We start from the raw sequence: 144,179 nt of genomic DNA on the forward strand, positions 1-144,179 counted from the left end.
ACTTTATTTTTCAAATATGTTATATGTATGTAACTGTTTAAAACACATGTAAAGAGATATTTAATTGTAAACCAGATCTTCCAGGATAAGACCACAATACATCAGTTGTACATTTTCTTTAATTTCATGTTGATGACCCTCATACACCATAATTTATACATTAATGCATCTTAAAGACTGGATAACTATTTCTCCTTAACACATCCTAACCACAGATTGAGATTGTTGGAGTCTCACTTTGAAAACAGATTAAAGAAAAGCTAAAAAATAAATCCATGCATTATACCTCATATTAGGGACTCCATTGAGAGTACCATATTGTGATCAAGGAACATCGTTTGAAAATTTTGACTTTATAAACCGTCAAATTTGACCTTAAAAAACATTCAAGAAGCAACTTTACACCAGTGACGTATGCCCAACATACTATTTAACCAATCTTGTCTATATAGTTTTGACATGGTTCAGTATGCTGTAGTTTGAACAGAATCAACCACATCAACATTGTACATCATTCTTAAAATTCGTTTTCAGTTTCTCTTTTAGTTCAAGAGGCTCAATAGAATACTCATGCCTACTAGGTTTTCCAAGAACTTATCCAGCAAAGGGTACACAAACATTACTGAATTCCAAAAAACTCCAAATCATCCGAACATTACACCTGTACCCAAGATTCATCACCTTAGCCCTGCCCATTGTAAAAGTTTGCAGTCTTGCCTCTTGATACCCTGCTTCGATCTCACTGTTTGTATCTAAATCTTGCTTCGTTTCTCATGTTCTCTCTATTAAGACGTTAAACAAACATCCAAAAACAATTAGGGCTTGCGTTCTCTACATGCAAACTATTCACAAAACATGATAGACCATTCATAAGCCCTAGAATGCCGGAAATGCAAGATGTAAGATTACCAACTACAGCAACGTCAGCTAATTAAAAGAGTGGAAGAAAGCCTAATCCCACCTGTTTCTCCAATAATGGGTCATCATGCATTTTGGTTTCAACCGTTTTGATTTGGTTGGTCCCTTTTGGTCTTTGGATTGTGAACTGGTATTGTTGCTTTTGGCTTTCTTATTGATTGTGTATTGTTGCAATGCAATCTCAGAGCTGTTTTTTTCTTGCCATTGTTGTTCTTTGTTGTTTTGTTGGGTTTCATTATCTTATTTGTTGGGTTTCGTTATCTTATTCTTCCTGATTTGTAGATAAGGATTTGAACCTTCTCAAAAACCCACCTTTACTTTTAATAAAAAAGTAATTGATTATCATGTTCAATGATTAAGAATCAAATCATAGACATCTGTTCTGAACTGATATAAAACATGGATATCTTAAATATAATTATAACTACATAATATCAATTTAATTTAATAATCAATGTAATATGTAAATGATCAGATTTATGTACAAAAATTATTTTATAAACATATTTAAAATATTACCATTGACTTTTTATTAACATTATAATTACACCTCTCAACAGTGTAAAATTATGAGTTCAGGCTAAAATTGCCAAAAGATATCAAGCAATGGCCAAAAAGAAGTGTCAAAGTAAACAGCTTTAAATCCTAAAAATTTCAATCAAATTTGGTTATGAAATCAGCTTCTGCTACTAACTAATAAACGTCTGTTCACATTGGTTTTCTGTTAACCTAAGCTTAACCTGTCTAACTCACCTCCTTTAGTTAAGGGCCAATAATTATCATCTGTGAAAACCTGAAACAACAGATCAGATATTTATTTACTTCGGGGGTAAAATCAATATAGATTTTGTCTTATTTTTTAAGAGTCGACATAAAAAAATTCAATATTCATTTTTAATTTTGTTCTCCAACTTTTATTCAAAAGATTATTACTATGATTTACCAATCCATTTTTTCCTTACAAACTTTTAATAATATACATTTTTCTCACAATTCCATTAACCTAATTTGATTAGGTGGCTAAAATAATATATAATTTTCAAATTTCAAATTGCTTGACTAGCATACAGAAATGTAAGGACTCGTTTTACCTTGAGTGTAGACCTTCGGATTGTTCAAAATGTGGGAAAAGAATTCAAATGGGATGCTTTGTTTACGTTTCAAAATTCAAATACGTTTACATTTTGTTGCGACTACTCAGTTGTGTTCCCTTACACATTTCAACCAGAGCACCTTTTCAACCATATCATATTATACCTTGCACGTATGAGAGGACTCAGGACACCGCAAAAATTGGAGTATTGCCAGGCAAATTTCACTGCAATAGGCATAGCTACTTAAAAATGTGTATATTGACTATACAGTTCAGAAAGATGCCAAAAAAAAAACTTGTTTAGCCAAAGCTTTACAGAAAAGAAAATAAAAAATCCTGATCTAGATTCTACATAGGTATATGGCAATTTTCATTCGTACAAACTGTGCAGGTCACAGAAAATCCAGTCATGTTGCTGCTTCTGCTCACACAACTTGTTCTAATTCTGAAAAAGAATGCTTAATTTTAAAATTCAATTGAAGTTTCTATATACAGAATTCTAAAGCTACTTAAAAATCTGTTGGAGTTTTCTATATACAGAATTCTGAAGCTACTTAATATTCAGTTGAAGTTTCTATATACAAAATTCTGAAGCTACTTGATGTAAGGCTGAAGATCATTCAACTCTGGTTGCATACTCCGAAGTCCAGATGGGAACATGCAGATGTGTATCCATGAATGGCATCTTCTTCTCCAGAGGTGCAGAGCTTCTAGCTTGGGGTCTGCCTCCAGAGTCAATACTTTTCAATGAATTTTTAATATGCGACGAGGCCGGAGGAAGCTTTTCTATCATCAATCCTTTCATGTTTGTTGTGTAATTCACCTATGTCATCTATAGCATTTAAATTTCTCTTCATTCTGATAAATTTAGAAACTCAAGCATACAATTCCGACCTTCCAATGATGTTTTTAAGCTCACATCAGAAAACTGTATCCAAGTAACCCACCTCCTTCTGCATTCCTGGAGGATCTCCTGGAAGTTTCTGAACCATTAAATGAAGCCATGTTCTTGTCTCTTCCTCGCAGCCACTTGAAACCCTTTTTGAAAGACTGCATAAAAGCCTTGAGGTCCTGTGGATTACTGTCATGAGATGTTGAAGAAGTGGAAGCTATTTCTCGCTGCTGGAAATCTGGTGCTCTGCGCTCTGAAAAGGTTCTCAAGAAGATAGGGGAATGGAGAGAAATATTCCATCTGTCAGAACTAATTCTTGGGTCGAAATGAGTCTGGGAAAGCCTTGTAAATTCTTGACCAGATTCAGCTTCTGCACCTCTGCTTGCACGGGGATTGGAACATGGGCGTGCCTCCCCAACTGACGAAGGATATGTCCAAAGCTTCTCTCTGTCATTCACAGATGCCTGCGAATATGAGAGGCCTGGTGACCCAGTACAACAAAGTGCTGCATAGCTGCAACTTCTGTGCAAACCATTCTTGGATGATTGAATAAGCTCTTCGGCGAAATCCACAACATATCGATCATCAGTCGAAATGTAGAATTCAGAAGGGCGGTCAGGATCTCCTCCAAGGCTAACCAACGAATGGCCTGTTGAATGTGAACGTCTAATATTCTGGCTACGCTTCTCTAGAGGCCTTAAACTATTCGTTATTCGAAGAATGGGAGAATCAGTGGCATATGTGCTGTGCTCATTGTAAACTCTGGCTTGGTCTGGACTTGTTCTACATACCCCTGCATCAAATGAATTCATTTCATTTGTTACTCTGCCTTGATTGTCTTGCTCTGCATTCCTTGCTCCAATAACAACCACCACTTGATCAGTTTCCAGCAACGGTGCCCTTGGCTGCTGAAGTTGAGCTTCCACATCAAATCTGAGCCCTTGTATTACACCATTGGGTCCGGGAAGAAGACTGCATCGGCACAGGGGACAAGTTGTATGGGAAAACAACCACATATCGATGCAATCGGGATGAAATGCATGACTACATTTTGGCAGCAATCTAAGTGTCTCATCATCCTCGAATTCACTCAAACAAACTGCACACTCCAGTGCTTGCTTTCCTTGCTTCAAACCCTTAACCAAAGAATAACTGAAAACAGGAAAGGTCTCAATTATACTTTTATCAAGTCCTTGAGAAGATCTCCTCCACCCATTCCCGCTACCTCCCCTCCTAGAATTACCCCTTGCGTCCTCTTCATCTGAGGCACAACGACGAACATAGACTGAAAAAAAGCCCATAAAAAAGAAAACACCGAAGAGAACAATAAGGACAATGGCCATGGAGGAATTGAAATTTGCATTGAAGTCATATGGATCGCCATAAGAATTTTCTGGCGTTAAAGAGTCATTGCTGCTCTTGTCCAGTAAACTATAACGAGGAAAGGAGGAACCAAAATCAGATTGGTTATGTTTATCAGACAAGAAGGCCTTGCCACTCGAGTTTGTAGTATTAGAGGAAGCCAAGGCAGTAAAGCTGGCATACTCCTTCACCACAAGTATTCTTCGGCTCTTCATCATTTGATTTCAAACTATTTGATTGGGGTTGCAGGTGAAGCCCTCACTAGTTTTATACACCTAAACCTTCTCGCACAATAACTAGTTTTAGCTCACTACCATGCAGTACAGAGAATATAGTTCAAATAAGGGACAAGATAACGCTTTCTATCTTTTCTCTTTGGCTTTAATCAAAGAGCACACCTTTGTAGGCGGACCTAATCAACCAGGGGAATCGAATTGGACAACCCAAATTACTTTTTCTGAAAGAAATTATACTGGACTTTTGCTCCAAATAGCTATGCTTGGAAATTATCCCCCACAAAAATTCTAGCCCCGATCTAACAGACCTTCTCCCAAACAGAAATAATTGAACCCACCTATGTTTTTGCACAAATCTAGGCACAAGTACAGGCCCGAAACAAAATTCAATGCAGGAACCACCACACAAGTGATCAGGGAGCACGAAGAAATCCAAGAGTGCACAGTAAACAATTCCTATATCTTTGAAACTATGAAAACGGGCTTCTTTTCATACATCTAGTAAACCAACCCAATTATTCCAATTTAATCACACAATCCATCCCAAATAGCATGAACACCCACATTCCAAAATAGAATGAAAACGCACATTCTCTCCAAGTTTATCCATTGCATTGGGAATTATCTATTTTTCTCCTGCTTTTTCTCGAATACTCTCTGCATACCTTCTATATACACAATGTGCATGTACATGCATCCAAGAATGTAAATCTCAATTCTAATAAGATATTCATAGATGTTACCAATAAACCCTGGCCCAGTCATGTGGGCTCTACAGTAGTTACCGCTGCCTACACCGCCACTTAAAGAAAGAGATAACATTTAATGGTAGCACCAAATGAGGCCATCAAACCGCAGCGAACCCAAAAACCAATACCACCATGAAAATAATAATAGCAATTGTTTGTTTAGTGCTTGCTCTTTATCTAACCACGACATGAAAATGACGATTACTTACTTAGGGCATAATTCGCGGGCCGTCCATTAGCCTCCGGATTAGCATTACAGCTTGAGTAAAATGGGCCCCTAGGTTATGCTGCCGGGTCTCTGGCCGCTGGTTTTCAAACAATGGGAAACCGTCAATGGAAGCAGCGTGGCGAACACGGAGCTGAAAGCATGTCCATGTGGGCATCCACTTTATCGCCTTCATGTCAAATGGGTGGACCGCAACCCTCCTAGGCTTGGGAAGCACGCAAATTAGCCCGCCTCACTTTTGCTTAACACACAACGTTCATGAACTACCACTGTTTTTTTATTCATTTTTCTGTGAGTTGAGGACAATGAGATAAAGCTTACGACTCTTCCATTTTGGGTAAGATTTCCAGAAGGCAAAATCTTCCCTCCCTCCTGCGAGAAATATGAAATGTTTGCAAGGATTACATAATGAAATCTGAATGGGAAGATAGGGACACACAAAAATTGGAATTATTGAAAGGATAAGGTACGTTTTGTTTGCTTTTTAGGTTGATTTTATCTCACAAATTTGATCCAAATCGATTTCGTGTCGCTGAAGTGTCCAGATCGATTTGTATGGTTATTTATGGACCTTTGATAGTTAAAATTTCAAAACTGAACCAAAACAAATACTATTTTCCCTTCAAGTTTCAAGAGGTTTTTCCCTGGTGGGGAACAAGTTACTAACTTGCAACCATAAATAGAGGTGTTTGGCAAGAGAGGTTTTGGTTGATTATTATATTAAGAGCAATGATAAAAGAATTATGGTGTTCATTAGTTGTAGAAGAGGGCAACATTTATTGTATTATGTTTTATATATCATTTTATCTATTGGGTTTGATTTCATATGATATTTAACAATCTTGTTTCTAAAGTAAGAAGAAGATAGAACAAATTTTGTGGTTATTGAATTGTATTAGTTTTGATAATTCATAGATTGATTTTGTATCGGGATGATTTGATCTTTGTAGATTTGTGGAGTTTCTATGTATATATCAACATTAAATGTTCAATTAAAAGAGTTCAATATGTGTGATCACATTAGAGATCAGTATGAAGTTAATCATGAAAAATATACAATAGTTGGGCCAGCAAGAAGGGTATATATCAAGGTAACAAATAAAGTTGGAATAAGAATGTTCTTTCATTATAGATTTAATAAAGGCCTTGCCAAGAAATTTGGAGTTGATGAAAAAAATGGGAATATATAAAAATAATGGATTTTTGAAAAAGCAATTTGATTATTAAAAAAAAAGAATGAATTCCATTTAACTCGTAGAAATTAAGATGACGATTCACATATAAATAAATGGAAAGCCTGATTCATAATATGCATACATCTTTTTATTAGCCTCATGTTTAAAGTAAGAAGAAGATAGAACAAATTTTGTGATTATTGAATTTGATGCAGACAATTCCATTAACCTTGTAATTTTAATAGTCACATCTTCTATATAACAGAGGAAATTGACACCATAAAATAGAACAATGAAGAATTTAGGGAATGCACTACGAAACTCTATCCTAGATTCTTATTTCTGAGCATGAAAATTTTACATCTCCAAAAAAACTGACCATATGTTTCCAGCTCCCTTTTATTTAGAGATAAACCCCTAAATTACTTCCTAAACGTAAATTCATCACCTAAGTTATCTCCTATGACTCGACTACAAGTAACAATAACTTAACTAAAAATCAACCCCTAATTTATTTCCTACGAAGACTACAAATAACAACACTCTTTAATGGTGCATGTTAAGCGAAATTTGAAATGGATGCTCACGCTTTCGCTCTCTCCAACGGTCGGGTTTCCGTTGCTCCTTGCGACCAGCCTTGGCTCTCGTCGGTGCCTCCAGCCTCCCCTCCTATTGATGCTCTTGCGACTCTTTCGACTCCTTCCCCTGCTCTGTTTGCCTATGTGCTTGGGCGGTCTCTACTTGGTGGGGCTCTGGTTGGGTCCTTAGACTTGTCAAGCCTTCCTCATGTCAGTGCCTTCGACCATCATGACTTTGCTCTCCCTCCTCCTGTGCAGCGTTTGGTTGTTGGTGGAGGCTCTCTTCCGTCTTCACCCACGCCCTTTGCGCGGGGGTTTTGTGTTGGGTCCCCCACGGCTGGTGTCTCTGACCCAGTTTTGGATTTAGATGCCCTTGTTGCTACGGCTGGTGATGCTCGGGGTGAAGATGCTCTGCCCAGGCCCTTTGCTGGTAAGCACAGCTTTTCCTGTGTGGCTAAATCTGCTGCCCAGCCATCTAAGGGGGTTTGTCCTCTTCCTTGTACCAAGACCTCTCCTGTTGTGGTCTGTGGCCGTGAGGTTATGGAGAATGTCGACTTCTATCAACGCATCGCTCTGGTCCGCAGATTTACTGGGTTTTGGCCTTCCCTCCCGAACCTCCATCGCTGAGTGAGTGATTCTTGGAAGCCCTTTGTTTCTTATTGCATTGAGTTTTTCCCTTGTGCTAAGGGGTTTTTTGTTGCCTCCTTTACCTCTACTCATGATCATGATTTGATTTTGGTAAGCTATGGACTTGGGGGGATCACTCCCTCTCTATTAAGCCCTGGACTCCTTCCTTCAACCCCCTTACGAAATCTCTCTTTGTTCGTCCGGTTTGGGTTCGCCTCCCCAATCTCCCCCCGCCCCCCCAATTTCTAGGAACCTTCTTGTTTTGAGGCCATCGGTAACTCCATTGGCAACTTCTTGAAGGTTGATGATGCCACATTCTCCTTGGGTTACTCTACCTTTGCTCACCTATTAATTGATGTTGACATATCTCTGGCCCTCCCTAGGGATGTGGTTCTTATGGTTGGGGATAGGCCTTGGACTCAACCGCTGGATTATGAGGGCATCCCTTTTCGCTGTCGAAGGTGCTTCTCAACGGGTCACCTTGCTTCTGACTGTTCTCTCTCTCATCGCAAAGGTGTTGCTACTTGGTAGAAGGATGCTACGGAAGACCACTTGACAATTAATGCTTCAGATTCTGTTTCGGTTGATTCATCTCAAGATGAGGTGCCCCTTACTACTAACGAAGCCCTGGTTGATGTTACTGTTGTTGCGGACCCTTCCGCCCCCTTGGTTCCTACACCCGTTGTTCCTACTCCTCACCTTCACTCTGCTCCTGGCGATTCTTCTCTTGTTGCTGCTTCGTTGCAACAACCTATTGTCGCTCTGCAACAACAGTCTGGTAGTGACTCTGCAGGGTCTTCCCCGCTTGATTCTTCATTGAAAGTTCCTAATGATAGTGTTGCCTGGACGGTTGTTTGTTGTAGGCGGAAAGGAAAATCTAACCCCCTTTCCCAAGCCCCCCCTTGTCATGTTTCGGGTTTTTCTCCCCCCTCTTGATTTGGGTTGGGTTGTTGATGGTTTGACAGGTTGGTTTGGCCTGTCCGACTTTGTTTCTTTTGGGGTTTGCACCCCTACTTGGTCTATTTAATTTTGATAGCCTTTGACTTTGTAAAGGGTCAGTGCCCTAGTTAACGTTGCTTTTTTAATCAAAAAGAACACTTTTTAATGGAAAATCCACTCCTAATTTAACTCCACAAACTACTCAGCAACAATAGTTAGAGAATAGTTGCATCATCCTCCCTGTCTTTTAGAATTTTTGAACCTCCTGGTTCAAAATCATATAATGAAGTTGTCTTGTTGTACTTAAGCAAATCAATCTCCATGATTCAAGTGTTATATGACTCTGGGAGACCTTTCCACTTAACAAAATACAATTTGTATGCTTGGGACTATGTAGCAACCAATTTAGCATCCAACGCTCATTCAGTCCACTCCCTTTTCTTCTTCGATATATGCTTGGTCCTTTCATTGCTTTCCTTGTTGCTATGTTCTTCATTTATCTAATCTTCATTTGTCCTTGCAGAGTAAGGGTGAAGGTCAACCACATTAAAAATAGGGTTAATATCTAAATCCTCGGGAAGATCAAGTGCATAAGCATTGTCATTTATCACATTCTGAATTCTGCATGGACACATTTTCTTGGGTTTCAATTTGTTATAGACACCTTGAAGATGCCTCTACTTACATAAATGTGCCATGACCATTTCCCCTTCTTGGAAAATTTGTTTTCTCCTATGCATATCAACAATTTTTTTTATAATGTTCATTCATGGTCTACAATTTGTGTCTGACCTCTTGATGTATCTCTTCAATGTTTTATACAAAATTTGTAGCATCCTAGTTGTGGGTTTGCAGGCAGATCCATTAAATCCATAATTCCTTTAGGATTTGTGCCATACACAATTTGAAATGCACTTACTAGTATTGTAGACACATAAAATTAATTAAATTAAAATTTAATTAATTATCCTGTCGCATAATTAATTAATTTAATTATATTATCCCTTTTCTATTCCTAAATTAATTAAATCATATTTAATTAATCCCCCCTTCTCTTTCTCCTAAAGTTTGATTTATTTTAATAAACCAAACTCAGCCTTAGGGAATATTCCAATCTTATTCTTAATCCCAATTAGCCAAATTAATTCATAATTAATTAGGCTAATTTTGTGATTCTTGCAAACCCACTTTTTAATCCCCTCATTAAGCTAATTAACTTGATTCCTAATCCCTGTTAGTATTTATTCAATTTTTAAATACTACACACCTACCCAAGTCCACATGTGACTCCCCTCTTAAATGACTTACATGCACAAGTCGTTTCACATCTCCACCTCACCTTTGACCCATGGGTGCTCGCACATGTGTGAGAATGATCTTCCCAATAGAGCCACCCTATCTCTTACACATGGCATAGACATGTCACTTTCACTAACCCTCTACCTTTTCAACATGTGACTCACAAGTCACCTCATAGCCACTTTATCTCTTACACATGTCATAGACATGTCCCTTTCATGATCTTCCCCACGTGTTCTCACACGTGTGAGCACACTTACCCTTACACCTCACTTCTCCTTGTGACACTTATCACAAGGCTAAGCCTTCAAATCTGCGACCACACTCCCTTTTAATCTCAACCCTTCACTTGACTTCCAATCTTGATCGTCCATTTTGGATCTCTAAAGTCTAGAAATTGGAGCCTTCATTCATCACTTCATTTTTCATATCATTATGCTAGCCATTTATCCATAATCATTGCATCCTTATGTTGTCACTTTGACACCATAGCACCCTTATCATGTCAAAATCATCATCCACACACCCTCATTTTGTTATGCAAATGTGAACAATCCACATTCAACTCCATCTATCTCTCCCACTCTTTATTCATCAACCTTGGAGCAGCGAGGTTCATGAAAATGAGGAGGACAAAGAAGTCTGAAATGGCATAGGGAGCATCAAAGGGAATTAATACTTATGTTCATGTTTCTTATTTATGCTTTATGATAACTTCCTTGATATTGTTTTAAAATGGTTTTATATTGATGACTAATCTTACTAACCTTTTTAATGGTGATACAAGTAGATCTAATAATCCTGGATTTATAAGTGAATTCAAGTTGAGATAGAATCAAATCCCATTGTCTAGGGTTGGCACCAACCAAGCACCTCAATAGATTGCCCAAGCTCCTATTTGCAACCTCTGTTTGACCATTAGTTTGGGGGTGGTACTCCAAATAATATTTCAACTTGTTGTCCAACTTCTTCCACAAGGTTCTCCAAAAGTGGCTTAAGAACTTTGTGTCCTTATCACTGGTTATGGTTTTTTAAATACCATGTAATTGCACTATTTCCTTAAAGAATAAATGGACCACTTAACTTGGATCATTGGTCTTCTTACAGGGTATGAAGTGGGCCATTTTAGAAAAATGATCAACCACTACAAACATTGAATCAAATCCTCTCTAGGTTTGTGGCAACCCCAAGACAAAATCCATGGTTCTTTTGGCACAATTAGAGGCATGTAGAGGCCAGTATTTTGTTGTCAACCTTTTGCAATTTGACACACCCTACAAGTACTAACAAACCTATTCACATCTCTTCATGTATTTGGCCAAAAAAAAATGTCATTCACTAATTCAAAGGTCTTATCTTGTCCAAAGTGTCCACCTAGTCCACTTGAGTGCATCTCTCTAACTATTTTTTCTCTCCTTGATCCAAAGAGAGTACAAAGCTAAGGCCCCTTAAAGAAAAACCCATCTGCTAACAAATAGTCTTCACAAGAATACATGACCGATTGGTCTTGACTGCTTAGAACTACATATATTTTCTAAAATATGGATATGTTGCATGCTCATATCTTATTTCATCAAAGCCAACAAGTGCTCATCGAAGACAACATGTGTCTTTCTCATTACAACCAACAAATGATGCCTTCTACTTAGAGCACCAACCACCACACTAGATTTACCACTCATATATGACACAACAAAGGTATAAGCTTGTAAAAATGAAACCCACTTTGCAAGTGTTGTTGGACAGCTTGCCCTAAGAATTAAAGTATTCCAATGCTTCACTAGCAGTCATCAAAATGAATTCCCTACGTAGAAGATAATGGGTCCAATATTTTAATGCTTGAAAAACAACATAGAATTCTTTATCATAAGTAGTATAATTTTGTTTGGCAACATTTTATTTCTCGTTGAAAAGGCTACAAGTTTACATTCTTGGCTTAACACTCCACTAATTGCTACTTCTTAAGCATCACACTCAACTGTAAAAAATTTCTCAAAATTTGGTATGGCAAGGATCAAATCCTTGGTTATATTTCTTTTGAGTTGTTCAAAATTCAATCCAGTTGCCTTGGTCCAACTAAAGACCTTTCCCCTTGCGCAATCCATCATAGGTACACTTATTCCACTGAAATTTCTAATGAATCTCTTATAAAAAATAACCATCTCATGGAAGCTCCTCAACTCCATGATACTTTGAGGAGTAGGCTACTCAATAATGGCAGGTTAACTTTTTCAAGATATATGCTTAATCCATTAGCTAAACTAACACTATCCAAGAAGAATAACTCATTATTGCAAAATTCACTCTTTTTAGGGTTGATAAACAACCTTTTTTCTCTAAGTGTATCAATCGCCACCCTCAAATGTTCTAAATGTTCTTCCATATTATCAAAATAGAGTATGACAATTTTTTTAATGTATAGTCTAAATACTCGATTCATTGTCTGTGTGAAGGCAGTTGGTGCATTTGACAAACTTAATGACATAACTGATTCACTACCCAATCATGCACCCATCCTTGGTTTTGAAGACAGACTTCCATTCATCTCCACTACAAATCCGAATTTGATGGTATATGCTTCTGAGGCTGATTTTAGAGAATATTTCGGCACTTGCTAGGCAATCTAACAAGTCATCCATTATTGGCAATGCATATCAGTACTTCACAATGATTTTGTTAATGGCTCTAGAATCCATACATAACCTCATTTTCCCCCCTTTCTTGGGTGAGAGTAAAGTGAATGTGGCACATGGGTTTATGCTTTCTCTTATAAAACCTTTTTATAATAACTTAATAATTTGTTTTCTCATTTCCTCATTTTCTAGAGGAGTCATCCTATAAGTAACTTGATTTGGAAGTCTAGCACTTGGAATAAGATCAATTTGTTGGGTAATGCTTCTAAAAGGAGGCAAGCTTGTTGGTAGATCTACTAGCATCAAGCCAAAATATTGGCTTAATATTTCAAGCACTTCAACTAGAATAGCTTGTCAATCATATTTCTCTTTCCCTCTAAGGTATAATAGACCTAGAAAATTCCCATTCTTAGACTCCTTCAAAAAACCTTTCCAACTCATTGTAGACAATGATAGTGTTGTCATTTCAATTGATCCTTCTTCTTTGAGAGGTTTCAGAATATGGAGTTTACCCCCATGTTGTATCTCATATGTATTCTCCCTACCATGGTGAACTGCATGCCTGGTACAGCATCACACAACACCTTATCTTCATAGGGTCTAATATTTAAAGTAACCAAACAAGATTTATCAACTCGTACAATTTGATCTTTCTTCAACCAAGAGACCTTATATAGGGGTAAGTGCACCAAGATGGTGGTGTACAAAATAGTGGACACACCCCAAAATAAACTTAAAAAATCTAATAATGTGAACAAGTTATTTAAAATTTTAAATAACCCATTCTCATGTAGGCTCATTTTATAGAGCCTAATCGAACCTAAAATGCACATGGGGTCTATATGGGAAGAAACAGGAATGTGTTTTAGTTTTTAAAAACCCATTCGCGTTTTTCTAAGAATATTTTTTTTTACTGCGGCCGACTGGGTCATTTTCACCTGCGACCATACAAGAAGTGTTTGGGAGGGTTTTCTAGTAGCAAATACGTGCACGGGGTTTTGGAGACAAAAGTCATCCACAATTTCAAGGCAACCAATAGGTATGAAAGTCAATTTTTTCATCCATTTTATATATTTGATAAATTCTATTTGAAATTTGAATGTGAATTCATTGGTTTTATTATTTTTTAAATTTTTTGTTATAAATTTATGTCAGATTATAAAAATACTACCCCCCAACAAGACACGCCTCCTGAGAACTCAGGGAAAAACCCACAGGAGAACCCACAACCAGACCCTCAAGATACAAAGCCTCCATCTCCTCCAATAGACCATTCACAAGCTACACAGGAGGATTTGATAAATCAATTAACATAAAGCACTGCCAAAATAACTAGATTGGTGAATAGATTGAAGGCATCCAAACATGAGCATCATGCATCCCTTGCCTCAGCCCTAGAATCAATGGTTAGTAGTGCAAATGAAGTTTCCAAACAAGTTACAAAATGGGGAAGCTATAAGGATCGATGTCATTCTTTTTATGCTAGGGGGTTGTCCTATAATGAAGTGAAAAAAAAATATAAGTAAATCACAAATATGTTCTCTTTTTAATGACCCCAAAACCACTGAGACCTTACCTCTTAATTCAAATAGGTTTCCTATACACTGGTGTCACCATTTGGGGATGAAAAATGCTTTTTGGAATAGGTGGTGGATGGTCTTTGTTATATTTTTTGAGGAAACTATATTGTGAGTTTATCCTCAATCAGAGGTCAAACTATTTTGATATGAGAGAGTTCCAAGGTAGAGGTGGAGGCTCTGCCCAAGATAGACCTGGAGCCCGGAGGGTGCTAAACCCTCAAAATCGCATCCCTCTAGCAACAAAACCTGTGGTCCATGTTAGGGTTCCAATAGCCTTGAAAGAGCCTATGGAGGTACAGACTCTTCAAGTGGCCACTGCATTGACTGATGTCATCATTCAACATGGCACACAGTTATCACACCCTCTTGGTCCAGACGATGATGCAATAGTTGAACCATCTAGCATCGGTGAGCCCATTAGCATGTGTGTCCCAGTTGTTCCACTATATGCTCTGGGATAGATATTGAGGCCAGTACAGATGGTTCCACGTCCCATTTGTGTACATGTTGCGGGGGTAGATGTTAGGATAGCACTATAGAGGATGTGGTGTTGATTGATGATTTGATGGATATGGTGTTTGGTGGTCAGACGCAGAGACATGTGTGTTGATTTGAATTGATAACATTTTGTTTATCAATCACTGAAAACTTGTAAATGTAAATAAATTTTCATTTATAGATCGATTTAAATTGATACAAACAATATGCATTTCAGGATGCAGTAGATGGTGTTAATACACCATCTCATATTCCTCCCACTATTGTTGCAGCTACAGCTTCGACATTTGAGGTAAAAAATTTGTAACATGTTAAAATATAATAGTAACTTGAATTCAAAATATTTTTTTATAAGATATACTAACTCTCTTTAATCTATATTTATTTTGTGTTTTATAGACATTGCTAGGGGATCAAATGTCCCCGATTGATAATGTCACGCTTTCGACCATTGATTTTGGCCTAGAAAGCTATGTGGTATCATATTTTGCACACCTCTTATTTATGTATTTTTTGAATATGCAAGTCATTTAAATTTAGATTTGTTAAATTATATTTAATATTATCTACTGATATCTCTTGTGTTAATTTTGTTTCTTTTAGGGTACCCCACGCGTGTCTAGGACACCTCCTGGGCGAAAGAAATCCTTGAGGACACCTAAATGTCAAAAGGTAATTGAAAACATTTTTAATTGATACAATTGTTTGAAAAGATTGAAATTGTCTTAATTGGAACTTGTAGATTGATTGGTCTTTTTTGTCTACTTTATATACAATGGCAATTGGGCTTTGTAGAATTGATGATTGCACCCGATACGCTAGAGGATCAAAAGAGGGAAGAGGTGTGTATCTCTACTTTATTTTCTTGATTTGATGATTATATGCACATGTAGATGCAAACTTTAGATAAATTATAATCTTATCATTTTTCATACAAGAAATAGCCATAGTTGCTTCATCAATGGTGAGCCCTCCTAAGTCAACAGGAGAAGCATCTCGGGCTCTAATACGCTTTTGTTCTATATATTGTAGATTTTTAGTGTTTTTGATCTATATACGTTACTACCTTGTATTAATTGTATTTAACCTGCAATAGGCCCCTTCATGGTTTGGCCATAACATGGATCCTCTAAAGTACCAATTTAAAAGGACTCTTAAGATTGATAGGGCAAGGAGAGAAAAGATGGTTGATCCCAAATCAACACATGAGGAAATCTACAATTCAATTGCAAAGACATTATAGTTGAATGTATAGTTATGTTGATAATTGTGAACTATTTTTTACAAAAGGATTCTAACTTGGCTTTTGAATTGTGGTTGTGCAGGCATCTACAGAACCGCGTACTGCATCAAAGAGACTTGATTTTAATGATCCACCACAACTATAGGATCATATAGTGTTACTTATGGTAATCGAAGGACCGATACATCTATATATTCTACATTTTTATTGTATATCAATCTAGACATGGCATATGCCACATTTTTGTAAAACTTTTATTGACTTGGCATATATGCCATTTTTGTATACATACACTATTATTGTGCATTTTGATACATATAAATGTTGATATTCGATCCAATTTTTTTCATTGTGTGCATGTCTTTGTACTTTAAAACTTAAATATTTACAATTGAAATGTGATCCAATTATAACATATTGTGGATTTATCAAATTAGAATCCAATAGAATTTATTAATTTTTACAATAGTCTCTACATAGTGGTATGAGTCATGATCATTACATGGAATTTGTTTGACAATTTTATCATTGATGTGCATCAAAATCTTGTAAGATGTATACTGTATTTGTGTATAGTTACATGATGAAGACACATCAGTCATGAGGCACATAAAGACATATGTTGAAAACATATCAGACATGAAGCGATCACATGAATACATAAGACATATGAATACACTCAAGAAAAAAGTAACTCCTTCACATAGGAAGTATTCACGCGAATGTGCATGAATGCATGAAGACACAAACCATAATCAAAGTATCCACTCAATGCATGCATTGTTAGATTCTTTTTTATTAACTTCAGTGTCAATCTTTGTTAATGCAAGTGTCAACCTTTGTTACTACTTCAGTTTTAAGAAGAAGAGGATGTGAACGTAACCAAAGCACTTAGATACCAAATACAATAGGCTCCCCCAAAGTTTATAGAGACAAAATACAATTATGATCACATTTGATCCATGGTAATGATCACTGGATGCTTTTGATTCCTTTCCTTTATATCTCTCAATGTGAGTGGTGCGGGAGCACCCTCATGCTCACAATGGTCAAATTTTGGTTTTTGTCTTTTTTTGTGTTGTTTCATCTAAATATGGTCATTGGGACCATTAATGATCATTTGGAGTCATTTGTGAAAGTTTGGGGTCATTTGGATAAAAGATGTAAAAGTTGCTCAGTTGTTGTCAAAGTTGTCAAAGTTTGGGGTCGGATGATGGAAACCACTTGTGTGGTCATAAATAGGCATTTTCAACATGACCCAAGGGTTGAAAAACTTTGTATTAAAGTTTTGAATAAAGTTGGAATCAATTTGGAGAATATTTCTATGTGTTTTCTTGCAATATTGTTGCTCTTTCACATTATGCGGATTTTATAGATCAAATAAAGACCTCGGACTTGTTGAAAATGTTAGATATGTGAATCTAGTTTCATTTTCACTTGGTTTCATCAACTTTCACCTAATACTTTAGGAGATATTGCAATTTCTTTAAAAACTGTGTGAATATTGCCAGATGCATGCAATGCAAGGTTGCAAGATAGGCTAACTTTCATTTCGTTCATTGGGGAAATGAAATACCAGCATGAGAACATCCGAGTGGGTAGGTTTATGGTAGGAATGCTCCTATTGTGCCTCCCAATTTGTCGGAACATCCAGAGCCATACCCTACCGACGCCATCTCTCAAGTACCCTACGTCCAAAAAATTGTCAAACTTTGATGGATTATTTTTTGAAATCTAGGATGGATATGAATGATCTATTTGAAGCTATATGTTCATGTCAGGCCCATCTACAGTGACCTATCTCGGATTTTGAAGACTCAGAGCCATTTTCACAAGGTAGCATTTTTTCAGTTGGTGCGAAAACCGTTACATGCATGCAATGCAAGGTTGCAAGATAGGCTAATTTCATTCCGTTCAGCATAGGCACGAACTACTAGCACGAACACATCCGGGTGGGAAGCTTTACGATAGGCATACTCCTTTTGTGCCTCCCAACTTGTCGAAACGTCCAGAGCCATACCCTACCAGCGCCATCTCTCAAGTGCCCTGAGTCTAAAAAAATGTCAAACTTTGACTGACTATTTCTCCGAATCCAGGACGCATACAAATTATCTATTTGAAGCTGCATGCTCATTTCAAGTCCATCTACAGTGACCTATCTCGGACTTTGAAGACTCAGAGCCATTTTCACAAGGTAGCATTTTTTCAGTTGGTGCAAAAATCGTTAGATGCATGCAATGCAAGGTTGCAAGATAAGCTAACTTTCATTCCATTCATCGTGGGCATGAACTACTAGCACAAATGCATCCATATGGGCAATTTTATGGTAGGCATGCTCCTATTGTGCCTCCCAACTCGTTGGAACATCAAAAGCCATACTCGAGCGACACCATCTCTCAAGTGCCCTAAGTCCAAAAAATGGTTAAACTTTGACGGACTATTTCTCGGAATCCAAAACACATACAAATGATATGTTCAAAGCTATAGGTTCATGTTAGGCCCATCTACAGTGACCTTTCATATTTTGAAGACTCGAAACCATTTTCATAGGGTATCATTTTTTCAGTTGGTACGAAAATTGTCAGATGCATGCAATGCAAGGTTGCAAGATAGGCTAACTTTCATTCCATTCATTGTGGGCATGAAATAATAGCACAAGCATGTCCATATGGACAGGTTTATAGTAGGTATGCTCCTCTTGTGCCTCCCAACTCGCCAGAACGTCTAGAGCCATACCCTACTAGCGCCATCTCTCAAGTGCCCTAAGTCCAAAAAAATGTCAAACTTTGGGATTGTTTCTTGGAATCCAGGATGCATATGAATGATTTATTTGAAGCTATAGGTTCATTTTAGGCCCATCTACAATGACCTATCTCAGATTTTGAAGACTCGAAGCCATTTTCACAAGGTAGCATTTTTTCAGTTGGTGCAAAAACTGTCAGATGCATGCAATGCAAGGTTGTAAGATAGGATGAATTTCATTCCATTTTTCATGGGAACAAACTACCACAACAAGCACGTCTGAGTGGATAGGTTTATGGTATACATGATCCTGTTGTGCCTCCCAACTCGTTGGAACGTCTAGAGCCATACCCTACCGATGCCATCTCTCAAGTGCCCTAAGTGCAAAAAAATGTCAAACTTTGATGGGCTGGTTCTCAAAATCTAGGATGCATACGAATGATCTATTTGAAGCTATAGGTTCATGTCAGGCCCATCTACAATGACCTATCTCAGATTCTAAAGACTCGGAGCCATTTTCATAGGGTAGCATTTTTCAGTTGGTGTGAAAACAAAATTAGGTCATGTACTCATGAATAGTCATACAAAATTTCAAGTATAATCATAAATACAAAATACATCAAAAAATTCCATTTATGCATTTATAATCAAACAATACAAAAATTCCATATACAAAAATTTGCCTCTAAATATTAATAGATCAGCTCATGGCTAATTAAATGTACAAAAAAATTATTTACAAATCAGCTCATGGCCATTTTCATATAATTTGGCATTTAAATATGAACAATTTAGCTTATGGTCGTTTAAATATACAAAATTTGGCATCTAAATATGCACAAATCGGGTCATGGCCATTTAAATATACAAAATTTTGCCTCTAAATATGCACAAATTAGGTCATGGGCATTTATATATACAAAAAATGAATATAGAACAATTCACCAATGATATATACAAAAATTTTAAAATCATTCTACCCTGAACTATAGAATCGTTGTAATGCTCCAACACATTGAAAACTTCTATATGACCACAAATCAATCAAGTGAGCCTGTTGGATCGACCCTAACCCTTATTATGTCAAGTATTGCCTCGTGGTCAAATTCATGAACTTTCCATAAATTCTTGTTATGAGGTCTTCCACAATACTTAATCAATTGAATATTTGTTGCAGTAACAAGGTTGGAGAAATGAAGAATATGTATGTGTGTTTCAAAGTCCTCGAACAACCAAACATTAAAATTCTTAATAGGGTATCTTCTAATCCATATCCCTGTCATGACAATAGACCCTATTGGGTACTCAATACCCTCTCCATCAATGATTGTGGTTGTCAATTTTCTTTTAGGCTCAATACAATGACACAAAAAGTAATTTTTTCCTTCTTCATTGTTCTCTTTTGCAACAACTGTGTACACATGACTTGCATTTTATAGAATGATAATGAATACCAAGAATAATGTGAGATGTAACAAAATGAGCCAAAAAATTAACCAAAAAAATCACCTGGTTCCACTAGGTCTATTACATTATCAAAATCCACTGATACTTCCATCTAGTTCAATTGCAGTGCTTTGGAAACTTGATATGTATCAATGGGAGCCAACGGTTTACAAGACCATTTGTCAACCCACTCTTGTGATTCACATTCTTCCCACAAAAAAATTCATACATGAAGAGAAAAAACTTACTAGTGAACTTGCATTTGAACTTCTAAATGAGTGCATGTCACTCGATCCTACAACTGTACAACAACCTTGATAGTTTTCAATATTAGATTCACTATTCAACTAAAAATATCTATGAACAGTAGATATACCTACACTACCTGGTACCATCGCACAATTGTTGTTGCATCTATCAAATCAGTGTTAGGGATCCCACAGATACTGAGAGGGGGGGGTGAATCAGTATCTAACCGGTTATTAGAATTTCTTGAATTAAAACATGTAGAACATATTATAATAGTGTACCGGTATGCAAGAAATAATGCAATAAATAGAATTAAGAACATCCACATGAAAAGCACACCATAACACAAGGTTTTAACAAGGAAACCCGGTGTGGGAAAAACCTCGGTGGGATTTGTGACCCACAATATTCACTCACTGGCCAATAAGAGAATATTACTTACAATTCAGGAAGGCCAACTACCTAGAGCTCACTGCTCAATGGGAAGTCTCACTGACTTACAATGAGGATTATACAAATCCAATATCTTGTACTTCTTTACAATAGCATCTATAATGCCTGATCCAGTACTGGTTGCTGCTCTGCTTCTTACATAAACCCTTAGCCTATATTTCGCATAATAGGTCTGCTTAATATTTTTCCTTAATGCTTCCTCACTCATTCATTACAAAATATCTACAATGATCTCTTTTATATATAAGAGTCATTTTACAATATGCCAAGTCGGCTTACAAAGTTTTTACAGTAATAAACAAAATATAATATAACAAAATCTTGTTGGCCTCTGTGCTGGTATACTTCTTTTCTTTGTGTCGGTGTTGGTGTCCTGAGTGTCGGTGTAGAGTGTGATCTGTTGATGTCGATATAATGCCTTTGTCGGTGCCATAGGATTGCAAGGTTGCCATCAATGACAAAACCTTCAATCACATACAATGTCTCATTGGAGTGTGCATATGCCAACAATCTCCCCCTTTGGCATTGATGGCAACACTCATGAGAAATTTAAAAAATGTATCCAAAAATGTGAAGTCCAAAAATGTTACCAAAAATGTGTGTGCTCCCCCTGAGCATATGATTCCTGTGGTATTGAATTTTCTCATCCCACTACTCCCCCTTTGGCATCAATGACAAAGGTTGTCAGGATGTCAGTAGAGTTTGTAGTTTCAACCTTGTAACTGGGTGGTTACAATTTGAAAAAGATCTCCCAAAATCAAGTTTATACTATCCATAAATTTCTTGCTATCCTTTATTGTTGTCTCTGTTCTCTTCATTGTACCGGTGAGATGTTGCAAATGCTCTGCCAGTGTTTTCTGTCCCTATATTAGTGCTTCAGATACTTCCTTCCGTAGTGATGCTAGATAGTCCAATCTTGGACTTAGTTTTAGTCTCAAATGTTTTGCCTTATTCACTATTCTTTCTCTCTCTCTTTCTAATTTAAGTAATTCTCCTTCAAAATTTGTTATCTTCTCCTCAAAAACTGATAGTGTATCAGGTGAGTTAACAAAATTATCTGCAAGTTTATTGATCTCATCCTGTACCTTGCTCATCTTTTTGTCTATATCTACAATCAAAAAGTTTGTCTTACATGTGTCTTTGTACAAAGTTTTGTACTCTTTCAATAAATTACACAATTCTGGTAGAAGTGTGTCAAAATCTCTGTTACACTTCTTTATTTGCTCATCAAAGAATTTCTGTTTTTCAATTTCTACTTTATCCTTCAATGACTCTTCCTTTATTTTCTCAATGTTTTATGTGATATATTTATACAGTGTATCAAGTTGTCCTAAAGAATCTTTATTGTCTATATTACAGTTAGGAGCAATTACCTTCAAAATTGGTATGGTATCATCAATTGCCTTGTAAGCTTATGAGCTGTAGTCTGTTATCTTTTTGATTGAATCTAATAGTACCTCAGTCACATTAGTTGATTTGTAGCCTGATGATGAACCAACATTCTGAGTACCGGTGGAAATAACCAAGCTTGTATTGACCTCTGGTAGGTCTGTTTGTGTCTGCATTTCTTTAAGCAATGGTTTTTCTATTTCTCCAGTTGCCGGTGGCACTGTTTCCTTATGTTCCTATTCTTGTTGCTGTTGTTCCTGTTTTGATGCCTTTTGCTCTGTTTGTTGCATTGTCTCAGTTTGAGTCTCTACCTTTTTCTCTTTGTCTTTTGCCGGTTTCTCCTGTGTGTTTTTAGTTTGCTCAGCTACCGGAGGCTCACTAGCCATGTCAGTCTTATCTGTTGTATCTTTGTCTACCACTACGTTGATCTTTTGAGTATCAACATCCACAGTATATAAGACTTTAGGATTAGGATTACCATCCTCTACATCCATACTCTTAGCTTCTGGTTGATCTTCTGTAGCTGTTGTTTTTACCAGTGGAGTAATCAAAGGAGGTGGGGGTAAGTTGTCTCTAACCTTGATACTAGGTGGTCCACCAACTTTACCTTTACCCTTGTCTCTATCTTTCTGATAAAATTTTATGGGTTTGGGGTTCCTGTATTCTTCTTGTTTTTCTTTTTCAACTACGAATATATCCCATCCATTTTCTGTTTCCTCAGTCACCTCATTAACTCTTCCAACCATTAAAGCAATGTGCCGGTGTGCAGTAGAAAATACTGATCGGTTGGCTTGAGCAATTAGGTCATCAATTTCTTTGGGTGAATTTACCGGATAAACAACAACTAGCTTTTCAATCTTTATCTTCTTGTCCAGTTCTACTACTGCTTGTCTTCTTGCTTCCAGTCTATTAAATAGTTCATCTGGAATTTCATTTACTACTTCCATCAAAAACTTCTTATACATATCCATATGCAATATAACACTATTTTCAACTTGTTCTTTTTCATCAGTTGTTAAAGTGTCATATATTTTCTCTATATTTTTCAATTTACCTTCCTCTGTAATTTCATTCAGCAGTATATCAAAAGGGGCCAAGTCTTTGTTTGTCCTCTTCTTCTTTTTGGGTGTCAGTTTCTTCTTCTTTGGTGTAGCCTTTCTTACCGAAGATCTCACTGCTTGTTGTTTTTGTCTTGTCCTCTTGGGTGAGGGTGTGGTTGTCGGTGAGGGATCTCTTTTCCTTACAACTCTTTTGAAAGTTGTAGGCATGTCACTCCCCGAAGAAGTACCTACCGGTGATAGGTGAGTTTCAGGTTGTGGAGCTGCTAACTCATCCTCTGTAATACCGGTTTTCTTCAACACATCTTCTTTGATGGCCTTTGCTTGTCTGGAACCTTTCCTTACAACTGCCTCAACCTTTTTCACGCTTTTCTTTGATTGTATTTGGCTTTCAATAGTTTCTGCACTACCAAATATTTCTTCCTTAGGTTCTCTGGGGGCTTCTAGAAGTGCTTTAGCATATGTTTCAATTATATGATCATCTGTCTCATAGCCCATCTCAGTTACCCAAACTGTCCTAGGGATGACTGCTTCCATCCATATTTCATCCTTCTTGATGACAAAGCATATTTCATCTTTGTATTTGTCGACAATCTTTTGTGATAACCTGATTCTTTTCTTCATTTTGGCCTTTAATGCTTGAAAGAAGTCATGAATATTATTTTCCTTGTTTTCTCCCATGTTATTGAATAGTTTTGTTAACTGTTTGCCTATTGGTATATCATATCCAAGTTCTTTGTAGCCTATACCAGGAACCTGTTTTGTTATATGTAGCATCAGACATACTAACAGATTTCCAAACCTGAAAGTTCCTTTCTTGTCCTTCTTAATCTTTCCAAGGTTGTCAATTAATTCATCTTTTAACCACTCACATATATCAATCTTTGCATTATCTGTGACCATATCATAAGCACTCTTAATGCATAAGCTTGAAACTAAATTGAGTCTATTTGCATGAGTAGCTTTATACCCTAATATCATGCTGATAAATCTCACATTAATGTCTGTTACATCATTAACTCTTAGGGACCTTTTGTCGAATGTTGCACCAATTAGGTTTGTAACTAGGTCATTGGATACCTTCTTAGTTTTATCTGGCCTTTTACCAGTGGGCAGTAACCCTGTGACAGCTTTCACAGCTTCCTTAGTGATTTTGTGGACTGCATCTAACCAGAAAAATTCACCATGTACCCTGCTTAAGACTATCCTAATCACATCCTTGGGGAATTCAGGAATGCTAAGGATCTCTGTAAATCCTAGGGTTTCAATGATCTTGTGTTCATCTTTTACATTGCCGGTTTTATCACATATCACAGTTTTAAACATGGTTTTAATCTCTTCATCTCCTAGTTCCTCAATGTTGCAGTGGATGTAAATTCTGGGGTCTTCAGCATAAACAACTCCCTTGGGAATTTGAGAAAAAGCACCTAAGGTATCATCTTTCTTTGCTACCTTGGGAACTAACTGAAATACGGGCCTAGGTCTTTTTATCACTTTGATAATAGTAGGGTTTGCTATATATTCAATTGCAGAGGTGGATGCCATGATTAAATACCTTTTATTACCTTTAGGATGGATGATTGCTTGGAGTGTTCTTGCTTCTTGCTTGAAATGCCTTAGCTCAAAATCTTTGCGCTCTTCGTAGGTTTGAAATCTTGGTGAAATGAAATGGAGCCAAAACCTCAGTTTTATAGTGTCTTTTTGCCATCTACCACATTAAATGCATGCCGGTTAAGTATTCTCTTAACATTGTCTATCGGTAAAAAATAATTTTCAACTTCTTATCTCTAACCGAGGGAATAATAGCACATGTGTCATTAGATTGCCAAACCCTCAAGGAAACTTTCTTCAATTAGATGAAGAACTTCCTGCTAGTGGAGCACTACTCTGTCCTGTCGGTGAAGTATCACTCTGTCCTACCGGTGAAGCATTGATTTGTTCTACCGGTGGAGGAGTATTCCCAATATTTAGATCAACTTTTCTAATCCATTGTTTTGAGAATTCTTGCTTAACCTCTTCAACTTTTTCTTTACCTTTCAAACTAGAACTTTTGTTGTCTACCGATGTTCCTTTACTTCTACAGAATTTGCAATATGCCCAATCTTGTTACATGCATAACAACTTACATTATTCTTCTAAATAGCTTTCCCATAACCTATGCCGGTTTGTGTTCTGCATTGATTAGATAAATGTCCAAATTTTCCACAAACATAACATCTCACATTCATCTTGTAGTTTTCAGAGTTGTGACCTACTTTGTTGCATTTAGAACATTGACCGGTGGGTGTGTTGATATTTTGATAATTTCTAGATCTACATTCATTTGCTTTATGACCATACTTATTACAGTTAAAGCATTTTCCATTGAATTTATAAGCATTAGGTTGTCTTACCGGTTTGTTGCGATCCTAAGTATTTGCAGTGCCAGAGCTTTCACCAACTTCAAAGCCAATTCCAGAAGTGTCACCTTTAGGTTTTTGATTCTTCAGCAAGGTGCCAAGTTCCTCTGAGCTTTTCTTGAATTTTTCTTTATGTTGATTTGCAATTTCTAGTTCTCTTTCTAAGACTTATTTTTGTCTCATCACTTTATTTGAGTCATTCTAAGTATGCATCAGATTTGTCTTCAACATGCCATTTTCATAGCTAAGTCTTGTGTTCTCATTTGTTGCATCACTTAGTCTTCTAGTCAATTCTTCTTCATTCTTCTTCCTATCCTCAATTTCTTTGCAAAATCTCAGTCATATCCTGCATCTCATTCTTTGTTGTCATGTTCTCTTGTTTCAACTTTCTTATCATATCATTAAGTGATTCCTTTTCATCATTCTCATTTTGCAATTTTTCACAAAGTTCTCTTCTCTTATTTCTTGCAACAGTAAAATTTTCTTGAAGTGCCTGAATGATATCCTGAGCTGCCCTTAAATCATCTTCTAGTTTGATATTTTTCAATTTCTCTGCATCATAATCTGTAAGAGCTCCTTCAAGTTGCTTCATCAGATTCTCCATCTTTACCAGTTTCAAGATCTTCCTCAAGCTGTTAGGCTTCTAAAAATAGAGGACCAAGCTCTGATACCAATTGTGGGGGGGGTGAATCGGTATCTAACCGGTTATTAGAATTTCTTAAATTAAAACATGTAGAACATATTATAATAGTGTACCGGTATGCAATAAGTAATGCAATAAACAGAATTAAGAACATCCACATGAAAAGCACACCATAACACAAGGTTTTAACAAGGAAACCCGGTGTGGGAAAAACCTCGGTGGGATTTGTAACCCACAATATTCACTCACTGGCCAATAAGAGAATATTACTTACAATAGGGGCCTGCACATGCAGGAAGGCCAACTGCCTAGAGCTCACTGCTCAATGGGAAGTCTCACTGACTTACAATGAGGATTATACAAATCCAATATCTTGTACTGCTTTACAATAACATCTATAATGCCTGATCCAGTACCGGTTGCTGCTCTGCTTCTTACATAAACCCTTAGCCTATATTTCACATAATAGGTCTGCCTAATATTTTTCCTTAATGCTTCCTCACTCACTCATTACAAAATGTCTACAATGATCTCTTTTATATATAAGAGTCATTTTACAATATGCCAAGTCAGCTTACAAAGTCTTTACAATAATAAACAAAATATAATATAACAAAATCTTGTCGGCCTCTGTGCCAGTATACTTCTTTTCTTTGTGCCGATGCCGGTGTCCTGAGTGCCGGTGTAGAGTGTGATCTGTTGATGCCGGTATAATGCCTTTGCTGGTGCCATAGGATTGTAAGGTTGCCATCAATGACAAAACCTTCAATCACATACAATGTCTCATTGGAGTGTGCATATGCCAACACTCAACACCACCTTCGTACTTCAATTCTTCTCTAGCTAGGGATCTTTTTACACATGTTCCTACACCATCGTGCTCTCCCTTTCCATGCCCAGCCTCGGTGAAATTCCAAAATGTTGTACATCGCTCGTCACATACATCCTAGTCAACCAATAGAACATCCTTGCATTCTTGAATTGTGAGGTGTAATTATATGACCATATTATGTGTTGGTTGTATCTTATTTTTTATTTCCTTAAATTATCATAGAAAACTTTAGAGCACCCTTACACAAACTTTGACGAATGAGTATGATCATCACTTATGTAGAAGTGATATACTCTGAAAACCTTTCTATCCTCCTTTGTGCTATCATCTACATGCATGAATGCTATGTGTACAAAAATAGTAACTTGTATAGAACGGTAATGTTGGAAAATGCACAATCCAATGAGAAATTGTAGGTGATTGAAGGTTTTGTCATTGATGGCAACCTTGCAATCATATGATACCGGCAAGACAATTATACCAGCACCGGCAACGACAAACTCTACACCGACACATTGAACACCGACAGTGAAAGAAAGGATACCGGCACCCAGGCCGATAGGAATTTTATTTGTAATATATATTTTGTAATTAATTGTAAAATCATTGTAAGCCGACGTGGCGAGTTGTAAGATGACTCATATATGTATGAGATCATTATAGAACATTTGGTAATGAAGGATAGGCGAAATAATCTAGACCTAATATGCGAATTTTAGGTTAAGGGTTTATGTATGTAGCAGAGCTAAAACTGGTACTGGATCTGGCATAGTAGATGCTATTTTGAAGCAGTACAAGACATTTGATTATTATAATCCATTTTTGTAAGTCAGTGTGACTACCTTTTGTAATTGAGCAGTGAGCTCTAGGCACTTGGCCTTCCTGCATGTGCAGGCCCCTATTGTAGCAGTAATATTCCCTTATTGGCTAGTAAGTGAATATTGTGGGTCAAAAATCCCACCGAGGTTTTTCCCACACCAAGTTTCCTCGTTAAACTACTATGTTATGGTGTGTTGTTCTTGTGGTTATTGTTTTTCTTGTTTACCACATTACTTTTGACTTACCGGTACACTGTATTGACATGCTTGACATGTTTTAATTCAAGTAAATTAAGAAACCGGTTAGATACTGATTCACCCCTCCCCCCCCTCTCAGTATCTTTGGGAATCCTAACAGGTAATACATAGATTGCACTTCATTTTGAGGTTGTAACTTGTATAATTTCAGCAAAATCAATGATAGAGACAATGGTACCAAGAAGAAATGTGTCCTTACATAAATTGAATTGCTCATCTAAACACCGAGCTCTATGTGTATGCATTATGTACTCATAAGCTAGTTTCTCTTGAAACATTTTCATAAATTCAACTACACATATATCATTTTTCACTAACTCACATCTCTTCAATTATTTTCCATCTTTAACCTCATATGTGATTGTCTTGTATTTTCCAAAAGAAACTAGTTTCTTACCAATTTTGTGTGTGATATCCAAATGTACACATCTTGGTAAATGTTGCAAACCACCACATGTAGTACAAGAACCTTTCAAACACATCATCTTATAATAAATGCAACCATCATCTCTTTTACATAGCACACTTGAAATAAATTCTCTTGGTGACTTAGGACGTACTTGTATACTGCATTCCTACAAAACATCGTTAGTGTGCAAAGTACAATATATATGACGATTAATATCATAGTGCATGGAAAATTCAATATGCATCCTACAACAACACGTGGTGCATACATGATTAATCTTAACATAAAAAGGTTTTTCCATTTCAAAAAACCTTTGACTAATTCTTATTTGAGGAAAATTTTGAAGGAATCTTTCATATAATTTTGTTTGAGTTATATCCAAATAGTGTTTGGTATGTGGCTCATGATTTCTAGATCCAATTAACCTTCTAACAACATCTCTTTGGTTGGGTGAAAACCTTGTGTTATCATGCCAAAAAAATTCAATTAATGTTCTTAGCACAACAACAACAACCTTGTCTTTGCGTGGTAGTCTACCCGAGAACACCCAAAGTGAATTATTGTTAGGATCCTCTATTTTCTCCTGCCTCTCTAATGCTTTAGATAATTTTGTTCTACTTATGTTTATGACTTACTTGTTTTCCTTATTAAATGATCTTTATTTTATTTTATTGCTCATTATGGTTGATGTAATAACACGTCAAGTAACCTTAGAATCTTTAGTACGTGATTTTGTACCAATTTCTTGATATGCATCAAATAGATTTCTCACAATAGTTCTTTCAGTATTATTTTCGGATGATCTTAAGCCAAGAATTTTTATCGTCTCTCTAAATTTCAAATTTCTAATCATTTCAACAATTAATTGGCATCTTGTAGTTTGATTTAAGCTTTCAAAATAGTGTTGCCATATTCTTTTAACCATTCTTCTACAAGTTTGTTCATGTAATTTATCAGGCATTGGCTTCAAAATATTCTCGTCGATGTCAATTAGATACTTTGGTTTCCTACAAATAATTCTAGCTGTTGACATTGGTGCATTACGTGCATTAGGTACATTCAGTGCATCAAATTGAGTTGGTGTATGTTCATCATTTGATTGATTATTCATCATGGTCTCTTCTTCAATTGCATTAGGTTCATTTGGTAAATAAAATTGAGTCAGTGCATGTGCATCATTTGATTGATTATTGATAACGGTCTCTTCTTCAATTGCATTAGGCTCATTTGGTAAATCAAATGTGTTGGTGCATGTTCATCATTTGTTTGATTATTGATTGTGATTTATTCTTCAATTGCATTAGGTTCATTTGGTACATCTAATTGAGATGTTGTAGATGACATAACTTCTTGTCTCATTGTTTTTAGTTTATGTGATCTCTTCATACGTTGTCTTTGCCTTTCCTTTTCAGCCTCTCGTTGTTCAGATGTTCCTCGGTTGTTCTTTCCCATCGTTAATAACTATTGTCCTAAATAAAATCATTTTGCACATATATGTTATTGTTAGAATCAGAGATCACTGAGAGGGGGGTGAATCAGTGATCTGTCGGAAATTAAATCCACAAACTTATTCTTTATCCACCGGTTAGCAATGCATAACAGAAAAGAACTTAAACATGCAACAAATAAACCACAGATCTACAACATTGGAATTTTTACATGGAAACCCGGAAAGGGAAAAACCATGGTGGGGCTGAAACCCATGATATTTATATACTATGGCCAGGAGTACATAAATATTACATAGATGGGGAATGCACTTGCATTCAGGCTCACTGCCTAGAGATCACTGCTAAAAAGATATTTGCCCGAAAGGCTACAACCTTCAGGGAAGTCTCACTGACTTACAATTTTATTTCAATGAGGAAATACAATGAAATGAATGTTGAGATAGCATATGACAATGCATGAATGAGTTTCGGTTAAGCACTAGATCTCTGACTATCCTCATTCTACAAATACTCTATTTCTGTCGTAGTCAGCTACTGGATTATCTGTAAACCAAATGTGCACGTGAAACTGCACTCAATTGCACCAAAACGGATCACCACAATAGCATTACCATGAAAACCAATCACCAATTCAATCTTATTTAACCGGTCTTAACATAAAAAATATCTCCTTCAAGTTGGCTTCAAGAAGTGTAACGTGTAGTCACATGTTGGCTTCAGTCTCCAACAAAAACATAGCGCCAAACCAAAAGATTATAATCACACACTTCCTAAGGATCTTCCCATTCACCGAGATTACAAAATAAATCACCAAAAATAGCACAATTATCAGAAATCTTTCCGGACCAAACCATCACCGAGATAGCCCTGTTTTACTAGTTAACTACATACTGGTTAACTCTTTCTTTTGGATAGGATGAATCACGATCGTCAGGTCAAATCACCAAGAAGAGTTGCCATCAATGACAACCCTATACCATAAATCAAGCATCAGAAATCATCGGATGAGTGTCGATTGCTAACAATCTCCCCCTTTGGCATTGATGGCAACACTCGTGAAAAATGTCTAAGTGTTGAAACCTTTACACTAGATCAAGAATAAAGAATTCTAAGGCTCCCCCTTAGATCATCAATCCAAAAATCTGCATCACTGAATTGTACACTCCATACACAATCAACATGTACATTTTTCACCTTATCTCTCCCCCTTTGACAACAATGTCAAATATGAGGTGTGCATCAAAATTGCCTGAAAGCCTTGATCACCTTGTTTTGTTGCTCAAAAACACTATTCGCAAAGTGAAGAATAACTCTCATATTTTCCCTTTTAACTTTGCAAACCCTAATTTCACTTTGAAATAAATGTGCCTCAGATATCCAACTAGATGCCTTGATTAACTACCAGATGTTAAAATCAACCATCTGAGTTCCAAATATCAACTGAAGTTCAATTCTTGCCATTTGTAATCCATTGACTATAGATCTCATCAAGGGGTACTACAAGATTTTCATGAGTTTACCTTCCCCAAAGGCCAAAAGCCCTAATTACCGGATGGAGAATCTACACCGAATTTAGGTAAAAATTTACCACGTGCCTTAGATTCATCTTTGTTTACCCACATCTTCTTATGCTGATCTCTGATTTCATCAACCTTTGCCTTTCCCTTTTCATTTGATTTGTTCTTGTCTACCAGAGCACTATTTTTGCTTATGCAGTACTTTGCAATGTGACCGGTTTTTGTTAAATGCTCTGCAAACAATATTATTCTACATAGATCTTAAGTTCATCTGATTTGGTCTTGTCTTGCACTAATTAGAGATATGTCCATACATTCCACAAGCATATCATCTTTTGTTTTGAAAGTTATTCATTACTACTCTACACATATTTGACTTGTGTCCAAAGTTATTGCATATGAAACATTGATCGGTAAAGGTAGGAACACTATTCATGTTGTTTATCATATTGTTACTATTCATCATTCCATTAATCATCCTACTTATGCATTGACTCACCATATGACCAAACTTATTGCAACTAAAACATCTACCATTGAATTTATGAGCATTAGGTTGTCTTACCAGAGGATTCTTGCTCTTCTTTTGATCAAGTTTTGCATTGCCTTGTCCAGATCTGGAGGATTCACCTTTCTCAAATCATAGGCCTTGCATATCCTTTCCATGTCTCTGAGTTTCCAGAATCTCATCAAGCCTTGTTGAACTAGCTTTGAATTTGTCTTTGTATTCATTGGCAGTAGCAAGTTCATCCCTCAAGTTAGCAATCTGTCTTTCAAGTTCTTGACCATTATCCCTTGATTGTGTCAACTCAAACCTAAACTGATCATTCTCATAGGTAAGTCTGAAACATTCATTAGCTCTTTCCTTCAATGATTGTGCCAAATTCTCTTCATTCTTCTTTCGGTCCTCAATTTCCTTAGTCAACCTCATCACAATGGATTGTGTCTCATTCTTCAAAGCAACATTCTCTCTCTCAAGCTTATTAACTTCATCAGCTTTGTCTTGGTATTCCATAATCTGATATTCTTTCTCCTTCAACTTATCCATCAATTCCTTCCTATTTTATCTACAAACACTTGCTTGATCCTTCAACTCACTAATGAATTCATCAACAATATTCAAGTTTTTCTTCAAGGTGCAAATCTCATTTCTAGCTGCATCAAGATCCTTAAGTGCCACATTGAGTTGTCTTTGAAAACTGAAATCCATTGAATCAATCTCCTAGATCTTCCTCAAGCGGTTAAGCTTTCTCAGAGGAACTAGGATCTGATACCAATTGTTAGAATCACAGATCACTGAGAGGGGGGGGGGGGGGGTGAATCAGTGATCTTTTGAAAAATTAAATCCACAAACTTATTCTTTATCCACAGGTTAGCAATGCATAATAGAAAAGAACATAAACATGCAAGAAATAAACTACAGATCCACAACACTAGAATTTTTACGTGGAAACCCGGAAAGGGAAAAACCACGATGGGGCTGGAACCCATAATATTCATATACTATGGCCAAGAGTACATAAATATTACATAGATGGGGAATGCACTTGCATTTAGGCTCACTGCCTAGAGCTCACTGCTCAAAATATATTTGCCTGAAAGGCTACAACCTTTAGGGAAGTCTCACTAACTTACAATTTTATTACAATGAGGAAATACAATGTAATAAACTGTGAGATAGCATCTGACAATGCATGAATGAGTTCTGGTTAAGCACTAGATCTCTGACTGTCCTCGTTCTACAAATACTTTGTTTCTATCTCAATCAGCTACTAGATTATCTGTAAACCAAATGCGAACGTGAAACTACACTCAATCACACCAAAACAGATCACAACAATAGCATTACCACGAAAACCAATTGCCAATTCGATCTTATATATCTGGTCTTAACATAAAAATAATCTCCTTCAAGTCAGCTTCAAGAAGTATAACGTGTAGTCACATGTCGACTTCAATCTCCAACAAAACATAGCACCAGACCAAAAGATTATAATCATGTGCTTCCTAAGGATCTTCCCATTTACGGAGATCACAAAATCAATCACTAAAAACACTGCAATCACCAGAAATATTTTTGGACCAAACCATCACCAAGATAGCCTTGTTTTATTGGTTAACTCCTGCTTTTAAATTGGATGAATCATGATAGCCAGATCAAATCACCAAGAAGAGTTTCCATCAATGACAACCATAGTGTTGGCATTATGTGAACCGGTATGAGGACATAATGATATCGTATGTTGTCATTGATGTCAAGATGTGATATGAAGAGAGAACCGACATATGTGAGAACCGATATATATGCCACAGTAAAGCGGTATATTTGTTCAAGGTGAACCAACATGTAGTCATGGGAACCAGCACATGGAAGCATTGTATGACTACCGGTTGGTAGGTAGTTTCCACTTCAGGATTTACAGTTGGAGTAACTCAAGCCTGTGTGACTCAATCGGTGATCTTTGTGTGACGAGTTAGCAGTATAACAAAGAACAAATCGTGTTGCCACGTCAGCCTTGTGCACGTGAAGGATCTTGCATGAAGAAGACTATCCCTATCTACCTCAGGAATGTGCGAAGTTTGTAAATGGTGATAACGTGTGATGGGTTATCGGCCGCCATGAAATCGGTGGAAAATGAACGATGGAGAATGTCTTGAGATTAGATCAAGACTGTTGCATTCAATACAGTATGATCAACGGTCAGGATTGAACCGTTTGAATTCCTTAACCTAATAGGTCTAGGGTTTAGGGTTTATGCTACCGACTTGTCTGTTGTCCTATAAGGTCGATGATATGATTCTTTTAGAGGTTGTTGGCAAAAGTTGTGTGTGTGTATCTAAGAGAAGAGCTATGTGATTCTTGCCAGACTAGAGGAGAGAAGTCATATCTGTAGAGTGTAAGTATAGAAGGTGAAGAGGAGCTTAAGTGGATCTGCATTGGCATTGAGTGCTATTATCAGGTCATTGATATACCTATTGATCTTTAACCACTTCAACAGTTGTGAAATCCCCTAACAGGGTAGCCTTAACTGGCTTGTTGAAAATCCTTTAATAGGGTAACTTGAAGCTACTGAGTCATTGATATCCTTTAGCTATTGAGTTCTTGAAATCCTCTAACAAGGTACCCTTAACAGGGTTTAACCCTTAACTGGGTATTGTAGCCATCCCTTAATTGGGTGATCCCTAACAAGATCGGTTCCTAATAGAACCTATTGTATCTGTCTTTAACCGGACAAGGCTTCTAACATAGTGGAATTCTAAAGAGTTCAAAAATAAGCTTGTGGGTATTCATCCCGACCATGGTTTTTCCCAGTTGGGTTTCCACATGAAAAATATGTGTGCCGTGTGTGATGTTTTCTTCATGTGATGTTATGATTGTTTTCTGATTAAGTGGTGATGCATGTTGATCTTGCTGTAATATGTATATCTTTTATGGTAGATTGCCTATTCATGCATTAGGGTGAAATGGGAATGAAGAGTTAGATTATATGAGAAGATAAGTGTCAACCGGGCTTTGCTTGTCTCATTTATACTGGGTTTTGTCAGTTGAACTCTGTTGAAGGACCGGTGCTACTGTTTGTTTGTCAGTGCATAAGTGTTAGTTGACAAACTAGTTTAAGGTTGGGTTTTGCCTATACTGATTCACCCCCCCCTCTCAGTACCGGTTTGGTACTATTCGTTGATCATTAGGTTATCAATTGGTATCAGAGCATCCTCCAGGTCCTCTGTGTTATAAGCTTAACCACTTGAGGTAAAGATCCCAGTCAAATGATGAAGAGGGAAGGTCCAAAGTTTATCAAGGAAAATTTTAGTATTTGGAAAGACAAGATGAAGATATTCATCAGAAGCATGGGTGCTCAACACTGGAGCTATGTTGAGAATGTCTATGTTGCCCCTACCGGTACTCTCACTGATGACCAAAAGAGAGAGATACAAGAAAATGGGCAAGTCATGGAAGCCCTAATTAGTAGTTTATCTGACATTGAGTTTATTGATGTTTAGGACAAGGTAAATCCCAAAGAGGTATGGGATGCTCTTAAAAATATCTATGGCGGTGATGAACATGTAAAACAGGCTACGGAAGAAAGCTTGAGAGGGAAGTTTGAAGATATGAGGATGGTTGAAGGAGAGACCATTCAGCAGTATGGAATAAGAATCAAAACCGTTGTTGGAGATATCAAGAGTGCAGGTGGTAAAATAGAAGAATCCATTGTGGTAAGCAAAGTCCTGAGATCCCTATTGTCAGTCTATGCAATAAGGGTTGCTGCCATTCAGGAGCTGAGATCAATAGACAAGACTAAGGTATCCTTGGACTCCATCATAGCAAAGTTGACAGCCTATGAGCTAAATAATTTTGATGGCAGTGTTCAGAAGACTAAATCAACTTTTAAAGCTTCTGCTAAACCATCCAGAAAAGGAAAAGAAGCTAGCACTAGTGGTGAACCAAGACAGAGCAGAGAAATGGATGATGAGGAGATTTTGATGGCATTTGAAGCTCTCCTTGCCAGGAAACTTCCTAAAGGAACCGAAAAATACAAAGGTAAGTTACCTTTGAAGTACTTTTCTTGCAACCGGATAGGACATATTGCTGTGAACTATCCTAATGGCGACAACAAGGACAAACCGGAAAGGTTCAAGAAATTCAAAGGAGGAAACCAGAGAAACTGTTTTGTGGCAGTTGATGAAGGTGTCACAGACGAAGAATCAGAGGATGAAGAAAATGAAGATATTGTATTTGTTGCTGTCAAAGAAGATGTGTCAGACAAGAAGGCTCTTGTCTCCGGGTTTGATAATTCCAATGAGTGGATCATTGACAGTGGCTGTTCTCACCATATGACTGGTGATCGGAGCAAGTTTCTATCCTTGGAGGAGTATGATGGTGGTGTGGTCCGCTTTGGCAATGATGCACCATGCATGGTCAAAGGCAGAGGGTCCATCTCTCTGAATGGAAAAAGTAGTGCTGACAATGTGTACTGGGTTGATGGTCTCAGACACAACCTTTTGAGTGTTGCCTAGTTGAATGATAGTGGCCTCACTTAGGAATTCAAGAATGGAGTTTGCAGAATCAAAGGAAAAGATGGTGAATTGGTGGCCACCGGCATGCAGACCAAAGGTAACCTATTTCATCTGAATGCAAATATAAGTACATGTCTTATGGCTAAATTTGATGATAGATGGATATGGCATAGGAGACTCTACCATGTAAACTTTGATAACATTGTAAAGGCTAGTAAGATCAAGGCAGTTAGAGGGTTGCCGGTGTTAAGCAAACTGGATAATACCTTGTGCAAAGAGTGTCAATTGGGGAAAATGTCTTCCTCAACCTTTAAAGGTAAATCTTTCACTGCTGATAACTTGCTTGATCTTGTGCATACTGATTTGTGTGGTCCTATGAAAACTAGAAGTGTGCAGGGTGATAGGTACTTCATGATTCTCACTGATGACTGCTCAAGAATGATGTGGGTCACATTCTTGAAAGACAAGTCTGAAGCCTTTGTGAAGTTCAAAGATTTCAGAGCATTAGTGGAGAAGGAAAGCGGTAAAAGGATCAAGTGCCTCAGAACTGATCAAGGAGGGGAATTCACTTTCGGTGATTTCAACAAGTATTGTGAAGAATTTGGCATCAAGAGGCAACTGTCTGCCCCCCAGACTCCTCAGCAGAATGGCCTAGTAGAGAGGAATAACCAAACTGTGGTTGAAGCAGCCAGAACCATGTTGATTCAAGGAAAGGTAGCTCACACCTTTTGGAGGGAAGCGGTGAGCACTGTAGTCTACACAATGAATCGGGTACTCATCAAGAAAGGTAAGGATAAAACTCCTTATGAGTATTGGACCGGTAAGACACCTGTGGTTAGCTACTTTAGAATGTTTGGTAGCAAATGTTACATCAAGAGTAGTGAACACCGGAGCAAATTTGATATGAAATGTGACGAGGGAATATTCCTAGGATATTCCACCAAGAGCAAAGCTCTCAAGTGTTTCAACAATAGGACTTAGAGAATTGTGGAAAGCATCAATGTAAGAGTTGATGAAACCTCTGAGAAAACTGAGGAAACCGGTAATGAGCAAGCGGTAAGTGAACCGGTTGCAACCTTCTATGAACCGGTTGTTAGTCAACCGAGTGCCAATATCAGTGTTGATACAGCGACAGATGTAGATGCTAATACTGGTGGAGATGAGGATGAAGAAGAAAAGAAAGAGGAATCTATCAAGACTATTCCTTGGTATGTCAAGCTGAATCATGATCCTAAGCAGATCATAGGAGATAAGGATGCTGGAATCCTTACAAGAAGAAGAGTCAGAGAAAGCTCATGTTTGATCTCTAAATTTGAGCCTAACTCATTCAAAGAGGCACATAAGGATGAAGATTGGATCAAGGCAATGGAAGAGGAACCTGACCAGATAGAGAAAAATGGTACATGGTCCTTGGTACCCAGACCAGAGCACAAAAATGTCATTGGTACCAAATGGGTCTTTAGAAATAAGCTGAATGAGGATGGCACAGTGATTAGAAATAAAGCCAGACTGGTGTGCAAAGGATATGCCCAAGAAGAAGGAGAAGACTATGGTGAAACCTTTGCTCCTGTAGCCAAATTGGAAGGAGTTCGTATGCTTCTTGCATATGCATCTTTTAAAGGCTTCAAAGTATATCAAATGGATGTAAAATCTGCATTCCTAAATGGTATACTTGAAGAGGAGGTGTCTATAGAGCAACCAGGTGGGTTTTCCCTATCTGAAGATAGTGACATGGTGTGTAGGCTACATAAAGCCTTATATGGTCTAAAGCAAGCACCTAGAGCATGGTATGAACACCTGCATTCCCATCTTGTGAAGATTGGATTTGAGAGAACAAGTGAAGATAGCAATATCTACCTGAAATCTGAAGGAGATTAGATCTTGATTTGTGAGGTATTTGTTGATGACATTATCTTTGTGGAGATGACAAGATGAGTCATGCGTTTGCAGATGAGATGAAGAAAGAGTTTGAGATATCACTCATAGGGGAGATTAAGTTATTCATTGAACTGCAGATCCAACAGATGAGAGATGGAATCTTTATCACTCAGTCCAAGTATGTCAAAGAGGTGTTGAAGACCTTTGGCATGGAAGATAGCAAACCAATTGGTACACCAATGGTGATCGGTTGTAAACTATCCAAAGAGGATGACTCAGCATTGGTTGATGAGAAGGAATACTAATCAATGATTGGTAAATTGCATTATGTAGTGCATAGTAGACCAGATATTGCACATGTAGTTGGCATTACTGCAAGGTTCTAGAAAAGTCCAAGAGAATCCCACTTGGTTGCAGTCAAGCGGATCCTTAGGTATCTGAAGGGAACTGTTGACTATGGATTGTGGTATCCATATAGCAAGGATTTCAACTTGAAAGTGTTCATAGATGCTGATTGGGCTGGTAATGTAGATGACCGAAAGAGCACAACCGATGGTGCAATCTTCCTTGGTGGTAGATTGGTCTCATGGATGAGTAAAAAGCAGAGTTGTATCTCTCAGTCTACAATAGAAGTGGAGTATGTTGCAACTTTCATGAACTGCACTCAGACAATCTGGATGAAGCATGTATTAGATGGCTTCAAAATCCCTGTATCTGAACCGGTAAGTATATTCTATGATAACACAAGTGCTATCAATATTTCAAAGAATCCGGTTTTACATTCTAGAACCAATCATTTTGAGCTTAAGTATCATTTCTTGAGGGAAAAGGTTCAGAATAAAGAGATTGCACTGGAACATGTTTCTAGTAAGGAGAAGTTAGCAGACATATTCACCAAGCCTCTCCCAAAGACTACATTTGTGTATTTAAGAGGTGAATTGGGGGTACTGCCCCTTCAGGAGGTAAATTAAAAGTATTTGTTCCACATCAGTCAGGTATTGCATAGTCAAATTTTTTTTGTTGATTGATGTGTTGAAGGATGCTACTCCTCACGGGGAGTAGCATAATGGAACAGGGATGTTTGTGCCTCCACTTTGGCATTGTTGTCAAAGGGGGAGGAGAAGTGTAGTGAAGAAGATATCTGCAAAAATTGGGGAGAAGATGAGTTAGCAGAGAGATAACTTTGTATATTGCCATCAATGCCAAAGGGGGAGATTGTTGGCATTATGTGAACCGGTATGAGGACATAATGATATTGTATGTTGTCATTGATGTCAAGATGTGATATGAAGAGAGAACCGACATATGTGAGAACCACTATATATGCCAAAGTAAAGCGGTATATTTGTTCAAGGTGAACCGACATGTCAAGGTGAACCGACATGTAGTCATGGGAACCGACACATGGAAGCATTGTATGACTACCGGTTGGTAGGTAGTTTCCACTTCAGGATTTCTGGTTGGAGTACCTCAAGCCTGTGTGACTCAATTAATGATCTTTGTGTGATGAGTTAGCAGTATAACAAAGAACAGATCATGTTTCCACGTCAACCTTGTGTGTGTGAAGGATCTTGCATGAAGAAGACTATCCCTATCTACCTCGGGAATGTGCAAAGTCTATAAATGGTGATAATGTGTGATGGGTTATCAGCTGCCATGAAATCAGTGGAAAATGAACAATGGAGAATGTCTTGAGATTGGATCAAGATTGTTGCATTCAATATAGTATGATCAATAGTCAGGATTGAACCCTTTGAATTCCTTAACCTAACAGGTCTAGGGTTTAGGGTTTATGCTACCGACTTGTCTGTTGTCTTATAAGGTCGATGTTATGATTCTTTTAGAGGTTGTTGGCAAAAGTTGTGTGTGTATCTAAGAGAAGAGATACGTGATTCTTGCCAGACCAGAGGAGAGAAGTCATATCTGTAGAGTGTAAGTACAGAAGGTGAAGAGGAGCTTAAGCGGATCTGTATTGGTATTGAGTGCTATTATCAGGTCATTGATATACCTGTTGATCTTTAACCACTTCAACAGTTGTGAAATCCCCTAACAGGGTATCCTTAACCGGCTTGTTGAAAATCCTTTAATAGGGTAACTCGAAGCTACTGAGTCATTGATATCCTTTAGTTATTGAGTTCTTGAAATCCTCTAACAAGGTACCCTTAATAGGGTTTAACCCTTAACCGGGTATTGTAGCCATCCCTTAACCGGGTGATCCTTAACAAGATTGGTTCCTAACAAAACCTATTTTATTTGTCTTTAACCGGACAAGGCTTCTAACAGAGAAACTTCTAAAGAGTTCAGAAATAAGCTTGTGGATATTCATCCCCACCGTGGTTTTTCCCAGTTGGGTTTCCACGTGAAAAATATGTGTGTCATGTGTGATGTTTTCTTCATGTGATGTTATGATTGTTTTCTGATTAAGTGGTGATGCATGTTGATCTTTTTGTAATATGTATATCTTTGATGGTAGATTGCCTGTTCATGCATTAGGGTGAAATGGGAATGAAGAGTTAGATTATATGAGAAGATAAGTGTCAACCGGTCTTTGCTTGTCTCAGTTATACTGGGTTTTTCCTGTTGAACTCTATTGAAGGACCGGTGTTGCTATTTGTTTGTCAGTGCATAAGTGTTAGTTGACAAACTAGTTTAAGGTTGGGTTTTGCTTGCACTGATTCACCCCCCCCCTCTCAGTACCGGTTTGGTACTATTCATTCATCATTAAGTTATCACATAGACCATAAATCAAGCATTGAAAATCACCGAAAATCATGTAATCTCTTCATATGTTGCCTTTGTCTTTCCTTTTCAACCTCTCGTTGTTCGGATGTTGCTCGCTTGTTCTTTCCCATCATTAAAAACTATTATCCTAAATAGAATCATTTTGCACATATATGTTACAAAAACTTATACAATCAAATCACCATAAAAATGAGTATTATCATTATTTGTAATAATCAAAACTATTAAACAATCAGAATAACATTGAACAAACTAATTAGAACAACAATTCAATCATTTGAACTCATACAAAAAAAATGTTCACTTACTTTGACATAAATTTGTCACAGAATCAGTTGCAGTGGGGCCTTCAACGAGTTCCAAAAGTCCTTTTGTGGCTGTTGAGGTTGTTGACCAAATAAAATTATGTGAAAGAAACAAGTACGGGTTACTTTTAGTTAACCCGTTTGCGTATTTAGTCCCTAAAAATACCCCCAACAAACCAATGTCCATAGTTCCCATAACCCGTACGCGTTTCCTATGTTAAAAACCCATACATGTTACTTATAGTAGTAAAGGAATGGAGAGAGAGAGAGAGAGAGAGAGAGAGAGAGAGAGAGAGAGAGAGAGAGAGAGAGAGAGAGAGAGAGAGAGAGAGTTGAGGGAGGGAGAGGGAGAGGATGGAGAGAGAGAGAGAGAGAGAGAGAGAGAGAGAGAGAGAGAGAGAGAGAGAGAGAGAGGGAGAGGATGGGGGAGAGAGAGAGAGAGAGAGAGAGAGAGAGAGAGGATTGGTAAATGAGGGAGATAGAGGGGGGAGGGAGAGATAGAGGGGGATGGAAAGGGAGAGGGAAATGGAGTTGGGGAGGGAGAGAGAGAGAGAGAGGGAGAGGGAGAGAGGGAAAGGAAGGGAGATAGAGGTCATGTGGTTCTAAGGGGTCATATGGTGTGCTAAGGGGTCATATGGTGTTGTTAGGGGTCATGTGGGGTCATAATGGAGCTACACATGTGTTAGAACACCATATGACCCCTTAGGACACCATAGGACATCATATGGTCCTAAGAGGTCATGTGGTGTGCTAAGGGGTCGTATGGTGTAGCTAGGGGTCATATGAGGTCCTAATAGGATAACACATGTGTTATGACACCGTATGACCCCTTATGACAGCATACGACCCCTTAGGACACCATGATATGATCCCTTATGATATCATATTGTCCTAAGGGGTTATATGGTGTGATAAGGGGTCATGTGGAGTCCTAATGGGACAACACATATGTTACGACACCATATGACCCCTTATGACACCATACAACCCCTTAGAACACCATATGACCCATTAGGACACCATATGACCCCTCAAGACATCATATGGTCCTAAGGGGCCATGTGGTGTGCTAAGGGGTCATATGGTATCGTTAGGGGTCCTGTAGGGTCCTAATGGTATCACACATGTGTTATAAGACCATATGACCCCTTAGGAAATCATATGACCCAGGCTTAGGACATCATTAAGGGTTATGTGGGGTCCCATTAGGACCCCACATGACCCCTAATGACACTGTATGACCCCTTACGACATCATATGCTCCTAAGGGGTCATATGTTGTGCTAAGGAGTCATATGGTGTTACAACACCATATAACCCCTTAGGATGCCATATGACCTAGGAGGACATCATATGCTCCTAAGGGGTCATATAGTGTTCTAAGGGGTCATATGGTGATTTTAGGGTTCATGTGGGGTCCTAATGGTGCCACACATGTGTTACGACACCATATGACCTTTTATGACGCCATATTACCACTTAGAACATTATATGCTCCTAAGGGGTCATGTGGTGTGCTAAGGGGTCACATGATGTCGTTAGGGGTCATGTGGGGTCCTAATTGGGCCACAAATGTGTTACAACACCATATGACCCCTTAGAACATCATATGCTCCTGAGGGGTCATATGGTGTGGTAAGGAGTCATATGGTGTCGTTAGGGGTCATGTGGGGTCCTAATGGGCCACACATGTACTAGAACACCATATGAACCTTTAGGACACCATACGACCCCTTAGGACATCATATGGTCCTAAGGGGTCATGTGGTGTGCTAAAGGGTCATATGGTGTCGTTAGGGATCATGTGGGGTCCTAATGGGGCCACATGTGTTAGAACGCCATATGACCTCTTAGGACACCATACAACCCCTTAGGACATCATATGGTCCTAAGGGGTCATATGGTGTCGTTAGGGGTCATGTGGGTTCCTAATGGGGCCACACATCTGTTAGAACACCATATGACCCCTTAGGACACCATAGAACTCCTTAGGACATCATATGGTCCTAAGGGGTCATGTGGTGTGCTAAGGGGTCATATGGTGTAGTTAGGGGTCATGTGGGGTCCTAATGGAGCCACACATGTGTTACAACACCATATGATTCCTCAGGACCCCACATGACCCCTAACTACACCATATGACCCCTTAGGACCATATGGTGTCCTAAGGGGTCATATGGTGTTGTAACACATGTGTGGCCCCATTAGGACCCCACATGACCCCTAACTACACCATATGACCCCTTAGCACACCACATGACCCCTTAGGACCATATGATATCCTAAGGGGTTGTATGATGTCATAAGGGGTCATGTGATGTTGTAACACATGTGTGGCCCTATTAGGACCCCACATGACCTCACATGATTTAGATTATTTTTTTATTAAAAAACGTGCATTGTCCACCTCTGACAATGTAGAGCTAAGCAAGATGAACCATCATTACAATATAAAAAGCAATGCCAATACTGCTTACAAAAAAAGTTTAGATTACCCCCTGCGAGTGAGCATGAGGTTCAAGGATGAAAATAATAAACCAGTATGCTCCCCTTGAACCATATGACCCCTTAGCACACTATATGACCCCTTAGGACATCATATGGTCCTAAGGGGTCATCTAGTGTGCTAAGGGGTCATATGGTGTCGTTAGGGGTCATGTGAGGTCCTAATGGGGCCAAACATGTGTTAGAACACCATATGACCCCTTAGGACACCATATGACCCCTTAGGACATCATATGCTCCTAAGGGGTCATATGGTGTGTTAAGGGGCCATATGGTGTCATTAGGGGTCATGAGGGGTCATAAGGGGCCACATAGGTGTTAGAACACCATATGACCCCTCAAATAATCATATGCTCCTAAGGTGTCATATGGTGTGCTCAGGGGTCATATGGTGTCATTAGGGGTCATGTGGGGTCCTAATGGGGCCACACATGTGTTAGAAGACCGTATGACCCCTTAGGACATTATATTCTCCCAAGGGGTCATATGGTACACTAAGGGGCCATATGGTGTTGTTAGGGGTCATGAGGTGTCCTAAGGGGCCACATATGTGTTAGAAAACCATATGACCCCTTAGAACATCATATGCTCCTAAGAGGTCATATGGTGTGCTAAGGGGTCATATGGCATCATTAAGGATCATGTGGGGTCCTAATGGGGCCATACATACTTTAGAACACCGTATGATCCCTTAGAACACCATAGGAACCCTTAGGACATCATATGGTCCTAAGGGGTCATGTGGTGTGCTAAGGGATCATATGGTGTGGTTAGGGGTCATGTGGGGTCTTAATGGAACACCACATGTGTTACGACACCATATGACCCCTTAGGACACCATACGACCCCTTAGGACACCATATGATCTAGGAGGACATCATATGCTCATAAGGGGTCATATGGTGTGCTAAGAGGTCATATGGTGTTGTTAGGGGTCATGTGGGGTCCTAATGATTCCACACATGTGTTACAACACCATATGACCCCTTAGGGTGCCATATTGCCACTTAGGACATCATATGCTCCTAAGGGGTCATGTGGTGTGCTAAGGGGTCACATGATGTCGTTAGCGGTCATGTGGGGTCCTAATTGGGCCACACATGTGTGACAACACCATATGACCCCTTAGGACACCATATGATCCCTTAGGACATCATATGCTCCTAAGGGGTCATATGGTGTGCTAAGGAGTCATATGGTGTCGTTAGGGGTCATGTGGGGTCCTAAGGGGCCACACATGTACTACAACACCATATGACCCCTTAAGATATCATATGGTCCTAAGGGGACACACATGTACTGCAACACAATATGACCCCTTAGCATATCATATGGTTCTAAGGGATCATATGGTGTCATTGGGGGTCATGTGGGGTCCTAATGGGGTCACACATGTGTTAAAACATCACATGACCCCTTAGGACATCATGTGGTCTTAGGGGTCATATGGTGTGCTAAGGGACCTTATATGCTATCATTAGGGGTCATATGGGGTCCTAAGGGAGAGAGATATTTATAGAGGGTGGGAATACAATGTGCTAAGATATTGAGAGACAATATATATGCATGTATTTTGCATACATGTATACATACACATATTATATACATATACATACACATATATACACATATAGACATAAACATGTTATATAGACATGTATACACATATTGTATACATACATATATATTTGTATGTATAGGAATGTTTTTATGTCAACATAACTCGTACGAGTTTTTTGTTGTAAGAAACACGAACAGACTTTTGTTTTTAAAAACCCGTTTGCGCTTTTGTTTTCATAAAATCATTCACTCTTTTATTTTAAAATCCCCATTCGCGTTTTACCCTGTTTAGGCTTGTTAATAGCCTTGGATGAAAAGGCTGAGGGTTGGGAGTTTGATTTCCCTCCATTTCCCTCCCTTTTTATGTATTTTGTTTGTCAAATACGTTTCTCAACTTTGTCATCTTCAGGTTTACACCTCATCAACTAGATATTTCTAAAATTGCCACCATAATTTCACCCATCTTCAAAGATTTCTAACCATATAATTTTTAAAAAATTTGAACAACATTAACATATTATTCTAGAATTTCTTTTACCAATGTCTCCATAGTTCTCAGAGGCATATGTGTACCATTTTTTTAATAATTTTTTATCTACTTATCCAAAAAAATTAAAAATTATATAATATTGTAGTGCACTTGATTCTTTACACTTTAAAAAAATTGCATTTTCGATTATTTTGGTACAAGTTATGCTTCACGCACGAACAAGCACCTGATTTTCAAGATGTGCCCATTTCGAAAAATCATAAAAAAAAAATACTCAACATAAAATTACAAAAAAATACACAACTTTTAGTGCTCACACCTAACTATCTTTATACCAAAGGATCTATCAAAATACTAAATCTAACTATGACATTTTTGATGCGCACACCAAACCCTATGTTATGTTTTTTGGAAAAAAATAGGATCTATTTTTCATATGCGAAGGATTTGAACCCCCTTAATCTTATCCAATTTTGAAAAAAATAGTACTTTGGAAACTAGATTCACGATACTACAATCTTTGTTCTTTGATTATCTTCATATTTTGAGTGGATGAGTGTCAAATTGCTCCTCCAAGTTCAGGTTTAGCTGCTTTCAAAAAAAAGGTGTCCACTTATACCCCCTTTTTGCACACCAACTTGGTGCACTTACCCATGGTTCAAACTTTTGAATACAATAAAGATTAAATTTTTGCACCATTTCAGTACTTACTACCTGTGATCTATTGAACCACCAGCTACTATTACTTTACATAGCTTTCCTTGACACTTGCATCTAGTTCAGAAAACTTTTCTTCTTCTCCAATCCCCATCTATAGATTGTTTGTTCCCAAATACTAGGGTCTTTTGAATCACCATATTCTCTCCAGTTTTTGCTTGGACAACTCCACCACTTGAATTTCTTCATCTATTGACACATTTCAATTTGTAACCCTAGGATTGAGTGGGCAGTCTTGAGCCTTATAAGCTTCATTGTATATGAAGCATCTTAAAGGTTTCTAATTCTCAGAAAATTGTTGTCCTTGTCCCCTTCCTCTAAAACCCCCCTTTCCACAAAATTCAGGCTTCACACTTTCTTTAGGTTCATCCCCTTTTGTAGATTTAGAGGAACTCCCTTTTCCTCTATTCGGTTACTATCACTCATTTTTACTCATCATCTTGTTTTTTTGTTGTAATTTCTCCTCCACTTTTAAGGCATACCCATATGCCTCATCTACAATAGGCAACTTGACTAAGGTTAGTTCATCTTTCAGCTGAAACCTTAACCCATTAAAATACCTAGTTGCATCTTGTTCCTCATCCTCTTGAATATCAATCTAAATTTGAAGCCACATAAATTGTTTGTTATATGCTTGAATGGACTGATCTATTTATCTCAAATTTTGGAATTCTTTGAACTTGTTTTGATAATCAAAAGGCAAAAACCGAGCTCGTAGTTGTGTCAACATCTTGGGCCATAACTTAATTTTGTCCTTCCCATGTCTTCTCCTGGGGCTCTGTAAATTTTTCTACCATAAAGCAGCATGGGACTTCAACCTGGACATTGCAACTTTCACTCTTTTATGATCATCTTCCTCAATATTTTTTATCTCAAAATAACATCCCAACTCTTGGATCTAGTCTAAGAACAAATTTGGATTGATTTCTCTTTTAAATTCTTAAATATCAACTTTCACCTTGGAGCCTCATTTGGTTATGTCTCCAATGAGCCTCTCCATAGGGTCTATTGTCCTAGCTACATTTTCTAGATGTTCTAATTCCTCTTTAGAATCATCCAAACACAAACTATTCCTAGTGGCTTCTAATCTATTGAGCCAATTATCCACATATTCCTCTGAAGTCCAACATTTCTCTTGCATATGGATCCCCCTCTGAGCCATCATAGTTTGCTCCGATACCAAACTGATGCAAACAATTCCTTTGAACCTATAATTTTAATAGTCACACCCTTTATATAATAGAGGAAATTAACACCATAAAATAGAATAATGAAGAATTTGGGGAATACACTACAAATCTCTATTATGAACTCTCATGAAAATTTACATCTCCAAAAAATTAAAAACCCCTATGTTTCCAGCTCCCTTTTTATTTAGAGATAAACCCCAAAATTACATTCGAAACATAAATTCATCACCTAAGTTATCTTCTATAGAGACTACAAGTAACAACAACTTAACAGAAAATCAACCCCTAGTTTATTTCCTACAAATACAACAAATAACAAATATCTTTAATAGAAAATACACTCCTAATTTAACTCTGTAGATTGCTCACCAATAGTAGTTAGAGAATACTTGCATCAGAATTGTACTAGGTTTTAAAGTTTTAGATCAATTTTGTATCAGGAAAATTTGATTTTTGTAGATTTGTGGAATTTTTATGTATATGACAACGTAAAATATTCAAATTAAAGAGTTTGATGCACATGACCACAATAGAAATTCATATGAAATTAATCATGAAAAATGTATTTTAATTGGACCAATAAGAAGAGATATATCAAAATAATAAGTAAAGTTGGTATAATACACTAGAACTTTAATAACAACCCTTGTCAAGAAATTTGGTGTGATGAAAATCATGGGAATATATATAGGAAAGGATTTTTTTGAAAAAGTTATTTGATTATAAAAGGAAGAATGAACTGCATTTAACTTGTAGAAATTAAGATAGTGATTCAAAAATAAATAAATGAAAAATATTGATGCACAAAATGCTAAATTCATGAATAAAATAATTAGAAGTTTATTTAAATGTTCATAAGGTAAAAGAGACAAAGAATTTCCTTCACATGACCTCAAATGGAATGGCATGCTCTTGTAAAGTGAGAAAATCAATCTTTTAATTTGTGAAAAACAAAGAAGTCGAGATAATTTTAAAGAAGTAATTTGTAGAAATTTATTGTTGGTGTTTTCATGTTAGACTAGATGTATTGTGTTTATCTCACTAGTCTAGTATCGTCTTTTTTCACACTAGGTCTATTTAAGTTTAAGTAGTCTATAATAATTTCACTATTTATTATTTGTGATGATTAGCCATGTGTGCATGTCTATAAGTATTTGAAAACAAGTAGACATATATGACAAGTATGATAATGATCCAACAACCAAGCACATGATCCATATGGCATGAATATTAATCTCTCTACTAATCCTGACCAAAGCACTTGCCTAGTTAGCTCATAGGAAAGCACTTGCCTAGTTAGCTCATAGGAACCCCCTTTGTATTTTGTTTAACATTAATTAATTGTTTATCTTGGCTTCAACCTTTGTCGCCTTTCAAAAATTACTCTCTTAATTTACAAAAAAAATTATTTTTTACTTAAAATTTCCCTTATTTATCCTAGAAATGCCCTAACAATTCCTATATATAAAATCAATAATTTTAACATTTAATTTTTTGCAATTTTCATATTCAACATTTTTTCCATTATTTTAGCATTTTAACTCTTGATTACCCAACCTTGGGTGGTGCCCAACTTATTTAAAATCCACTTCACTTTCACTAATTATGGACTTAAGATTATTAACAAATAGAGTTTTATATTTTAAAGATATTTTCTCATTGTAAGTTCCATATTTTTCAATACAATATCCCATATTAGCATCAACTATAGGTTCCTTATCTTAGTCATTATTAAGGAGAGACATGTTACACTCCTCCTTATGAAACTAATAATGTTTTCTTGCAAAGTAATTTTTTGGTGAAAATATGATTAGATGTGGGATTGCATCAATTAGTTGTTTTAAATGAGTTTTCATGGAATGAATGATTAACTCTTGTGTGTTGTAAAACAAGGTGAACAAAGCTTGCAATATGAACTTTAGATGAATATTACAAGATTTATTCACCTTATTTTGCAACATTTGGTATTAGAGCTAATTGTTTTTTTGAGGAAGGGACACCTTTCTCTATAAGTGTTGAAGGTTTTTTGTTGTACTAGGAGCTTTTGTTTTGTGGGTTTTTTGCAGATTTGAGAAAGGTTGTCTACCATGGCGTCCACCTCTCACCAACATATTGAAAAGTTCAATGGCATTGGTTACAAGATGTGGAAATTAAAATTTGAGGATCTCTTAGAAGAGAGAGACCAATGGTTGCCAGTTTCAGAAGAAAAGAAACCAAAGGACTCTTCCTTGACAAATGATGAGTGGAAAAATTTAGACAAGAAGGCACCATGAACCATTTGGTTGTGTTTTTTTGACTCCATCCTCTTGAATTTCTTTACAAAAGACACTACATACAAGCCATGGAGTAAAATAGGTGATATCTATCAAACTAAAAGTTTATCTAACAAGCTTTATCTGAAAAGATGTTTGTATTCTTTGAAAATGAGGGATGGTGATTCTATTGTCTAACAATTGAATGATTTTAATTTGATTTTAAGTTAGCTTGCATCAATAGATATTAGTATTGAAGATGAAGATAAATGTATTTTTCTATTTTTCTCTTTTCCTGATTCTTGGGAAAATCCAATTGTTGTCATAAGTAGTGGTGGTGTAGAGCCTAAGATGGACAATGTGATTCTCATACTTCTTTCAGAAGAGATGAGGAGAAATACCATGAACATTGGCTCCAAAGATGACTTGTACATTCAAGGAAGGACTAAGGAAAAAGGGCCTAAAGGGGATAAAAAGAAGGATAAGTCAAAAGGACATTATAATACCCTTGAAAAGAGTAGAGTGAAGTGTTGGAACTGTGGTAAAAGAGGGCATGTGAAGGAGTGCTGAAACAAGACAAATAGTATTGAAGCTTCCACAAATAAGTCCTCAAATGATGGTGATTGTGATGCTTTATTTATTTCAGCTAACTCTATTAGTAATGATGCTTGGTTTGTTGATTCAGGTGCTTCCTACCATATGACTTCTCACAAGGAGTGGTTTTCTTATTATAAAGGATATTGATGGAGGATAAATTTTTCTTGCTAATAACACCTCAATGAAGATTGTTGGCAAAGCAAAGGTAAAGTTATGTTTCAATGATGGGATGATTGTTTCCATTGATAATGTTTTACATATTCCAAACCTTTCAAGAAGTTTACTTTTAGTTTCCAAGTTAAATGTGATGGTATGATGAAAGAATAAGGATCCTGTCAACTATTAAGGGGGGGCTGAATCAGTAGATAGAAAAATCAATAAAGTTTCACCTTACTCAGAAATAACCTCTCAAGTAAACTTTGAAACTAACAAGTTAAACCACTGAACTATAAATGAAATATCTTTGTCAGAATAAAATTGTTAAGATAAACCGATTGACTGTTACAACAGATAACAGTAAACAACTTGAAACTCACAACCATCCAAATAATTTTACTTGACATAAGTAAAACCTTATTTCAGATTGTTACCGGTTAACATAACTTATCAAAGTGAAATAAGTAGTTAAGCAATTCAACCATAGAAACATAACCACAAAAACATTCACCACTTGACACAATATTTTTGACGTGGAAACCCAAATGGGAAAAACCACGGTGAGATGAGACTCACAAGATAACTATCTGAACTCTTCTAAAGTTTGCCCTATTAGGAGCCAAGCCTATTAAAGCTTTTACAAAAAGTCTTGTTAAGAACAGATCTTGTTAGAGACCACCCGATTAAGGGATTAACTATAATGCCTTGTTAGAAGCAATACCCTGTGAGGAGTAACCTTTGTAAAGGATTTAGAATCCAAGCTAATGGATCACCTGGTTAGAGGATTTGAATAACACAAATATTGTTAGAGCTTACTCGATTAGGGGATTTTATTGCTGTAATTGTTAGAAAACAACATGAGTTTGTTGATCTATTAGAATAGCACTTCACTTGCTTGTTCAGATCCTTTTCATGCTCCTATCTGCCTTTACTCAAACTGCAGATACATCATCTGGTTCAGCAACCACACACTCAATTCAACCTTGCCAACACTTAAACTAAAACAACTCATTGACCTTATAAACAAATCAATTAGGTCGGTAACACAACAAAAACCCAATTCTCTCATATAGATTACAAACAAGTCGGTTAGGTATGATCGTTGGATTACATAACAATCTATGCACATCATTCAAGAAAGCCTCGACCGCTCCTTAATCACCACTTCATCGAGCTCAGTAACTCATCATGTGCTTTGCATTACATGCAATATACTTTCTCATTCCCAAGATAAAAAACATTAACTCAACACGTCAAAAACTCTTTGAAACTCTCCTCATACAATATGCATGTGTCATAATCATTACCACTCATCATCAGATCATAAACCAATATAACCAATTCACCAGACTTAATCGGTTAGGGTTTATCAAAACAACAGGTAGGGTTTACCGGTTCTACTCTCCAATACCTAGCAACACCGGTTCACTCCTCAAACTTACCTACTGGTTACAATTCCTTTCACTTAGCTCTTCCTACTGATTACAAAACATCATTATAACAATAACATTACTGGTTTATTGACATCAATGACAATATAACAAATCATTAATGCAATCTTCATGCAAATGCAAATAATCTCCCCCTTTGGTATTGATGGCAATACAAATATCAATACCATTGATTGTTGTGATGTGAATAGGAATCCTGGTTTACATTTTACCATGTACTCTCCTTGTCTTTAGCTTTTCACTAGTTCTTCTCCCCATAATCACATAGTTCTTCTCCCCCTTTGACAACAATGCCAAATTGAAAGTAAAACATGCAATGTCAAACTCACTGATCAACATCAACAATCTGCAACTTGATGCTCCCCCTATGGAATAACTCCACTCCTGCACCAATCCTGTTGTAAAATTGTGCAGGTAGCTCCAGGACTGATGTAATCTACATCATGCTTAATTGACCTCATGAAGGGGTACAACCCCTAGCTGACTTCTAAGATAATCAAAAGTAGTCTTAGGCAGAGGTTTAGTAAAGATATCTGCAAGCTGCTCCTTGGTAGAAACATGCTCTAAGATCACATCTTTACTCTACACTTTTTTCCTCAAGAAATGATACTTCAATTCAATGTGCTTGATTCGTGCATGCAAGACATGGCTCTTTGAAATATTTATGGCACTGGTATTGTCACATAAGATCTTTACAGGTTCTGTAAGCTTCATCTTGAAACCTTCCAAAATGTGTCTCATCCAGATAGCCTGGGTACAATTCATATAAGAAGCAACATACTCAGCTTCAGCAGTAGCTATGAAATACAACTCTCCTTCTTACTACTCCATGAAACAAGTCTTCCTCCCAGAAAGAATGCTCCACCGGTTGTACTTTTACGGTCATCAACATTACCTGCCCAATCTGCATCTATATACACCTTCAAGTCAAAGTTTCCTTCATATGGATACCATAATCCATAGTCAACAGTACCTTTCAAATATCTGAATATCCTCTTGGTTGCTATCAAATGTGTTTCCTCAGGATTTTTCTGAAATCTAGCAACTAGGGCCAACTGCATGAGCTATATCCGATTTGCTGTGAACAACATAGTGCAATTTTCCAATCATTGACTTGTACTCTTTTTCATCAACAGATGTAGCATCATCTTCCTTAGACAACTTACAACTTGTAACCATTGGTGTCCCAACTAGTTTACAGTCACTCATACAAAATGTCTTTAATACCTCCTTCACATACTTAGACTGTGCAATGAAAATACCACTCTTCATTTGTTGTATTTGCAAACCTATGAAATTTTTTCTCTCCCACTAGAGACATTTCAAACTCACTTTTCATTTCATTTGCAAAATCATTGCTCATGTCATCATTTCCTCCAAATATGATGTCATCTACAAACACTTCACTAACCAGTATCTTATCTCCTTCGGATTTGAGATATATGTTACTATCTTCAGTGGTTCTTTGAAAACCTATCTTCATCAGGTGTGAATGAAGCCTTTCATACCATTCTCTCGGTGATTGATTTAATCCATATAGTGCCTTGTGCAACTTATATACCATGTCCTTTTTATCAGCTAAAGCATAACCATTTGGTTGCTCAATGTATACTTCTTCTTCCAGTATTCCATTAAAAAATTCAGATTTCACATCCATCTTATATACTTTGAATCCCTTATGAGCTAGAAATGCTAGTAAAGTTTTGACACCTTCCAGTCTAGCAACTGGTGCAAAAGTCTCACCATAATCTTCTCCTTCTTCTTGTGCATAACCTTTGCAAATCAATCTAGCTTTGTTTCAGACTACTACACCATCTTCATTCATCTTGTTCCTGAAAACCCACTTAGTACCTATTACATTTTTATTCGCCAGTCGGGGCACTAGAGTCCATGTATTATTCTTCTCAATTTGTTCAAGCTCATCCTCCATAGCTTTAACCCAATGATCATCTCCAAATGCTTCCTTAGCAGTTCTAGGCTCAATAGTGGAGATCCTGCAAGAATTTTCTCTAATTCTTCTTATGGTTATTACTCCAGCATCCTTATCTCCAATAATGTGTTCAAGATTGTGATTGAGTCTCACATACCTCAGAATAACATGATCATTATCTTCAGGTTCATTTTCTTCATTATCATCCTCTTCTTCCGAGTCTACATGTTCTGGTTGAACTGGTGTATCAGTATTTGCTTTACCGGTTTTAGGTTTCACAGGTTCTGGTTCCAAAAACAAAATGCAAGGATCTTCATCCTTTTTCTCCACATTGGTTTCTCTTGAGACTTTAGGATACTCATCCACTCGAACATCAACACTCTCAATGATTCTCTGTGTCTGGTTGTTATAACATTTTTAGGCCTTACTCTTGGTGGAATAATCAAGAAATATACCTTCATCACTTTTAGCCTCAAAATTACTAGTATAGTCACCTCTCTTAATAAAACATTTTCTACCAAATATATTGAAATAACCAACATTAGGTGATCTACCATACCAGTATTCATAAGGGGTCTTATCCTTACCTCTTTTTATCAAAATCCAATTCATTGTGTAGACAGTTGTGCTAACAACTTCTCTCTAGAAAGTTTTCGCTACACCTCCTTGTATCAACATCATCCTAGCAGCTTCAACAACCGACCGGTTGTTCCTCTTCACGATACCATTCTGTTGTGGTGTCCTTGGTGCAACAAGTTGTCATTCGATGCCATTCTCTTCACAATATCTAGTGAATTCTTCAAAAGTAAATTCACCACCTTGATCAGTCCTGAGACACTTTATCTTCTTACCACTCTCCTTTTCACCTAAGGCCTTGAATGCCTTCAATTTACCATATGCCTATGTTTTATCTTTCAAGAATGTGACCCACATCATCCTTGAGCAATCATCAATGAAGATCATGAAATATCTATCACCTTGAATATGTTTAGTCCTTATTGGTCCACATAGGTCTGTATGAACCAAATCTAACAAATGCTCTACTGAAAAAGACTTGCTCTTAAAATTTGAGGATGTCATCTTTCCCAACTAACATTCCTTACATAGAGAATTAAATGGTTTGTCTAACTGAGGCAAACCTCTCACTGTTTTGGACTCTCACTTTAATGATTTTGTCAAAATTCAAATGACAAAATCTCCTATGCCAAAGCCAACTATCATCCATTTTAGCAATTAAATAGTTGCTTACTTTAGGATTTAGGTGAAATAGGTTACCTTTAGTCTGCTTTCCAGTTGCAATCAGTTCACCTTTGCTCCCATAGATTTTGCACATACCATTCTTAAAATCCAATGGGTATCCTCTGTCATTGAATTGAGCAACACTCAAAAGATTGTGTTTTAGACCTTCAACCCAGTAGACATCATCTGCACTACTCTTTCCATTAAGAGAAATAGTTCCCTTACCTTTAACCATGCAGGGCGAGTCATTACCAAATCTTACAACTCCTCCATCAAATTCCTTCATAGAAAGAAATTTTCTCTGGTGACCGGTCATGTGATGTGAGCAACCACTATCAATGATCCAATCATCAGAATTATCCATGCGAAAAACTAAAGATTTCTCATCAGATGTCTCCTCTTTAATGGCTACAAAGACAATGTCTTCATTAACATCACCATTAGATTCCTCATCAGTGATACCACCATCAACTACAATAAGACAATCTCTTTTTCCTTTTCCCTTGTACTTCTTAAAATTCTCTCGCTTGTGCTCATTATCACCATTAAGACAATTAGCAGCTATGTGTCCAATCTTGTTGCATGCAAAACATTTCAAAGGTAATTTACCTCTATATTTATCGGTACCTCTAGGCAATCACTTGGCCAACAATGCTTCAAGATCAACCAAGCTGTCTTCATCATCAATTTCTCTGCTAGATCTAGATTCATGACAGTGACTAACATCTCTACTTTTTCTCATAGATGGGTTAGAAACAGAAGATCTAAATGCTGATTCAAATTTCTTAACACTACCATCATAACCATTTAATTCAAAAGCAGTAAGCTTACCAATGATGGAGTCAAGGGTTACCTTGGTTTTGTCAATAGATTTTAGCTCCTGAATTGCTGCAACTCAGATAACATAGATTGGTAGAAGGGTTCTCCACACCTTACTAACTACTGTGGCATCATCCATTTTACCACCAGTACTCTTGATCTCACCAACTATCTCTTTTATCCTCTAAACATATTGTTGGATATTATCACCTTCAGCCATTTAGATGTCATCAAACTTCCCTCTTAGACTCTCTTCCTTGGCAATCTTCACATGTTCATCACCACTGTAAATCCCTTCAAGTTTCTTCCATACTTCATATGCAGTCTCCACACCATGGACATCAACATATTCTGCATTAGACAAAGAACTGATAATAGCCTCCAGTGCTTGGTTGTTTTCTTGTTGCTCTTTCTTCTTATCATTAGTCATAATCCCACTAGGTGCAATATATTGAGTATTAACATGTTCCCAGTATTGATTTCTAAGACTCTTGATATAAATTTTCACTCTATCACTCCATATTCTATAGTTCTATTTGTTAAAATTTAGACCTTCCTTCTTCATCATGTTCTACAAGATCTTTACCTCAAGTTGTTAGGCTTAGACCTCAGAGGACCTGAGAAGAGCTGTGATACCAATTGATGGTATGATGAAAGAATAAGGATCCGGTCAATTACTGAGAGGGGGGGGGTGAGTTGGTAGATAGAAAAACTGATAAAATTTCACCTTACTTGGAAATAACCTCTCAAGTAAACTTTCAAACTTACAAGTTAAACCACTGAACTATAAATGCAATATCTCCGTCAGAATAAAATTGTCAAGATAAACCGGTTGACTGTTACAATAGATAACAGTGAACAACTTGAAACTCACAACCATCCAAATACTTTTACTTGACATAAGTAAAACCCTATTTCAGATTGTTACCGATTAACATAACTTATCAAAGTGAAATAAGTAGTTAAGCAATTCAACCACAGAAACATAACCACAAAAACATTCACCACCTGACACAATATTTTTGACATGGAAACCCAAATGGGAAAACTCACAGTGAGATGAGACTCACAAGATAACTATCTGAACTCTTTTGAAGTTCTCTCTGTTAGGAGCCAAGCCTGTTAAAGCTTTTACAAAAAGTCTTGTTAAGAACAGATCCTGTTAGGGACCAACCGGTTAACGGATTGACTATAATGCCTTGTTAGAAGAAATATCCTGTGAGGAGTAACCTTTCTAAAGGATTTAGAATCCAAGCTAATGGATCACCTGGTTAGAGGATTTGAATAACACAAAGCTTGTTAGAGCTTACCCGGTTAGGGGATTTTACTGTTGTAATTGTTAGAAAACAACGAGAGTTTGTTGATCTGTTAGAATAACACTTCACTTGCTTGTTCAGATCCTTTTCATGCTCCTATCTTCCTTTACTCAAACTGTAGATACATCATCCGACTCAGCAACCACACACTCAATTCAACTTTACCAACACTTAAACTAAAACAACTCATTGACCTTATAAACAAATCAATTAGGTTGATAACACAACAAAAACCTAATTCTCTCATAGAGATTACAAACAAGTCAGTTCCGGTATGACCATTGGATTACATAACAATCTCTACACATCATTTTAGAAAGCCTCGAACACTCCTTGATTTCCGCTTCATCGAACTCAGTAACTTATCACGTGCTTTGTATTACATGCAATATACTTTCTCATTCCCAAGATTAAAAAAAACATTAACTCAACGTGCCAAAAACTCTTTGAAACTCTCCTTATACAATATGCATACATGTCATAATCATTACCACTCATCATCAGATCATAAACCAATATAACCAATTCACCAGACTTAATCGGTTAGGGTTTATCAAAACAACAGGTAGGGTTTACCGGTTCAACTCTCCAATACCTAGCAATATCGGTTCACTCATCAAACTTACCTACCGGTTACAGTTCCTTTCACTTAGATCTTCCTACGGGTTACAGTACATCATTATAACAATAACATTACCGGTTTATTGACATCAATGACAACATAACAAATCATTAATGCAATCTTCATGCAAATGCCAACAAAATGATTCTAGAATGCATGTGACATTTGATAAGTCTAGTTGCAGGTTGGTCAGGGAAATTTTGGTAGTGGTTGAAGGATCTTGGATAGAGACTTTGTTTAAGATATATGCTTCTACTTTTGGTAATTGAACTTTTGTAACTAGGACTAAAAATGCATGTATGTTGTGGTACCATAGATTGGGTCACATTGATGAAAAAGGTCTTAAGACCATTCTAGATAGAAACTAGGTGCGGGGATTTATGATTTTGTTAGTAAGAGTGGTTTCTATTAGCATTGTGCATTTGGTGAACAAAATAGATCTTTGTTTCCTAAAGGAGTGCTAAGAGACTTTTAGAGATTTTCATTTGGACATGTGTGGTCCAGTGGATGTTCACTCTTTGAATAGATCTCAATATTGTTTCATTCATTGATGTCTCAAGATATACTTGGATTTATTTTATACATTGTAAATCTAAAGTTTTCACTAAGTTTAATTAATTTAAGGCAATGGTTGAAAAACAATCAGATTGTAAGATAAAAGTATTGAGATCTGACAATGAGGGTGAATATTACTCTAAGGAATTTGATGAGTTTTGTAAATATACATGAATTGTTAGGCAAAAGACTACACCTTACACTACCCAACAAAATGGGGTAGCAAAAAGAATGAACTGTACATTAATGGAAAGAGCTTAGGAGCATGTTAAGTAGTGCTAATCTTGATTCATGTTTTTGGGCAAAAGTTGTTGGTACTGCTAATTATTTAATTAATACATCTCCTTGCAAAGTTATTGTTGATAAAACACCTTATGAGATGTGGTTGGGTAAAAAGCCTTTAGTTTCACATTTAAGTGTCTTTGGTTGTGAGGCTTTTATTCATGTTCCTCAAGAGAAGTGATCTAAATTGGATCCAAAATCTCATAAATGCATCTTTGCAGGATATGGTGAGAACGTAAAAGGTTATAAGCTTTGAAATCCTCTAACTCATAAAATGATCTTTTCTAGAGATGTTATTTTCAGGGAATTTAGAGTTGGCTCAGGTGAAGAACAGGCAAAAGGAAAAGTAAAAATGGTGCATTTTGAAACCAAACAAGAAAATGCAAATGTGGAAGAATCGAGAGATGGACAAGAAGATGGGGAGGAAGAAGAGAGTTCAAGTGAAAGTTTTGAAGATTTAGTTGTGATAGAAGAAGTTGAAAATAATGAACAAGAACATGAGGAAGAACCTCTTACTCCACCTTTAAGAAGGTTCACAAGAGAACAAAATCTAGTTAATAGGTATAGCCCACTAGAAACCATATTTCCATTGTAAGTTTTCTTTATTAATTACTAACAATGAACCTAGATCTTACAGGGAAGCACTCTCTTTTAAGGAAAGTGAGTCTTGGATCCAAGCCATGTAGAAGGAAATGACAACTTTAGATAGTTGTAAAACCTGGGATCTTGTTAGTTTGTGCAAAGGAAGAAATCTCATTGAATGCATGTGGGTATTTAAGAAGAAATTTGGAGCAGATGATCGGTTAGAGAGGTATAAGACCAGAATGGTGACCAAGGGCTACCCCTAGATAAAGGGAGATGATTTCGGTGAAATTTTATCTACTGTTGTTAAGATAACTTCTATTATGTTCCTTTTGTCAATTATCATTGCTTGTAATTTTGAGATAGAGAAAATGGATGCTAAAATTGCTTTCTTGCATCCATGGGATCTTGAAGAAGAGATTTATATGCGGCAACCTGATGATTTTGTTGAGAAAGGAAAAGAAAACTTGGTTTGCAAGTTAATTGGTCATTGTATGATTTGAAACAGTCACCCGGGATGTGCTACCAGAAGTTTGATGCTTTTGCATTAAAGTTTGGTTATGTTAAAAGCAAAGAGGGTCACTATGTTTATATTAAGGTTATTGGTGATCGATTATTAATTATTGTCTTCTATGTTGATGACATGTTTTTTATTGGTAATAGCAAGGTGATGATTAGAGAGATAAAAACTCGGCTTTTTGACACATTTGATATGAATGCTTTGGGGGCTACTAGCTACTAGATAGATTCTTGTGATGGAAATCAACAAGGATTGGCCTCACAAAAAGCTTTGGTTAAGTCAGAGTTGTTGGAAATATGAGTGTGTGTGGTTGTCATTGATGTCAAACTTGGTTGTCTGGATGGATTATGGTCCTAATGTATCTTGTGTTGGTATTGCAATTAGTGGAAATATTTTGGTGTTGGTTTTGGCAATATGTAGGAAAGAGTTTTTAATCTCATTGACAATTTGTTTTGGTTTTCTAGTTCATGGTTTCCAGAATTCAATTGTTACTACATTTTGACAGGAAGAGTTTTTGCCATACTGGTCTGAAAAGTCTTAGCTGGCCTCTGGATATGTTGAAGTTTATGTTGTGGTTCAGAGGATGTCATTATATGATTCTTATAGTTTTCTCAATATGATTCTCTTGTGTTGTTGGTGCTTTGCAAGTGAGTTATGTTGATTTGAGTGTGACATATTCAATTATGTTGTGGTTTAGTGTGTCTGATTGTCTTATCTTATTTGGATCATGTTTTTGGTTTGGATATTCTTTGGATGACAAGCTGGGACATTGTTCTGGGTCTCACCTTGGTGTGGGGAAATCCACATGGAGTATTTTTTATCAGAAGATATCTTTTTGGCCATCTGTTTGACAAGATTTAATGCCTATCTACATGTTACATTTTGTGTCAACCTTAGAGGATGTGCTAGTAGGTGCAGATTATTGGATCTATCTTAGAAAGATGTTTTATGATGTATTTGGGTCCCCTCTTTCTCCTAGAGTGGACCACCTTGAGTATTTTTGGTCTGAGTGGCTTATTTTGTGCAATAATATTCATTCTATTTTGGTCTACCCTAAATTAGGTATTCTATCTCATATTTAAGGAGTGTGGATGGATGAGTTGTGTGTGGAATGTGTGTGAATTGATGAGAAGTGCATGTGAATGATATGCAAGAAGATTTGACTTTGTATATATGTAAAAGTCAGATTGTCAAAAGCTTTGAAGGTGATATTCAGGAAGATAGTGTGCAAAGATGGAGATTGTGTTCAAAGATGGTTTCCATGATATTGGTCACTTGATTCTATTGTTCAAGGACAATTTCATGTTTAGGAGATCCTTCTACTATTTCTTCAATCAGTGTATGATAGTGAGTCTTCTAGCAACATTTTTGTATCTTGCCTTGAAGCAATGAGTCTCAGTTGAGAGAGTCCTTATTTTGTATCATGCCCAAGGTTGTGCACCTTAGTTCAACAAGTCCATTAGGTGTTGTTTCTACTTGGTACTGAGCCTAAAACTTTGTAATCATTATTATTCATATTGTGAGTTATATTCTCACTGTGGTTTTTCCCAGTTTGGGTTTTCCATGTAAAATCTGATGTTCATGTGTTGATAGTTGTAAGTTTTTTCAGTAGTGTTTTGAATGGTTGAATGTTGTTTATAATTAATTTGTTTTGATGTTTTGGACTTACTCACCCCCCTCTCAGTCCTTCCTTGGGTTCAACAATTGGTATCAAAGCAAGGTTCCTTTTTGGAAAGCTTAACCTCTTGAGGTAGATTTGGAATGGTGCAAAAAATACATATTAAGGCTCCATTGTTTGATGGCACAAATTTTCCTTACTAGAAGGATAGGATGGAATCTTATTTGGAGACTTTGTAGAATGGAATTTGGGACATTGTCAAGTTTGGTTATAAACCTCCATAGAATGGACCTCAAACACTGGATGAAGTCAAGAATCATGAGACAAATGTGAAAGCTAGAATAGTATTATTCAATTGCTTGAGTGATGTAGTATTTGGGAAAATTAAGGGATTAGAAGAAACTAAAGAGATTTGGAATAAACTGTGTCAAGCCTATGAAGGATATCATAAGATAAATCAAACAAGGTTGATGAATCTGAAACAAAAATATGAGCATATAAAAATGGCTAAAGACGAAGGTGTTGAGAACCACATATACAAAGTGAATGATCATGCATATGATATTAGAGTTGTTAGTGGATATCTTGAAGAAGGAGATGTTATAAGGAATATTGTGTTAACTCTGGATAGATCCTATAAACCTAAGAAGTGTTCTATAATAGAAGTCCATGATCTGGATAAGTATTCAATTGACCAACTTATTGGAACAATATCTACCTTTGAGATTTCAGAGATGGAAGAAGTAAAAAGAGAGAAAAGAGAAGTTGCATTTAATGTTTCAAGGCTAGTAGAAGATGAACTGGAAGAAAATGATATTTGGAAGAGATCAAAGAAAACTTCATAAGAATATTGAAGATAGGTACCAACACATACAAAGGTAAGTTACCCTAGAAATGCTTTAATTGTGGTGGAATTGGTCATTATGCTTCTAAATCTATATATATAAAGAGGATTGCAAAAAAATTGATGATGATGAGAAGAAGAGTAGATTTAGAAAATATGAATTTATGAAGAAGACAAATGATAGAGGAAATAAAGAACTACATTCTATGGAGACACATTCATCAAAGGATGAAGAGGGTGAAGACTCGAAAGAAGAATCCTTTTTTTTTGGCTATAAAGGAGAAGAATAAGGATAAATCTAGAAGACCAGAAAGAAAAACTAATGATGAGAAGACTAGACTTCATGCTAAGGTGGAACCAAAATCCTGGATCATCAACTCCAAATGTTCAAATCACATGACAGGTGACAAAGACAAATTCATTAATCTTAAGAAGTATGATGGTGGATCAGTGAAATTTGTAGGAGAGGAAGTTGCACTTATTTGTAGAATATAGGAAGTATGTTGATTGATGCTAAGTATAAAACTAATGATATTTATTATGTTGAAGGTTTGAGACATAGACTATTGAATGTTAGTTAGATCTGCAATAGAGGTTGATGCTCTGCAAAAAGGATTAGAAAATCTGTTTGATGGCAACACACACAAGAGCACAAGAAACAAACGTTAGTGTTAGCAACAAAAGATTATCCTAAACAGGCATATCAAGAGAGATATTAAGCATGAAATAGAAAGCATATAAACATAAAATGAAATAGCTAATCAAGATGCTCATAGTTGCTCCTCCCTTGTTCCTCTCCTCTCCAAGTCCCAAATGAGTGTAGCTCTCAGCAGCTTTTTGCACTATGGATGCTTATGGAGGATTGAGATTTAATACTAAGCTTCAAATATGAAATGAAAAGCTAAATACTATGCTAGAGTAGATAGTGATGCTATGAAAAAGCTCTATGCTAATGCCAGTATAACAACAATACTCTAAAATGCTTCCCCTTTGCTTGAGGAGAAGGGTTCTATTTATAGAAGAAATAGGGAAATGAAGGGTTAAGATTGAGCAATCTTAACAAGGGTTAGGATTGAAAGTTGGGGATCCATGTGCACAATTGGCACCAATAAAATGGTGACAAGTGTCAACATAGGATTGGGTTGAGAGAAGAGGTTGGAGGCATTAAAGGCCTGAGAAGACCTCATGGTTATCTAGAAGGTAAGGGTCAAGTCTAAATTAAGATTACCCACTGGATTAAGAGTTAATCCAAGGATAAACCTTTGTGCAAATGTTTAAGAGATAATCATGGTCAAAGCATTAAAGGCTTGATGAGACCTTTGGGTTGGGTAGAGGTTGAGTCAAAACAAATGTTTTAACCATGTGGGAGGGTTTGAGGTAACCATTAATGGTTATTGGAGACTTTGGGGATTAAGTGGTTGAAGGTTGAAAGCCTTCAATGGTTATCAAAGACTTTGAGCCATTTAGTGGTTGAAGGTTGGAAGCTTTCAAAGGTTATCCAAGACTTTGAGGGTTAATTTGTTGAACACACAAAGCATTAATTGCTTTTCAAAGACTTTGGAGTCTTTGAGAAGTGACTCCAATTTGCTTAGGAATGTGACAATATTTAGGGGATGGATTAGGCTAATTAGGAAGGGTTTAGAAGAATTTAGAAGGGGTTTAGGCATACAAGTGGATTTTGTAGGAAAATGCAAGTGGGAGAAATTTTGGTATTTTCAATTAAAATAAAATCATTTATTTCAATTAAATGGTGTAATTTGCATTTGGATAAATATTCAAATAAATATTAATTTATTTAAATGAGAAAAATGAAGATAAAGCATTTAAAATGCTTGAAGACTTTGAGGGAAACCATTAAAGGCTTGAAGACTTTAAGGAAAACCATTAAAGTCTTAAGAAGACTATAGAAGGAAGCCATCAAGTTTGAAGACTTTAAAGCCATCAAGTTTGACTACTTTAAGGGAAACCATTAAAGGTTTCAAGTGGGTGAGGATAAATAGGATTTTAAATAAATAATTTATTTAAAATAGTTGTGCAACTTGTTTTTGTAGGAAAATACAAGTGGGTGGAGGATAAAGGTGATTTAAATAAATTATTTATTTAAAATAATTGTGCAACTTGCTTTTGTAGGAAAATACAAGTGGGTGGAGGATAAAGGTGATTTAAATAAATGATTTATTTATTTAAATGTGAGAGGTGGGATTTTGGGGGATTTAAATAAATATTAATTTATTTAAATGTGAGAGGTGGGATTTAATTAAATAAATATGATTTATTTATTTAATTAATGGTCTGAATTTGGTTAAGTGAATTAAATCAAATAAATTGAATAATTTATTTAATTAATAGGAGAAGAGGGTTAAGATGAATTAATTAAATATATTAATTTAATTAATTATTAATTGATGGTTAAATAATCAAATAAATACTAAGTATTCATTTAATTAAGTGGACAGATTTATGTGACTACAGAGGTTATGAAGTTGTGTTTAGCAATACCAGATGTATAACCAAAAAATGAAAAAATGGAAAGTCAGAAGGCATTAGGACAAGTGAAAATGTTTACTACATATAGGACAAACATGGAAACAGATGCTTTCTAAATCAAAGAAATGAATGTTTGTTATGGAATAGAAGAATGAGACATGTCAAATTTGAGAACATGATAAATATTTGCAATAGTAAAATGGTGACAGATTTGCCAAGGATTGCCAAGCCTACTAATATTTTGTGCAGAGAATGTCAACTTGAAAAACAGACAAAGAGGAGTTTCAAGAACAACGAGTATTCTACTTTCAATCTCCCGAAGTTGATTCATATAGACCTTTGCGGACCTACAAGGATAAGAGGACTCAATGGAGAAAGGTTATTTATATTTTTTAGTGATGATTAATCTAGAATGACATGGGTTAAATTATTGAAAGAGAAGTTTGAAGTTTTGAAAGATTTAAAGTGTTCAAGTCAATGGTTAAAAATCAAGTAGATGCTAAAATAAAATGTTTGAGATCTAATAGAGGAGGAGAGTTTGAGTTTGATGATTTTGTGAAAAACATGGAACTAGAAGGCACTTGTCTGCCCCTAGAACCCCTCAGTAGAATGAAGTTGTAGAAAGGAAGAATAGGACTGTTATTGAGATGGCTAGAACTATGATTAAAGATGTTAACCTGGCTAATATGTATTGGAAGGAAGTAGTGCATACTGCTATGTATATTTTTAAAAAGAACAAATAAGAGTGAATCATACTAAGACATCTTATGAGATGTGGAACGAAAGACCTCCTATTGTGAAGTATTTTAGAATTTTTGGAAGCAAGTGCTACATCAGAAGAGATGAAGAAGATCTTAGAAAGTTTGATACCATAGAAAATGAAGGGATATTTTTGGGATATGCTACAAACAACAAAGCCTACCAATGTTACAACAAGAGAGTGAACAAAATAGTGGAAAGTACGTGAAAGTATGTGAAGTAAGCAATCAGACTGCTCCTGAACTTGTTCAAGAAACTGATTTTGAGATCATCCTAGTTGTTTTAGAAAAAAAGAGTGATCCGAAAGATGGAAAAGAGAATGTGACAAGTCAAGAAGAAAAGGAAGAAGAAGAAGAACTGGAGAAAGTTATCAAAACCCCAACCAAATATGTGTAAAAGAATCATTCTAAAAATTAGATAATGGAGATAAAAGAAAATGAGTTCAGACAAGAAGAAGAGTTGTAGAAGCAAGTAATTAGGAAATTATTATTTCCTTTCACTGGTGGAACCTAAATCATATGAAGAAGCAAACAAAGAATAGAGTTGGGTAAGAGAAATGGAAGAATAACTAAATCAGATGTAGAAAAATCAGACATGGGAAATAGTACCTAGGTCGGTGGATGAAAAAGTGATAGGAAATAGTCGATGTTCTGGAACAAGCTAAATGAATGAGGACAAGTCACAAGAAACAAAGTGAGATTGGTATGTAAAGGCTACTCACAAGTTGAAGGTATTGATTTTGAAGAAAATTTTGTCCCAATAGCTAAGATGGAAGTTATAAGGATGTTTCTTTCTTTCTCTACTTATAAGAACTTTAAGGTGTATCAGATGGATGTTAAGTCAACTTTTCTAAATGGAAAACTTGAGAGAAAATTATACATTGAGTAGTCAGATGAATTCAAATTGTCAGAAGAACCAGATATGGTGTGTAGATTGAAGAAACCATTATATGGAATCAAACAAGTACCTAGAGCTTGGTATGATAGATTTGACAGATATCTATTACAACAAAAATTAAGGAAAAGTATTGTAGATAGTAATCTATATTTCAAAGTTGAAGGTATCAAGTTGCTGATTTTTGTTGTCTATGTTGATGATATTATATTTGGAGGAAATGATGATCTATGTAGAGAGTTTGCAGAAGGAATTTTAGATGTCAATGATTGGTGAGTTGTCTTTCTTTCTTGGTCTACAAGTTACTCAGTTGGAAGATGGAATTTTTTATTTCTCAAGCTAAATATGTTAAAGAAATGAAAAAGAAATTTGAAATGGAGAATTGTCAACCTCTAACAACCTCGTTGGTTGTTGGCTATAAGTTGAGCAAAGATGATGTATCTTCAGATGTTGATTAAAAGAAGTATAGATCTATGATTGGAGGACTATTATATTTGACTACCTCTAGACTGGACATCATGCAAGTTGTTTGCTTGGTTCCTAGATTTTGGGATAATCCAAAACTAACTCATGAACAAGCTATGAAGAATATTTTTAGATATTTGAAAGGGACTCAGTATTTTGGACTATGGTACAAGAAGAATGGAGATTCATGATGAAAGAATACATAGATGCTGATTGGGCCAGAAGTATTGATGACATGAAAAGTAGAAGTGGTGGTGCATTTTTCTTGGGAGACAAGTTGGTCTCTTGGATAAGTAAAAAGAAGGATTCAATATCTTTATCTATTGCAGAAGCAGAATACATTATGACAACATCTTGTTGTACTCAAGTTATATGGATGAAAGAAACTCTTAGAGATATCAAAGTGGTGTATGATGAAGCTATTCCTATCATGTGTGATAATACCAATGCTATAAAATTGTAAAGAATATGATAATGCATTGTAGAACTAAACATATCTCAATAATGTATCATTTCTTAAGGGAGAAAGTTGTAGAGAAGGAAGTTAGACTGCAATATATTTCTACAAAGGAGCAGGTTGCATACATATTCACTAAGGTGTTGGCAAAGGATACTCTTGAGTATCTCTGGTGAAAGTTAAGGGTTATTGCCTCTCATTTTTCTAACTAGATGCATGACAAAGGTGCATCATTCTAGAGAGACTCCTTGAATATTATTGTTTGTCTCTTGGATTGATGTTGGTTACTACTCTTAGGGGGAGCATTTGTGCCCTTTGTCTCTGATTTCAAAGTAGGAGAGATCTTGTTGCTAGGGGGAGAGATGTTTTGATTTGTGTTTCAATGTTTCAAGTGTTTTCATCAATGACAAAGGGGGAGATTGTTGGAAATATGAGTTTGTGTGGTTGTCATTGATGTCAAACTTGGTTGTCTGGATGGAATCTAGTCCAGATGTACCTTGTGTTGGTATTGCAGTTGGGGGAAATATTTTGGTGTTGGTTGTGGCAATATGTAAGAAAGAGTTTTTAATGTCTCATTGACAGTTTGGTTTGGTTTTCTAATGTGTGGTTTGTAGAAGTCAGTTGTTATTTCTTTTTGATAGGAAGAGTGTCTGTCAAACTGGTTCGAAAAAGTCTTCCCTAGCCTCCGGATATGTTGAAGTTTATGTTGCAGTTTAGAGGATGTGATTATATGATTCTTATAGTATTCTCAATATTATTCTCTTGTGGTGTTGGTTCTTTGCAACTAAGTTATGTTGATTTGAGTGTCACATATTCAGTTATGTTGTAGTTCGGTGTGTCTAATTGGTTTATCTTATTTGGATCATTTTTTGGTCTGGATATGCTTTGGATGACAAGTTGGGATATTGTTATGGGTCTCACCTTGGTCTGTAGAGATCAGGATGGAGTATTTTGCATCGAAAGATATCTTTTTGGCCAACTATTTGACAAGCTTTAATGCCTATCTACATGTTACATTTGGTGTTGACCTTGGAGGATGTGTTAGCATGTGAAGATCATTGGATTTATCTTGGAAGGATATTTTATGATGTATTTGGGTCCCCCCTTTCTCTTGGAGTGGACTGCCTTGAGTATTTTTTGTTCAGGTGGTTTATTTTGCGCAATAATGTTCATTCTATTTTGGTTGATCCCCAATTAAGTTTTTGATGTTCTATCTCATATTTAAGGAGTGTTGATGGATGCGTTGTGTGTGGAATGTGTGTGAATTGTTGAGAAGTGTACATGAATGATATGCAAGTGTATTTGAGTTTGTGAATGTGCAAGTCATATTGTGAAGAGATTTGAAGGTGATATATTTAGGAGGACAATGTGTAAAGATAGAGATTATGTTCAGAGATGTTTGCCATGATATTGTTCACCTAATTATGTTATTCAAGCACAATTCCATGTTCAGGAGATCCTTCTCATATCAGTTCTACTATTTCTTCAATTGTTGTTTGACAGTGAGTCTTCTAATAGTATTTTTGTATCTTTCCCTAAAGTAGTGAGTCTCAATTGATCAAGTCCTTATTTTGTATCTTGTGTAAGGTTGTGTGCCTTAGTTCAACAAGTCCATCTATTTTTTTTCTCTTTGGCAGTGAGCCTAAAACTTTGTAATCATTATTATTCATATTGTGAGTTAGATTCTCACTGTGGTTTTTCCTAGTTTGGTTTTTCCATGTAAAATCTGGTGTTCATGTATTGATGGTTAGTAAGTTTTTTCAATAGTGTTTTGAATGGTTGAATGTTCTTTATAATTAATTCATTTTGAAGTTTCGGACTAATTCACCACCCCTCTCAATCTTGCCTTGGGTTCAACAAGAGCATGTTTACACTATTTTGTAGAGATTTAAAATGCAAGATTGTAAAACATTAAGTATTCCATTTCTGATTGGTACTAATTTGAGTTTAGACATGTGTCCTAAATTTGATGATGATATTGAAGAGTTGTCTAATGTTCTTTATGCTAGTGTTGTTGGTAGTTTAATGTATGTAATGTTTTGTACTAGACCAGGTATAGCCCGAGTAGTGGGAGTTCTAAGTAGTTTTATGTCTAACCTAGGTAAAGAGCATTGGACTTTTGTTAAAAGAGTATTAATTTACTTGCGAGGTACTTCTGATTATTGTTTGGTTTATCATTGTACTAATGATGTAGATAAGTCATTGTACATATAGGATTTTGTTTGTGTAGATTGGGCAGGTGACTTGAATAGTCTAAGGTCCATCAGTGGCTATGTGTTTACTTTGTTTGGAGATGTAGTGAGTTGGATGAGTAAAAGACAACTTATAGTTGCATTTTCCACCAATGAAGTGAGGTATATGGCTGCTACAAATGCCTCCAAGGAGGTGGTTTGGTTATAAAGACTTGACAATGGTACTGGTTTTGATTGCAGGATAGTGAGGATTAGATGTGATAATCAAAGTGCCACATGTTTAGGTAAAAATACTATGTATCATGCTCGTACTAAATATGTTTATGTTAAATCACTTTGTGCAAGATATGGTTGAGAGTGGATAGGTATTGATTGAAAAAGTTGACACTTTGGATAATGTTGCAGATTCTCTTACAAAGCCAATAAGCATAGATAAGTTCTCTTGGTGCCAAAAGGCCATAGGCCTTGATCACTATACTTTATTTGTAGTTTGTATCTCTATGGGATAATTTATAATGTATGATGTCAAGTGGGAGAATATTAGGATTTAGGTGACATAAACCTTGTTAATCCTTTATTTATTATTTTCCTAATGTCTTTTGTAATTTACCCATAAGAGGTTAAACCGTTTAACCAATAGTGGTGAAATAGATCATGTAAAGGCAAAGTTAATTTTACCATTTGTCCTCTAGGAAAAGGACAAAATAGCTAGACATCCCCTCTCAAATTCCTCTATTTTGAGGTGGTTGGACACTTGTGAGGAGTTGTAAGAGCATCTATGGCAATTATTATAGCCATTATTGATTATATGACAATATTTATGAAGAAATCCTTATGTAGGTGCCCATGCATGAGAAATGTCTTATAACAGTATCACTTTGTGCAAGAGATGGTTAAGAGTGAACAAGTATTGATTGAAAAATTTGACACTTTGGATAATGTTGCATATTCTCTTACAAAGCCATTAACCATAGATAAGTTCTCTTGGTGTCAAACAGCCATGAGCCTTGATCACTATACTTTATCTATAGTTTGTATCTCTATGGGATAATTTATAATGTATGATGTCAAGTAGGAGAATGTTAGGATTTAGGTGCTATCAACCTTGTTAATCCTTTATTTATTATTTTCCTAATGTCTTTTATAATTTGCCAATAAGAGGTTAAACCATTTAACCAACACTGGTGAAAGAGATCATGTAAAGACAAAGGTAATACCATTTGCCCTCTAGGTAAAGGACAAAATAGCTAAATGTCCCCTCTCAAAATCCTCTATTTTGAGGTGGTTGGACACTTGTTAGGGGTTGTAAGAGCATCTATGGAAGTTATGCTAGTCATTATTGATTATATGACAATATTAATGACAAAATCCTTATGCAGGTGCCCATGCATGAGAGATGCCTTACAACAACTATAAGAGCATCTGTAAGAGACTATTTTGGGTGTTTTTGACCCATTTCAAGGAGATACACGTGAGTTTTTCCAAGTGGTTTTGTATCCTATTGGTTGGTGATATCATGGTGGTATTTATCTTTACAAATCTCTATAAATTGGGGCCTTAAGCTAGAGTTATTCATTCAGCCTTGTTCATTTTCCAAGATAATGAAGTGTTGTCAATTTTTATAGAGGTCTACAAGAGAAGTGTATTATTGTTATAACCTTCATTTTATTAGTAACACACTTGCCTCTTTTTCTATGGTGGAGTTTTTTTTTCCCGAAATCATTTCTCCACGTAAATCTGGTGTTTCATGTTTAAAGGTTTTCTTATTCTTGTTTTGATTCTACAATCACTTTGATAAGGGTTAATATTAGTTTCAAATTTGCAATAATGTTCATCTAAAATTCATATTGCAATCTTTCTTCACCTTGTTTTACAACATTATGATCAACAAATGTAATTAATGCTTCAATGTTCAATATATTGGAAATGGTTATATGTTATGGCCTAACTACTATCATATTTCTAAGTTGGGTTCAAGGCATGCCACACCGCCCTCTGGGAAGAGAGGGAGATCATCACTAGAGAGAGGGTTGCAAACATGATAACAAGCAAGGTTTCCATTAGAGCCTACGTGGACACTCACAAAAAGATAAGTCAGCCTTGATCAACTTCTAGAGAGTTCCCCTTGCATTTTGTCTAGTTGTGTCAAATGACTTGTGTGGCAACCTTAGATGTCAAGCCTTGACCTAAGCTTGGGTAGGTTTAGTCGGTGTCAATGGCCTAATATCTTTGATTAATTTAATTGCATGTGTGATAACAAATGACAAAATTATTTTGTTTTTGAGACTGAAGTGATATGCATTAATAATATTTCTAGTTGATTAGTAACGGCTAATTCTGACCAAGTTTTGGTACATATTTATAAACTTTTGAAGTTGATTTATGGCGATTTAAGGCTAATATTGGTTGAATGTTTCATACATTGAGATCTCTTTCTAAAAGACTATTACTATAGTCACATGACACATGACATGGGGAGTGTTAATAATAAGTTTTCACTTGTTCTTACATTATATTTGAAATTGGGTTTTGTAAGGATTAAACCCCTTTCAGTATGCGATGGTGACATTAATTAACAAACCGATTCTTGAATTCCATTCATAAGAGAAGAAGAGTCCGATGAAATTTGGGATAGATACTTTGCACCTGGGGATATTTGTTTCTTGAATTTAGAATGGTGAATGGGTAAGTGCACCAAGATGGTGAACAAAAAAGTGGTCACATGCAAAAAAAATTTGAAAATTTTGATAACCCGTGCGTGTTCTGGAAATTCAAAAATGTGCTAGGCTTGGTAACACCAAGCCTAGCCAAAAACAATTAAAAAAAAAAAGTTCCTCAAAACCCATATTTAGAAACCCACGGGTTATGCAAAACTAGAAGTTTTGGCCTTAGTTCTGCATAACCAGTACAGGTTATGTAGAACTAGGAACCAAATAGGAAGTGGGGAGAGAGAGAGAGAGAGAGAGAGAGAGAGAGAGAGAGAGAGAGAGAGAGAGAGAGAGAGAGAGAGAGAGAGAGTAGGGGGTAGGAAGAGAGGGATAGAATAGGATAAGGAGAGGGGGAGTGAGAGGGAGTTAGAGAGAAAGACATAGAGAGAGAGAGAGAGAGAGAGAGAGAGAGAGAGAGAGAGAAGGAGGAGAGGATGAGAGACATGAGGTAGAGAGAGAACGAGAACGAGAAAAGGGTGAGAGACTCGGTAGAGAGAGAAGTGTGAGGGGGAGAGAGACAAGATAAAGCTCAAGGAGGATAATTAGGGCTCAGAATAGACAGAGACATAGAGAGAGAGAGAGAGAGAGAGAGAGAGAGAGAGAGAGAGAGAGAGAGAGAGAGAGAGAGAGAGGATGAGAGACATGAGGTAGAGAGAGAATGAGAAGGAGAAAAGGGTGAGAGACTCGGTAGAGAGAGAAGTGTGAGGGGGAGAGAGACAAGATAGAGCTCAAGGAGGATAATTAGGGCTCAGAATAGACAAAGATGGTGATGGGGGAAGGAAGACAAGAGAGAGAGGAAAAGAAGAGAGACATGCATGTATACAAACATATATACATATATCTATATAAATATATGTATGTATAACTATAGATATACATATATACATACATTAACACATACTATATATGTATGTCTATACATGTGTAGTAAATGCTAAGTTTACAAGCATACATTATTATGTCTTCATAACCCGTACGGGTTTTGTGAAACACAAAATAATGGTTTTAGTTATACATAACCCGTACAGGTTATGTAGAACTATGAATAGTACTTTTGTTTTTCAAAACCCATGCGGGTTATGGAGAACTATGAATAGTACTTTTTGTTTTTCAAAACTCGTGCAGGTTTTGGCTTGGTAAGAGGGTTGGAAAATGAACCTAAGGCTTGCAAGCTCATTTCCCCCCCATTTTGTCCCTTTACACATTTTTTCATCTTCCAACATGATTTCTCGACTTTGTCATCATCAGGTTTACAAATGATCAAGTGGGTATCTCTAAAATTACCACCATAATCTCAGACGTCTTCTCAGTTTTCTAACCATATATTTTTTTCTATTTTTGCACAACATTAGCATAGTAAACTTTAATTTTCTTTACCAATACCTTGACAGTCCTCATAAACATATGTCTACCATTTTTTTAATAACTTTTCATATACTTGACCAAATTAAAAATAAATTAAATATTATTGTTCCACACTAGATTCTATACACTTTTAAAAAAGAAGTTTGCATTTTTTATTATTTTGATGCAAGTTATGTCCAACACACGAACATGTACCAAATTTTTAGGATGCGGTCACTTCAAAAAATCATAAAAAAAAATACTCCACGAAAAATTACAAAAAAAATACACAACTTCTAGATCTCACTCTTACCTATAATTTTATCAAAGGGTTTAACAAAATATTAAATCTAACTATATATTTTGTGCAACGCATGAAAACAACTATGTTATATTTTTCTGAAAAAATCAGGAACATGTTTTCGTGCGTGACAGGTTTGACCCTCTCAATCTTATCCAATTTAAAAAAAATTAGTAGTTTAGAAACTAAATTTAGAACACTACAATTCTTATTGTTTTCTCAACTCCTAGTTTTTAGTGCATGACCTTCAAATATCTCTTTGAAGTTTAGGTTTACCTATTTTCAGAATAAAAAAGTGGCCACTTATACCCCCCTTTTTGTTCACCATCTTGGTGCACTTACCCGAATACAAATTTGAAATCTAAAGATGGAGAAAACCATTCGGAGGGAGTGAGTTAAAATTTCTACTCTCTTGTATGAATAAGGCCACTCATTCTTATTAGAAAAATTGGTGACTCATTTCTGGAGAAGGAAGGATGTTTGGACGAGTGTTGTGATGGCTCAAGAAGAGCCGAGAGAACTCAATAGGCATCAAGAATTTGAACTTATTTTCTTAATATCTTTTCAGGCAGGACTCCTTTTCCATGAATAAATCTTTGTAAGCTACAATAGCAATTAAAGACTAAGAATTTGCAGAGTGAAATGCTCATATGTTCAAACTATAAGCTATGTTCACTTATTCAATTCTTAAAATGCACTGAACCGAGTTAAGAATATTTGATTCTATCAGTAAGCATGGTCTTTACCTTCCATATTATTGGAATCTTTTTTAATTAGGCTTACCTAGAAGATGTGATTAAGAGTGTTCTCTTCTGACTTAATAGTTGATATGTAACTAAGACATTTGATATTAATTTCCAAACTTTTAACAGCTCAAAGAGGATCTTTCCAAACTGAAAGTAATACGGAAAGTAGAATTGTTTTTATGTAGTTCAATTTAAAACATATTATAGCTATGGGTTCCTGAGTTAATAATACTCAAAGAAATAATAACAATCATATGTGAAAAGTGGACATAAATCTTGTCAGTGAAGAAATTCATTATGAAGACTCAAATATGTCACATGCAAAGGGAAGAGAAGTGTTATGTATCCTAGTTATTAATATAACACTACAATCATATTATTTCTCATTACTAGAATAGGACTTCTAAACATTAATAAATATCTCCTAAGCTGGTAATGAGCATAAGAAGAATAGTATCCTATGCTTCTATGCATGTTGTAATACCCTAAAAATGGTCATCTAAACCATAGGCCCCTAATCTCGATTTCATCACCAAGGTCCTACCCAAAGGCAAATTAAATCAATCATGAGCACCTAATTAATTAATTCTCGATCATCAATGTCACATGGCAAATAAATCACTCAATATTAATTAAATAATTATTTAATTAATTAATCATTCCAAGTAAATCATTTTAATCAATTATCCTATTTATTCAATTAAATATCCTAGCATATTTAATTAAAAAAACAATTTGCCCTTAAATCATCAAAAAGGAATTAATTTGAAAAATAATTTAAATTTGAGAAAAGAAATCAAAATGGAATTAAATTGAAAAATCTCAGAAAAGCAATTAAATGCATTAAATTAATTAAAAATCAAAGTTGAATATCAAAATATAAAATATGAAATAAATCAGTTTTGCTGATTTTATCTTAAAATTAGTTCAATTTTCTTTAAAGCTGAGAAAAGCAGCCAATCACATCAATTCACCTGGATTGTACTTCCTCTTGGAGATTCTCTTCCGCTCATCGTTGATTGATCTTGACCGTTGGTCTCCCTTTGGATTTTCTATAAATTTAGGCTCTCATCTCTCATAAAAAAAGAACCCAACGATTATTGTTATCATGTTGTTTTTGCTCTAGGCTTATTGAGATTTGTGCATTGAGATATTACATATTAGTTATTGCATATTTGTTAAATCATCTAGTTAAATGTTCATTCATATTGCTTAAATCATTTTAGATAAATCATGCATATCTAGCTTAATCTTGCATCCATTTAGCTCAATTTCATGCTCATATAGATTAAATCCTTCGTTTAAGTGTCGTCTAGTCACTGGTGTTGCATATGTAAATCTGAGAGCAAAACTAAACTCACATCTACTAGAAGGAAATAGGTCACTTTGTAATGGTTTATTGTTCATTATTGATTATTGATTCACTAACCATGAATCTAATGACTTAATTGAAGTGTTGTGTATTCAGATGCAAATATAGATACGAATCCACTTTTCACACACACATTTTTGGCACCCACCGTGGGGCTCGAGAATTTCATTTTCAGCCTTGCAAGATCTTTATTCTATTTTTTAGGTTTTTCGTTCGTATAACCTCTGCAAAAGGTTGTACGAGTTTCTATTCATTATAGGATGAGCTCTGAGAATACTCGTTCGACTCTGTGGGAATCATCGTATGAGTTTTTGCTTTGCCATCTGCTTTTGGGGTTTACTCGTTCAGTCTGGTGAGAATACGCGTTTTGCACTGTGGGAATTGGCGTATGAATTTTTGAGTTTCTCATTCTATAAACAATATTTTTTTATTGGTTTTCTTGACTTGGCTTTGAATTTCACTAACACTAACCTTGAATTGTCTTTTGTCTACCTAATATTTTCACAGCCTAACTCATTTTCTGTAGAACGCTTGTCAAAGAATTTATCAAATCAAACTCGCGCATGTCAAAGAATAAAAAACAACATGACTACTGATGCATTGGTTTTGCAAGTTGCCTAAGGAGAATCGACCAAATATCGTGTATTCTTTAAATTCATTTTTACATAATTAAATTGCTATTTGGTTAATGAACAAATCTGTCTTTTGTGTTTGAAGAAAAATCTAAGAGGTAGGAAAGTATGCTCTTGTCTGCACAGATAATTACAAATCTAGACCCTCAAAGTTTTTTCTAGGTTTGAGATTTGTGTACCTTTTAGCGGGCCTGTCACAGTGGGAAAAAGAAATCACCCTATGAGAACGACCCAAGTGAGTACAGCTAAACCCAAGCATTCCAACTCACTATAATAAATAGGCCTTTCGGGATTAAAGTCTTGGGGGATGAGATTATTTGAGTTTTCTCTTTTGAGATCTCTCATATCAAGCATTTTGTAGGGCCTCGCGGTCTCAATCATGCTTGTGTGACTACAACTTGTTTTGGTACCTTGTTGGGATACACGCCTCAATCGCGCTTGTGCAACTTCAAGGGGTAATTTCGAACGGAAATCCTTACTATGAACTTTAAAATAGCAGCTACCCGATTCACCTCCAAAAGGGGGATAATCTTTGTGCAAGAGAGATAGTAACTCTCCTAAGATACTTGTCATTTCGTGCCCCCATTAGCATTTGGAGTCAGCTAATATGACGTTGAGAATCCATTGCGTGAGACTCAACGATTGTATTCTGATTAGCTATTGGGTGTGTACTTGAGTCTGCAAGCAAAGGTTTTCTCTCTCAGCCAATTTCCTTAGAATTAGTGTGCTTTGTTTGATGTCACTTTGGATCTCACGTGTTTGCTGTGTTTTTTGTCCAAAGTTAAAACTCAAAAAACTCAAAAAACACCAAAAAAATCAAAATTCAGTGGTCGAAAAACTCAATCTCCTTGTCAAAAATTTGTCTTTGAGCACAATAGTTGTACAAGCTTCCTAATTCATCATACGAGTTGAATACATTGTCATCCAGGTCTTCTAGTTTGTCATTCTGGCTTATTTAAATTGTTGTTTTGGTCTTTGAGGATTGTCATCTGAGCTTATAAACTATGTTGTATGAGTCATTCTGGTATGTGACAAGTTGTCGTCTAGTAAGCATTAAACTATTGTTTGAGTATAGGAAACAACTCGTATGAGAAACTATATGTGTCATCTAGAGCCTGTTAAATTCTTGTTTGAGTTAGTATCCTCTGTCGTACGAATCTCTGATTTTGTCAGTCCATAACTTGTCTGTTGGTGTACTTTTCTAGAACTGTCATACTTTCATAATTAGTCTGCAGTGAGCATAAATCTGGTCATCATAATCCTGAACATAAACAACCTTGATAGTGTACCTCTATTGTTGTGTTGCATGACTTTGTTGGTTATCTCCCAGCTAGTTCAAATCAATCGATTATTAAACCTATCAATCGCTTATCAAACTAAATCAACCTAGGTTTCTTAGATCACGTCTTACACAAGATAGATCATTCTTGAAACCAGACTGATTCTTAGTCACCTTTCTTAATCACTCTGTTAAACGCGTAACTAGCTCTGATTTAATCTTGACATCTGCATCACATCTAGCTCTTGGTCCCGTCGGTTGTAAATGCCTATTCGAACTAGTAGCTCTTCTAAAAATTCTGACAAAAGTAAGAAGCCCAAGGCTACCTTGGCCCAGCAAATTCAAGATCTCATGCGAGAAATATATGACATTCAAGCCCAACAAAAAGATTCAATGACACCTCTTGAGATATAATTTCATAATATAAAGAACACTAGACTTGAAGAAATGCTAAAACAATTATATAAGGTAGAACACAAAGTCATTGAAAATCAAAAGCCAAATCTCATACAAAATCACAACACATCTATCCTCTAGATAGACAATTTACACCTCTGAGGCAATCTATTGAGTCAACTTTGGAAGAGATACTTAAACACAAAATTATCATATTTCCTAACAAGACCACATGGGGATGTGAATTTTTGAGAAATTATTGTGCATATCATAAACATAACATACATAAGACTTCAATGTGTATGGAATTAAAACATAAAATTCAAGACCTCCTTGATGATGGTAATATTGAAATTAGAGATCATAATAATTCTCCTGAAGAGAAACCATATGTCATTACCAAACATTATCAAAATTATGAACCTGTGTATAGAAATGGCCTACATGTAGCCCATGATGCCTCCATCTCCTAAGGATTCTCAAGAACAATCCATATCATATCCCTCAAATAATGAACCTAATGATGAAACTTCTCAGGTTGACCCTCAAGGGCTATCTCAAGGGCCATCCCATCCAATGGTTGAAAAGCATCTTACCTCCCTAGAATCGCACAATGATCCCATTATACCTTTTCATTTCTTCTAATATGATCCCCTTCCATCTCAAGAGAAAAGAATCCCTCCTAAGAATGATCATGATGCCTCTTTGACCTTTTCAAATGATCCTATTCCAAATAAAGAGTCAAACACCATTCCTACTATATCCAATGGTCCTCTTCCATGTCAAGATCAAATTATACATTCATCTCCTTGTCATAGTCCTCCATGTTCACCTCAAGGATCCTTCATGCTTGCAAAGCCCTCTCATGATCCTACAAGTCAAAATATTTATAAATGCAAAAGGGTAGACCTTCACAAGTAAGAACCCCTCCATGTTAAAGACAATATTAAGGGTCATGGCCTCAATGACATTCCTCAAGATGTTGGTATCCCTAGTAAAACAAAATCCAAATACATGCCTTCCCCTTCATCTCTTCCTTCCATTTTAGGACCCTATGTCCCTCCATCCCTTATGCAGGATCAACAAAGGCATACATCTTTGCGTACCTTCCATCCATCTAAAATGAAACAAAAGTTCACTGAGAAAAAGAAATTAAAATCAAAAGTCATATGGGTTCCTAAGGCACTTGTAGAAGCAATGTGTTCCAAGAAATTGCAAAAGCATGAAAAATAAAAAACCATGTGGATCCCTAAGTGTCTCCTTGAAGCACAACAGTCTAAAGAAAAATCCAAATCAACATAAAAAATTGTTGTTCCTCCATCCAAAATTTCCAAATCTATTTCTTCGTCACCTCCTTCATCCATTTTGGATCGTTATATCCCAAAATCCCTGGCTGTATCTCCATTCAAATCTCAAAATCTGAGATCCACTTTACCTCCATCACTCCACCATCCCTCAAAATGTGTGCCAATGGTATCCCACCAACATTTCCATTCACTCATGCACCAAAATTTTAATATCCGATCCATTATCTAACACCTCTTTTTCATCCTTCTATCCCCCTTATCCAATCCTTTGCATAAGACTTTACCCTAGTTTCATCACAAAATCCAAAAAACTAAGGAAGTCAACATTGGGGATGTTGAACATGTTGTAATGCCCATACCCTAGTCGGATTTTTAAAACCCGTTTAACCTTGATTGACTTCCTATGTGGCATTCTCGAATGGTAGATTAACCGATATGCAATGTGTAGCTTAGATAATATAAATAAATTGTGCATACTTATTATTGTGCTTTTGCATCGATTTTCGTGTAAATGTAATTGTTTCCTAACCCTTGTGATAAATCTTGAGCTAACGTCTTCATTGAATAGGTATTTGTATATGCATGCTTGTATGAATTCATGGGTGCAGGAGATTAGCAGGTACAACATCGCTTAGGGCAAGGTTCATCTCCTTTGGAATTTGCAAGGTTGAGTATGCTCCTTCATCTTTTGAATTCGGATTTAGTGGCCATATAACTCTCGTCCTTGCCTTAGCCATAGTTAGGTGAGCATCGTGTGTGGATTCGTGGGACTTGCCTTTCATTGGGATGCATGTCGAGAGATTTGAAGGACTTCCTTGATTTGCGTGTCTTGCGCGAGGTAAGTGAGGTAGGTTATCCTAAGTATTAAATTTAAAATTATGATTAAACGTACACATTAGAGATATAGAAATTTAAATAGGAAGTTTCTTTTATACGATTAATCAGTAATTAAAGAGATTTGCTTTAAATTATGATTGTAGCTAGCTTAAGGTATTTAACTGGGGTTAGTGTACTCATTTACGCATTTGTAACATTTACGCATATGTAGTTGAGAAATTTGAATAAACAAGACTCTTGCATTAGATTAGTCATTTATTTAAAAATGTCGCTTTATTATGTTATAGCGAGTTAATTTAATAGCTAATTTTAAAATAACGAATTTATTGAGTTATGCATTTTAGAAAGGGAAAAATTTTAGAGTCATTGGAGAGGTAGAATTAAATTACTCATTTTCGCATTTTTGGAAGAAAAAGGGGTAAATTATTATTATTTAAATGAAATTATTTTCTCTTTACTTGTAAAGTCGACATAATATAAAAGTTTGATTTTTAGAAAATTATGTTAATCGAAACGCCTTATCCGGTCAATAGTTACAAAATATAATTGTAGAACTAAATCGATATTGAGAAATTAAAAATTTAAAAAGAAATAGAAGCACTATAATTTTAATAAGGAAAATAAATGAGATGTGTTAAATAAGGTAAATGAATGACTTCCATTTTATTTTTCATTCATTTTATTTCAAAAATAAATGCCTAATTTCGAAATTGAAAATTAGGGCAAAATTAGGGTTCTCTTTTTAACCTAGTTTTGTAAGCATTTTTGGGGGTTCTTTGGTTTGGGGAGTTTTTTTTGGAAAATGGGGGGAGATTTGCATTGGAACAGCAGATTGGGAAGCTTTTCATTCAAGATTCATGCCTGGATTTGCATTACGAGGTAGGATTCGAATCCACTACCTTATTTATTTGTTGAATACAAAAAAAATGGTTTTTTTTCCATAAATGATTTGGGGGTTTAGTTTTCAGTTTACTCCAATCTTGGTTGTTCTTGATGGATTTTGTGATTTTAAATTCCTTTTGAAGATTTTGGTATAAAACTGGAAATTCCTTATCATGACTGTTGTAAAATGGGTCTTGATGTGTATGATGAGGGTTTTGAAATATTCATTGTTGTAAGTTTTTCTTTTAGACTGTTTTTTTTTTTTTTTGATAATGGGTTCTGCTGTTGTGGGCGGGTGTGGTTGAAAACCACGTTTCTTATTTTAAAAAAAAAAAAAACCCTGTATGTTGAATCGAAATATCTAAACTTCAAACAATTCACGTTTTTTCATTTTTCATTATTTATAACCAAAAAAAAAAACGGACTGTGTTTTGTATTCTAACGCGCTGTGCGTTTTCTTTTGTGTTTGACTATGGGTTGGGGTTTGGAGGCGGGGAGCGGAGCTCCACCCGCTCCTCCTCCCCTTTCCCCCCCCCCGCTAGCTCCTCTCTCTCCTCGCTCGCTACCTTGTGACCTCCCCGCTCGCTTCCTTGTGATCTTCCGCCCGCATGCTTATGCGACCCGGTGGCCGTAGGGCGCCGCGGGCCTGCGGGCACCGCAGTGGCGCCGCCGCTCGGGACAACCCCCGTAGCTAGGGTTTGGTCGCTGTGTAGTCCAATTTTTGGGGTTGTTTGGTAGGTTAAAACAAAAAAAAAAATGGTGAGAGTATATTTTATGTTGTGCAATCAAAAAGAAAGGATGCTTAATGAATGTAAATGTATATGGCTGGCAATATTCATAGTAAAAAGTGAGTTGGGAGATTATATTTTAGTGAGTAATGTTAGTTATATATATATATATATGTGTGTGTGTGTGTGTGTGTGTGTGTGTGTGTGTGTGTGTGTGTGTGTGTGTGTGTGTGTGTGTGTGTGTGTGTGTGTGTGTGTGTGTGTGTGCGTATATTAAATACGAAGCTGGTGTTTATATAAATTTGTGGATTTAATTAAGAATTAGCATTTTATTAGTCATGTATTGTTAATTTATTTTGATCTTCGATTAATTTTGAAACCCAAAATAATCGGAAAGTATACTTGGCGAAGAGGTTAAATATTGACTGTTGAAGACCCTTGAAATAAAACACCATTGCTATCGTCATAAAATATATCATAATAAGACGTTGAATTCTTCTTGTAAATAGAATTTACATGGTATAATGTTACAAATGAAAACTAAAGTATAGGGGAGTATGAAATTTGCATCGAAATTATTTTCGTATATTTTGTAATTACTTCTTCGTCAGTGTGTTAGTAGTATGCATGTAAATTGGATATCGTATCGATTTAAAAAAAAAAGAAAATGTTGTAAGTAGAAGTGCCATAATTGCTTGGTTGGGGGTGGCGTCATACCTTGGTGTGTTTGTTTTTCAGGCCTTGTTATTTGTTATGATTCAATTTGACCCGCTTCTAAAAGGGATCATTACGTAATTGATGTCCGAAGTGTCTGTTGTATATTGATTGTATTCGCCTAAGTGGCAAGCTGTAAAAGACTTGTAAATTTTGTATTCCTGATGATATAATACCAAGGGGGTCTTGCAGTTGAGCAGACCCGGAGATGTAGCCCATCCGGGGTGAACTCCGAGATCATATCTGTGTTATGCGATGTTTAAAGCGTACCTTGTTTTATGTTTTAAATTATATTGAATGGTTGTATTCTTGCAAAGTGTAAAGTGTAAATTAAATGAATTCAAAATTTAGATGTATAACATTTTTCATATGGACAAACGTAGTTATTCAAGTTCATAAAATGTTGTGAATTATGAATATGGCACGGTATTTAAATATTGAAATTAAAGTGTGGGAAAAAAGTAATTTGGCAATGTTAATTTAAAATGTAAAAGTGGAAGAAATTTAATTAGAATTACTTTATTGGGTTAACTTGATATTAATTATATCAACGGAATGAATGTAAAAAGGAAATAAAGTTAAAATTCGTGTCATAATTCCTGGAATTGAAATCCAAAAGATGAACATAATAGAAATATCTATCCTTTACCTTAGTAAACGAATCTCGCCATGTCAATTATGTTTCATTACATTGAATGAATTTGATAAGTTAATTCATGTTTTACCCTTAACAATAATCCTCACAAGAATAATTTGATAATCGTATGGACTCAACTAGGTGTCCGTGTTGTATAATTAGATGAATATACTTAATATTTCATGTTGTGATTATAACCAATAATCCTCACCAGATTTATTTTATAATTGGGCGAGCTCAATTAGATATCCATATTTTAATCCTTATGAACGGAATCCCTCATGATTGCTAAAATTAATCTAAAGTGGGAAAGTAATTGATTGGTGGGTGATACATTAAACCTAGTAAAAGAATCTTCCTCACACTCTCTTTCATTTAACAAAGAGAAGATATACAATAAGATAATTGTATCTTAATTCTAATAGAATAACGTCATTATGATCTTACTTCTCTAACCCTAAAATGATGAACGTCATCTAGTTAACGACACTTTGAAAGGAAGGATGCTCTCGTGTGTTCTCCTGCATATCCACCTTAATGAAATTAGTCCATTTAATGCATTATTAAAACTTCAGATGAATTCCATGTCTACGCACATTTTATCTTTCATTTAAGGACTGCATCCCAATAGTTGGTTATGTATGAAACCCAACGAGGGGACTTCACTCAATTAATTTTGGTTAATCCTTAAGAAAATGAATTTCTCTCATTAACCATGCTGTCAATATATTAAAAAAAATAAGATAGCAAATGTGAGTGAATACTTTAGAATCAAATGATGGAATCCTCGTTTTACTAATCGTAGTTTAACCCTAAACGAATGAATCTCATTAAGCATATTTATAGCATTAAAGGATGACGTCAAGGGTGGATGGTTATCTTAAAAACCTACTGAAAGAACCCCATTATATTAAACGCTTGGAACCAATTGGAGACCTCTAAAAGAAATTATGAATTTAAGTGCACTGAAATAAATAATCTACCAAAGGCCTCCTAACCACCAAAGTAAATGAATGCTTCCTAAAATTATAAGAGGTCAGACTGTTGAACACTTATATAATCAAGATCTATGCAATATCTCGTAAATAAGATATCCAGTTTAATGAATCCTATGACGCAAGTAGAGTTAGGTGTAAGTTTATGTAATCGTGTTGGGAAACCTCTTAGGATCATTTAGCCTTCCGCTGTGTTATCTAGTTAGAGATAACTTGACGTAACTTCAATCTATCTTAATATTGTGACGTTTCATTAACGCACTTAATTATTATTAAAAAAAAAAAAAAAAAAAAATTTACACTCTATTTGAGTGTTTTTAACTTAAACCCTTTGGGGTTTCCTGGTGGGGCATTACACATGTACACTTAGCTGAGTCCTTCTTGGAAAGAAATCTTTTTCTGACTCTTCAAACAAAGACCAATGAACTACCTACGCAAAAACTTCCTGACCCTATGAACATCATGCACCTTAAACGATACTATATCTAAGGGCTGGGTTAGTTTAGATTTTGCTTTTTTTGCATTGCCTCTCATTTTAATCATAGTACTGCATCACATATAGTTTCTTTTTCAAATGCATCGCATTCACAAAAGTTATGCATTGGCATATAGCACCATTAATAAAACAAGGCAATTGGCCAAGTTTATCATTTGTTTGCATTCAAGATAAACAAGGATCATCTCCTTTCTTAGATATTCAGACATGAAGTCCATTGAGATCCTAAGGTCATTCATTTTCAACATCACCCTGTGACGACGCTTTACTTATGGTTGGGTAGTGATTTCTTTATTTTTGTCTTGGTAACCCAAAATCTATCAATTGATATATCTCAAACACACTAATAAAATCTCTAATTCATTTTAGACACCTAGTTGATCACATGTCAGTGAAAAATATAACATTCTACTTCAACGCCACTGTAATTGTCACACTGAAGTAGGTTTCATTACTTACAAGTCAACGCAAGTTTTGAAACAAGAAAAAGAAAATAAAAAAGAAAAAGTGCTATGCCAAATATTCATCTCAAGGCAAAAGAGCAATGATATATAATTGCAATGTCACGCATACAAGTGTGACAAAAAGATTAACTATGGGAACATGTGAGTAACTTGATTAGGGCTATGAACGCCTGCTGGCAATGGAGCAATATTCAAGAAATTACAGTCTATAACCTTGTCGAAGCTCTAAAAGCTTGTTGGCAGCAAGGCTCTATTTGGGATGCTTTTGAAGTTAGAATAATCCATGTAGCTAGTCATATAGGATGCTAAGGATCTTTAGTGAACACAAGAGAAGGAACTAATTCATTTGCACTCACATGGGCAAAATAAAATCAAAGTTTCAAGAACCAATGGGGAAGTTTTCTGCGTCTCCATTTGTAAATCCTAGTCACTAAGTGTGTTAATTTGGATGTTCCAAGGGACCTTACGGATCGATTGACCGCTTATCTATGAAATGTTTTGTACCTCCAATTCAATTGGTGTATTATATTCTAAACAAACATGGTCATCCTTGTTTGAACAAGAAATGCATCTTCATCATGCATATTGCATTAACATAGGTCATATCAAAAATTCATTGTCTCCACATGCATTCTATAGATCATCATGTCATATAGGTCTACATACTGGGGGCATAGCTGACAAACTCCTAAAAATCATAAAATGTCCTGAACAAAATCCTAAAAATCAAAATCTCAAATAAAAAAAACTACAAAATCAAAGCAAGAAAGCATAGACCATCCATCAAACCAAAACAACAATAGACAAACTCTCAAAGTCTGTAATCAAACTTATCGCATGTCTTGTTAATCAATCTATCAAACTCTATCAAACATCAACATGTCTTATACAAAGAAGGGTATACTTGAAACTAGACAAATCGGTCTTATACAGACTACTTACTCTTTGAAACCAGACATTCCTATCAATGATCACAAATCAAAACAATGACATAGATTAGTATGGCTGCTGGATTTTGTCTAGGTTAGTCTTATCTCTTGTACTGAAGTGTTGCATCTTCTCTTTAGCTTGTATATATCCTTTAGTCACTTTTGTGATACCTTGGTTCTTCTTATAACCCTCATGGCTTGAAACCGATCAACGTCCTAGTCTTAGGGAAATCAACTGGTCAATTTAAATGTCCTAAGCAGTTCAACCATGTCATCTTTCTGTCAGTAGTACCAAGTCATCTACTCTGAGTTAGTCACATGTCTCCTATCCACTACTGAGTTTTACCACTGAATAAACATACAAAGCAAGAACACTGAAAACAATCACTGAAAATTGTTTGAGCTCTGATTGAAATTTTCTTTGAATGTTGTTCTTTTAACTTGGTTTTCAATTATTATTCCCTCTGAGTAACTCAAGGAAGTCTATCTTGACTAAGCAGAGCAAGGAATGGGGGCATAATACTTTTCTTGTTTTATGCTTGTAGGAATAATTCTGATGATCTGAAAACATCTTATAAGTTGGGTGTCTGTGATAAGTGCCTTCACATCAAGGTGAAATCGCCACACATACCTTGACTCCATTTATTTGTATGCTACAGAGAGGTTGGAATCATTTCCTTGTATGTTTCGAGTAAATTTATTTATTATGCAATTTGGATACATGCTTAACCGGTCCTAGGATATGAACGATACAAGGGTCATTGCAGACACGATAATCAATATTGCATATAACAAAGAAGGAACTATGCTTTGTCTGGTGTGTTTGCACGCAGGTAACATTCAGGTCATCCTGGCTCTTTATGCCTTGATGCTTATGTTGGTTTGCTATATTAAAAATGACGTGACATTTAGGTCATACTCGCTCTTTGTGCCTTGATGCTTATGTTTATTTCTGACATTGTAAAATGCTCAATGATGATAAAAAGCAAATTAAAATCTAGTGACTCAGTCCTAGCTTGCATACACATTCATTTGCATTCATATTATTGCATGAATATATATATATATATATATATATATATATATATATATATATATATATATATATATATATATATATATATATATATATATATATATATATATATATATATATATATAATTTTACATCCTTAGCTCATCATTGTTATCATTTATTGCATATTAAAAAGAAACAAAAACATTCATATTCATCTACATTACATCCATATATATTGAAAAGCAAATTCATTCATATAGCACAAAAAATATCTAGAAAGACATCTCACAAAACATCTCATATAAGTCTGCACAAGAACAATAAGATCAAATCATGGACTCATATATATATATATATATATATATATATATTTATATCTCATCAAAATATCAATGTCAAAGGTTACAAATGACATCAACTGTCATATACAATGTCTATCGAAGCAACAAATACATTGAGTACAAAAAAATGGGGTGTAAAAAACAACACAAAATGTCAACATCTAACTATGACCCTCTCCCTCATCGCCTGGTGGTGGAGGAGGTTCCTACTAAGGATCAACCTATCTAGGTGTCTATGCTCCCTCTGAATGTGCCATATACTACAAATAAGGCACCACCTGTCTGTCTACTGGCATTGATACATTGTATGTTGTGTGACTCATCTGATGAAGGACCTCATGCTAAGAAGCATCTAGCTCTGCTCTTTATCTCTGAAACTCCTTATCCTTCTCTACTCTCACTCTCTCCATCTCCTAGTCTCACTCTATCTGCAAGCTCTGTAGCCATCTCTCATGCTCTACAGTCTGTTCCTGCATCACTACTACTTGTGCCTCCAAACTCCACACCTTCCCTCTCAAGGTACAAATGATATCTCCAGGTGTCTCTCCACCTCACTAATCCTCTCTCCTCTGTTGTACCTGCCTACTAGCGTCATCTTTGCCAAGTCCTATTGCCTCACCCATCTCTACATCAACTACAACATCTCCTCCCCTATCACCACTTGCATCTCCACCAACTACTCCCAAAGATCCACCCTCTCTCCTCTTTTGTTGCCATCCTCCCATAGGTGCTCTGCTGCTACTCGCACCCGCATCTCCTCTTTCCCTCCTAGGTGCCATCTCTCCTTGAGCTTGTGTAGGCACCTCCTCAACCTCATCTATATGAGGTGCATGCTCTCCAGGATCTGTAAACCAAGGAAAGGGGTGTCTCTGAAACCAATCTCTATACTGGGGCAATACCCCTGCGTCTGCCACATCCTCCAAGTACTCCCATCTCTGTGGTTGTACACCCACTAACTCCTGCATGGTCAAGGCATATGAGAGTCTAGGTACCCATCCTCATCTCTCCTCATCCCCAAATCTATCATACACTGTAAACTCCTAGGATATACTCTGTGGTCTCCCATACTACCTCAAAACCCTAGACACTATAAATCACTCAATAATAGTAGTCAATCTGCTGATAAGAGGTCTAGTCATAAACATATCTCTCCGATGTACCCTCTAATCATCCCACAACTCTAGACCCCTATATGGTCTCCATACTACAACTATCAAGTCATCTAACTGCCTCCTCCAAAAGTTAGCCTTGCCCAGGTGGGGCTGTGTGATATAACCTGAATACCAGCATATGATAGGCTGATGTGCCTCCCTTGAATCATCCACAATAGGTCTGCAAACTAGGATATGCTCTCGTGCCCATATCTACAGCACTATGACACCTGCCACCACGCTCTTATCCTCTTGATAGGCGATCTCATGCATCTCATGGTACATGTGCAAGAGTAAGCATGAACCCCAACCTAATCTAACTGGATGAGTAAGAAATATCTCTAGCATCCTACCCCATCCACATAAAAATCCCTGCTGTCCTTTGTTAGGCATCATGAAACAACCAATCATGCCAGCCAAAACACACACAAGAGGGTACTTTGCACCATACCTACTCAACAAATCATCCCAACTGATAGCATGATCAAGGATAATGTCATCATGGAAAATGCATCTGGGAGCCTCAATGCCCGATCATGGAGTCGAATCATAATCTACCTTATCTCCAGCAAAAGGAATACTCAAAATCTTGTAAATATCCTCAGGGGTGATTGTCATCTCTCCAACTGGCAAATAAAATTTGTTATGCTCAGAATGGAAATGCTCAACCAAAGCAGTCAACAAACCATGATTCACACGGATATCGGGCATCTGCAATAAGTATTTGAATCCGCACAACCTAATGTGACCTCTCTGTGCATCTGATAAGTCATGCACCAATCTCATAGTCAGCGGATATGTGCACTGAAACTATATATCTGGCAGCTAAATCTGCAAAATTGAACAAAAAAATCGTTAGTATGCGATCGAATTTGCACTATGAATGTGTTAAACATGCTAAAGAATCCAAATTTACAGCATTGAAAGTCAAAAATTGTTGTTTTGGTCCTTAAGAACAAACAATGTTTTCCATATGATTAAGTACAGTCAAACAACAACTCGTACCACAAAACATTACGAACCGCACGAGTATACACTCTCATATGACAATTGGTAACATGCATCACAATTAAATGGTCTATGAAGAACATACTCATATGATACAAGGGTAGACACCATGGGTGAACTCACAATACTGGTTCCCACTTTTTGACCAACTTTGACACTTATATGAATATTTTGGAAAAAACCTTCAGTTTCTGACACCTATAACTTTTATACTGTTAAGAATTTGAAGATGATATAAACTAGTGATTTTTAACATCTTGTTTGTAGATTCTAAATATATTTTTTTCAAATTTGTTTGAATAAAATTTTATTGATTTTTCCATCTCCCTCAAAAAGTAATTTTTTACAGCAAACAACATTTTTTAAGAGTGATGTGTATCCCGAAATGCATAATTTTTTTCTATAAATGATAAAAACTTAATTCTTTTGAATTTTGGTTTGTAACATCAATACCCAAGGCATGCAATTGGCTTGATAGTGATATGTTGAATATTTTTCATTTTATTAAGTTTTGAAGTTCGACTAATTATAATTTAGATATAGGTGTACGTTTGAACACATAACTTGTTCTATATATATCAAAATTCAATTTTCTTTTTTTGTTAGAAAGAAAACATCAATACCTAGTGTATAGATATTTTTCAGATTTTTTTGAATTAGTTCACTATTTTTCCCAATGCATTGAACAAAGAAGTTCATGTTCGGTGAAAAACCTACATTCATAAGAAATAAAATAAAAATATATTAATGAAATTAAATATACTAAAAGTTATACTATTTGGAAAGCTTATAATAAGGACTAAATACTTAAAAAAAATAAAAAATTAAATGAATTAATTTGAACCCCCAAAAGCTAATGTAAAATTGGTTTTTTATCAGCATTTGATAGATGCAAAGGAGACTCCATTGCAAGTATGATTTAGAAATAGAGAGGTTCTATCCAAGAAATTTTGATCTAAGAGCCTTTGATTTAACTCTCTTCAATTAATTACTTAAAATGGGACCTCTTAAAGCTTAAATCATTATATTTTCTAAAAAATGTATGATTTCAGCAAAAATCAGGACGTACCAGAAAGTGGGAACCAACTTTGTGAGTTCACCCCCATACGAAAAACCCTACATGACCATATGACAAAACACAAATTGCCAGATACTTGTACGAAAAAATAGTATGGAACTGAATGATAAATCGACACATGCCAACTTACCATGAAATAAAAAATGAAAAATTCAACAAACATTCAAAAAATAAGAAATGCACAAGGATTGAGATCGATCACTTACTGCTGGGGGATAGTTCTGAGGTCGATTATGACATCTCTAGTGCTCGAATCGATGCTCTTTAATTGGAATTGTCATTTTTCTTCGCAGGAGGTTTTTCAAATTTTAAACTTTAAGAGGTAAAAATGAATTGACAATGACACATTGAACCTCTTATAAAGCCAAAACCCTAATTTTCAAACTTGCTTTGATAGACATAAAATTTGTACCCTTGACTAAATCAACTGTCTTGAGTCCATTTTCGGGATCGAAATCGAAATCTGACATCAATTTTCTAGTTGAAATTTCACAACTTTGACAACTTAGCACTTTCATCCTCAAGTCAATTTTCAAATCAATTCTGATCTCATATCATTTTTTAAATCATTCTTCATGCTCAAATTATCATTGCCAAATCTTTTTCTTTTCAAAACTTGCCTATCATCACGATGCTCTCGCTATCTTTCGATTTTGCTCCCGAGGGGGCATCATCATCATCATTATCATCATCTAAAGTTGAGATTTTTTTCAAATCTTCATCTAAGTCGAGCAGAAATCTTTTTAATCAAAGGTTAATCAAACAAACCTTGTTGTTCTTCAAAATTGAATCGATCTCTAGGGGCATATCAGTTTCATTGCACCAAATCAAGCTGATATTGTCTTCATCTAAATTACACTCAATCCAAATAGGTGTTCAGTTTCATCACTTCAAATCAAGCTGGACATTTTCTCTAATCGGTTCTTGTTCAATCAAGTTCGAAATCGGTTTTATCTCTTTGCTCAATCTAGTTCAATCAAGTTCTAGATCAGTACTCGTTTCTTGATCAATCAAATTCAAGATTGGTATCTCACTCTTTGTTGGTCCTAGTTTAATCAAGTTCAGGATCGATGTTGCTTTAATCAACTTGTTCAACTTCCTCGCTTCAAATCAAGCTCAACATCTTGCTCTTCATCAGTTTGTGATCCATCAAGTTCAGAACTGATAATCTGTTTGACATTAAATTTTATTTGAATCAATGAGTTGCTTGCATATCAACTCAAAGAGGGACAAATGTAATACCCTAAAAATGGTCATCTAAATCATAGGCCCCTAATCTCGATTTCATCACCAAGGTCCTAACCAAAGGCAAATTAAATCAGTCATGAGCACCTAATTAATTAATTCTTGGTCATCAATGTCACATGGCAAATAAATCACTCAATATTAATTAAATAATAATTTAATTAATTAATCATTCCAAGTAAATCATTTTAATCAATTAAATATCCTAGCATATTTAATTAATAAATCAATTTGCCATTAAATCATCAAAACGGAATTAATTTGAAAAATAATTTAAAATTGAGAAAAGAAATCAAAATGGAATTAAATTCAAAAATCTCATAAAAGAAATTAAATGCATTAAATGAATTAAAAATCAAAATTGAATATCAAAATATAAAATATGAAATAAATCAGTTTTTCTGATTTTATCTTAAAATTAGTTCAATTTTCTTTAAAGCTGAGAAAAGCAACCAATCACATCAATTCCCCTGGATTGTGCTTCCTCTTGGAGAATCTTTGTTGTTCATCGTTGATTGATCTTGACCGTTGGTCTCTCTATGGATTTTCTATAAATTCAGGCTCTCATCTCTCATAAAAAAAGAACCTGGAGATTATTGTTGTCATGTTGTTTTTGCTCTAGGCTTATTGAGATTTGTGCATTAAGAAATTACATATTAGTTATTGCATATTTGTTAAATCATCTAGTTTAATATGCATTCATATTGCTTAAATCATGTTAGATTAATCATGCATATCTAGCTTAATCTTGCATCCATTTAGCTCAATATCATGCTCCTATAGATTAAATCCTTCGTTTAGGTGTTGTCTAGTCACTGGTGTTGCATATGAAAATCTGAGAGCAAAACTAAACTCACATCTACTAGAAGGCAATAGGTCGCTTTGTAATGTTTTATTGTTCATTATTTATTATTGATTTACTAACCATGTATCTAATGACTTAATTGAAGTGTTGTGTATTCAGATCTAGATACAGATACAAATCCACTTTTCACACACACACATGCAATGAAATATGAGAATGGTACATTCTTCTATGGGTGTTATGTATGTCATGACTTAACCAAGTTAATGAAAACCATCAAAGAAAACAAGTAAGTCAGTCTCGCAATGCAAACCTTAGGAGTTCTATGTAATGACCCACCCAAACTTTATTTTGGTCATGAAGTAATGAGATCAAACTCTAGAATTTATCTATTACAATTCTAAGTAGTTGTTAGAGAACAACCAAAAATCCCCTTTAGCTTTGGGATACTATTTACATCTAGTCACATGAGTGATAGAGGTTTTATAGATGTATATTACTATGTTGGCAATTGACACTCGTTGGATTCATATGTTGTCATTGGTGGCAACAAGATTCTATTGAAGGCATATACCGGCTTATACCGACATTTAGAGGCATACACCGGTAGATACCGACATTGGATTAATCAGGGGCATCACCAGCATCGGTGCCGACACCGACATCCAACACTTTAGTGAAGCCGACATAAGTCTGGGATCTGAAAGGTTTTATCTGTAAAATCATTTTATAATTATTGTATAGGGCCGACATTGAATATCTTTTGTATTGTAAGCCGACATAAGGCATATTGTTTGTAAAGAGTATATAAGTCATTATGTTAGGTCATTTTGATATATGACAAGGTAGTAGAATAAGGTAATGTGAAGGATATGTATGTAGGTCATTTGTATGTGAATGTTATATCATGCAATGATCAGTAGATGTTTTGTAAAGAATTATTGGAGGAAAGGAGATACCGGTAGAAGGGTTCAAGGTTTATGAACTGGTACAGAGAAGAGCTATAACCAGAACTCTTTTTGGCATTGCAAATGCATTTTGTGAGTTCACTAGTAGTGTTTTATCTCAGTAGAAGCTTGTAGTTAGTGAGACTCTTTTGTGTTGAGTAGAGTGCTCTAGGCAGTGTGCCTTCTTGCATGTGCAAGCCCCCATGCTGTGTAATATCTTTCATATGGCCAGTGAATTGATATTATGGGTCACAAATACCACCGTGGTTTTTCCTCTTTGAGTTTTTCCACGTATAAATTCAGTGTGTTATGGCATTCATTCATGTGGCTGGTTTATTTACTTCATGTTATATGTTTCTTCATTTACTAGTTTATATGTGTATTTTATAATAAGGTAAAATCTTGTATTACCGGCAAAACATTGATTCACCCCCCCTCTTAGTGTTCTTGGATTCCAACAATTGGTATCAGAGCCTAGTACCTTGGAGGAAGTTTAACAACTTGAGGAAGATCCTAAAACTGGAATCATTGAACATGGCTATGGAGAAGCAACTTGAGATGGCACTTGAGGATTATGATGCTGGAAGGATGAAGAACTTAAAACTGCAAGATGAATTTAATTTTGCTAATGAATTCATTCTTGTTCTGCAAGAAAGGTTATCATCTACTCAAGCTAAGAGGAAGGAACTTTTGCAAAACCAGGATGATGAAGAGAAAAATGCACTTAAGGAACAATGTCAGAAACTAAGTCAAGCAAACATGCTCATGACGAATGAAATGAAATACCTAACTATGAGGATGTCAAAAGATATTGAGGACAGAAAGAAGAAGGAAGAAAACCTTGCTATATCTTTGAAGAACAAATTTGAAGAATGTGGCAGATTGACTCATGAGAATAATCTGTTGAGAACTGATTTGGTACAATCTTAGAATAATGAACAAGAGCTAGAGAGACAAATAATAACTCTGATAGATGATCTAACTACTGCAAGTGAGTATAAATAAAATTTCAGGATTAGTGCTACACAGTTGGATGATTTATTGAAAAGACAAAGGCAAAGTGAAGATTCTAGAGGACTTGGATTTTTACAAGGCGAAAGCTTCGGTACTGCAAATGAAGATCAAACAACCGATATGCAGAACTCATCAGACAAGAGGAAACCAGTAAGGCAATCTAATGCTTACAAATTCAATGGTAGATATTTTGTTTGTAATAAATTTGGGCATATGGCTAGACAATGTAGAAATAGAGCAAATCAAAACTACAATTCAGTTCTCGGTAAATGCACAAATTGCAAGAAATATGGTCATAAGTCAGAAGATTGAAAAATGAATGTTAAATTTAATGCATGTGGAAAGTTTGGAGATTTGGATAATCAATGTAGGTCAAGGAATGACACCAGATATGTCAAAGCAATTCAAAAGAACAATGTTACATGTTATGCATGCAACAAAATAGGTCATATTGCTAAGTACTGCAGAAGCAAGACTACACTGGTTATCAATGATAAAGAAAATGAGAAAGGAAAGAAGAAGGTAGATGAAATACAACAAGATCACACCAAGAGATGGGTTAGAAAATCTGAAGAACCAAGTGGAGATGTAACTACACTGGTAACTGCACCTGTAACTCCACCGGTAGAACAGAGCATTCCTACACTGACAAGAAATTCAACTGGTAACTGAGGCATACGCCTTAGGGGTTGGAAAATTCATCACAAATCATGCATATTTCTAGGAAGAGATCTGGAAAGAGATCTGGAGAATGGTATTGATCATTGATGGAGGTTTATTCAGCATAAAAATGTGAAACTGGCATCCGGTAGAGCACATCGCTAAGTATTTATGATAGTGATGAATTAGGGTTTACTTGCTGATAAAAAGGGAGAATGGACTCATTTTCACTCACCCAACACTTGAGAAAACCAAAGGAAGCAAAGGCGAATCATAGGCGATCAAGAGTGAGCAAAGGCATTCCAAAGGATTTCTAGCAGTTATCTGAGAAGTAATCAAAATCTTTTAACTAATGACTGTTATCCAGGTATTTCTTGAAAATGACATCCAGATCCTCATTTGCTCCTACTTTCATTGCGAATCCCACTTTTTTTGAGGTTAAGGATAGACTTAGACCTGTTTTCAAGGAAGTTCCACAAATTGCTATGAAGGAAGACTCTACTGGCGCATTTTCGAGGGTTCCTGATGGTGTGGTTTATGTGGAAGATGTCAGTGCCTATATTCACTACACCTTGGAGGATTTAGGCACTGAGGAAATCAAGGGAATGTATCAATCTGTGATACTAGGAAGCTCTAGCACAATCAAGCTGGAATATCAGATCATTCAAGACCTAGGGTTAATCAGAATCCTGTATATACCAGAATTCAAGGATGCAGTGATCAGATATGCTCTCAACAGGGTCCATAATGAATTCATCTGGCTGGACCGGCCCCACATGATTACCAAAGAAGCAATTCAAGCGGTCACTGGCTTACCCAAAGTTGGATAGGAACTAGGAAAGAAGGTCTCCAACACTGCGGTTGAGATGCTCACCGACGCAACCCATGATGGAAGATCAATGAGGGTCAGCACCATCAAAGATACATATGTGAAATTTTCCAGCATGATCATCAGCTACAAGGTAACTCAATCAAGTCGATTGATCTCTATTGCTAGTTCATGTATCCATGTTGCATACCAAATGATAAAGAATAATGAAAAGTATGACTTATGTGAATGGTTAAGGAGTGAATTAATGTTAAATCTTGGCAAGATCAAAGGTGTTAAGAAAGGAACCTTCCGGTTTGGCAATCTTATTGTCTGTTTGATGTTGTACTTCATGAATGAGCTACCGGGTTTGGGAAAGAAATGTTGGGCTCATGAAATACCGATAGGTATGTAGATCAAAAATGCAATCACCGGTCTTGGTAGTAACAGGGATGAGAAGCTTTGGGGCTACTTTAAAACTTTTCAATAAAACATGAGACTGAGGGAAAGAATCTCCAAACACATTGTGGAGAAATACTCCACTGATATTTGCTTCATGGTAAAAACATATGAGACACTCATGGAAGCAGTGGAACCTAGAACTATATGGGTCACTGAATTGGGTTATGAAGTAGATGACAACATCTTGGAGCTATATGCTAAAATGATTATTGATTCTCCTTTGGATGATAAGGCTGAACACTTTGGCATTGCACAGGAGAAGACTCTTGAGGTCAAAATTGGTTTCAACAAGAAAAGGAGGGAAAAGAAGATAGATAAAATGTCTGCATTTGTTCAAAATGTAATTCACAAGATAGATACAAAACTAGATTCTGGATCTAAACCGGTAGATCAACTGGTGGCAGTTAGTGCTCATGAGGTAAAGAGGCCTGAGAATTTTATTTCTTCTATCACTTTTGACTTTGATCCAAAGGATAATCAACCTCTTTCATTCATAAGGGTACAAAGGAAGAAAGATGACAAGCCTCCAGTAGAAGAGAAGAAAGTGGAACCAAGGAAGAAGCTAGTAAGAAAGGTAACAATTGCATCCACACCTCCGGCAAGGAAACCTACTCAGAAGAGGCATCTTGCTCCATCCGCTCCTGCAACCCCCCACAAGAAGAAAAAGAGTGATGAAGCAACTAAATCTTGTAATATGACTTGTGCAGAGTTAATTGATGAGGTAACTAAAGATGGAATTTTGAAGAATGTGTCAAATTTATATGAAGATTTAGATGATAATGAGCAAAATGAAATGGAAGAAGCAATTTTGTTACATTTAGACATATATAAGAAGGCTTTGGTAGATATTTTGAAGGAAATTCCTTTATCATTGTATAATAAGTTAGATGCAAGGAGATTAGATGCAATCAGGAAGGACAGAGAGATCAAATAAGTTGAACTTTTGAGTATGTGTGGTTCTATAAATAATGAGGAAATGAAAATATGTATAGAAGTTGCAAATAGAACAATATTTAGCAGCAAACCCTGACAAATAAGCTTAATGATGGGTAGAGTCAATGAGATAATAAATGAGACCAGAGATGGTTGGGCTAAATTCTTCCAAAAGAATCCCGATTTTCTCACTTCTCAAGAAGAATTTTCAAAGGCAACAACTCCCACCATTCTGAACAGATCTAAAGGGAAACAAATTCTGGGAAGTTCAGATCAAATTTTGAGTGAACCAACAGTTAAACCTAAAACTAATGAGAGTGTACAAACTAAACTGATAGAGAATACATTTGTATAGTCTGAGATAGGTAAAATAGATAATGTATAGGCTACAGATAATATTGTGGACAATACTCCACCGACATTAACAGATACTGCACCAAGTGGTGAAGCCACCGGTGCGAAAGAGGATGAGAAAAGTGATACACTGGGAGAGGATAAGGAAAAGGAGACTGATAAGACACACAATACCATACCAGCAGTTGATTCCCCAACAAAACTTTTGGCAATTGACACTTCTCAAGTTGAGAAAAAATCAATCACAGAGATGAGTCCCACAGAGCTAATGATGATGGCTACTCAAAAGCTAATGAAGGAAGGATATGCAGACAAAGGAATAATAGATCAATCAATAACAGTTTTGCATAGATTGATTCCTAATTGTATGATTGAAAATGAAGCAAGCCCTTCAAGCAAGCTTAAGGCATTGAAAGAGAACATATAAAAAAACTTTCAATCATTAAAATAGATTTTTGACAAGAAAGCACTTGAAAGATTTACTCTAGCCAAGAAAGTCGCTTTTGACCAGATTATTGAGACATAGAAGAGGAAGGTTGAAGAGAAACTTATACTTATTGAAAATTCTTTGAAACAATATACTAACATCTATAGGGTCTATTGTAATATAGAAATTCTTACAACAAATGTAGATAAGAGGTTAAAGGAGTTACATGAACAGATTGCTAATATTGCTAATTCTTTTGATGGACTAACTTCACTTACAACTTCTATTGATGGACAAATTTTGACTTTGGAGAACCAATTTTTTGCTTTTGAAAAGGAAAGAGACAAGATTATTTGGAGAGAAAGAAGTCTCAGAGGTTTGGTGAGTCCAAGATTGGATTCACTTGGTGTACATAAGAGGGAATGTATGGATATGCTTGCGAAGCCCACACCAACAGAAAACACTGAGAAAGAAACACTTGCACATTTACTCAGTGGACTTGTATCCATATCTGGAACATTCAAAACCAATTGGGATACCTATGTACAGTTGCTAGAGAAAACTTATCCAGAAATCTTGAGATTGGTCAAGCTTCGATAAAGTAATCTGTAACAATTCTTTCAATTTTTCTACCGGTCTTTGGCATTGATGCCAAAGGGGGAGTGTATATTATGTGAAAAATATGTACATGTATATAATCCTAGGGGGAGGATATCAGATAGAGTATATTGCTGACAAAGTCAATCAACTCAGGGGGAGCATATTTCATGTTTTAGTTGAACCAACAGGGAATCCATTTTTCACATGAGTGTTGCCATCAATGCCAAAGGGGGAGATTGTTGGAAATTGACATTCATTGGATTCATATGTTTTCATTGATGGAAACAAGCTTCTATTGAAGGCATATACCATCTTATATTGGCATTTGGAGGCATACACCGATAGATACCAGCATTGGAGTAATCAGAGTCATCACCGACACCGAAACCGACACCGACATCCAGCACTTCAGTGAACCTGACATCAGTCTAGGATCCAAAAGGTTTTATTTGTAAAATCATTTTATAATTATTGTATAGGGCCGACATTGAATATCTTTTTTATTGTAAGCTGACATAAGGCATATTGTTTGTAAAGGGTATATAAGTCAGTCTGTTAGGTCATTTTGATATATGACAAGGTAGTAGAATAAGTTAATGCAAAGGATATGTATGTCGGTCATTTGTATGTGAATGTTATATCATGCAATGATCAGTAGATGTTTTGTAAAGCATTCTTGGAGGAAAGGAGACATTGGTAGAAGGGTTAAGGGTTTATGAACTGGTACAGAGCAGAGCTATAACCAGAACTCTCTTTGGCATTGTAGATGCATTTTGTGAGTTCACTAGTACTGTTTTATCTCACTAGAAGCTTGTAGTCAATGATACTCTTTTGTGTTGAGCAGTGTGCTCTACGCAGTGTGCCTTCCTGCATGTGCAGGCCCCCATGCTATGTAATATCTTTCATATGGCTAGTAAATTGATATTGTAGGTCACAAATCCCACCGTGGTTTTTCCTCTTTGAGGTTTTCCACGTATAAATTCAGTGTGTTATGGTGTTCATTCATGTGGATGGTTTATTTACTTCATGCTATATGTTTCTTCATTTACCGGTTTATATGTGTATGTTATAATAAGGTAAAATTGGTAGAACACCGATTCACCCCCCCTCTCAGTGTTCTTGGATTCCAACATATTCTAGTCATGGATCCTAATGCTAAATGGTAATTTGCTTTGCATTCTCTTATGGTACTCTTGAAATAGAAACCAAAGGTAGTTTCCAAGGTCAATATGTACGGACACTTGGCCTGAGGTTTCCTATTAACCATGTTTAGTAAAAATCTAGAGTTACAAATATAGGATGATTATGGTACTCAAGTCAACTAGGGGTAGGTGAACAATTGACTACACTTCTTGAAAGTATTTAGTTTCAAAAACCTTTGGCCAAGGTGTGTGAATTTCTACTTGTGCCGAATCAATTCAGTGTGTCCAAATACATTGTCTAGTCCTTGGGTCATACATAGTTAGCAAGGGTCTATAGTTGTGTGACTGGCTAGATCTGTGTAGGATACAAACACTAGGCTTATATGGCAACCTTGACCAATTACTGTGTCTATTCCCTCATGCAAACTCACACCAAGACTTGTGATATAGTTCAATCATCTAAAATTACAATATACTATAAACTCTTAGCTCTCTTTATTTATAATATGCATTTAAACGTTTAATTTGACCAAAAAAGAAGTGTTAAAAAATCATACTTGTGAAATTCTTCTGCTACATTGTTTAGCATTTCCAGTTATTAAATGATGCTTGTACATTGCCAATTTCTAAACGGAAGTTATTTCAATGCGAAAAAAAATCACATGTTTAATTAGTTATCATCTTTTACCTTTATTAAATGAAATTTAGCTACTTTTCATGTTAGTAGTAATGAGCTTGTTACAAGACGTGCCATTTTTTTCAACTATTCTAGATGGATCACATCTCTCCATCTATTTATGTATATTATAATATTGTATCCATAGGTAAATGTCATGATGAGCTATGATGCTACCAATGTTTAAACATAGAGCTTAGAGGCTATATAGAAATAATAAATTGTAATGGTACTACTATAGAAGTTGTTGACAATTCTATCTCCACATATATTGAATATATTGCATTTTCACCCTCAAGCATCTCTTGTGTTATCATCTACATTGTCTTATTTCAATATTATATGTTTGGATCTTATCGCATCTTGGAGTAGTATCCTTTTTTTTTTTCCCTTCATTATGCTTTTGTTTTATTTTCTTCCTACCATCGAAGGAAGACTCACATTAGAGAGGAAAGAGAGAAGGCAAAGTTGGGTCTCTAAGGACACTATTGACACAACATCATCAATCTCTAGCACCTTGGATTTTTAATTTATGGTGTGTGAGAATTTCTTTGTTTTAATAGAATAGATTCTTAGTCTTAGAGTACAATAGTTAGAATGAAATTTATTAGTTTCACAACCTTCTTTAGATCTACAAAAATCTTGAATAGTTCCTTGGATTTTAAGAAATAGTTAATTATTTCATTAGATTAAATTATTTTTACAACAATAACATATTTCCCTTGGGATTCAATAAAACTAGCAACAAGAAACCATATTCACCAACCAACAACTATAGAAATGATTAAATAACAATGAGACAAAAAGGAACATTTATTTATAATTGGTTTTTATTAAATAAGCAGCGTTAACTAGGGTGGTGACCCTTAACATAGCCAAGACTATCAATTTTACAAAAAAATAGCAAACAAGGGTGTTCACCCTTTAAAAACACATCCCAAAGGCAGCAAAGGAAACAAAAGAACATGGATAGGTGAAAGTAACCTATCAACCTTGCAACAACCCAAAACCTAGCTCAAAGATGTGGAGAATCATCCAAGCCAAGGCAAATTTGGGGGAGGGGGGAAGATTTTCCCTTTCGCTTGCTGATGAGTTGAGACATTGGCATATTTTTATCCTTATAACTCTTGAGCTTTTGTCATATTTTGCTTTACAAAATAGTAATTATGAATCAAAAGTTTACTATATGTATTTTAGATGTTATCTTGAACCTATTAAAACATGTTTTGTCTTTGCCAGTTTATTCCTGTAGCCATGTTATTCATTCCTATTGCCATGCAGATTGTTTAGGGCAATATCATGTGTGAAATTAATAGATGTCCTGATTAAATAAAATATGTATGTATGTTCTTGTATGTTATTTATTTTGAAGTGCAGGGAATAAATGATGTTGCGGTGGAAGCTCGCCTATCACGCCAGTTGCAGGAAGAGATATTCAAGAAGATGACTAAAAGATTGAACAACAGAGATGCTGAAAAGCGTAAGGAATGACATAGGAGAAGCAATCACGCGATACTACTGATGTCTAACTCAAGTGGACATTGGTGTTGTAAATACTGCCATAGTATGTTATAACTGTGGTTCGGTTTAGATCCATATTTTTTGTAGCTTAACTCCAGCTATCTCCTTTCTCGATTAGTTATTCGCCTCTTCTCTTCGGCGTGATCTGTGTTGTCTAAAGTAGATGTTTTTCTTTTAAAATAAGCTCTTTATCTCTTCTCTGAGGTTAGATAGAAAAAAAGAGAAAAAGCAGAGCAGAGGATTTTTACAAGTGTTTTTGAGTTTCTTTTTAAGTTGAATAATGTAATGACTTCCAAAGAATGATGAATAAAAATATGTTATTCTGAGCACTTAGAGTTGTTTTTGGGAAGCCTGGAATCACTCACCCAAGGGGGGCCACTTGGTGAGTGTTCTTGTGCATTTGTTAAGATTAGTTTTCTTTCCTTAGCTACAGTAAATGTTCTTGCATTGACTATTCCTACAACCACTGGAAACAGATCCACTGATTGTTCCTGCAGCCAGACTAAAACAGAGTAATTTTTGTTTATCAACATTGAACTTAGCCAATATTGCTCGAATGAATTTATGTTAATGCAGAAGTTTTCCTGTAGCCTTTCAATAGTTTCAATTCTTGCTTATCTTATCCACGTAATGTTAGTTGCTGCAGTAATGCAGAGTAGCTGTTGCAGGAACTTAGTGCATATATAGTGAAGACCCATTTCAAGTATTGCATCCCCGGGTTGACAATCAAATGAACACTAGCTATAGAAATAGTGACTTTACTAGGTGAATGTCCAAACTTTGGGTTGAGACTTCAGCTAGAGTTATTATTCTTATTGTTGGGTTGAACATTTTTGGCATCGTTGTCGGGGATGGTGTCAAACTAAGAACTTGTTATAGTTATTGTCTTTTCAGTTTTCAATTAATTGTTTTTTTGGCATACCTGATTGTTCGAAAAAATATTCATGAATCTACATGCATAGGCGAAGAAGAGATGTTCTAGGTAGATTTCTGCCCAGTCATCCTAATCATGCGGAAATTAATTCCCCACATATAAATCCTTTTGCTGAATTTTATCAAACCCCAGAGAATTTGAACCACCCTAAATCTGAATTTCTAGAAGGCAGTCTTCAGTTCCTCTTTGGACCCCAAGAAGAAGAATTTCATATAGTACCTCCCCCCACAAGTCCAATGCAAGGAAACCCACCTCTTGGTGGAAATAATCCACCACCACCACCTTTGGACCCAACGTTTGAGTTCCCCATATCTGATCAGCATGATAATGCTAATCTCAAGAACATTCCAGCTTCTTCCCTCCCTAAATTCCATGGATTAGTGACAGAGGATCTAGACACATTTCTGTTTGAGTTTGATGTTCTCTATAGGAGTTTTGATTATACTACAGATGCCCATGGACTCAAAATATTTCTTGCCACTTTGAAGGAATCATCTTTAAGATGGTTTATGAGCTTGGGTAGTAGCACAATCAATACATGGGATGAGATGAAATGATTGTTTCTTGCAAAGTATAAAGATTATTATAGAGGCACTGATCATCATGGGGATGATATCTTTAGAATGACACATAAAGAAGATGAGAGTCTTGAAGATTATCTGGAAAGGTTTCTGTTTAGTGTCAAAAATTTCAAGCATAGTACTCTAAATGAAGATTCTCTCAAGTTGATATTTGTGAGGGGAATCAGTGATGAATGCACTGATTCTTTGGATCTTATGGGAGGAGGTGACATTACACAGTCCACGTGGAATGAAATAGGACAAATTTGTAAGAATTATTCCAGATCTGCTTCTAAAAAGAACAGGCATTTCAAGCTAGGAGTGCCTTCATCAACATCTAGTACTAGAGTTTCTAGAATGGAACTTAGATATTTGTTGGAGGACTTTAAGGATGACATCATAACCAATATGGCTACTCAGTTGGATACACTCTCAACTAAAAAGAAGAATGAAGAAGCTGATGCATTTCTTGCAAAATTTTGCCCTCATTGTAGACAACGGAAAAAGGACTGCAGATGTAAAATGGTTGCAAATCTTGAGGTTCCTGACTTCAAGCCAATACAAGGTGAGGATGAGCAAGTTTTCTATATTGCTCAAAGAAGGCCAAATTTCCAAAGACAAGGTATGCCTCTAGATCCACTTTCTTTTTCTAGTTATAGTGGAAATTCTTATGTACCAAATAATCAATGGCAATCACCATATGCTCAAAATTTTGGTAATTATCCAAACTGATATGGTTCTCAAGGCCAAGGGTAGGATTTTGCTAATCAAATGCCACAGTGGTAGCAGCCATGGGGAGATTGGTATCCACCTCAGGGCCAAGGGAGCCAGTTTCAAGGGAATTGGCAACCTACTCCTCAATGGAGGGGGAGTCAGCCATGGACTACCCAATCTTCTGGTTATCAACAGCCTATTCAACAGCCACAACCGCCTGCAATAATGCCTCCCCCTACAGCTACTGTTGTCCCATCTAAACCAACACATTTTCCCACTCAGCCAATGCCAAATCCTAATATTAAATCTCAGCAACAACAACAAGCTTATTCAACTGACCCTAATCAATACCCAACCTATTCTCTATTTATAAGTGATATTCACCTGCGAGCCGGGACAACTCTATCTAATCCATCTCCTCTAGTTATCATTGAGGTACAAGAAGAACAAGAAATCTCTAATCCAACAACCACAATACCTCAAAAGAAGAGATTACCACCATTTCCTCAGAGATAGAAAGAAAAGGAACTTCTTATAGAATAGGAGCAAGGTTTTGATATCATAGATCAATTGAAACATGTATGTGTTAAAATTCCATTGTTGCAAGCAATAAAAGATGTTCCTATATACAGTAAGGCACTTAGAGAGGCATGTCTAAAAAAACCTGGCAAGAAGAAGAAGGATCTAAAAACAGTGCATGTGATGGGTCAACTAGCAGATATTATGTTAGGAAAGGTTTCAATTCCTAAATATTCTGATCCAGGTAGTTCTGTTGTGAGTATAGTCATTAATGGCAGCCAGATAAGGAATGTTTTAGTTGATTTAGGGACAACCATTAATGTGATGACAAGAGAAGTAATGCAACAACTTGAAATCAATAGTCTAAGGCCTACACCCATAGTTCTACAACTTGCTGATAGCTCTACAGTGCGACCTGATGGTATGATTAAAGATGTGGTTGGTATTTTGGATTCTTGGGAATACCCTGCAGACTTTATGATTTTGTCTCCAAAAGGGAACACTGGGAGGATATTTGGTGATTTTGAGAAGACCTTGGCTTGCCACGGCTAATGCATATATTGGATGTAGATCAGGAGATATGACTATTTCAGATGGGAACTCTACAAAAACATTAGCTTTGTATTCTCCTGCACAACCCTAGTTTGATCAACAACAAGTCGTTTGGCCTACTTTGGGAGAAGAATCTGAGGGAGTTGACTCTATTAATCACCTTATGATGATTAATCGAGGGCCATTCATGCAATTACATGATGAAGACTCAATTATTTATAAAATTCTGATAAATGAGTTGACACAAGAACAACAATTCCAGGAGTTGGTACCAAATATTGCAGATTTAAACTTTCTTGTAGCCATTGTTATATTGCATACTCTGTTGTCATAGGAAGTCTGTACTTCTCATTTTTCTGATATATCCCAAATTGATCTTACTATCAAAATAAAATTTGATTTGAATAAATATTTGAATATCAATAGTGATCTTTCATATACTCAAAAGGTAGCACTCGTGGACTTGCTTAAATGTCATAAACATGCCTTTGCATGGGATTAAAAGGACATGCATGGAATAGATCCAACAGTTTTCACCCATCGTATCTGATGCACTGCTAAATGGACAGGGTTAGTCTGAGATAAATAACACAAGACACAAGAAAATCATTAGTGTTAATCAATCAAAAACTAATCTAAATAGGCATATCAAAAGAGATACTAAAATCATGCTAATATATCTAACAAATGAAACGAGGATAATGAGGCATCTCCAAATGCCTCTTAGCATACTCTTAGCTCCTTCTCCCTTGTTCCTCTCCTCTCCAAGTTCCAAAATAGTGTAGCTCTCAGCAGCTTTTTGCACTATGGATGCTTATCGAGGATTGAGATTTGAGTATTTTGCTTCAAATGGGAAATGAAAAACTAAAATACTAGATGATATTAAAATGATTGATTTTAACCCAAAACAACAAGATTTTAGTTTGCTATGCTAAATGCTCTTTAAAATGCCTATAGGTTAAATGCATACAATTTTTCAGGATCTGGATTATGAAGAAATGGGCTCTATTTATAGAAAAAAATGGAGCAATGGATGGTTGAGATTGAGCTATCTCAACAAGGGTCAGGATTGAATGATTTCAAATCTATGTGAGGGCTTTCAACCCAATCCCAAGATGACAAGTGTCAATGTGAGATAGGTTGAGAGGAGAGGGAATAAGCATTAAATGTTTGATATGACATTGGGAATTAAAGTCAAGGTTAGTTGAATGAATAAACTCTTTATTCAAAGAATAAAGCTTTTATCCAATGGATAAACTCTTGTGCAAAGTGTGAAATGGATGAATATGGTCAAAACAATAAATGTTTGGGGGGACAAGTTTGAAATAACCATAAATGGTTATGTAAGAGCCATAAATGGTCATGTAAGAGCCATTAGTGGTCCTGTAAGACTTTGGGGGTTAATTTGTTGAACACATAAAGCATTAAATGCTTTTCAAAGACTTTTGAAGTCTTTGAGAAGTGACTCCATTTTGCTTAGGAATGTGACAATAATTAGGGGATGGATTAGCCTAATTAGGAAGGGTTTAGAAGAATCTAGAAGGGGATTAGATTTTGCAAGTGGATTTGGTGGGTGAGGGAAAATAGGATTTTTATTAAAATAAAATTAGTTTATTTCAATAAATGTGTGCAAGTTGCATTTGTAGGAAAATGCAAGTTGGGGGGTAATGATTTAAATAAATATTTTTATTTAATTTATTTAAAAGAGGAATAGGGGATTTAATTAAATAAATAGATTTTATTTATTTAATTGATTGGAATTTGATTTAATGAATTAATTAAAATAAATTGAATAATTTATTTAATTAATAGAAGAATGTTTGGGGATAAATTAATTAAATATTAATTTAATTAACTGATGGCTAGTGTATTTTTAATCAAATAAATAGCTAATATTTATTTAATTAAGCTGGACAAATTTGTGTGACTACATTTGCCCCTCTTTGAGACGGTGCGGTTTATCGCATCATTTCAAAGAAAGAAAAACTGGTGTGAAGAAATGCCCCATAAAATGTAAATTTAATGGGTGGTATGTGCCCTCGAGAGATGGACCGAAAAATTTCGAAAAATCGGGCGATCTCTCAAAAAAGAATGAAAATTGGCAGGGTGTTAGAAGAGAAGAAGTTAGCCATATGGGTGAAAAATAGAAGAAAATGGGGGAAAAATGGAGAAATGGGGGGCTCAAGAAGTTCACGGGGACCACGGCGGTGAGTGGGGGAAGTTATGGTGATAGCGAAGGGTATAAATGGGGTGAAAGGGATGAAAATAGGATCATTTGTGACCGCGACTAGTGTGAAACTAGAGCTCTGATAGTGACCTTTTGGAGGAGCGAGCAGCAGTCAAGATGCCGATACTAATTGCAGAGCACAGATTTGAGCGAGTCCGACGGTTCCAGTGCCCAGACGACTACGGACCAACGGTACGCAAATTCGAAATTTTAATTTTTATGCAATTTTTGATACGTTTTTAGCTGAGTCCAAGTCGAGTCGGAGCAAGAGCGCTAGAACTACGGTTTTGGCGTTTTTGCTCCATGAACTAGCGCTACTGTGCCACAATGTCACTATTGCCCCATTGTTTGAGCGCTTTTGTTTTGTTGTAGCGCTATTGTATGCAAGTTTAGGTGCTATTGATTAATAAGCGCTATTGAGGGTTTGTTTGAGTGCTATTGATCTTTATTAGCACTACTGTGTAGTTGTTTTAGCGCCTTGGCGGTTTGAGCGCTATTGGATAGTTGATTGAGCACTTGTGTTAGGGTTGTAGCGCTATTGTTGGGAAACTAGCGCTTTTGCCTTAGGATAGAGAGATGCCCTAGTTTGGATGAAGAAAATCTCCCGATGCCAATGATGGATGGATGGTGATGTGAAGTGGGAGTTGTTTTGAACCATAGCAGCCTGATGAGACTTAAGTCATTTGTTAGGATAAATACCCGTTGAAGTCTATGTGGCCATGATTGCTTACCTGTTGAGACTTGAAGATACTTGATCAAAGTATCTATTGATAGTCTAGGTTTAAACTTAAGAAAGTTTGAAAACAAAACAACTGATGGTGATTAATGAATGTCCATGTGCAGGAGGAGCTAGGCGTGTTGCAGTTACGTGAGTGACATCCTGCGACACAAGGGTTGCGGGATTGATTGGCAGAGGCGGAGATTTATTGCATTGCCACGACCGGATTGTATGAGGTGATGCACATGCTCGTGATTTGTATGAATCATGGATTGATCACAGTATTAGCAGAGCGGTGGCACAGCGAGACGTGCACCTTCCATCTAGCACAGGGGGAGATGACAGTGACCCTAGAGGATGTGTGGCACATCCTGCGGATTCCGATTCGAAGGGAGCTAGTCACATATGACTGATCCTGGGGGACCCTTGCAGTTCAGAGGATTTTCGATGAGGACGTTTTCATTGATGATGGCTCCATTGCTTGGGAGGAGATAGCAGGGTTATATGAGCCTCTTCCAGCAGTCTTATCAGGTATCGTGGGAGGACTTCTTTGTTCGGATAGGGGATAAATAACACAAGACACAAGAAAATCGTTAGTGTTAATCAATCAAAAACTAATCTAGACAGACATATCAAAAGAGATACTAAAATCATGCTAATATATCTAACAAATGAAACGAAGATAATGAGGCATCTCCAAATGCCTCTTAGCATGCTCTTAGCTCCTTCTCCCTTGTTCCTCTCCTCTCCAAGTTCCAAAATAGTGTAGCTCTCAACAGTTTTTTGCACTATGGATGCTTATGGAGGATTGAGATTACTGGTTTGATTGGTGGGATGATTGGCATTGGTGATAGTTGTGTTGGGATTCTGAGCCTCTTCCAATAGTCTTATCAGGTATCATGGGAGGAATTCTTTGTTCGGATAGGCGATCACATGGTTTGGTCGTGGGGTGGGGATAGGTGATCGAGATGATGGTTACCAAGGGGACTCGATTTGTGTGGGGGCCGTGCATGCTAGCGCACCTGTACCAGGAGCTCCATGAGGTGGTTTACCGGGAGAGGGGTTCCTTAGCAGTGGGCATGATGCTGCTGCATATTTGGGCCTGGGAGCACCTACCAGTGACTCGACCGGTGAGTCTGAGATTCTATGCGGTAGATCAGCCATACATGTTCATGTATAGTGGCATGATGAGTTAGCCCCACCTGGGGAAGTTAGAGTGGTGGCGGCGAGCGCTGGATGATCTGGATGCAGTGATATGGTGACCCTACCTAGAGTGTGAGCCATGGGATGATGATGCAGAGGCACTGCCCTACATTTTTATGACCCGATTCCTCATTGGGAGGACCTTGTACCATGTGGAGAGACAGGTGCCCGAGAGAGTATTGAGACAGTTTGGACGACAGCAGGGACTGCCCAGTGGATCAGGAGAGTATGCTCAGGTTATTCGGGAGAGGTACGCATGGGGGCCAATGCTACTGTATGATCAAGCACTGGCAGAGTTCTAGATACTACAGGTGAGACCATGGGACATACGACCGAGGGTTGTCGATGCAGGTGTTACAGATGAGTACACGCAGTACCGGGCAACGCACCCGATCTTACGGATATCTGATCCAGCAGAGCCGATCCTGATTTTGAGGATGAGAGGGGACGAAGATGGAGGAGGGGAGGAGGTCGAGGACCGAGGGCAGGTGGAGGAGATGGAGGAGGGGGTGGAGGAGGTGGAGGAGGAGGAGGTGGTGGGTTGGGGATTTGGAGTCAGCAGAGAGGGAGAGGTGGACTGCCTCTACAGATATCATAGGGACCATTGATACAGGGAGGAGTTCAGCTGAGTGGGAGGGGGATAGAGAGGGAGATCTTGATGGACAGAGGGGAGGGAGCTACTATAGAGGGTGGTACAGGTGAGGCAGCTATGGATACCGGGGAGGGAGCCACTGGAGATCTTCGAGATCATATGATAGCACACTTGCAGACCCAGATAGAGGATTTGGAGGTGGAGGTGGCAGCTAGGGATGTGCAACTATTTGCACGGGAGTCAGAGCTGGCGATGGTTCTGCGGGAGAGGGATAGTGCAGTGGAGAGATTGGCAGAGCTGCAGGAGAGAGTGCGGGTTGGAGTAGGAGCACAGGGGCCTACGGGGGAGGTGATGAGGGAGATGTGGCGAGCACAGGCGAAGATAGACTACTGGCGGGGTTTATATGAGTAGGTGGTGCCAGTTAGTCAGCGAGCTCTTAGCTATTCTCAGATGCGGTAGGCCAGATCAGAGCGATCGCAGAGGGTGCAGAGAAGTGGGGGTGTGATGGGTCCTCTGCGGAGGGAGAGATCAGGGGATGCAGGAGTGAGTGGTGGTTCGATGAGGCCTCCACGGAGAGATGGATCAGGTGGAGGTGGAGGAGGTGTTGGGACAGTATCTGGCCAGAGTAGCATTTGAGAGAGCATTTTTGCATATATGTATTGCATCATTGTTTATTTTTTGGACTATATCTTGGATGGCTCTTGGTAGCCGATTTTGTAGACTTCATTGTACTTTGATATATGAGATGATATATATGAGGAGATCCCATATTTTGATGATATGCAGTTGATTTATATGGATTTTTTATGCAGGATGATGAGTTTATTGCTTAGATGGATATGTGTACATGTGTGCATTTGATGAGATGTTTCTTATATGCATGTTTTTATGATGATTTATGATGTGGGATACTGACATATGAATGCAGGTTTATATATGTATGATTTGTTTGTTTTTTTGATGTAATGTTTTATGTATGTAATGCCATGATGATGATGTATGCTTATGATGATTTATTTACAGGATTTTGGTGTTTCCTATTGCAATATAATGATGAGATGACTTATGTGATGATGTTAAATGCAATGGTTGAATAAATGATTTTATGTATGGATATGCATCTAGATGTTTTTAGATGAATGTAATATGGATAAATAGAATGTAAAGTACAAATGTTTATATGATAATGTTTAAATGAATGCTTATGTATAATGGATATATATAAAATGGTATGAAGCAATGTGTTTTGGAAACAAATGGTTTTATGATTCTAAAATGCTTTTAAATATGATTTTAAGTAAAAATGATAATGTGATGATAATGCAACTTATGGTTTTAATAACTGCACCTTAATGCAATTAATTAAAAAAAAGAGGATAATGAATGTAATGTGAATGAATCCTAAAATGAGCATAATAAGATACTTAATAATGGATGAATGAATGCACTTTTTCACTAATGAATTGGATGCAATAATAAATTATAAAGGATGATGAAATGATGATGGATAATTGACACTAAATGAATGCCTAGTAAATGATTTAAAACAATCAAAAGACAATTTGATCCCGTGAATGAATCTAATTATTTATGATTGATGCAATGATGCAAATGATTAATGAAAACTAATGTCAAAAATGAACTATATGCAAAGTTTAAAAAATGACATGAATGTACTTAAGATGCAACTAAATGCGATGATGATATGACTATGAGGAATGCAAGGTATTTAAGACTTTGCATGATGCATTGATGATGTATCAGAGTATTCGGTCGTGATTGTATCCAAGACCAGCTTTAATGGTCACTTTTGCATATAAAGCCTAAATATGAATGAATGAATGGATGGGTGATATGCAACGGAATGCAAGATATAAATAGATGAGATGAAATGACGATCCATAGTGCTCTATTTTCATCATTGAGCTTTAAAATGTTGGAAGAGAATACAAGCATCTTGACATAATGATTCAAGATGACCTGAGTATTCCTTACATGGATTTTATATAGCAAGTTAATACAAACGACTTGATATAAGGGTCAAGTCAACTAGAGTATTGCTTGCAGAACAGACAAGGATTATCTCCGTTTATGCATGACTTGGATCGTCCTCCTTGATCTTATGTTGATCATATCCTGAGACAAGTGCATACCGTACTAAGAGATAAAAACCTTTATCCAATTTGGATGAGGAGGAATTGTACCTGCAAACAAACAGTATATACATAAAGAATAAAGAATAAGGATCCTTGGTAATGGTTCATGCTCATATGGTCGAGGTATACACTATAGTCACCAAGCCGTAATGATCTATGACTGCATTTGGCATAAGATCACGTAGCTTGGTGAACTTCCCACGTAGACACCATTAGTACATGCCCCAGAACTTCATCGGAATAATGCACCGAAGATACACAAACAATGCTATAGGAACCTGATATAAATAACTAGCCCATAAATCAACCAAGTATTTGATAGCGTAAACAGAATTTTCTTGTCAAAGAAAATGTCATCTTGCCTTTGTTTTGGTAAGGAAGGATGCATCCTTGTTGAAAACAGTTTGATTGTTGATGTTGATTGTGTGGTTGATTGGTAAATGGTCATTGTGTGAGTATTATGTCAATGTTTGTTTTGTATCTATGCGGATGAGTATGTACAAGGTGTTGCCATGTTTTTGATTGATTTTCAATGGTTTTTTGATGTTTTTGGATTTTTGATGTTTTTGGATTTTGTATTGTTTTTGAATGTTTTTGGATTTTGAATTGTTTTGAATATTTTTTTGGATTTTGTGAGACATTTTTGAATGTTTTTGCCAATGAATCACCAGTAATGTAGAATCCACTTCCATCATCTAGATTTTAAGGGTATTGCCCCCAAGTTTAGACATGACTATGAAAAAGTGGGATGCAAGACACATGAAGTACTATCTCTTTATCGCAGATCAAATAACAAGCCATGGTTTGGATGGATGGATGTGTGTATGAATGTGATCGCAATGAGCCTAAAAGATAGTGGAGCCATTGTCTTTACGAGTGGTGTCTATTTGCCAGGTTTTCACCATCGCACTTACCCAAGGTGCCACTGGAGTGTTTGTTCACAGTTTGGATGCATGATTTTTCTTTACTTTTTGAATGTTTTTGTATTTCTTCAGGACATTTTTCTAAATGTTTTTGGTATTTTCTGGTATGCAGGGGAGCCTGATGCTCTGTACAGCTTAGGTATAAAACCGTTTGAGGTGCATGTTGTTGATTGGATCTGCGAGCAGTTCTCCTTCTGATGTAGCCAACTGATATGCCCCGGACCCGAACGCAACAGTGACAACATATGGGCCCAGCCAGTTTGATTCAAACTTGCCCTGATGTTCTTTGTTTGGTTGGTTTCGAGTATTCTCTCAAAGAACAAGATCACCTACCTTAAATGTACGAGGTCTAACTCGGTGATTGTAGCTTCTGCTCATGCACTGTTGATAGGCTTTGAGATGGTTGTATGCAGCTTGTCGCTTCTCATCAAGTAACTCTAAGTCTTGGAGGCGTGAGACTCTATACGCTTCATCATCTATTAGATTGTGCAAGGAAACCCGTAGTGATGGGATCTCAACTTCAATAGGTAAGATAGCTTCTGCACCATAGACCAATGAGTAGGGAGTTGCGCCTGTAGGGGTTCAAATGCTAGTTCGATATGCCCATAGTGTTGGATTCAATTGAACATGCCAATCACGACCGACATCATTGACCATCTTATTTAGGATCCTCAATATATTTTTATTGGATGCTTCGGCCTGACCATTGCCTTGTGGGTAGTAGGGAGTGGAAAAGCGGTGTTGGATATGAAATTTCTCACAAAGTTCACGGACATCTTGATTTTTGAAAGGAAGATCATTATCTATGATGATGGACATGGGCACACCATACCGGCAGATGATGTAGTTGAGGATGAATGAGGCAATCTACTTGTCGGTGACTTGGGTAAGTGGAACAGCTTTGATCCACTTTGTGAAATATTCGGTGGCGGTAATAATGAATTTATGGCCATTGGATGAAGATGGATGGATTTTACCCACAAGGTCAAGACCCCATTGACAAAAAGGCCATGGTGTCATGATTGGTTGCAGTTCCTAGGCTGGTGCATGTATCAGGTAGCCATGAACTTGGCATTTCTTGCACTTTCTGACAAAGTAGTATGAGTCTTTTTCCATAGATGGCCAATAGTATCCATTGCACAGGAGTTTCTTGGCTAGTGACGGACCGCTTGCATGAGTTCCACAAATTCCTTCATGTACTTCTTCTAAGGCCTTTGTTATCTCATCTTGTTCCAGACATCGAAGGAGAGTACCATCAAGACTACGCCGGTATAGGGTTTCGGCAATAATGGTATATCGAGCAGTTTGGCAAATGAAGGTTTTACATTGGTTATTCAATTGGTTGGGAGGAAGGGTGTGATCGTAGAGATAGGTGTAGAATTCACCATACCATGGGGATTCAGAACCGACAAGGCGACATATCATTTCAGATTCAGGGATATCATAAGCGGGAATCCAAAGCTGTTCGACCAAGAACTCGTAGCCTGTTGAATTCTGTGGAAGATCTAAGAGAGATGCGATGGTAGCCATAGTGTCAGCAGCTCGATTCTAATCTCTTGGTATTTGCTCAAAAGTGATAGTAGTAAATGATGTCTTTAGAGTGTCCACCATTTGCTTATATGGCATGAGTTTATCATCCTTGGTCTGATATTTATCAGTTGCTTGTTGAATGACCAGTTGTGAGTCGCCATATACTTGTAGTTCTTGTAATTTCCATTGTACGGCTAGCCTAAGTCCTGTGATCAAGGCCTCATACTCTGCGATGTTGTTGGTGCATGGAAATGTGAGCTTGTAAGATTTCTGGATGCTATCACCTTGAGGTGTGATAAGCAGAATGCCGGCCCCTGAGCCGTGCCTAGTGTATGAACCATCAAAGTATAATTTACATGGTTGTGTTGTTGTGATCATGAATATCTCTTCATCTGGAAAATTGGAAATGAGAGGATGATCACCTATGAGAGGTGCATCGGCCAACTGATCTGCAATAACTTGACCTTTGATAGCTTTACGATCTACATACTCGATGTCAAATTCACTTAGAATCATTACCCATTTGGCCAAGCGACCTGTCAATGCTGCTTTGCTGAGTAAATACTTGAGTGGATCAATCTTTGCAATGAGTTGCACTTTGTGTGTTAACAGATAGTGCCTCAGTTTAGTGGCTGCTAAGATTACTGCTAGGCAAGCTCGCTCAATAGGTGTATAATTGAGTTCATAGCCCACCAGTGTGTGAGAGATGTAGTAAACAACACACTCTTTTCCTTCTGCATTATGTTGTGCCAGTAGTACACCCAATGCTGTACTTGTTGCTGAGATATAGAGTAACAACGGTCTACTTGGATCTGGTGGCATCAACAATGGTCGATTCATGAGATAGTCTTTAAGCATCTGAAATACTTGCTGGCATCTGGCATCCCACTGAAAGCAGATGTTCTTGTGTAGCAGGTGTGTGAATGGGTGACACTTATCAGCTAACTGTGCAATGAATCTTCAGATGGATTGAAGTCGCCCTTGTAATGTTCTTAGCTGACTGATATTCTTTGGTGGTGGCATGTCCATGATTGCTTTTACCTTTGTTGGGTCAACCTCGATACCTTTGCTTGAGACAATGTATCCTAGAAGCTTCCCGGAGGTTACTCCAAAGACACATTTCTTTGGGTTGAGTCGAACATGGTATTGTTCCAGTCTATCAAAGATTTTATCTAAGATGTGGAGATACCCTTCTCTGGTGAGTGATTTTGCTAGTAAGTCATCAACATAATCTTCCATCATAGTATGCATCATGTCATGGAAGATGGTGGTCATTGCTCTTTGATAGGTTGCTTCGGCATTCTTGAGACCGAAAGGCATTACATTCCAGCAATATGCCCCATGGACATGTGAAAGTTGTCTTATGTTGATCTTCTAGTGCGATCTTTATCTGATTGTATCTAGAAAAGCCATCCATGAGTGAAAGCATGGCATGTCCTGCTGTCAGGTCCACTATGATGTCGATATTTGGTAGGGGGAACTCATCCTTAGGACATGCCTTATTTAGATCTCTGAAGTCAGTACAAATGCGGATGCCCCCTTTTGGTTTGCCAACAGGCACAATATTGGAGATCCATTCTGCATAATCAATTGGTCTAATAAAACCAACATCTAGGAGTTTCTTGAGTTCTATTTTGACTAATACTGCAATCTGAGGATGCATCTTACGAAGCTTCTTCTTGACAGGTTTGGCTCCTTCTGCTACTGTGAGGTGATGCATGACTAAATTAGGATCAAGCCTAGGCATGTCTGCATATGACCATGCAAAGTTGATTTGACGCTTCTGGAAGAACTCTATAAATTTAGGTTGTTCCTCTGGAGTTAGAAGAGATGCTAGATGTATGAGATGAGGATTTTCAGGAGTCCCCACATTATATTCTTTGGTTTCCTCGATGAGAATCATTGATCATTCCTGTTGTGCATTAGCAGGGAGAATGTCAAACCCTTCATCCTCAGGCACCTTAGAGAGGTTTTCACTGTTGGATATGCTCTTTCTTTTTACTTTTGTTGGATCAAACAGTGCCATAGTGTGGTTTTCACTGGAAGATCCATGTTTTATTGTTATATTTTTGCAGCTGAAAGGTTTGGCATCTGCCCCGAAGTATGCTGCGCTATTAAGTTCAATGGCGAATCCATCTTTGTGATCCCCGCTTGGTAGGTTATCCCTTAATTCCAAAAAGTCAATGATGGCCTCATTGTTTTGGAAGAAGTCAAGACATGGGGGATTTGGTTGGTTCCATTCGATGAGTTCAGGGTGGACAATGGGCATTACTTCATCAATTAGGTTAAGTGCGTTAGATGTATCAGTGAGGGTTAAGATGTTATGGTGAAGGTCATTGATGGTACTCTCCCTGTCAAAATCAGGCATAGGATGAGACGTAGGGTCTGTGGAAGATGTTTCCAGTTCAGGAACCCAAGTGGTCTTTATCTGTGCTTCTCCATAAATAGGGATGTCTTTGTGTGGCGGAGGTAGTGATGTATCTTCCTTATCTAAAGTGTTAAGCTATACAGAATCAAATTCCCACTCATGTGAGTCAGTTTCTAAGTCACTTTCCAACATTCGATTACTATACCATACTGGGATGTCTTTTGAGTTAAATACTGCAGGTGTGATTGGTTGATGTACCTTTGTAGTGATTGGTGCTGCAGGAAGGTTGATGGGGATTAAAGAATCTGGTACAAGGAGTATCGGTAATATTGACTCAGTTGCTACTATTGGAACTGCTGGTGCCATAGATGCTGCTGTGGGTTCTGATACAGTTGTTGTTGCTAATGGTATTATGGATGTAATGGCTGCTGCGGATGCGATTACTGGTTCGATTGGTGGGATGATTGGCATTGGTGATAGTTGTGTTGGGATTCTGAGCCTCGATGGGGCAGTTGCGATGGTGCTTGATGTTGCTTTGATAATGAAAGGTGTCCTTTTTGTAGTAGGCTGACATAATGGTTTGTTGGGTTTTCCTTTGAATTTGAGTTTAGGAAATATCTCTTTTTCAAAGCCTAAGCCTGTATTACCTTTGGGCTTTAATTCTGGCAGCAGAAGTTCATGTCATCCTTGTTTGCAATATCCTAAAGCACTCTGACCATCATACCCCATTCTTTGCATAATGAGGAGACCTTTACCATACTGAGCTGTAGGAAGTTTAACTTGCGGTATATTAGTGGTGATGGGATCTTTATAGATCCATTCTGCTAAGTCCTCATCTTGGGTTTCTTCTTCTTGACTCTTTCCAAGGATGAAAGGCGTCAAAGCACATGCTGGCATGATTAGTGGTTGCTGGAGTAACTACTGTGGTTTACCATGTGTTCTAGGAGAAGTGGGCATTTGTCCCACACAAAAGAGTTGACTCAAGTTGTATTCCCCTGGACCTTCCTCTGCTACTTTCATCTTAAGCTTTTCTTGCTTCGGTATTGTGGTGTTTGAACTGGTAAGAGAGGTGGGACTTATATATGATGTGGAAGAAATGGCTTCTCTATTATTAGGAATGGTAATCTCTGGTTGATGGCTGATATTATGGCAATATGCAAAGGGATTTGCATTGCCCAGGATTGTGATCTCTATACCGTTATGTGGGAACTTGATACATTGATGGTAGGTAGATGGAACAGATTGCATGGCATGTATCCAAGGTCTTCCTAACAATAGATTGTATGGCAGAGGAAGGTCTAGAACCTGATAGATGATGTGCTTTACTATAGGGCCCACTTAGATTGGTAGAAGCACAACTCCTTTGGAGGAACACTCTGCATCATCATAGGCTTTAATTGTGATCTTTTTACGGGTATCCACTGATTCTATTGCATATCCCAATGCTGTGACCAACTGTAGTGTACAAATATTTAGGCCTGCTCCATTATCTATCAAGACTCACTTGATCCTATGCTGGTTAATAAATCCTTCGATGTGGAGTGAGGCGTTATGAGGTTGTTGGAAGGAAGAGTTGTCACTTTCGGAAAAAGTGAGACAAGGTGAGGACTTTAGACTTCCAACCATGGCTTGAAATTGGTCTGTATTCAGATTTGTAGGGACTGGCGCCTCTTGGAGTGCTTGATCCAAGATAGTTTTATGAGATGGCGATAGGCGCAAAAGCTCTAAAATGGATATAAGCGTAGGCGTTTTGTCTAATTGTTCCACAAGATTGTACTGCTTTGGGATGGAGGTGGTGCCTTGTGGAGCTGCCTTTATGGTGACCATGCCACGACGTGTAACAACATTGCATTTTGAGTTGGGATTTTTGAAGGTTATAGTTGCAACTTGTTCACTGGCATCATACAGATGATTTACAGTGTAATTATACGTAGCCTGTGTATAATAAGTGGTATCAGTGCCTCACCTGGAAGTGGAAGGACCCCTTTGATCTTGTGATGGAAGTGGATTTTTGAACATCAGATGATCATTATTTGTTGTTTTTGGGTCATGTCCTTCAATTTCAATTTCTCCCCGATCAATAAGATCCTGAATAAGATCTTTCAATCGATGACAATTACTTGTCTTGTGTCCTCTCCCTTGGTGGAAATCATAGTGTTCAGTATCTCTCCACCATGCAGGTTTGACCTGAGGTTCATAGTTTGATGTTTTAGGTAGAGTGACCAAATTTTGAGAAATGAGTTGTCGCAATACTGTTTCAATGGGTTCCCCTAAGGGAGTGTATGTTCATTTTTGTTTTTGCTGACGAGGTCTAGGTTCATCATGAGATGTGATGCAACCTTGATTTGAAGGAACATTTGTGTTATTCTGAAGTGGAAGATTCTATCCTACAAACCGAACCACAGGTTGTGCACTTTGTATAGTCCTGGCATCCACAATCCCATCGTTGACGATATTCTTGTTTTTGTTCCAGAAGCTTGGTTTATCACTATTGAAGCGTGGGCGAGGACCATCCTTTGGTTCATTATAGATTTTGATGAGTCCTTTCTTGATGAGGGCCCACTCACATTTCAAACCCTTGGTGATCATATCATTAAAAGAGTCTGTGTCTTTGACATCCAGGTGAAATTCCATTTCTTCATTTAAGTTGGAAATGAATATTTCCACTAGTTCTCATTCAGGTAACTGAAGAGAACATCTGCTAGACATTTGACGCCATCGTTGCAGGAATACTGAGAATAGTTCACCTAGTTTTTGTTTGGTGTTGCACAGATCAGCCATGGTGATGTCGTGTTCAATGTTATGAGAGTAATTAGCGAGGAATTTCTGGATAAGTTCCTCAGATGTTCTAATGCCACCTGATAGTCAGGAAAGACATGATGTGGTTGTTCCTCCCAAGCTTTGGGGAAAAAGGCGCATTAGGTATGTGTCTTCATATGCTACTTCGAGACAAGCGGAATGAAATTCTCTAACATGATCACGGGGATCCCCCTTTCCTCTATATTTTTCCAATTTGGGTGTTTCGAATCCTCGTGGAAAGGGTGGCATATAAAGATTCCTATCAAAAGGATAGGGATAGATGTCATTGAGTGAGAATTGGTTAGTTTTGACACCACTATGAAGTTATTGGGTGAGATTCTCGACTTGTTGCCACAACATCTCCATTTTAGTTAGAGGAGGAGGTGGTGGGTTACCTTGAGGAATGTTATATCTGATGGGATCTCTACCTCTTTCCTCTTCATGGAAACTTTGTCTTTCCAATGCCTGTCTTAATTGGGCAAGATCAAAGTCAGAGTGGAGTTTTGCTCCTTCTTGAGCGAGCTTTAAGAAGTGAGCATCCGCATTGCTCCTGAGTATTTCATCAAATAGTCTGTTAAAGAGAGGGTTATGCTGAGCCCTTTCTATTGTTGTAGGAGTAGGAGTACTTGGGTTTTCATCATTTGCATTTCCTCCAAGTGCTTCTTGAAATTCATTGAGATTTTCCTCTTCTTCTTCTTCCATTTCTATTTCTCGTTGCCTTGACTGTGATCGGGTTTGAGCCATTTTGCTTGCAAGCTTTTGTTGAAGTTGTGTGAAAATGATGATGAGTTGTTTGATGAAATGAAAGATTGATGGTTGGTGAATTGTGTTGCATGTGGATCTCTAGCACTTTTAAGGTGGATGTAATCGAAATTCCTTCTTTGAATTGCTTGCTTGTTTGATAAGTTTTGATGTGATAAGGTGTAGAGAAATCTGAGATGTGTTACAGATTTAACTACCTAGTAAAGAGAGGATTCACTCATGAACTAGTTTTAACCTGTGTAGATGTGTCTCTTAGGATGAGCTTATCTTAGATGTAGAAACAATCTAAAAAGTGATGTGATGTGTTTGATTTAAAGCAATATCCAAAAGAGAACTTGGGACAAGAACCTCTTAATGTTTTGAGAGTTGGGACGGATTGATGATGAAGTGATGATGGATGTCTAAGATGATGGATGAAAAATGTTTTTAACTTCAATAAAAACTTTGTGTTACAAATGGGACAAACTCTACCTCTTCTCTTTCGGGTGTTGGTGGTATTTCTCAAGGTGTGTTGTATGTGATATAGACTTTTGGGGAAAAGTTGGGATTAATCTTACCTCCTTGGTTTTTGTGATAACTCAGAGCTCTATATTGCATAAAAGCTTTGCGGTTCAATGATTCTGAATCAAATTCGTTTGTTTTGCCTTGAAGGTAGAGACGCATGTGACGCAGAAAGACTCTATGGGAGACAAAGATTTGTCTATTTATATAGAAGAATTTCCTCCATTTGATCAAAGCCTTTGAGCTTAATGGTCTTCTTTTCAAGTTGATATTCTGATGACGCTTCTTTTTTTGCAAGATGTGAAGAATGGTCATAAAATTTGACTCTTTGTTGTTTGCACTTTGTTTTTGATGTGTTTGGTTGTTTTGAGAAATGTTTGGTTGGATGAATACTTTGTTTTTGGAAGTGATTTTCTGATTTTTCTTTGACAAGAAAACAAAGCAAGCACACAAACACAAGAATGTTGCCTAAAAAAAGGCACAAATGAGTATGGGTCTAGATCAACCTAATCCTTGGACTTCTTATGACCCTTCCTTTAGATGTATTTTAAGGTGTATTTCCAAAGCCTGAAGTCGGCTCAATTTGCACTTGGTCTTTAAAACGAACACACTTCAAACACTTTTTATCCCTAAGGTCAAATGGCCAGTTGTGATAAATTTAGCCCACATCTTGATATTTCTTCGACTTTGGTACTACATACCTTATGAATCCCGCCGTGGCAGGTAAGGATGTGATATACTAAGTCTTGCACGAGCATAACAAATAGATGATCCCTATGATGGGGGAGTCACCACTTTTATTAAGCCACAAGTGACTTTTCAAAAAGCTATGTTTCTACTTAAGGAAATATGTATGGTGAGTATCTTGGGAGCAAAACCATCTATGCTCTTGCACTAAATTATATCACAAATATCCTAAATCAATAGAACGAGTGGGCTACTACTTAAAGGTGTTTAGTCATGTTTGATATTTTTGGACATAAGTTCATTCTGCAGTGACTCACTTAAGAGCCTTGTAACTAGTGGTGGGGCCCATTTGTCCTTTTGGCTAGTTACACTGTAGGAATAGCTATACCCAAGGCTACAGCTTTCGCTCTCACCTGATTTCTATAGCGGCTTGAAGGATTTACGGCATGAGGTCATTCTCAAGAGTGATGTGTCTCTTGGCAGGCCTCTCTTACAAAGATAAAAGTTTTGAGTGTTACTAACACTTTTCTCTTGCACCTAGGACCACGAAAGCCAAGGGAGAGGATAGTGTGTGTTAGAAGTGGGACCACTCGACCGACTTTGTGCACAAGTGTGCCAAGCACGAAAAACACTTGTTCTTTTTAACTTGCCATTGCAAAGTGTGATCTAACTATTTGGAGATGTTGCTCTAACAACCATGATATTCTTTTTAGCTTTAAAGACAATTGTTTTGAGTAACTAGGAAAATGAAATCCTGGTCAACTTAATAAAAAGCACGTTTGTATGAAGTAAATCGCTTGCAAGAATTGGAACAAGTGGATTGTAAGTTTTAATTGCACCAAAATTTGAAGTGTGGTTTGTAAATTCTTTGTTTGATGCAAGAAAATGGAATTGTTGATTTTAAGCCCCAAAAGAAAATGAGTCCTAACTTGCAATGAAAGCAAATGTTTGTTTTTGTTCAGTTTTAATGCACCAAAAGACAAGTGACCCTAACTAGAAAGCATGGAAAATTTGTGATTTTTAATGGTGAGTTTTTAAACCTGCACAAACAACAACCAGTCAGTAAAATCCATATCCAAGGGGGGCTTCCACAAGCCTAAAATTTTTCACTTTTTCGGTTGCAAGATTTTTTGTACAACGTTCTATTACAATAGCACTCGTCTGCATTTGAATAGAGGTGCTATTTAACACAAACGCGCTAAAAGAAAGGGAAAGACAGAGAGGCAAAAGCGCTGAAAAATAGTTAATAGTGCCAAAACAATGTCAAAAGCACTAAAATAGTTCCAAAAGTGTTGAACTTGAGACAATAGTGCTATTGTTAAAACAATAGCGCTAAAACTATAAGTATCGATAGCGCTAGAACGAGTTTAATAGCGCCAAAGTGCAACCTGTGTGACATTTTCAACATTCAAACATGTTAGTGGTTAAAAAAAATGATATTTTTGGTGTTTGGATTCACGTCGGGTTCACCAAATGATGCACTACTAAATGGACAAGGTTAGTTTGAGATAAATAACACAAGACACAAGAAAATCGTTAGTGTTAATCAATCAAAAACTAATCTAAACAGGTATATCAAAAGAGATACTAAAATCATGCTAATATATCTAACAAATGAAACGAAGATAATGAGGCATCTCCAAATGCCTCTTAGCATGGTCTTAGCTCCTTCTCCTTTGTTCCTCTCCTCTCCAAGTTCCAAAATAGTGTAGCTCTTAGTAGCTTTTTGCACTATGGATGCTTATGGAGGATTGAGATTTGAGTATTTTGCTTCAAATGGGAAATGAAAAACTAAAATACTAGATGATATTAAAATGATTGATTTTAACCCAAAACAACAAGATTTTAGTTTGCTATGCTAAATGCTCTCTAAAATGCCTATAGGTTAAATGCATACAAGTTTTCAGGATCTGGATTATGAAGAAATCAGCTCTATTTATAGAAAAAAATGGAGCAATGGATGGTTGAGATTGAGCAATCTCAACAAGGGTCAGGATTGAATGATTTCAAATCCATGTGAGGGCTTTCAACCCAATCCCAAGATGACAAGTGTCAATGTGAGATAGGTTGAGAGGAGAGGGAATAAGCATTAAATGCTTGATATGACCTTGAGAATTAAAGTCAAGGTTAGTTGAATGAATAAACTCTTTATTCAGAGAATAAAGCTTTTATCCAATGGATAAACTCTTGTGCAAAGTGTGAAATGGATGAATATGGTCAAAACAATAAATGTTTGGGGGGACAAGTTTGAAATAATGATAAATAGTTATGTAAGAGCCATAAATGGTCATGTAAGAGCCATTAGTGGTCTTGGAAGACTTTGGGGGTTAATTTGTTGAACACATAAAGCATTAAATGTTTTTCAAAGACTTTTGAAGTCTTTGAGAAGTGACTCCATTTTGCTTAGGAATGTGACAATAATTAGGGGATGGATTAGGCTAATTAGGAAGGGTTTAGAAGAATCTAGAAGGGGTTTAGATTTTGCAAGTGGATTTGGTGGGTGAGGGAAAATAGGATTTTTATTAAAATAAAATTAGTTTATTTCAATAAATGTGTGCAAGTTGCATTTGTAGGAAAATGCAAGTGGGGGGGGGTAATGATTTAAATAAATATTTTTATTTAATTTATTTAAAAGAGGAATAGGGGATTTAATTAAATAAATAGGTTTTATTTATTTAATTGATTGGAATTTGATTTAATGAATTAATTAAAATAAATTGAATAATTTATTTAATTAATAGAAGAATGTTTGGGGATAAATTAATTAAATATTAATTTAATTAACTGATGGCTAGTGGATTTTTAATTAAATAAATAGCTAATATTTATTTAATTAAGCTGGACAGATTTGTGTGACTACAGTATCTATTTATAAGAATAATGTTGCCCACTCAGACAACCACAAATAAGACTCAATCCTGCATTAAAAGAAATAGTTATAGAGGAATTGCAGAAGTTGTTTAAGGCTGGGTTGATCTATCTTATCTCTAATAGCCAATGGGTATCACCTTTGGTAATAGTTCCTAAGAAAGGAGGAAAATGGAGGGTATGTGTTGATTATAGAGCTTTGAACTTAGCAACAAGAAAAGATCATTTTCCATTGCCATTTGTAGATCAGGTATTAGACTCTTTAGCTGGGAAGAGATACTTTTCATTTATTGATGGATTCAGTGGTTATAATCAGATTTAGATAGCCCCAGAGGACCAAGAAAAGACAACATTTACTTGTCCTTGGGGCACATATGCATATTCCGTTCTTCCTTTTGGATTGTGTAATGCTCCAGCCACTTTTCAAAGAGCACTGATCAATATATTTTCAGATATTTTTCAAGACATCATGGAAATTTATATGGATGACTTTACAACTTATGGTTCTAAATTTGAAGAAGCATTGGGGAACCTGAAAAAAGTTTTGCAACAGTGTGAAGACTATAGTTTGTCATTAAACAATGAGAAGTGCTTCATAATGATGCAGGAAGGAATAGTCCTTCGTCATCATATCTCTATAAAAGGAATATAGGTTGACCCAACAAAGATTGAAGTCATTTAGAATATCAATGCATTGGTGAAGCAAAAAGATGTAAGAAGTTTCCTTGGTCATGTTGGATACTATAGAAGGTTTATCAAAGATTTCAGCAAAATGGCAAGTCCCTTATATTCTATACTTACCAAGGATATGGAATTTAAATGGACTTCTTCATGCAATGAAGCTTTCTTGAAGCTTAAGCACGCTTTGATCCAAGCACCAGTTCTTAAAGGTCTGAATTGGTCTTTACCATTTCAAATTCATACAGATGCATCTGATTATGCAATAGGAGCAGTATTAGGATAGAATATTGATAACTTGGAAAGTGCAATATATTATATTAGCAAGAACTTGCAGGGGCCCGAGTTAAATTATACAGTCACTGAAAAGGAAATGTTATTAGTTATATATGCACTCAAAAAATTTAGGCACTATATCACATGGTATCCCATATTTGTGCATACTGATCATACTGCAATCAGATATCTTATGAATAAGTCTTCAATTATCGGTAGATTAGCTCACTGGTTATTGTTGATGCAGGAATTTGATATCACAGTTGTTGATAAACCACGGAAGTCCAATGTGGTTGCAGATTATCTTTCAAGACTTCAGTTACAAGAAGATTCTACAGCCATAGATGATGCAATTCCAAATGAACATCTATTCCTTATACAAGCCTACACTCCCTGGTATGCTGATATTGCCAACTATTTAGCTGCTGGTAAAATGCCACCTCATTTCTCTCCTAAGGAAAGAAGGTTGTTAGTAGAGAAAAGCTTTAACTTCTCAAGAATTGTTGATTGTTTGTTTTATATTGGACCTGATCAAGTCATGAGATGATGTGTAAGAGAAGATGAAACATATGATATCCTACATGCATGTCATGATGAGCCATGTGGAGGATATTTTGCTGCTAAAAGAACAACACTCAAAATATTGAATACAAGATACTATTGGCCCACATTTTATAAGGATGCAACACAGTATACAAGAAAATGTGATAGATGCGAGCGCATGGGGAGACCTACTAAATATGATGAGATGCCATTTCATCCACAAATATTAGTTGCACTGTTTAATAAATGGGGATTAGATTTTGTAGGCCCAATTGCTCCACCTTCTAATGGCAAATCCTACATTTTAGTATGTATAGATTATGTAACCAAATGGGTGGAGGCTTGTGCCATGACACATGCAAGAGATAATAAGGTGGTTGAGTTTCTTTATGAGGAGATATTTACAAGATATGGAGTACCAAGGGAAATTGTATTAGACCAAGGCCCACAATTTACTTCAACATTGATTGCAGCCTGGTCAATGAATAAAATATAAGGCACATAAAATCTACCCCATATCATCCACAATTTAATGGACAGGTAGAGGTTACAAATAGGGAGCTTGAGGCTATTCTTACCAAGACAATTGTTGTTCATAAAAAATACTAGTCTCATAGGCTTTCAAAAGCAATTTGGGCATACAGAATAAATTGGAAGACACCAATTGGTTTTACACCTTTTGAGATGGTGTATGGAAAAGCAACAATGATGCCTATTGAGTTTGAGCATAAAATTTTGCGGACAACTTTGCAATTAAATATGACACTTTCTAAAGCACAAAAGGATCTGGCATTATAAATATATCAAAGAGAAAAAGTTCAAAGCCAATGATTGGCCAATATTATATGACTTCAAATATAAAGATACTATGGGAAAGTTGCAAACTAGATGGTTAGGTCCATATGAGATAGAGGAAGTTTTCAACAATGGAGCTGTTCATTTGACCACAATTGACCCAGTTCAGTTTAAGCTTTTGGTGAATGGTCAGCAATTGCATCTTTATCATAAGCCGACCAACAAAGAGGAGTTCCTGCAACAATTTGCTCAAAAGGATCAAACACAAGTTCTTGCAGCAACTGATCAGGTTCCTACAACCATTGATCAAGTTCCTTCAACAATTGAGAAAAGTAATGGAGGTAAGGTTCCTACAACCATTGCAGTGAACATGCTTGCCACTTCATAATTCTCCTCACGTCATTTCATAAAAATATTTCCATGTCTTATGGAAATATTATTCTCCATAAATAAAATTTCCATCCACGTCATCCCATCTCATTTTCTTATCTGTCATTTCATTCCATTTTGCCTTTCTTTTCATACGACTGCAGGTATGTACATAATTTATTTTATTTTAATTATGCATTTATGATTTCATTATGATTATTGTCTTTCCTAAATCCGTGTACACTTCCCTAAATCCTTTCAGCCTGTGTGGACATGTGCCAAAGTAAGTTGGGGGTGTGTTTTATGGTTCGGTTTCCAAAATTAGTAATTACTCGTCCTTTTCGATACCTTGATTTGATTGCTTGCCATCATTTCTTTAACAAGATATTCTTTGGCATAAGAAAGTAATAAACTCTACCGCCAAATTTGGAGATATGTAAGGAAGTTTCAATTTTCAGTCTGTAGAATATTTTGGTTCTCTGTTTCTCAGCTGCAGAGTTTTCTACATTAACAGAGTAAGAAATGGGTGGAGATCCAATCCACCATGAACCAATAGTCCATGATGCGTTGCTACAGGATGCTTTTTGTGAGCATTATTTTAGGCAGCATGGTTGGATTGTTTACTTTTTGAAAATCAGGGATTATAATGAAGAAATTACCGCAAAGTTTATGCATTCCTTCAACGAAGGAGAGGCTACTGTTAAAGGATTAAGGGTCATTGCTACGGAGCAACAGATAGCTGAAGTTACAGGGTTGCTGCAGGAAGGAGAATTGTTTCCAGAATCAAAAGACGCCAGAAGCACCAGAGTAGAGTTTACACTTCCCATAGATGGACCTCTAATAGTGGACAAGCAAGGAACCAAGAGGGTTTCCCTAGTAGCGGAGTGGCCCCAGGTGGCTTTATATGTAATTAAATACATTACTTGTGAAGGGAGGTATTCAAATTTACATTCACCCCATTTTAAATTGCTTAGTCATTTACGACATGGTCGAGGAGTGAATGTTCCTAATTTTCTGTACCACCTCATTTCCATAAGCGCCAAAGAAACACAGACGAATGGAAATCATTCTGTCAACCATCATGGTTTGATTAAATTGTTTGTAGAACGTTCTCTCAGAGATGTTTCATAGATGGAATGGGGGGTATTTGAAGACATATTGTAGTTTAGGGTTGAAGATGCTCATGTTGCAAATGAGCCAATAGTTGAAAAAGAAAATATTGAAGAACCCTCTTCTCCTATAGTTTCTGCAGAGAATGAATTGCTCATCGCTGAAGGAGTTGTGGCTATTATGGAGGAAGAGATAGTTGAGACAAATGTGGAGCAGCCCTCCACTTCTTTTCAAAGAGAATCACTATCTTCTAAAAGAAAAGGGAAGGAATTGGAAATAATTGATGCAAATGAAGAACCTATGGTTCAGCCACAGGCAACTTGAGTTTCTCCTATAGCCAAGAGGCGTAGGTCTAAAAGAAATACTCCTGTAGCAAAGCCACAGGTAGAAACCATTCCTGCAGCCACTCCAAAGGTTTATGTGAGAAGGACTCAGAGTAAAACCCAGAAGGCCCATCCACCAGGTGATCTGGCAAAGGTTATTTCAGTGGAAACATCAGAAGAAGGGAGCCCTACAGGAAACTGATAGTTTTGATACTTAATATAAGTACATATCCAATAGCCAACAAGATGAGAGGGGGGGGGGTGAATCATACAAACTTAATCTTTCATAAAAACATCAGATTCAACCTCGGTAACATATATTTCAGTAATATATCCAAAACTGTCAAACATGCAAACTCAAAAGTATAGAAACATCATAAAACTCATAACACCAGATTTAACGTGGAAACCCAAATAGGGAAAAACCATTGTGGGATTTCAGACCCACTAAGAAATATACTCTTCTAGAGTATGCTTGATTAAAAGCAAATCCTATTAAAGATTACAAACACATTGCTAGATGTGACCCAGTTAAGGGATTTCCCTTAGATCTGTTAGGATCTTCACCTTGTTAGAAGTGACCTTGTTAAAGGATTTTAAACACTCAATCAGAATGCCACCTTGCTAGAGGGTTTTACAAATAAGACTGTTAAGTCCACTCGGTTAAGAGATTTTCTATCACTTTCACAAAATAACAGTAATAAAAATCTATCTGCAACTTCACATCTAAAATGTTAAAGCAGATTCTTATTTATTCAATACAATCTAGACATAGAACTAATCTTGTCTATCTGTTGGGCTTCTATACTCTATTATTCAAACAGGTCTTCAAGCTTCTATGCTTGGTAATCACTATGTAGCATCCCTATGCATACACTTGCCTGCATACATTGTTTATCATCAGTTTCCTATTTATAAACAATTAGGTAACCGCTTAATCTCCTTGATCACATTTCCCATGATCAATCATAGCCATCAGATCTTCAATCTTGTCTAGGTTCAATGCATCTTTCAATCTGAAAACATTTTACCCCACCTTGGAACTTGCATATTAGTCTTGGAACTTGTGCCAGGGTATTGCGGTTTAATCTACACTGTAGATCTTGATGCCAACTTTCCATTGCCTTAGATTCATTAACAAACTTCATGCACGGCATACCAATCATTTAATCAGTTCTAGCTCATCAGTTTCCTTGATTAAATAACGTATGCAACCATTTAATGCTTTCTGTTATAGCTCAGTTACAACTTGGTAACAACTTGGTGAATACTAAACTTCACTCGGTAGACATTTCACCTTCATTAACCGATAGCGATAACCTTAGGGTTTACCGACTAGGTTCCTTAGGGTTTACCGACTAGGTTCTTTGCTTGATAACATAGTATAGTATTAACCTTCACAATTTACAACATATGTATGATGTTAAAACAATCTAAAACATCATGATCTCATCATTGTCTGACTCGATACTAGTTGCCCATTGAATACCTTATTCATCCCCTTATTCATCATATTCTTTCCTGTGTCTTTTACCGACATCTATATACTCTTCAAATCATACTTCTCAAGATATGGCAACATCATACTAAATTAGAAAATCAATTTCTTGACATCAATGACAAAATAATAATATCAAGACAGTAAACATCCTTAATCAGTTATATCCATAATCATCAACAACCTTCTCAATATCCTTATTGAAATGCCAACAATCTTCCATTGTCTGTTATAATGCAATATTGCCAACAAAAACTCATAAGGAAGATGATGTTGATAGACTCTCAAATATTGCATATGTGGTAGAGCAGCTTGAGGAACCTATTGAAGAGATTCCATGGCCTAAGGTAGCACCTATTAGACCTCCATCATCCCTAAGCAGTTTATCTATTGTGTTAACATTTAATAGACAATGGGAAATAGAGAGGGCTAGATTGCAGGGGGTTATTGAAAAACAACAAAGAGAAATTGAAAAGAGGGATAACAAAATTGAAGAATTAGAGGTTAAAGTTGATACAATCACTAGTATGGTCCCCGAATTGATGCAATGTAGGGCACCACCAAGGGTTTATGCTCTGCATTTAAGGGAGCGATATTTAAATTTCAAATTGAACCACATTGTCAGGGACCTTAGCCCCTCTTTAGAAACCCTTGAAGAATTTTATGATGCTTACCAGACTTCCCCAGCAGCTGTGAAAAATTTGTTATGTAAACTTTATTTGCATAACTATGTTGTAGCTTCAGATAGTGAGTGGAATCCTTTGTTATATATTGGTGATACCCATATAAAAGCTTTAATGTCAAGGATTCAAAATGAGATCAACATGGGGGCACAAGTAAGAGAACACAAGGATTTTGAATTTGACTGTCCATTGCCATTGAGGAAGGAAGCAAAAGAGCCAAGAGTTCTTTATTATGAATGATAGAAGTTGTTGGAAAGGCAAGATGTTAGGAATCTAGTGCTGCTGATGAGGGAAGAAATATACCAAGCATATGAGAATTTAGTTCAAACTGAAAGTGTAACTGCAATTGATGGCTTAACTCAATGTTGGAATAACTTGCTAGAAGAATTGAAGCAGGGAGAAACTCATTCACTACCAAATTTCCATGTAGCTATGCAAAGAGCCCCTAAATATATACAACTGGGCAGAGGGAAAACCAATAACTTGGTACCTTTGATCTTTCAGCCTCCTATTCTTATGTGGCCACTATTGGTATGTAAGACTACAAATAAGCCCTATGAAGTAGTTATAGAATAAGCCAGATGGTCCAGGTTGGAAAAGATGAAAGGATTTTACTGGAATTTAGCTTCAGGAGGAACACGTCAAGGAACCATTGGTGACCTAAGAGTTAGTGCAAGAATCAGAAATTTTCCTCCTGCTGGAGGATCAACAAGATATTAAAGTTGGGGGGAATGATGAGTTGAGACATTGGCATAATTTTATCCTTATAACTCTTGAGCTTTTGTCTTATTTTGATTTACATAATAGTAATGATGTATCGAAAGTTTACTATATGTATTTCATATGTTATCCTGAACCTATTAAAACATGTTTTGTCTTTGCCAGTTTATTCCTGCAGCCATGTTATTCATTCCTGTTGCCATGCGGATTGTTTAGGGAAATATCAGGTGTGAAATTAATAGATGTCCTGATTAAATAAAATATGTATATATGTTCTTGTATGTTATTTATTTTAAAGTACAGGGAATAAATGATTCTATGGTGGAAGCTCGCCTATCACGCCAATTGTAAATACTATCGATGTCTAACTCAAGTGGACATTGGTGTTGTAAATACCGCCACGGTATGTTATGATTGTGGTTTGATTTAGATCCGCATTTTTTGTAGCTTAACTCCAGCTATCTCCTTTCTCGATTAGTTATCCGCCTCTTCTCTTCGATATGATCTCTATTGTCTAAAGTAGATGTTTTTCTTTTAAAATAAGCTCTGTATCTCTTCTCAAAGGTTAGATAGAAAAAAAGAGAAAAAGCAAAGCAGAGGATTTTTACAAGTGTTTTTGAGTTTCTTTTTATGTTGAATCATGTAATGACTTCCAAATAACAATGAATAAAAATATGTTATTCTGAGCACTTAGAGTTGTTTTTGGGAAGCCTGGAATCACTCACCCAAGGGGGCCCACTTGGTGAGTGTTCCTGTGCATTTGTTAAGATTAGTTTTCTTTCCTTAGCTGCAGTAGACATTCTTGCATTGACCGTTCTTGTAGCCACTGGAAACAGATCCACTGACTATTCTTGCAGCCAAACCAAAACAAAGTAATTTCTGTTTATCACCATTGACCTTAGCCAGTATCACTTGAATGAATTTATGTTAATGCAGAAGTTTTCTTGTAGACTTTCAATAGTTTCAATTTTTGCTTATCTTTTCCAAGTAATGTTAGTTGTTGTAGTAATGTAGAGTAGTTGTTGCAGTAACTTAGTACATATATAGTGCAGACCCATTTCAAGTATTACGTCCCTGGGTTGACAATCAAATGAACAATAGCTATAGAAATAGTGACTTTACCAAGTGAATGTCCAAACTTCAGTTTGAGACTTCAACTAGAGTTATTATTCTTATTATTGGGTTGAACACATACGATGAACCACGGTCCAGACACTATTATCATTAAGACCATGAAAAGAAGGATTGGGTGAGGAGGGGCCCGTAGAGTTACAGTCAACAATAGCAAGCTGCTATAGTAGAGCATCAATAGGCTGTTGCAAAATAACAACATCAAGAGTAGATTCAGTAGGAGTGGGTTGATGATGTTGAGTAGTAGCAGCAGCAGCAGCTTCAATAGTAGTGAGTGGCACTACCTCATCCCGGGAGGAGTCATCATTTGCCAGAGATGATTGTTATACTATAATTAGTGAGGAACATTATATTTTATTTTGTGAAAGCCTATTTATCATTTTTATACCATAATTAGTGAGGAACATTATATTTTATTTTGTGAAAGCATATTATGAACAATAAGGTTTTGGTTATGAAGTCACCCAAATAATAAATGGTTAAAGGAAAGAAAAAGTAGAAATCTAGAATTGAAAGAATGAATAAGTAAATACAATATTTGAATAAGAGTAAATGAATTGTAGGTGAGTATATGCAGTGTAACACCTTGACTTTTATACAAAAATGTTAAAAATATATATATAGACTAGATTTTTTTGCATGATATGAAAGTTGCATTAAGCGAGCCACACAAAATAACTACATATGAAGTGAAATAAGGAGTTGTTATTTTCAAAATGATCCCTCCCACTCTTGGCTCTGACTTGATTATTGCTACCGCTTCCCCTACCTGCTTCACCCCGTCTACCACTGCACCTTCTATTGGTCCTGCTAGTGATGCGTATGTGGCATCTGGGGTGTTTGCGAGTGTCGGTGGCAACCATGGTGCAAACCATTATGCGCCCTCTCTGCAATGTGTCTTTGTTGTGGCAGTGTGTGGTGTTGTTTCAGGTACCAAAAGCACTGCATAGTCTTCCCTCCTACCTGACATGCTTTCTTCCATAGATTTCCCCCCTCTTCCTTCTCGTGTGGGGTTCGCTGGTGTTGGTTCGTCTATGCCCTTGATGCTACCTAAAGTTTTGACTCCCCCATGTGTGGACTTGGCTATTGTGGGGGTCGTGGCTGGTTCGTGTCCTCCCCCACATGTGGATTCCATTCCAGGGGGCATTGTTGGTACCGACTCTCTGGACAATTCTTGCCAGTCGGTTACTGCAAATATTATGGCTCAAACCAAACCTTCTGTTGCTAGCAAGCGCAACTTTGCTCGTGTTGCTAGATCTGATGCCTAGCCGTCTAAGGGGATTCATCCTCTTCCCTATGCCAAATCCTCCCATGTGGTGGTTTGTGGACATGATGTGGTGGATAACATTAGGTTCTACCAAAGTTGTGCATTAGTGTGCAGATTCTCTAGGCTTTGGCCTTCACTTCCAGATCTCCACTGTTGGGTGAGTGACTCTTCAAAGCCTTTGGTGGCTCACAATATTGGTCTTTTTCCTTGTGCTAAAGGCTTTTTCATTGCTTCTTTATATCACTAGTTGATCAGGATTTGGTTTTGAGCAAGTTGTGAGCTTAGGGAGTGCATTCCCTCTCTTTCAAGCCTTGGACAACTTCTTTTAGCCTACTAATTGAACCACTCAATGTGCATCTAGTTTAGGTTCGCCTCCCTAATCTCCCTCTTCATTTTTGGGAGCATTCTTGCTATGAGGCTATCGACAACTCTATTGGTTGTTTCTTAAAGGTTGATGATGTTACACCTTCAATGGACCACACTACCTTTGCCTACATCTTAGTTGACATTGACATCTCCTCACCTCTTCTAGGAGATGTAGTTCTCATGGTTGGGGATCAGCCTTAGACTCAACTGCTGGACTTTGAGGGCCTCCCCTTTCACTGCCGAAAATGTTTCTCTATGGGTCACTTGGCTTCAGACTACTCCATTTCTTGCCATAAAGGTGTTGCTACCTGGTGGAAGGATGCTACTGTTGATCTTGATTTGAATGGCTCCTCTTAGGAGGTTCAGGCGCCTCTTTCTGTTATTGATGTTGTGGTTGATTCCACTGTTTTGGATCCTCCCACCCTCGTGGACTCACCTACTATTTATGTTGACTTGTAGCTCCACTCTTCACCTACTGGTTTCACTCTTGATGTTACTCCCTTGCATTAGCCTGTTGTGGTTCCCTTGCAACCCCCTGCTGCTCCACTGTAGCAGGCTGTTGTCCCGCAACAACTTAATATTGGCTCTATTGATGGCTTTCAAATGGGATCCTCACTGCTTGATCATTCTTTTGATGGTCCCAATGATAGTATCACCTGGACGGTTGTTTGTCATAGGCAGAAGGGGAAGTCCTCCCTACCCCCCAAACCCCTCCCTGTCAAGGCTCGGGTGTTCATTCCCCCCCTTGAGGTGGGTTTGGGTTGTTGATGGTTAGACATGTTTCTTCATTTGTTTAGGTCTTGCTCCCATTTTTTCTTGTGTTAATGTGTTGTTGATATTAATTGGCTATGTTAAGGGTTGGCACCCTAGATATTGCTGATTTTTTAATTAAAAACATAACTACATTCTCAAGGTACCATAAAAAAATCTGATGACACACGACACACATCAATGAATACCATATAGTAACACAAGTGAAATAATTCAGAATGCCATGGATCAAAACACCATGGTTGACATGGAAAATGAAGCGTGAAGGAGATAAAGGATCCCTAAAAGCATTGGCACATTGTCCAATTATCCCTATCAAATCACCCTCCAATTTCCACTAGGATACAAAATTTAAAAAGCCAACTTCCAAATACCTTAACCTCTTACTAAGGGTCATTCATATTCCCTAACCTTTGATAAGGTATCATATTTTGGACAAGGTCAATAACTTAAGACTTGTATTAGACTACAAGGAAGTATGATACCTAACAAACAAATACCAAGTCCCTTGGAACCCTAATACCCCAAAATTGATATGTTAAAACTTTGATACTATGATAGATAGGTGTTTTGTTCCTTGAAACCTTGATAAATTACAAATGGGTATCACTTCCCATAAAAAATTGATACTTAGTATTAGAATTCTTGAAACCCTAAAAACCTAATAGATGGGTATCAATTTCCTTTGAATCTTGATACCTAATTTTGGGATCCTTGGAACCTTAAAACCAACTATCAAGATACTCAAAACCTCAATGCCTAATAAATGTCTATCAAGATCCTCTAAATCACAATACCCCAATAAGCTATTATTATGCTCTAGGGAAGTCTAATACATGATAAATAGGTATTAGACTCCACATGAGTCTAATAACTTGACACAAAAATAAAACCCAAAAATATTCAAAGGCAAAAAGGTGAAAAGAAGCAAGGTATGTATAAACACTTCCCACACTAATTTTCTAAGGAGAGTATTATGCAAATTTCAATCTTTTAACAATTGTACAAAGTATAAACACATTTACATAAACAATAAATAATAAATACCATAACACAAGTGTACGTGGAGAAAACCCTTGAGAGAGAAAAACACCACACTCCAAACTAGCTCAATGTATTATCCAATAAATAACAATTACAATACACTTGTGTAGAACGCCTTCATACGGGGTGTAGACACCTAAAATTGTCATGTCTAGTTAAATAAATATTTTATTTATTTAATTATTTTAGCCTAATTCTTCTATTAATTAAATAAATCTTTATTTATTTAATTCATTCATTTATCCTCTTCTAGCCTTATTTCTCATTTAAATAAATACATTTATTTATTTAATTTATCCTTTTCCTAAATTAAATAAATTTCTTATTTATTTAATTGATCCCACTGCTTCTATTAATTAAATAAATCTTTATTTATTTAATTAATTCATTAACCTTTTCTACTTATGACACATGTCATTCATCTCTTAATTCATACACTACCTACCCCTTTCATTATTTTATTATTTTCTTTACCTACCCTCTAATCATAGCCGACCTCTTTTACACCTCTCAATCTTATCCCTCCATTTCTTATAGTGTCTTCTATATAAGAAGATGCTTCCTTCATTATCAACCCTAATCAATCAATCTATGCATCCTAATCAATTGACTACCCAACTACGCTTTCGAACTTGCATATGCAATCAAGCCTACTTGCAACCACATTTCCGTTCTTTGTTGAGCTCTTGTGCACATAAAATCTGAGAGCAAATATATCAAGCAAGATCAATGGAGATAGGAATAATGGAGATCCAAAACCCTATTGGACATGTGATGGTATAATCTTTGTGATTTCATTTGATTTTAATTGTCTTAGGTAATCTTCATATGTTATGGTGGATATTTGTTGTTGTTAGGCTAGGGTTTGTGGTTGAATTCATTTAGCCTTTCAATATTGTTGTTTCCACTTTCACCATATACAGGGGGCTCACCAACTATAGATATGGATTAATTCTTATAAATTAATAGTATCTATGAAACTCAGCATACAACCTCCATCTCAAGCACCTAATAAAAATGAGATACAAAACCTAAAACCATCAAATGGTAATTAGAAAATATGAGCTCAGACCACCCAAAATTTGTACCCAAATTATCCCCCAATCAAATTTGTCTTATGATGTGTCATAACACACATCATAATTTGGTTAATAGGTGTAACTCCCTTTTATAGCTCTTTTATGCATTGAACAACTTTTTACATTTCCTAAGAAAACTTTTGGAGACTGTAACTTTTAATTCAATGGGCCATATAGGACCTTTTTAAGATTGAAGTTCACAAAGATATCTATTCAACATGCACCTCATAGGAGATGTTGAGCAACCAATAATTTTTATTTGGGTCAAAAGCTAAGCCTATAGCCCTAGAAATTGAATTCTTTCCATTTTGTATTAAAAAATTATACCTTTTGCAAACTTAACATTAAGAGAAAGGTTGAGACACCTTTCCCAAAAAATATGGTATCAAACTTCTCCTAAGTTCAATACCTTGATACAAAGGAAAACCCAAGAATGCACTTATGCACATGAAATAAATAAGCTCAAATTTCACACTCAACAAAGCATAACTTTCTTGATTGATAAGATATTTTGAATCGATTTGAGGTAAATGATCAAGGTATCACATGCACCATCTTGGCCATAAGGAAGCATACTAAAGGACATGATTCCTAAGGAATGAGACAAAAATAAGCATTAGCTCCTTAACACAAAGGAAATGAGCTCCATAGAAAAACATGAGAAAATTGATACAAAAAGCCACGCTAATGCAGTACCCACATCAAAATGGCCAAAAGAAACCATAATAATTTTACACATTGTGATAGTTCATTTATAGATTCATCCATATACATTCACAAACATGATTATAATATATAATTATTTAATCCAAATTTTGCACAATTATAATTATTTTAGTTGTACAATCATACCAGTAGCCTCGCAAGCTAAGGTGTAGAATGATACATAAAAAATATGATATATTATTTCCTTTAAATGGTTTTATCCTAATATGGATGTAACATAACCCACATCACAAACTACATTTAAGTTCAACTATACAATAATTACAAAGGTCACATAGACCCCACTTACAAATATTATAATCAATAATTAATAGAGAACATAACATAAATATTATGAGATATAAGCCACTTCCCAAAAATGGAATGACCACACTCTGATTTCTTTTTATTTTTGGAAAAATAAGGATAAAAAAGTATTAATCAACAACAATAAGTAAAAAGAAACACATGCCAACATAGCCCAACAACAAACCACAAAATAAAACAAAATTTAATTACTTAATCAAGGCCCTCTCAAATTCCCCAAATAGTCTCCCATGTCCTCCATAGCTAACTCTTTTAATGTCTGAGAATACTCTATGGACAAATGTCCCCAATTTCCAACATCCCACATCCCCATCTTCTCAAAAGCCCATTTCACTAAGTAATCCACTACCTTGTTACACTCCTGAGGAATGGGACAAAAAGTAATAGAATCCAAATAACTACAAATCTGACTGACCACCAAGCCCTATTGCTAATTGATTCCCTCCACCTACCACTTATTCAATATATCAACCACTATTTATGAATAAATTTCACATATGATCTTTTTCCAATCAAGTGCACAACCTCTTTCCATAGCATAGAGAATAGAAAGAGCTTCCATAAATTTGTTAGTATGTTGTCCTTTATACAAAGAATGTAAGAAATGGGCAATGGAATTCATCCAGAATGTGCTACAAAAAAAAATTCATGAATAATTTCTTACGCAGTGAAAAGTAAAGTCTTCACTCCCTTTTAACATAAAATTCTTGTAGCTTCAAATTTTCACTCCCATTCTACCATGAATGATTTTTCACTTCTCTCAAATAATTACAACTTCTAGTTCATCCTAGTCCTTTATAAAATACAATTATTTAAAATGTTGCAAATTGAAATGTTTTATTTTATAGTCAAAGCTAGGAGTGAAAATCACAGGTTTTAATAATCTTTAAATCATACAACTATGAAAAATTCACAATAATAAAATACGACTGTAGCTAATCTGGCTCCAAAAATGTCACAATTTCCACATAACACGAGGGTAAGTCAAAAAATACAAATCTCGGTCGTGCTTGACAAAACTAGCTACGTCTTTTATTTTTCGACTATGTGTATAACATGGAGGTTAGTCAACCATTTTTGAGCTAGATTAGCCACATCCATAAATCACTATTTTAAATTTATTTCCATCACATAAAATTTGGTGACATTTCCTTTTTCTCTTTTTTCACTATTATAATGAGTAGTTATTAGAGACCTACATCATATTTCCAATTTGACATATTTTGGGAGGAAGCTAATAATGGCCAATAGATCAATCTTGCTCATGGTAATTTAACCCATGTAATAAATTGGAAATCCTTCTTAGTAAAATTATTTATTCATATCTTATAACCAAAGTAATACATGAGATATTTCACTAAATGATTCACGTGCATTCCATGTGTTTCCTCTTTTGCATCTAAATTTTGGAAACATGTTTGCCCAACAAAATTTAATTACATTCTTATAATGAACGAATTCAATCAATATGTTCTTCACTAGCTTGTAAAATATTTATATTCACAATATTTTCTTAATCTCATTTACAACATATGAAACATTTTGCCACAAGTTCTAACAGACTCTAAGGGGATTTACTCTCATGCTCCCTCTTGTAATGGTGTTCTAAATGATAGTATTGCCTAGACGATTGTTTGTCGATTACAGAAAGGTCGTTCTTCCTCCTTACCAAAACCTTCCCCAAGTTGTGGGTGAAATTTCTACCCACCCTTGGTGTGGGTAACTAACCATGTTGCTAGCATTGTAAGTGGTTTGTTATGACCTATGTTTTGATGTCAATGGTTTGTTCATGACCTATTGTAAGTGGCATGTTTGGCATGTGATTGTATAGTCGACACCCTTGTTTTGTTGCTTTTATAATAAAAAATATTTTGATTAATAATTTACACACATCCATACATATGAAATGTCTCTCTATTCTATGCTACATTTTGATTCATTATTTGACTACTCATGCCTAATAAATTTTATCTTCATATATGGAAAAAACTAACATTACCTTAACCTAGGTTTCATCTAATTAATCATGATCATAAAAATAATGTCAAATTCAATTGATTATGCTTGTGTTGGCTGACCCAAAATAAAACATATAACTAAAATCATATCTGATGAACAAAATAAATAAATAGATTTAGACTATAATGTCTCTCATATGGTAAGTAGCAATAAGACATAAGATCAAAGCAACCTCCACATGGAATTACGACAATCTCTTAGAACTATTAAGCCTAGCAACATCAACGAAAGCAACAAATCCAACAATACCACCCCACTCTATTTATGGAAAAAAAATATTTAAACATGTGATAATTTATAGCCATCTTAAATTAGATAGAAGACTGGCCTCCTCCATTTCCATGCCCCATAATATTCATTAAAAAACACAAACTGAATACAACTCCATGGTAAAAATGGGTTCTTTATGATGTTAAAAATGAAAACTAAATACAACTCCATATTAAGAAAGGATTCTTAATGATATTTTCCAAGAATAGAACCTTGAAAAATCTCTACTCTGTGTGAGAACTTAGGAACATCAAGTACCATACCCCTATATACTCAACTGTTGAAGATACCTAGTTATAAATGAGGTGTCCAAATCTCTCATGACATTCTACTCAAAGAATCTATATGGGAAGTATAAGATATCGACAAAAAGACTTAAAACCTAAGTTGTTGGTCCCAGTTTGCATTCAGATTCAGGTTTGTAGGTTCATTCAAAAAAAAATTGGGGTGAATTTGAGTTCGCTTTGGGTTCGTCCGTACAAAAACATATAAAATTAAAAAATATATACATATATGCAGTAATGGAGGCAACAAGTTTTCTTTTTCATTCACAAATGCACAAATGAGATATGTTTCACCTTTTTGGCCTTTTTAGTGGTCTATTTTAGGGTTGAAGGGTCAAGTTGACCAAAATGGACCAAAAAAGAACTTTAAAAATAAAAAAAATGTGTAAAAATGATCAAATTTTGCCTGGGTTCTGCTGCTGAAGTCAAAATTCACTACAAATTCTTTCAAGTTCACCTCAGGTCCTTCACAATGAACCCACAGTCCAAACACAAGACCCTGGCCATATTTATGCCAGACCAGATTTGGACCAGTATTTGGGTCGGGCTGGATCAGGACCCTGAGCTACTAGGGAAGAATCTGGCAACTTAGCTTAAAACCATGAAACTTGTATAATCTAGATGATTAGATGAATATATCTTGTTGAATAACATATTAGACATTAAAACCATTCTTTATGATAAAAAAATTTAATTAATGTTTAACCAAAAAAAAAAAGACAGACCTTTACAAAAGCCTTGTGTTATGATTTAGTCATGAGATGACTTTGTATTTTGGTCACAACGCTTGCTTTGGTAGTCTATGCAACATTCAAGATGCACAACCATATTAGGTAATTAATTAAAAATTAGGATACAACAACTTTCTAAATTTTTAATTAATTAATAAATACATATAAAGATGCATCATAAGTGTTGCACCAAGTTTAGAATAATTCCTTTTAAAACAAGGGTTACACTGCAACTGCAGACCTTGCCTAAGGAAATATTGCAGAAGTTGATCAAAAGGGAAAAAACATGCCAGAAAAAGAACATCAATGGAGATGATAAAATTTAGCATTTGCACTGAAATATAGTTCAGTTAGACAGATTTAAGACACATCATGATACCTGCACAATTAAATCTTGAGATTATACAACTTGTTGAGCACTAACAAGTCAAGGTCTTCCAGATAGAAAGGAAAATAATTTTGTAAAATGATTACATATTTTAAATGCTAATACTGGTTTAAGGTTACAACCTTTATTTTCTATGAAACTAATATAGTTTGGAATGCACAAAATTAAGGAATCAGTGCACATGCTTTGCTCATGAACAAATATAAATGATGAAAATATGTAGTATGATGAGAAACTAGATTTTGTAATAAAAAGCAATAAAATTTTTACCAACTTTCAACTCAATTGATTATTGCACTTACCAAAAATAGAGATATAGTCTCAATTGAGCAATCCTAAGGTGTATCTACTATTAGAGATTTCTAAACGAATATGTTATGGCATTGCTATAAGTGTTCAATAAATATTTTGATTCTTTGGTTTTGTTTTTGATTAAGGGAAAACAAGTTTTGAAGGGACCTGAAACCCTATACAAAATAGGTTTTAGAAGGACCTGAAACCTGAACCTTAAGATAAGCCTGAAAGTCCACCCAATGAAACAGAACACAAGTGAGACACAAAAAAACCAGACAAAAGATGGGGGACAACACAAGAAGGACCCCCAACAAGAACCAATGGGCTACAAAAACCAAAGACCAGCAAGCAACCCCGACCCAACCAGGATGGATCAAGTATTTGATCGACACTTGTGAGATCGAAGGGTCATATCAAAAGAGGCCTAAGACAATTTAGATTTCTTACTTTTAACAGTAATCCATCCCTCCTCAACCCTAGAAATAGTCCTTTGCCAAGAAGATAGGTCCAGAATAGAGGACCTCTCACCACCAGGAGGAAAGACAACATCTAGAGAGGCAGGGACAACATAAATCTGAGAATCAAAAAGATCAGCCAAAGATCCAACAATAATCTGGGAAGTGGGAAGTTCATCCACCAAAGAAGAAGAACCAACATCCTTCAACTGATCAGTCAAGATGCCACCACAAGCATCCACACACACCTGAGGCGAAGCAACATCAAAACTAGGGGTAGTAGTAAGAGGTGCAATACCTTCACCCACATCAGCCTAAGGAACCTGAGCAA

General features: G+C 36.4%; 1 protein-coding gene across 1 annotated transcript; it reads right to left on the reverse strand.

Annotated features, from left to right (window-relative positions):
• Positions 1-2,454: 2,454 nt before the first annotated feature.
• Positions 2,455-5,465, reverse strand: LOC131069114 (uncharacterized). Its single transcript, XM_058004428.2, has one exon. It carries the CDS (start codon positions 4,481-4,483, stop codon positions 2,927-2,929), a length of 1,557 nt encoding a protein of 518 aa, XP_057860411.2. The 5' UTR covers positions 4,484-5,465; the 3' UTR covers positions 2,455-2,926.
• Positions 5,466-144,179: the final 138,714 nt, after the last annotated feature.

The sequence above is a fragment of the Cryptomeria japonica genome, chromosome 1 (genome assembly GCF_030272615.1).
Source record: "Cryptomeria japonica chromosome 1, Sugi_1.0, whole genome shotgun sequence".
NCBI lineage: Eukaryota > Viridiplantae > Streptophyta > Pinopsida > Cupressales > Cupressaceae > Cryptomeria > Cryptomeria japonica.

Bases quoted from the DNA above. Each gene is read 5' to 3' on its own strand.
- LOC131069114 (XM_058004428.2), bottom strand. From the start codon at position 4,483: ATGATGAAGAGCCGAAGAATACTTGTGGTGAAGGAGTATGCCAGCTTT.